Source organism: Mirounga leonina, unplaced genomic scaffold, assembly GCF_011800145.1.
Source record: "Mirounga leonina isolate KUSES-001 unplaced genomic scaffold, KU_Mleo_1.0 Mir_53, whole genome shotgun sequence".
Taxonomy (NCBI): domain Eukaryota; kingdom Metazoa; phylum Chordata; class Mammalia; order Carnivora; family Phocidae; genus Mirounga; species Mirounga leonina.
The window spans coordinates 1,870,903-2,015,027 of NW_023270807.1; the positions used below are offsets into that span (position 1 = coordinate 1,870,903).

A 144,125-nucleotide genomic window follows, 5' to 3' on the forward strand; every position below is an offset into this window, starting at 1 on the left:
CTGCCCCTCCCATCCGCCACCTCAGGCGGGGGGAGCAGTTCAATGCCTGTTTGTTTTGTTACTCAGGGAACAGCTGGTGCTGGGGAGATGCAGCTTTATTGGGGGTTGCTGTGAAGCTGTTTATTGGGGAGGTGGGGGCAGGAAATGAGGCCTAGTCCCAGCGTTGGCCAAGGAAAAGGAGAAAGGCTGTTCCTGTCATACAGGGGACAGGCCACTTGAGGCCTGCGGCCTGGGTATGGGCCACTGGGTGGGTAAGGGGATCCGGGCTGGTTCGGTGGGCCTGCCCGCTCCCCAACACGCACACCCAGGTAGATGCCCATTCACGGGTTCGCACACACCCGAGCCCCGCACAAATGCATGCGCACACACAACGTTTGTCCAGCCTCAGGGGATCCCCCAGACAGCCAGACCCTTCAGCTTTCCACCCTGTCATCACCACCAGCACTGCCCCTCCCCACAGGAGGCGTCTGTTGAATCTTAGAAAGGAGCGTCTTCAAGGACTTCCCATTTCTCTCCTAGTGCACCCAACTGGGGCCCCCAGGCCGTCGGCTCCCCTGGGTGCTCAACCCCGGGTGCTTTGCTCGGCAGCTCCCCAGACCACCAGGGTCCCGGGCCCACCACTGCCCTGCCCCAACCCCTGGGCTCTGGGCCTGTCCCCCTGCTCCAACCTGGAGCCTGGTCTGGAGGCTCCGGGCTTCAGCAAGCCCCCGCCAGCTGTGGTCGGGCCCCCAGCAGACCCTTCCCTTGGCAGAGCAGTGGCGGCCGGCGGAGCAGAAAGGTTGCCTGTGTTTTACTAGCCAAGCAGAACTGGCCATGTCTTGGGGGCTGAGGCTCTGCCCCTGCAGAGTGGCCTCCCTTCAGGCTGCATAGGCAGGGCTCAAGGTATGGCCTTGGGGGCTCCCGCGGGCTCTGCGGTCAGCCCAGGGAGACAGGTGGGCAGCCTGTGGAGGGACGGGCCCTTCTGAGGGTGAAGGGCCCGGATCACAGGGCCAGGAATGCCTGGGAGATCAGTTCTGAGCTCGCAATCCATGCCTCCAAATCCTGCCTCTTGTCACCCACCTCCCCACAGCTGGGAGGGCGCAGCCCCCATGGCAAGGCGCTCTGGGTTCCCACCAGACTTACCCGTTAGCTGTCTCGTGCCCAGGGAGTCGTCCACCGCAGCGCCAACCTCGGGGGCCCAGGAGAAGGCGTCGGCAGTGCGGGCCACAGCTGGGTCTCAGCCAGGCATCTGGGGCGGGGGGCAGCGGGACCAGGGGCCAGCAGGGCTGGGGGCAGAGGTGGTACTCGGGTGGGCCGCTGGGGGCCTGGCCACCATCCAGGGGTGGCCCTCTGAAATCTCGGGGCCCTGTGCCCCGTAGGGAGCCCTTTGCCCCCAGCCCAGGGCCACCTGTTGGTACGGTGGCAAGACCTAGCTTGCGGGGCTTACACAGAGGCTGTGGTGGGCTCAGGGGGCCAGGTCTGAGGGGCAGTGTGGACACGGGCCGAGTGCAGGAATGTGTTTGGAGGAAGTCAAGCAGCCTCGAGATGAAGAGTTGGCCAGGCCTGATTTCCCATTATAAGTAATCCTTCCTTATTTACCTGAACAAATACGCTCCCTGCTTACCTCAGACCACAGGCGGGCTCCTGGTTAACCCTTGCAGGCCTCCCTCTCCTCGATGGGGGGATCCACGCGCTGGCAGCTAGAAAACCCATTCATTCATTCACTCATTCATTTGTTTATTCACTTACTCATGTTCATTAGCTGATGCATAGCTACTGAGCTTACAGTGTGGGCAAGTCACAGGGGATACATCTAGAGGGACGTGGGACAGGACACTAGGAGGGAGGAGCCAAGATTGGGGAACAGATAAGCAAGTTCAGTGGAAAGTCAGAGCCACCCATGCCTTGGTGGAGGGCTGTGGAAGCACCCAGCAAGGCAAGTCAGAGAGGGCTTCCTGGAGGAGGTGCGGTCTGGCTCTCCAGGCCAGGGATGGAGGGAACTTCAGAGAACCCTGTGGAAAAGGACCTGAGGCTTGCGGGGGCCCCACCCACCCTGCGTGCAGGGCCCGTGCTTGCTGTGATGGATGCAGGCCCGTGATGCAGCGGTGCTCAGGAAGGACTGGTGGCTCACTCTCCCAGGCCCAGAGCGGGGCCGGCCAGCAGCAGCTAGCTCTCCAACAGTCCCTGAAGGATGGAGGCCATGAGGTACCCACGCTTGGCTCCTCCACCTCCATGAGTCCCAGGACGACCACACAGCTGACCTCTCGGCTTCCTCCCCGTCCTGCCAGGCGGGTTGAGGGATGTCCCTGGAGGGCAGGGCCTGGCTCTTCCTTTCTCTGGATCACCTCAGAAAGGCACCAAACCCCTGCTTCCCCCATCCTGTCAGATGAGGGCGTCTGAGATACTGTTCATTGCTGTTTTCTGACTTCAAGGAACCGAGTGGCTGCCCACAGTGAGAGTATTCTAGGGCTGCAGGAAGATTCCAAGGTCTTCAGCACTAGCCCCCTCACCTTAACTGATGCCCAGGTTCTCCTACATCCGGTTGGACCTTTCAGCCCGGAGAGCCCCGTGCTTGCCAGTTATGGTCACCGGCACCTTGGTGAGGATGCGTTTCCACAGTCAGTCCCCAGAAAAAGTGGAAGTAGGGTGGGCCAGAGATAACACAAAGTCCTAAAATGGCTACCATCCCAGCCCTCCAGGGTCGATAAAAAGAAAGACCCCTGATGTCCCAGGCAGGACCTCCTCCAGAATGCCCTGCACACCCCACCCCCCTGCCTGACAGGCCGTTTTCCTCTCAGAATCCCATGCCCTTCTCAGCACTGCAACGCAGTGGTAATATTGGCCATTGCTCAGGGAGCACCTACTAGGTGCTCGGCACTGTGGACACCCAGGAGATAAGGTATTCATCATCTGTTAAGTACTATAACATGGGTAAGTACAGGAGTACCCCCCAGAGGTGCTTTTTCAATGGACGGGGTGTCAGAGATAGATAGTCACCCCCAATGACCATTCTCCCGATTTCCTCAGTAAACAAGCCCCTAATTTTTTTTTTTTTAAGATTATTTATTTATTTATTTGAGAGAGAGAGAATGAGATGAGAACACATGAGAGGGGATAGGGTCAGAGGGCAAAGCAGACTCCCTGCCGAGCAGGGAGCCCGATGCGGGACTTGATCCCAGGACCCCGGGATCATGACCTGAGCCGAAGGCAGTCTCTTAACCAACTGAGCCACCCAGGCGCCCACAAGCCCCTAATTTTTAACTGGGAACTTGGCTACCTCGAATGAAGACTATCCTGACTCCTTTGCAGCCAGACTGTGGTGACCAAGTAGAAGTGTCGTGTGTCGGTTTCTAACAATATTTCTTAAAGGTGAACTGCCTTGTGTCATTTGCCCCCTTCTTCTTGATCCTGCCTCCATCTTGCTGCCCGGAATGCAGCTGTGATGGCTGGAATTCTGATTGCCATCTTGGACCATGATGACAAGCTAGTGGATCAGTGAGCTGGAACGAGCCCAGGTCTCGAGGACTGCATAAAACCTCCATACTGGCTCTGGACTGCCTGTCTCAGGAATTTTATGAGAGAAATAGACCTTATGCTTTTGTTAAGTGTGGTCTTTAATATTCAAAGCCAAGTCAGATCCTAGCTGAGACAGACAAGAAGATAGACAAGCAGATGGAGATAGTACACTCTTATAGCCAGAAATGATATCTCACTGCTGGGTGGCATTGAGAAGGCGCCTGGTCATGCCACGAAAAACCTTGGCCTTGGGAAGGCTGCCCCTTGAATGCTGGGTATAGCCTTGCTCTGGGTGCGTGAGAACACCTCATAGGTCTCTCCAGGGATGGGCGGATTTGAATGGATGGACCAGGCTAAGCTGAGCTGAGGGTGGACCTGCCCAAGCCTAGAGTAGGTGCCTCTGGAAGCTGGGAAGCTCCAAGAGGGAACAAAGGAGGGGACTTTCCATCTGCTCAGCTGGGGCTCACGTGGGCGAAGGTGCTAAGAGGCTCCTGGGAGAGACATCAGTGGTGGGCTCAAGGCAGATTTGGTGTCCACCCAGGACACTCTGTTGGGTTCCAGGGGAAGGGAGGGCCAATTATAAACTATCTTAACCCATGAAGGGACTCTAGAGGACACACACCCCTCAATACCTTGATCCATCCAGAATAGTGTTGTGATGTTATGTGCTCAGGATTTGACCCAAACGCACAACCAGGTTCCGTCACCTACCAGCTTCATGACCTGGGCCGAGTATCTGAAGCCTGCTGAACCCCCCGCTCCCCATCCCCAGAGAACTCTCAGAGCTGCTGTGGGAAGAGAGATAATATTGGTGAAAGTGTCCTGTGAACCGAGACACCCTGTCGTGATGCCTTGCTGGCCACCAACCACATGTCACCAGTCTGACGTGTGTCATCTAGCTCCGCATAGCAACCTCTCTAGGTAGATGTTACTATGCCCATTTTTAGGTGGAAATTGAGAAATTGAGGCCAGAATGTTGAAAATGTCTTGCCCAAGGTCATGCTGGGAAGCAGACTCAAACTCAAATTTGGAGTTTCTTTGACTGTCCCGTGCCTGATAGGACACGGTTATTATCCCTTGTCCCCTCAGGGTCAAGTCCCAGGTTCCTGGCATGGGTCACTGGGTCCACTGGGCCACAGTCCAGCCCCCACCCCAGGCTGGTCTCCTCCTCGACCCTCCTCTGGCCAGCTCCCATCAGGTGAAATGTACCCTCTCTTCTTCTCCCTCCGTCCGCATACCACCCATCCGTTGTGGGCACCCTCCAGACCTGGGGGCTGGCACACCACTCACATTGGCCTGATGTCACTTCTCCCTGGGACTTTTCTCTGACCCACCGCGATGGCATATTCTCTCTTGCACTGGGGTTTCTGAGCCCCGGCCCCAGTGAGGTATGCTGTGACAGCCCACAAGACCAGCCCCAGCAGGAGCCTTGGCTGAGCGAACATCTGGATGAACCAGTAACATCCTTTGTTGTTCAGATGGATATGAGCTGAGTTTCTTCTTCTTGGGATTACTCCTTCAAGCCCCATCTCAAGAGCAATCATCTCCACAAAGCTTTCTCGTGTTCCCTCCAGCCCTCGTAGACCCCCCATTTCCCATTTCTTCGTGCTCTCATGTCTCCCAGTGGTTCTTTTCTCCCTAAGCTTCTAACTCGTCTAGGGCAGGGACCCTGGAGCTGTGGCAGGACGGGAACCCGCACACAGATTATGAGCCCTCTCCCGGGGCGCTCCTGCCTGCCGCTCACCTATCACCCGTCCGAGAGGACAGTGCCCAATGGGGGCAGGGCCCATTTACTGGTGGGGTGCCGACGAGCCAGCTCAGGCCCCCTCTGGCCCTCCCTCACCTCCTCTGTGGAGTAGAGATAATACTCGCCGTGCTGACCTTGTGGACAGGGCACTGTGATGAGTGAATGTCAGCTGACAATGGGAGTTGGGAGTACTTTGGAAAGGGCAGTCGGTCTTGGTCGGTTGGTTGGTCACCTTCCTAGCTTTCTTCCTGTCCCCATCTCTCTGTTCCCCCATCGTCCCACTTGGGTCCTCCTAGGAGCTGCAGCCTTGGGGGTGATGGCCGGGTCAAGGCTGGGCTTCATGCCAGCCACAGAGAGATGGGGCTGCCCCTGCCCAGTTGACACAAGGCCCTGCTCTCTGTCCCAGGCTCCAGCTCTGAGAAGGTGGGGAGAACTCGGGGGAGGACTGCCCTGCTGAAGTGTGAAAAGCCTGGGGCTGGTCACCCAGATGGGACCGCAGGGGCGGATGGGCAGGAAGCCTGGTCTGAGGGGCCCCACAGACCATGCAGTCCTCATGGCACAGAGGAAGACCCTAAGACCAGAGAGGCTAGGGAACAGACCCAAGGACACACAGCAGGGCTGGGATAGGAGTCCAGCCTCCAACCCGTGCTTCTATGTGGTGTGTGCTAGTTCATCTAATCTTAGTAAGTCCAGCACCTGAGGGCCCCGTTGGCCTTCTCCTCCACAGTTGAGGAACAGAGGCTCCTTAGATCTCGCCAAAGTCAAGGCTAGAAAGTAGCAGAGGCAGGATTCAGGCCAGTCTGTTGGTGTCTTTCCAGGATACCATGCCGCAGCCAAATGGTGGACAAGGGGACCAGGCCTAGCTTGGGGTGGCAGCTGTGTCCTCAGGGACTACATAACTAGGCATTTCTCCCAACTGGCACATGGAGGGTGCCACTTGGGTCCAGGGGTGGCCGTTGGGCCCCCCTGAGCCATGACATGTTTTTCTGTTCAGACCGGCATGCATTTCTCGGGCACCTACTCTATGCCAGGCCCTGACTGGGGGAAGGATGGCCAGAAACAGTCTGTCCTCAAGGAGCTCATGGACTGGTGGCTGCAGCAACTCGGCGTCTCTGTCTCTGAGGGCCCCGATGCCCCCCAGCATCCCTCCAAAAGCTAGCCATCTGGGGGATTACTGGTTTCTCAAACACCTATTACCCGCAGTCAGCTGTGGTGCGTGACTCTCTCCGTTCCAGGAGCCCGAGGCCCTCCCTGCTTGGGGCGTGCTTCCCCAGGCCCTGGGCTTCCTCACCAATGCCATTTCCTGTTCTTCTTCAGACTGACCCCTCGGAAAGGACCCAGGCCCCTAGGGGGAAGCTGGGTAGACAGGCAAATCTTCCGTGTCCAAGGCTTGCTTGTATACTGCCCTCTTCCCTGTGGCTTCACACCCCCACCCCCATCACCCACTCACACCGGGATACCATCAGAGGAGGCCTCATCCCTGCCCAGGGCCCCAGCACAGCCCTCAGGGGCCCCAGAGTTTCCCTGTGAACTGAGCCAGAGTGGGCTCTCGCCAGAGGTGGCCTCCAAGCCTGAGGAACCTGGCAGGCCTCTCGGGGGGCAGACACACATACACACAGCATCCTCCCTACTGGCTCATCCCTGTGATGGTAGAGCAGGGTGGTGTCCCAAGGGACACCCTCGATCTTGGCCTGGTCTCTGCCCCATTAATCCATTCACTCTACACATATGTGGCCTCCGGGCCTGCACTGGGCCAGGCACGGTTCACTGGGATACAGCAGCGGGTTTCACCGGGTTCACATTCTAGAGGGGAAAGACAGAGTCAACAGTAAAAGTAATAAATGAGGGGGCGCCTGGGTGGCTCAGTTGGTTAAGCGACTGCCTTCGGTTCAGGTCATGATCTTGGAGTCCCGGGATCGGCCCCTCCCCTCAGCAGGGAGTCTGCTTCTCCCTCTGACCCTCCTCCTTCTCATGCTCTCTGTCTCTCATTCTCTCTCGCAAATAAATAAAATCTTAAAAAAAAAAAAAGTAATAAATGAGTACATTATATAGTACTCCAGAAGGTGACAAATGCCACGAAAAATAGGGCCAAGGATGTCAGGAGTGCTGGGTGGGGCATTGGGAGCAGCATTAAATTCAGTGGTTGGGGCGGATCCCCTTGAGAGGGTGGGATTTGAGCAAACACATGAAGGAGAGAAAGGCATGAGCGCCGCGGTTACCTGTAAGCGTTCCAGGCCCCAAAGCTTGAGCAAAGGCCCTGAGGTGGGCTTGTGCTCAGTATGCTTGTGGAGCCAGCAGGGGGCTGGTATGGTTGGGACAGAAAGAGAAAGCAGTGGAGCTGGGAGATGAGGCCTGGGAGGCGGTGTGGATGGAGCCAGACTTCAGGGCCTCGAAGCCCCCGCTCCTTCATTTCCCGAGTCCTCCCTGCCAACCACCCCACTTACCTGGGCTCACCGTGACCTAGCTGCCATGCCCACGGCTGTACAGCGTTAATTTTTTTTTTTTTAGATTTTTTTTTTTTTTGAGAGAGAGAGAATGAGAGAGAGAGCAGGAGAGGGGGGAGGGTCAGAGGGAGAAGCAGACTCCCTGCAGAGCAGGGAGCCTGATGCGGGACTCCATCCTGGGACTCCAGGATCATGGCCTGAGCCGAAGGTAGTCGCTTAACCAACTGAGCCACCCAGGCGCCCCTGTACAGCGTTAATTTATTTAATCTCCTTAACGGCCCTCTGATGAGCATGCCTACTTTAACCTCAGGGAGGGAACTGAGGCACAGAGAGGGAAGCAGCCTACAGGGTGAGGCGTGGGGCCAGGATCTGGAGCATGCCCCGCTCTCAGCCCCCGCGGGGCCCCTCCCCGCTCAGGTGCAGTGCGTCAGGTGTCCCTCGGGCCTGCGCCAGAGTGCCAGGTGCACCCCCGGCCCGCCGTCGTGGGGGGTGGAGATGGAGGGGCCGCGTCACTGCCCACACCTAGAGCCGCCTTTCCCCCCATTAGCGCAGAGCCAGCAGGGCCTTACAAAACCGCAGTCCCAGATAAGAGCACAATCGGAACCTGTTTTGCTCCGCGGCAGGCCGTGGGGCTAGGCGGCGGGGGGTGGGAGGCAGGGGGAGGCAGGGGGAGGCCGTTGGCAGCGCCGGGGCCCTGCTATCAGCAGCCCTGCCCACCCCCTTCCCCATTAGCCCCTTTGAAATTTACCCACCTTATCGGGTGCAGGCTTGCCGAGGGCCAGCTCGAATGCCTTTGTCAGGCTGCGGAAGGCTGCCTTCCGCCTGGCCCGGCCTCCGCCGTGACCATGTGGGGGGACCCGGGTAGGAAGGAGGACCTGGCTATCAGACACCGAGGGGGGCTCCTCGAGCAGACCGCCTGGAGGGCGGGCGGGCCCCTCCCCTCTCCTCCCCTCTCCTCCCCTCTCCTCCCCTCTCCTCCCCTCTCCTCCCCTCCCCTCCCCGCGCCGACTCCCCTGCCCTCACCACGCGCCCCTGCACGAAGCCGGCAGGACCCTGCGCCCGCATCCTTTCCTCCAGACTTCTCAGTGGTTCTCCTCCTCCTCCTGGCCCTCCTCAGCACCCCGTGCCTGACCCCCCAGGCACACCCTCAGCAAATGTTTATTGAGCACCTACTAGGCCAGGCGCTGGGGCGCAGCGGGGCAGACAGACCAATCTCACTCTCCTATGGAGCTGACGTTTGCAGGCTGGGAGAGATGATAAATAAACACAAATAAGTAGGACACAGAGTGTGTCAGAAGGTGGTAATTGCTGCTATGGGGCAAAAGTAAAGCAGAGACACGGGGATGTGTTGGGGCAATTTTAGGTGTGTGTGTGTGAGGGGGCTGTGGGGTCAGGGGAAAGCCTGTCTGGAACGGGGACGCTTGACTCAAGATCTGAAGGATTCTCCCTTGCTCCCTCTCTATGGGGTTAGAACCACAAGCACGGAAGGGCAGCGCCAGGAGGATAGAGATCAACCAGTCCTACAGACTCCTTTTTTTACTGAGGCTCAGGGCAGTGAAGGGCTCAAGGTCACACAGCACAACAGCAGCAAAGCCCAGCAAGAGTTGGAGCCCAGGCAGGACGCTTCCCCCTATTCTAGCCTCCCCTCGCTGGGGTACTGCCAGGACCCTGGGCAGGACAGCATGGCCATTGCTGGGCAGCTCTGGGGAGTGGGCTAAGCCTGCGAGGGCAGATGTTCATGGCGGTTGACTCTGCTTTTTGCAGCCTAGGGCCTGCCAGGTCTTCTCGGAGGATGAGTTTGCCCCCTGCCCAGAGTCATGGTCCTCCTGCCCCCTCACCCAGCCCGTGTACTCCCCGTCGGTCTGTGGATGCCTAAGTGCACCAGTTGTCTGACCTCAAGGGATTGTTCTTCTAGGAGACGCTCCTTCCTACCACCCTACCCCCTCACTCCCAACACACACCTGCTCTCCTGCAAAGGGGAAGGAGTGAGTGGCCTGGAAGTGGGGAGGGAGCAGTGGCTGCGTCTGCGGGCAGGTAGCATGTGGGGTCCTGGGGCCTGAATGCGGATGCGCAGACTTGTGCCAGACGGGCTTTGAGGAGACAGGCGACAGAACAGATGCTGAAGGTGGCTCACGCTAGCAGGCTGCTGGGTGGACCATCCCTGGTGGGTCCTGGGCTTTCGGGGCTTCAGAGGCCCTCAGGGCACAGTTTGGATTGGGCTGAAGAAGGCCAAGGCAGCTGGGTTGCTGGGGAAGAGCGCTGAGTCTGGAGACAAGTTCAAATTCCAGCTCTGCTGCATTCTCACTGTGTGACCTTGGGCCAGTCACTTTCCCTCTGGGCCTTTTTCTTTTCTCAGTAAAAGGGGAAAAAGGCTGGGGCACCTGGGTGGCTCAGTCACTAAGCGTCCGCCTTCGGCTCAGGTCATGATCCCAGGGTCCTGGGATCGAGCCCCACATCGAGCCCCACATCCGGCTCCCTGCTCGGCGGGGAGTCCGCTTCTCCCTCTCCCACTCTCCCTGCTTGTGTTCCCTCTCTTACTGTGTCTCTCTCTGTCAAATAAATAAATAAAATCTTTAAAAAGGGGGGGGGAACAAGGCTTTGTTTTCAAAGGGATGTCATAAGGAGCAAATGAGAAGACAGGAAGTAGGAGCGCCTGGCATGCGGGTGGCCTGTCCTCAGTGGGCTCTCTTCCCTGCAGGGACTTCGTTGTCACTCAGCTAGACAATGGCCAGGGTATAGGGAGCACTCAGCATGTGCCAAGTACTGCAGAGGCTTTTTTTTTTTTTTTAAAGACCCACATTAATTGGATTTACCATAATCCTGGGTTTACAACACACACTCATCATGCATGCATGGCCCTCTCTTAATTTTTAATCATATAATGAACACTGTGAACCCACCGCCAACCCAGAACCAAGGTTATTACGAACAGTGCTACATGTATTAACTCACTTATTTCTCACATCAGTCCTATTGTTTAGCTCTGAATTGTCCCCATTTTACAGATGAGGAAACTGAGGCACAATTGAGGGCTTAGGGCATCTGCTCCACTGGGCAATGCTGAAGATACATTGGGGGTATTCTTCCAGTTGACTTCCTTTTCTGGGTTCCAGGAAGGCAGAGCTCTGGACAATGATATCATCACAGGACCCCTGCCCTGGTCCTGCCAGGCTGGCTAGCTCAGCTGAGGGGATTACAGCCACAGGCCAGCTCCCTCCCCTTGCAGGGCCCCATCTGCCACGGAGGGTGGGGGGAGCTGCGAGGAGCAGCCTGCCTGGTCTGGGGGCTCCCTGCTTACCTGGGGCTCTCCTGGCCCCTTCTTGGCCCCCAGGGGTCCCCCTAGCCCAGCTCAATGACACAAAAGCCTGGTGCTCCTAACCACTCTCCTATCCTCTTTCTCGGTGGTGCCCAAGAATGAATGAAAGAAATTAAGTGAATGAATGAATGGGGATGCTAGAAGAGGGAGAAGGGTATTACAAAGAAAGATGGAGGTGGGAGGGGTGGGAAGTGGGCAAGGTGGGACTCAGCATTGAAAGGTGCCCCTTTGTCAGCTGCCTCACTCAGGGAACCCCAGGGAACCCCTTCGGTAGTGTGGATTGGACCTTCCCATCCTACTGCCTCTGCCCTGACCTGAGTCCTGCTCCCTCCCCCATGGTGACTTCCCAGATGCCACGACAGTCCCAGAGTTCCCAGGAACCTTTCAAAGCTAACACAGCTGAAGTTGCTCCAGGGAGCTGGGGTGTGGGCGGGACACCTGGGCTGGGCGGTGGCAGCCCTGGGAAATGCTTGGTGCCCTCGCCTGCTGCCAGGAATGGCCAGGCCCCGACAGAGGCTTGGGGAGGGTTTGGCAGAGTCAGGGGTAGGCTGAGATTGGGAACTTTTTCAGCAGTGTCTAGATGCACTGCTGGGTGCAGGAGCTTCCTTCCTCACATGCGTGGGTCCTGACCTATATGGGGAACTGGTCACTCTTGCGAATCTACTAAAAGCTATGGACTCCCCACCTCTGAAAACACACACACACACACACACACACCCCAATTCCAGCGGCTCACAGACCCTCTGAAGCCTCTCCATGAACCCCAGATTAAGAGTCCCCGTTGTGGATGGAGGGTAATATGCCGGCAGGACTGCCTGATTCATGGCCAGCTCACAGCAAAACATGTGGCATATAATAAGTGCTTGATATGTGTTTGTTTCCACAAATCAACGGACATCAACTTGTTGGATGAAGGAAAAGGGAGCTGCGGGGACACACATACTGGATCAGAGTCAGAGTCGGGGAAAGGGAAGGAAAGTGGGGGTGGTGGAGGCTGTTACTCCACTGCTTACAATCCTCCCATGGCTTCCCATGGCCCTCAGAGAAAGTGGAAGGCTTATGGGGGGCCTGGGAGGCTCTGCTGGATCTGCCCCAGTTGCTCATCTCCCTTCTGCTTGCAACCACACGTGCAGACTCAGCCCTAGGCGCTGCCAGGAGCTCTCCCTAAACATCTGCTTATTCCAGCATTTACTGAGCATCTGTTGCATGCCACCCTGTTTTAGACACTTGGGGTACAACAGTGAACAAAACAGACCTTGTCCTTGTGAGGCTGACAGTGGCTCTCGCTTCCCGACTTGCTACATGCACTTGTACTTTCCAGAATCCATGAGCATCATCTCCTCTAAGAATCATTCCCTGATCCCACCATTCTGAGATGACAGCACATATCCCACCTTACCAAATAGTCCTTCTCCTGCTCTCTCCTGCACTGGGAGAGCAGTCCTTCGAGACAGGGCTTTGTCTAATTTGCCCGGCACAGAGCTGTGCATGGAGTAAAGGGATGGATGCATGGATGGATGGATGGATGCATGGATGTGTGGATGGATGGATGGATGGATGCATGGATGGATGGACGGATGGATGCATGGATGGATGGATGGATGCATGGATGCATGGATGGATGGATGCATGCATGGATGGATGGATGGATGGATGGATGGATGCATGGGTGCATGCATGGATGCATGGATGCATGCATGCATGGATGGATGCATGGATGCATGGATGGATGATGCATGGATGGATGGATGCATGGATGGATGGATGGATGCATGGATGGATGCATGCATGCATGGATGGATGGATGGACGGACGGATGGATGCATGGATGGATGGATGGATGCATGGATGGATGATGGATGCATGGATGATGCATGGATGCATGGATGCATGGATGGATGCATGGATGCATGGATGCATGGATGGATGCATGGATGGATGCATGGATGCATGGATGGATGCATGGATGATGCATGGATGCATGGATGGATGCATGGATACATGGATGGATGGATGGTTCTGTTGGGACTGGAGCTATCAACCAGGAAGTGAGAGGGGAATGGGGGCAGGGCAGGGGTAGGCCTGGGAATGTCCCTGGGGAGGACAGAAGGTGTGGGGAGGGTGCAGGGCTGGGTTCCCTCCTCTTGGTTCCCGTGTGGACAACAATGGCCATAGCCATGTGGTAAGGAAGGTCAGGGGAGGGGTGACAGAGAATAGGATTTGTTTCCTCATCTGGGGTTTCCAGCCACTCTCACCACTCTCACCGCACCCTGGGGCTCCAGTCACAGGCACCCTTCCCCTGAAGGGACTTAAGCCCTGCCTAGCAGGGAGGGTTGGAGGACGGGTGGACAGTGCAAGACCACCTGTGTGGGGCCTCTGGGGGAGGGGGACATTGATTCTTACCTTCCTGGGTGGGGACCTTCGTGTCACCAGCTCCAGGAGGGGCTGAGACTCAGGGCTCTAAGTCAGAACTCAAGACAGCCCCAGAGAGAATATGGGGGCTGCCCAGAGTCACACAGTGGGCCAGGGCTTGACTCATGGCCTCTGCTGTCTTCATGCTCGGCCCGGGCCTACCCAAGCTCTGCCAAACCAATGTGGGGCTTCTTTGAGGATCGCCCCCCTCCAATGGAGGGGCAAGCCAGGCCTGCCTCTGAGGGTCCCAACCCAGTAAAGGGGCCAGGCCTATCCCCGGGACACCAGGGGCCAGCAGAAACAGGACAGAGGCCTTGCGGGGAGGGGACCTATCCCTCTCCTTCCCACCATCCCTGCACCGTGACTGCCTCCCCACTTCCTTCAACACAAAGGCTGCCCCTCTCCCTTGGCTGCCATCCTGGAGGAGGGGGAAGGAGAGAGGGAGAGAGCAGAGAGGCTGGGGAGGGGTCCAGTCCCCCCGTGTGCGAGGACTGTAAAATGGGAGGGGTGTGGTGTGAACGCAGCCTGCCTCTGCTTCGCAGAACCATGGATCTCAGAGATAGAAGGAGCCTCCGGCTGAACTAGTCTAATGATTCGTTTTTTTTAGGGAATGCAGCAGAGGCCCAGAGAGGAAAGGGACTCGCTGAAGGTCACACAGCACTGTAACTGCTCAGCTTATGGAGTGTTTGCTCTAGTACCAGGCATTCTCCCCGGCTCTTTACACATATTAACTCTTGCCTGAATCCTTCCAGCAACCTTATGAGGCAGGTGCACTATTATAATCCCCATTTTACAGACGGAGAAACTGAGGTACAGAGAGGTCAAGGAGGTTGCCTGGAGTCAACAGGTTGAGCAGGAGGGCTGATCCTTGAGCCCAGGCAGCCTGGCTCCAGTGCCTCGTGCAGAATCCCATGCTTTGTTGCCTCTTGCTATAGTTACCAACTAGGAGTCTTGGTCTGTCCTTGGCTTTTGCCTGCTGTGTGGCTTCTGAATTGAAGATTCATGGATGGATCCATGCATCCATGCATCCATGCATCCATGCATCTCACAGTCTCTGTGCATGGACACTAATAAATATACTAATAACGTTACTATTTGCATTTATTGGACACTTTCTATGATCTAAGCCCTGTGAACAAATCCCTTTTCTACATAACGTCATTCATTCTCACAATAATACTATGGGGTAGGTATCATAATCTCCATTTGCAGACGAGGAAGCTGAGGCCCAGAGAAGTGAATTAACTTGCCAGGACACACAGCCAGTAGGAAACAGCAGGATGCAAAGCCAGCCAAGCCCACGCTGATCATGACCCTGTCCTGCCTGTACTCGGGCTGGGCAGGACGAGGGGTCTCCGTCAGTCCCAGGAAGGTCTTTCAGTCCAGCCCCTCCGTCCACCTTTGGAGGCCTCTGGCCGTGTGTGCCATTCGCTGGACGCAGCAGCCCTCCCACCCTGCTGATGACCCTTGCCCCCTTCTGCCACCTGACGCCACGCCTGCGTCACTGCATCCCCGCACCCAGGCTGGGACGCGGTTGGCAGCAGCTGCAGGAAGCAGGACTCCCCCAGCATCTCAGGTGTCACTCATAAGCCCTCTCCCTGCTCTGCTCGCTCCTTCTTTACTCAGCCCCAGCTGTGTGCCCAGGGGTGGGGGGGAGCTGAGACCGGGGGCCCAGCGTGAACGGGAAGGACTCCCGGAGCAGGAAGGGGGTTCTGGGTTCTGAGAGGCTGGGCAGGGGCGGCAGCGGCGGGCCAGGCCTTGAGGGAGGTGCTTGGCCTTGGGGGGCGGGGAAGGGACGCCTGCTGACCACCAGAGGTGCTGCCGTGCTGGGTGCCTCTCACACGGGAGGCACAGACAGGAGTGGGGGAGCGGACGGACAACTGAGAGGCTCCCCGGGGTCTCAGCGCGGACTCGTGGGTGGCAGTGAGGAGGAATCTTGCTAACTCCAAGCGGAGAACGCCTGTGAGTGGGGCCTTGGGTCACCGCTGGGTCCCCACAACAGCGGGGTTGTCTTCCGATTCCCATTTCAGAGTTAAACAAGCTGAGGCAGGGCAGGGGTGAGGCGACCTGCCTATAGCTGAGCAGGAGCCAGGGCCTGCCTAACCATGCATCTCAGAGCCTGAGGCCGGAGTGGGTGGGACGTCTGGGGGCTGGAGGGGAGCTGAGGCTGGAGACTGTCTTCACAGCCCCAAAGCAGTTGGACCAAGGGCCTGGACCAGGGAGCTCCAAACCCAGCCCTACCTCTGACTTGCTGTGCAACCTCCACAAGTTCCTTTCCCTCTCTGGGCTTTGGCCTGGTCTTCTGAAAGCCAAGAGGCTGGATTAAACAGTTTGTCACTAGGTCCCTTGTGGGCTCTCCCTATCGTTGTGGGGAGGGACTCCCAATCTTCCCCTCACTGAAATTATTCTGTCACCATCCCCAGTACCGTCACATTGATTGGGAAGGCTCTTTACATACGTTGTTTCATTTCATCTCCACACACCCTCGTGAGGAAGCTTTCATTTCCGGTTTACGGATAAAGAAACTGACCTCCGGAGGAGGGAAGTGGGCAGAATGAGGAGCCGAAATCTCCATGCCCCTGCCTCTCCTCCCAGGTCAGGTGGTCACCTGGCCCAGTGGAGACCTGGACTGCCTTGTCCCCTTGTCCTCCAGCCCAACAGAACTGGGGGAGGCCGGTTTTAGGACGGGGTGCCTCTCACTCGGCCTGAGGCTGCTCAGGCCTCAGCTGGGACCCTGGGGGCCGCTCCAGCACCATCTCTCCGTGGGCCGGTCTTTCCACATGCAAGGGCTGGCTGTGGGCATCCTGGTGGGTTGCAATGGCTCTTCCTCTGCACTGCTCCATCTGGGAGCTTCCCTGGGTGCCCTCTGGGAGGAGGAGGCCCCGTTCTCACTAGGTGGACAAGAGTCACAATGAGACCATGCACAGACCCTCGAAATTCTCAGCACTTGACACATTTTAACTGTTGAAGCTGCACATCGACCCTAGGAGGTGGGCACAATCATCAAGCCCATTTTACAGATGAGGGAACTGAGGCAGAGGAGGGGCTCCATTACCTCCCGAGGAGCACAGCTGGCAAGTGCAGAGTGAGGATTTAAATAAACCCTGGCGGCTTGGCCAGAGAACCACCATGCTCTACCCCCTCCCAACGTACACGAAACAAAGGAAAACAATAGTGGACAGGCAATCTGTAATTACCAATTTAACTGTACAGGACAGACTCTCTGTGCCCGAGAGAAGCTGAGTGGGGAGGCAGATCAAAGTTTCCAAGAAGAAAGCCTGAGTCCTGGTGACTGAGGTGTTGGAAGGGGGGGGTCAGGGTCCAGGCATGGGTCCTTCTGGTAAAGGTATTTGATCCATTCGAGACCTGGGTCTCCATCCCATAGGTGCCAGGCACTTTGCCCAGACCACCTCCCTGTCCCCACACCCCCTCCAACACTTCCATTGCACAGATGGGCGAACTAGGCCTGAGCTCTGTCCAGCAGGGCCCTCTGATTCGCAGAGGGTGGAGGGTGTTGGCTGAAGGGATGAGTTTCTGGGGGCTCAGGAGGAGGGGCTGTGGACCCTGAACCTCAGCTCTCCAGGCTTCTTCCCAGCCCACCTGGCGAAGGGTCCCCCTCCTCCCCTTTCCTCCCCACTGTGCTCCGCTATGGTAGGTAGGGCCTAGGCAGATGGGAGGCCAGCGTCTTTCAGCCTTCACAGCCAGCCCAGGAAGGGGGTGCCCAGGAAGGGGGCCACTATCACAGAGGGAAACATTTAGAGCTCCTCGAGTTTCAGTCTTGCCCAAGGTCACAACCGCTGATTGGAAGTGGGTCAGTTTGCCTCTCTTGAGAAGGGGGAGGAAAGGCAGAGAACAGAGAGAAGAAAGGAGAGGGTAAGAGGGTGAGGAAGGGAAATGGGAGGGGCGGGCTCGGGTGTCCTGAGCCCAGTTCTCACAGCTCCCTGCCCCAGCCTCAGTCTCCCTGGTTGGCTTCCCTCCCCCTTCCCAGAATGGATAGACCCTGGCCTTGGCCGTAGGCATGAGGCATGGTGGGAGGGGACGAGCTGGTGAGGTTTCAGTGGGGTGTGGCCTCCGGGGAGGGGCCAGGGAGTGGCTGTTTGTTCCCAGGTTCGGGGATGGCTTTATAGTGCCATCTGGAAGATGTGGCATGGGCGGGCCTAGCTGGCACAGGGCCAGGGCGGGGAAGGGGGCACTGGGGCACAGTGGGGAGCTGCCCCCCAGCTGTTGCCTGGCACCGAGAGGAGGGTGGAGGCCCCTGGTGAGCATGAGCCCAGCGTAGTCTGACAAAGATTCGGTCCCCATTTCATGAGTGGGGACACTGAGGCCGAGCAGATCCGTGAACTGCCCAAGGTCACACGTAGCCAGTTATGAATGATATTGGAGCCCATGTGCTACCCACATACCCGCCTCTCAGCACTGCCACACGGACGCTGGGCACCAATAGCAAGACTGGAACCAGAGGACTTGGCCCAGATGCTCTTAAACCTGGGGCAAGGGTCTCTACCTCCTTAGGGCTCAGTTTCCTGTAAAATGGGGGTAACATATACCTTCTTGGGTGGATCAATGGGAGAAACAGCTGAGATAGTATTTGTGAACACTGTCTCTGAGCCTCAGTGTTCTCATGTGTCAGGTGGGGGGCAGATAGCATTCTCTACAGAGGGTCCATGCGAGGCTCCAGGAAGCCCCTGTATGAGAAAATGCATCACATGTACGTAGAGTATAATGACTGAATAACAGCATGGACCCCGTAAGCAGTATCAGTCCTTAGCTCCTCTGTGAGGAGTTTCTTTGGTCCTCCTAAAGGGCCTCAGAGACATCACGGTGAGAGACAAGGTCTCCCGCAGCAGGACTTGCAGAAAGAGACAACTGGGGGTCATTAGCCCAGTCTTACTCCTTCCCTAGCACCCCGAGGCAGCTTTCTCCATGGAGAAGTGTGCTCGGGGTTTAGGAGTTCTGCCCTTGGTGGTGAAAGTTACTTCCCTCATATGGCTAGTTTGGGGGTAGGGCTGGTTCCCTTCCAAGCCCAGTGAGAGGCCAGGAGGGTCTGCCTGGGGATGTGAGTATCTGAGGGGAGGGAAGCCCTGTCTCTTTTGTCAGGTGTCCACCATTCAACTACACACACGGGACCCAACCCACTAGAGAGGACCACTTAGGAAAGACCCACTAGGACAAGTCTTGGACCCTCCGCATTTGCTAGGTGTCTAGACCCAGCCACTCCTCTGAACAGCCTCAACTATTGATGTAGGACTCCTACCCCCTGTGATTCTTTTTGTCCTTTTCCAGGCTTGGGCCCGCCCCTGGACTGAGGGTCCTAGCACCTGACACCTGCCCTGGGCCCTTCCATCTGGAGCTGTGTTCCATCCCCTGCCTCTCAAGGGTCTACAGCCTTTGGATTCTGGGCCACTCTCCTGAGGGCTACCCACACTTATCACATACACTTACTGAGTGCCAACCATGTGCCTGGTGCTCCTTGATCACCTGGTTAATCACTATCTACTATCTTTCCCTGGTTTATCTTCTTGGTACTTAGAGGAGCCTGAAAAGACCTTCTTTAGGCTTTGGTCTGTGTGATGCTCTCTCTCCCCATCAGAATGTCAGCTCCTGGAGGCAAGGACTAGATCTGGCTTGTCCACTACTGTCTCCAGTTCTGGTCCCTGTTGAGCAGCGAAGTGGGGAGGCCCTGCACTTCCTCTCTGATGGACAGCACAGGCTGGTGTTCTGTGTTCTTACAAGTAATTCCACTCTCCCCCCACCTTTCACTCAAGTAACCCTGGAGGTGTGGTTCTGTTACTGGCAACCCTAACAGGTTCAGAAAATGTGCTGTGGGCTCCTTACCAGAGAACAGAAGGGTTGGGGTGAGGAGATGGGGCCCCACAGGTGGAGGGGACACCATGGCTTTATTAAGGCACAGAGATGGAAGAGTGCAGGGCAACAGTGCTAGTCGCCTCCCTAATATCCACTCTCTCCTTCTTTCTTACTAATGGAATCCCAATTTTCCTGGCTAGAATACTGCCCGCATTCCTTGCAGACAGAAAGAATAGTCAACCAAGTTCTGGCTAATGGGATATACATGAAGTTGTTAGGTAGGGATTCCAGGACAGTTCCTTAGAAAGGCAACTGATTCAGTCTTTCCTCCTTTCTGCCTGGAACTGGGATGTGATGGCTGGAGCTGGTGGCTACATTGTGATCATGAAGAGGCCTTGAGGATGGAAGCCAGCCCTGTAACTGCCTTTGGACTTTACATTTAATGACAGAAAATAAATCCCTATCTTGTTGAAGCCACTGTCTTTCAGGACTGTGTTACTTGCAGCAGAATGCAATTCCTAAATCACTTAAGAGGGTCTGTCAGTATCTCCTTCTTTGCCATCTCCTTTGTCTAGATGGTCTTGGGTGACCATTTTCCTTAAGAGGGTCTTTGAGAAGCAGAAGGGGAAGTGAAGGGAAGGGGAAAAGGGCCTAGATGTGGAGCCAATCCTGGGAGGCGGTGATCAGGGGGTACCCAGGAGAGAGGTCCTCTAGAGATGAGCCATGCCTGGGAGTGTCCAGGGAGGCTGGAGTCTGAAGGGACCCTAATCTCAGTTCTCATCCACTGTTCCCCTCAAAAATAAATGTGCAGATAAGTGTATGACATCCAAGTCACAAACAAATCTCCAGTAATACCACCCCATTCTCCCAAATACACAGAGCCAATATATGAAAGTGCTTTAATATCCAGGAACTATACCAGGGTCTCCCTTATGGCAGCCCTGCCCACTGCATCTAGAAGGGTCAGGGCCATGGACTGAGGCTGTGGCCAGCTCAGGAGTGAGGGCGGCCAGGCCAGAGGCTTTGCTGTGACCAGACCTGGGGGTGACCACAGACACGCCTCTGCTGTTTAGGGCAGGCCCTCGAGGACAGAGTGCTCAGGTGGACACGGTGGCTCATGATCTCGTATCATGTGGGTGAAGGGACAGAGCCCAGAGACGGGACTGGTTCCATCAGTCCCACAGACCTAAAGGTTGGGGCAAGGCAAAATGCCAGAATCTCATTTCACAAAATCCACCACTGTCCTCTAAAATCCAACAGGCACCTGTGTCTTTCCCCTTTTTCGGCTGTTCTCCTTTTCTGGAAGGCTCTTTTCCCAGACATCACAATGATCACTCCCTCGGCTGCTTCACGTCTTTCTTCAAACATCACCCTCTCGGTGGGGACCTCCCTGACCTCCTATTTAAAGCACTTCACCTTTCCCCCTTCACTACCCCCCTTCCGTGTCTCCATATCCTTTCTCATCATCCAACACACCACCTATTTCACACTGTTCAGCCCCACGATGCTGGGTACTTTCAGGCTGTGTCACTGCTGCATCCTCAGCACAGAGGACAGGGCTGGGCCCAAGGTAGGGAAGTGCTCCATAGTGCTGTATTAACAGAGTGAATACAAGGAGGAAAGTCCAGCCTCACCAGCAGTGCTTCCACAGACGGAGGGCACAGTGAAAACGCTTGGATGGCTCCTTCTAGTGCAGAAATGTCCTCCCACGCGCTCCCACAGGCCCAGTGGGCCCCCCCAGGGGCTGCAGCCCCTGAGCGCACGGCACAGCACAGAGCTCGCCGGTCCTTCGTGAGCCAAGACGCGCCCTTTTAAGGGTCGATTGAAAACAAAGCTTAAATTGTCTCGGCTGCTTTCCTCATGGAAAAAACAAAATAGACCCTTCCACCTCTTTTGAGATCAGGGCTCCCTGTGACTGTGAGGGTGTGCGCGTGCGTGTTATTGGGTACTGATGCAGTGTGGCTGTCTGGAGTCAGCCTCCAGTCTGGCTACTTCTTAGTGTGTGACTGTGGGTCTGAGCCTCAGTCTCTCGCCTCCTAAATGGGAATAATAATGGTGCTGACCCTACCAGAATTCTGGCTCTTCCTGTGCGAACCGTCGATTGGGAAGGCACACGGGGGAGCCTGCTGGGGCCCTGGACGTGTTCCAGACCTTGACCTGGGTGATGGTGACGCAGGGTGTTGATAGGAAAGAGTTCACCAAGCTGCACCCGTAAGTTTTGTGTTCTTTACGTATGTAAAGTATAGAACAGTAACAGGATAGCAGTGAGGCTGGAATAGAAAAATTAAATAAAAACTAGTGAAAAACACCAGCTATTATTATGAAGTATGAACAAGTGCATAGGGTGCGAAGTTCCTGTGGGCACGTGGTGGTGTGATGGTATGTCTGGCTATGGGCTGAGGGAATGAGTGGGCTTCTGTGTCAGTATGTGGGTGCCCGTGTGTGGTGTGAGTGTGCGTTCCTGCGTGAGGGGAGCACAGCCGTGCACTGGATTACGTGCTTGTGAGTCTGTTCCTGAGCACGCAGGTGTGGAGGCCTCTGTTCCTCGGGCCCCAAAGCTGAGCCCGTGGGACTGGGACGCAGCTGTGCTCCTCACCCCAGGTAAGGTGGGGCCTGGCTGGCACAGGGCCTGCTCCCCCATCCCCACCTTGTGCGGGGGGTGGCAGGCGACTGAAGTCCTGGCCAAGGGCTCCCAGCCCCCCTTCCCTTCCCATAGCTGTAACTTCTCAAAGATGCAAATTCCTCCTCACTTCATGCAAATGAGTCCTGAGAGCCAAGGCTGCTGTCCCTCGGGCCCAACCACTGCCACTCTGATTGGACCCCACTGGATAGCCTGGCTGCCCGGCTCGAGGATCCGAGCCAGTGCAATTGGTTCCTGTTTCCCAGCCACTGATTCTTTCTCTCCCCTGGGGGACCTTGGCTCTCCCTGCTGGCTCAGGTGTCCTGGAGAGAGCCTGGGCTGGGAATAGCCACACTGGCGGTGGGACTCTGGGGAAGGCAGTGCCCTCTCCGGCTCTTCCTGCTCTCGTATTTGGGGATGCTCTGGAATGGTCACTGTCCCCAACCCAAGGCTGCTGGAGAGAGGCCTGGCTGCCCCAGACCCTCCTGCATGGCATATTTACCGTGGACCCCACTCACAGGCCTTAGCCTCTCCAGTGGGCCCCTGGTGCTCACCTTTCCCATCTCCTGGGTCCGATCTCCCCACAGGGACGGGCGTCTTCATCAGCCCTGGATGACACATATCGGGGGGCGGGGGGGGGCGCTGGGAGGGGCGTGACACATACACAGACTGCCCTTCTGACCTGTCTGGGTAACAGCTGCCCCCACCCCCAAGCCTTCGTCCCCATGGCTTCTGGCGAAAGGGTGCTCAACTATCAGGAAGCCAGGAGGTGTGGGAGGAGAGAGGCCATTGAAGGAGGTGGCAGACGAGCGGGAGCTGGAGATGTGCAGAGGATTTCTGCACTCTCTGGCACCAGCAAATGCTACGAGGAAGGGGTGCAAATGCCGCTGTGGCGCCCACCTGTGGCCTGGCCTCCGGCCCTGGCGCTGATATGGGCCCTGGAGGGCAGCTGGAAGCAAATGTGTCGGCCCCACGGCTCCACCCTCGGAAGTGGTTAAACCACCATGGCCAAACCAGTTCCCAAGCAGAAGTTTCAGGCTGTCATTCTCAACCTCATGCACACCTGTGACACCCTTGCCCTCCAGGAGCCCCGCCGCCGTCCAGGGGCTCGGCTGGGCTGGGCAGTGTGCGCCTCCAGAAAGCAGGCCAGTCCCCCACAGGGTGGCCTCTCCTACACATTTGTTCGTTTCTCTACTCAACAAACGTGTACTGGGAGCCTACTGCCTGCAGCTGCCCACACGGCTCTTCCCCTTCGAGCCTCTTCTTAGAGGGAATTAGGATCTCCTAGACTCCCTTCCAGAATGGTCCTTTCCTGCAACCCAGCTCCCACCCCAACCCAAGAAACAGCCACAAGGATTTACTTGAGATAAGGGATTTTTTTGGACTCTGTCTCCCAAATGCCCAGTGTCCCAGGATCCTCTCCTCAGTTCATGAAAATATAACAACGGCTCACCTCATGTTGGACACTTACCATATGTTAAACTTTTATGATGGGTTTCAATTCTCATGACGCCTCTGGAGCTGTCGGGACAGTGAGCTTCTCAGTGCATAACCTGACCAGTCACACATGGAGACGCAGCTGAGCCTCGATTCAGGAACGCAAGCTCACCTACCTGGAGTGGAGGGCAGGGGCAACACGCCCTGGAGGAGTGGGGATCTGGGCAACACATTTGCAGGGGGAGCCGGGCCTGGGCAGGGTCCATCCTTTCCCGACAAGGCCTGGGCCACAGGGCGCCCTCTGCCGGCTTTGGGCCCACCCTGCCCCAGCTCTGAGGTGGCCACACTCCCAGCACCCCCTGGGACGGGTCCTGCTCTCCACATGTCACCCTGAGAAGGCATTCCTCACAGCCCAGCTGCAATCTCTCCCTGGACCTTGCTGTCCCACTGCCCTCGAACTGTCTGGGGGGCCTCGGCTGCTCAGAAGCCCAAAGCAGTGACAGCCCAGCTTGTCAGGGATCTCGGGGGTCTCAGTTGTTGACCAGGGCCAGGGGGGGTCCCCACTCAGACACAGCCCCCATCCTCTCTCAGACTTCCCTTTCCCACAGCCCAGCAGGAGGAACTCCTAGAACTTGGCTCCAGAGCCCTAGACTGTCCTTGAGAGGACAGGCCACAGGAATGAAATTACAGACTATTGGGGTCCTGGCTTCACTCCCCCATGCCCCTGCCACCTGGCTCCTGGGTAAGGCCGCCCCTGGCCTGGACTGCAGGGAACCCCTCATGCCCTCTGTATCCAGCTGAGAGGGTTGGGACAGAAGTGACTGCCAGGACAGGAGAGGTCAACTGCAGCCCTCAGAGCTCAGAGTCTAAGAGGGTCTGTCTTCTTGGTCAGAGAAGTTCATCACAAGGGAGCTAGGGCAACGAGGAGGCTTTGAGGGAGTGTGCTGACAGATGAGGCCAAACCTGGGGGCACTCTTGGGATGGAGAGCTCCTCTAGTCCTGAAGCTCTAATTTCCACCTAATGGTGACAACCCCCACCGTCTCCCACCCCCCATCTCCCCCGCGCAGCAGACTTGCCTATCCACCTGGCTGCCCTGCGCCTCCCACAGATGCAAACGGGCATCTCACACTGCACAGGTCTGGACCCGACCCCAGATTCTACCCCACGAGCTGCTCCTCAGACAGCCCTCCCTGTCTCAGCGAACAGCGACTCCTCCATCTTGCACCCCGTCCCTCTCTTGGCACTCTGCATCTTACCCGTGGGCAAATACTCTCACTTCTCAAGTGTTCTGAAGATCTAATCACCGCTCCCCAACCCACTGACAGCGCCCAGTCAACACTGGTTCTCCCTGCTTCTGCCCTTGTAACCTACAGTGTTGTCTCCTTTGAAGGATGTCAGATGTGTCCCTCCCCATGCTCACAGCCTCCTATGGCTTGTCTCGCCCAAAGTGAAAGCCAACGCCAGGTCAGTCACCTCAAGGCCCCATTTCACTTGACCCCCCTCAACTCTCTGACCACATTTTTTAGATTTTGAGAGAGGTCTCACGACCGTGAGATCATGATGAAACCAAGAGTCAGACGCTAAACTGACTGAGTCACCCAGATGCCCCTGACCTCATTTCCTCCTACTTTTTTTTTTTTTTTAAGATTTTATTTATTTATTGGGAGAGAGAGAATGAGAGACAGAGAGCATGAGAGGGAGGAGGGTCAGAGGGAGAAGCAGACTCCCTGCCGAGCAGGGAGCCCGATGCGGGACTCGATCCCAGGACTCCAGGATCATGACCTGCATGACTCGTTTAACCAACTGAGCCACCCAGGCGCCCCTCCTCCTACTCTTCTTGCTCACTCTGCAACAGCCAAATTCCCACCTCAGGGCCTTTGCATTTGCTGTTCTCGCTGCCTGGAACCTTCTTCCTCCACATATCCACAAGGTGTTCTTCGTGCATGTTAGTGAAGGCTTCTCTGGCCTTCTCTAGCAATCCTCTCTCCCTCACCGGCACTCTCTGTCCTTCTTTGCTTTCTCTCTCTCCACAGCACCCGCCACCTCCTGACATCTGTGTTACTTGTCTTGTCCGCCCTGACTAGAGTGTCAGCTCTACGAGGATAGGGACTTCGTCTCTTTTGGCCACGGCCCTACCTCCAGCACCTAGAATGGTGCCTGGCATAGAAGTAATGGTCAATAAAAGGGTGATCATGCGACCTGCAAAGGGGCAAGGGCAGCAGAGCTCTCCCAAACAGTCACCGGGAAGGCCATTCTCCTCCTTCCCCCTCCACATACAATTGGCCACAGGAAGCAACAGTCCTGGGAGAGGCGCTGACCTCCTTTCAGGGTCTCAGTACATCACCCTCTCTCCCACCTTCCCATCCCCCATCCCTCCATCCTTCAGGTTGAGCTCGTGCCCCTTCCCCCCAGAAACCCCTGGACTAAGTGGGGGCTGCTCACTGCATGCTCCTCAGTACCTGCACTTCTGTTCTCAGGAGTCGTGAGACTTAGGAGTAACTTGTTCACCAACTGAGCATCAGACCGGCCTGCCCTGGGATGCCTCATGGTTGTGAGGAGTAAATGAAGTAATTCATGTAAGTAGTTTAATAGGAATTGGTCAATAGCAGTCAACCAATATAACCACAATTAGAGTGGACACGCCAACATTTGTTTGTGACACAAACGCAGTATGCTAGAAGTAATGTGTAAGCCAGAAATCACAGCCTTGGATAATCCCTGGGAAATGCTGGGGAACCATGGCCCACATTTTGAAGATCACTGTTCTAGATACTGAGTATGACTGTTGAACTCCCTCAAATTCCAGTGGGCCTGGCCAATGCAGCCCTGGCTAGACCTGGCTCGGTCTCACAGACCCAGGAGGTGGGGGTGCTGGCAACCCCTTCAGGCATCCTCTACTCTCCCCATGCAACGTGCAGTCCCGGGACCAGCAGCATGTGCTCATCCGGGAGCTTGTCAGACATGCAGAATCCTGCCCTCTTCCCCAAGATTTACTAAATCAGAAGTTGCATCTTAACACGTTCAAGTTTGAGAAGCACTGCCCGAGATCACAGCATCTCAGACTAAGGGCCAAAAAGGATATTCACCACCCCACCCCCCAAACCCGAGAGCGCCATTGAAGTCCTGGCTTTTACACATGGCCACATCCATCTTCTAGAGAAGGGCATCTGAGACCCATCAGTCATGCTAACCTGTCAGAATCCATTCTCTGGACACTCTGACCCCCAAACTCAAACACACTCTGCCGGCTCACAGCAGTCTTGCCTGCTCCCTACTGCACCCCCAGGAGCGCCCTCTGGGCCCATTCTCTTGGCTGCCACAGGGCTGGACACCAGGTGGTGTCTGGGAAAGTGGCCGAGTCACAGCCAGCAGGTGAGGGAGGGGCCTTCTCGAGAACAGGGTGGGAGGCACCCAGGTACAACCTGAGCTGGGGCAGGGAAGTGGCTTGAGGACCTGTTTGTTCTGCCAGGAGGGCTGGGCCTGGACCACTGCAACCGGCTCCCCCCGCACCTCCACCCCTACCCTGGGCAAGAGAGCCCCCTCCCTGTCACCTAGCCCGCGTGGGAATGGCTTGACTCAGGAGCTACCATCCAACCTGCTCCCCTCTCCCAGGGCCTAGTGACTTCCTGACAGGTTACAGCCCCAAAGACAAACAGATTCTGCCAAGCAAATAAGTGTCCAGCGGTAGGTAGGGGTATTGAGGAAGGCCCGGGAGTGGGTCTGAGCTGCCAGAAGACCCAGGTGACAGGGTGGGGGCCCCTCTCCTGCAGAGAACAAACAGCCCAGGGCACCTGGAAGGAAGCAGGATGCTGGTGTGCTGTCACGGCACTGGGAGGGGGCTGGGTGAGGGCACTCCCCACAGGGGTCTCCGGGCCAGTCTCCCACACTGGGTGTGGGCTCTGCGACCAGGCTAACCAGAGGAACTGGAGTCCTGCATTTAGGCCCGTGGAGCGGAGGCCAGCTCTGTGGTGCCTCCATTCCTCTCATCAATCTGTGGCCACCGGTTCCCTCACTAAGCTGCTTACAGAGAGACGGCCTCACCATCCTTTAGAACACACAGCTTTGCCAGCCGGGGTGAAGGCCCACTTGGGGGGTCTGCAATTAAGTGAATTTAATGCCAGCATCTGGGAGCTGAGGCCATGGGTCTGAGCCTGTAGCAACTCCCTTCCTCTCTGATCTCACTTTCTCTTCAACAGAGGGGTGATTATGTGACTAAACAAACTTGAGTTCTGAGCTCTTAAACGTGCTACAGACATGAAGAGATGGATCCAGTGAACCCATCATTTGCTGTCATGCCAATTAAGTGCATTCCCTCTTCCGTCTGCATCTAGGATGCCAGAGGCCCAGCTGGGACTAAGAAGGGGAACTCCCCAACTCAGCCTTGTCTTTTTTCCCAGGAGGAAAGATGCCCATGATGCTCTGCATTCCCCCTGTGCTATTCCTCTACCTGGGCTACATACCTGAAAGGCCTGCTGGCTGATGGACACTAACTTGGCTGCTACTGCTTACGTGCTGGGCATGGCGAAGTGCTAGAGAGATGCACAGTACCCGGGGGACCTAAGGCCCTTGGAAATGATTTCCTCCCCTTTCTGGTCACTGAAGCCAGGAAGGGCAGATCTAATTATAACTCCAGGGTGAATTTCCCAAACATAATCAAACTCAGGGTCTCAGTTTTCCCATTTGCAAAAGGAAGACCCAGGGACCAAAAAGTGCACATCAGAGAGTCACTGTGGGGGCAAGCAGATACACAGGGTGCTTGATGGCACAATAAAACTCACTGACACACATGAAAATAGGTTTTTTTTTTTTGGTGTGTGTGTGTGTGTGTGTTAATTTAATCATACAAATATTCATTTATACAGTAAGGAAAAACCTCCCCATCTTCATCTCCTCCCAGGCACCATGAGGCCCCACCACAAACACCCACCCAGCTTGCTTGCTACACACCACTGTCCAGGTGGAGGGGGCAGACACAGCTGCTCCAGCATTCACCCAAGGAAATGAAGGGAAGGAAAGGCAAGGCAGGGTGGGGTGGGGGAATCAGCTTCCATTTCTGAGCCCTAGCAACCCCACCATCCTCTCCTGCTGGGGCTCCGACTGAATTTGGGGATCCCATCTTGGCCACCCTCAAGCCACACGAGCTGTCTTGGTGAGGTTCTATGATGAGCTTAAGGTTACAGCCAATCCTTACTGGGGGAGAGAAGGCTGTTTCTTGTAGAAAAATACCCCGAATTCAACTGCCTCCATGGCAAAAAGGAAAAAAAAAAAAAAAGGGCATGCACGCGTACACACATCCACACACACCTCACTCCATGCACACGCTAGGTTCTTCCCAGGCCTGAGCCCCTCTGCCTCCCTCGCTGGGCTCAGGCCCCTAAGGGTGCCGTCTGCCTCCTCTCATGGGTGCCGGATACTGGTGGTCCTGCCTAGAGGCAGCCTGCCTTCTGGGGCTGAAAGGGCCACTTCTACCACCACACTAGGCAGGGGAGGAGAGGGGCTCTAGGCACTGCTCAGAACTCAAACCAGTGAGAGGAGACAGAATGAATGGGACTGGTACCCCCCTGGTCCTGGGGGAGCCGTGGAATCCCGACTCCTACCGCACGGCTTGGGCTTGCTCTGGCTCTCTGCAAGGAGCTCGCCTCTCCAACAATGCGCACAGAAATGGTTTGCTCTTGGGAGGGGAGTCAACGTGCTTGGGACGGTCACCTTGCCTACAAGCAAGAGGAGGAGCAGGATGCCTCTGGCAGGACCAGACCCACTAATGGTGACCTATGAAAGCCCCTGCTGAATAAAGGCAGGCAGCCCCTCCTGGGAAATGGGGAAGGGGCACCAGATGTGGGGCAGAGGAGGAGGCCAGGAAACCAGGCCATGTAAAGCCTCCCACAATCCTGCCAGCAGCAGCCAGAGATGTGCTGTTTGGAGGGCTGGGCATGTGTGGGCTCCAGGGTGGCAGTGTCCCAGGAGGTTGGCACCAACAGTAGTGGCAAGCTGGGCCCAATAGGGCCCTCAGACAAAAAGTCATGGTGAGCCCTTGGCTTGGGCCAGTGATGGACTGGGCACCCACCAGGACGCCCCTCTACTCTGCTCAGGAATGGGGCACTCGAAAGCACTGCAAATGGCCACTCCTCTGTGAGCCTTAGGCTAGCCCCAGACCCAGCTGCCAAACCTTCTCAGCAGGTTGGCTCCATCCTCCCCCAGCGCTTCTCCAGTAGACCAAAGGGTTTCCTGCCTTTTATTTTTGGGGAGGTGGGGATGTGAAGGAGGAATTTCATACAAGCTTTTCTCCCACAATCAAGCTTTAGAAAACAACAGTCTCAGAAGAGGACAAGGAGAAACAAAGAGCACACATTTCTGGAGCTCAGACACCCACACAGAGACAGACGGGCAGGCAGACCCTCACCCACACCCAGGCTCTATGACCCCTTGCAGCCGCTCATCACCTGGTCTCCTAGCTTGTCTCACACCCCCGAGGTGGGTGAGGATGCGGTTAATAGGCAGGTAACCCTGCAACCACACCCTAGATCCACATCCCCGGCTATCAAACCAGCCAAGACTCAAGGGAAGGAGAGGGTGAGAAGAAAAGAGAAGAGGGACTTTGCATATTCTTGTATCTTTGGCAGACAGCTGTTCTAGCCTGGTTCAAGCTTCCCATGGAGAGGTCCACAGCTCAACCTGCTTGGAATCCACAGGACTCCAGTGGGGCCACATGCCCAAGTGGGCAGCCAGCCAAGTAGCCTCTGCTCTGGCTGGGTTGCCCCTCGCCCACCACCTCCCACTACTGCCCAAGCATCGTGCTCAGGGTGGGGGTGCTCTTGTTTCATCAAACTGTGGTCTCCAAAATCACACAGTCAGTAACTGTGGCCCTTCCCCATGGCCAATTCCCTGCTTGGGGCTGTATCTCCATACCTTAACAGCTCAGCCTCCGCGAACAGGCTGTGAAAATACCACAAAGGACAATGGGAGGGAAACACAAGGAAGGGAGTTGTGTCACAACAGAGAAGCCTGGACACCTTTCCACCTGCCTGCTGCACACTTTGCTGGTGAGCTGCACCAACACCCGTGTGTGTGCGTGCACGTGGCACACACACGTATGCAGCACAGAGGCACTCTTCCCAGAGTGAATGGGGAGCCGCTGTGTATGAAGAATCCAAAAGAGCAGTAAGCGTGATGGCATTTCTCTCTGCCAAGAGAAACATGGAAGAAAAGCAATTTGAGTTGTTATAAGTGTGTGCAGAAGGACACCTCTCGGCCTTAGAAACTCCCATGTCGCCCAAGGTCTGTCTTCAAGGCTTCCTCTGCTGGCCACACAGGGAAGTTTGGTCTTCAGAGAGGTTCTGATGGTAACAAGCCACAGGGGTTGACGGATACAAATGTCAAAGGTGTAAATCAACAGAAGATTAAAGAAAAAAGAAGAGGAAAAGGATGATAACTCATTGGCTGATGCCATTAAAAACAAATGGGGTCAGAGACTGCTGGAGTCGGGTGGCACAGGAGATGTCTTCCTGTGGCACGGACCCGCAGAGTCCCCAAACATGCCACGCCAGCTTGTAACCTGAATCGCTTCCAGAGCAAGCAGCTATTCTAGAAAGGGTACGTTATCCCTTACCTAAAGAAAAAAAAAAGTGGGGAAAGGGGGAAAAAATTAACATGTGCTCAAAACTACAACCTGTCTGTAGGCAAAATAATTTTTGTTTAAAAAGATGGCTTTTTTTCCCCCATTTGAAACTTTTTTTCCTTCCCGAGTGACCTAATGACTTGTTAGACTGACGCCTAATAAACAAAACCCAAGGCGGCTGCATGGGTTTCTTCTTAGTAGCCTCAACACCATTCCGCGATTCAGCATTCACACATGCATACTGAGTTTACTCAAAACTAGTCTGTTCTGCTTCTTCCTCTTCTTCCAGGATGGGGGGGCGGTCAGAGCCAGGGGTCCATGCGGTGTGGTCTGCAATCCAGAGGAACCCCCTGTCCTCCCCCCCACCCCAAAGTCAGGCCTTCTGTCTTTTGTTAATTTTTCTTCTTGCCGATGCCCGTTTAAGACTGGCCGAAGGGGTAAGGCCCGTGGAGCCCCTGGAAGAGAGTGAACACAGTCAGTGATGGTAAACAAAGCAGGTACAACTTGACAATCAAACCAAGTCAAAGAATCTATGGTCCCCAGTGAGCCAGAGGGAAGCCCCACGGCACAGACAAAGCCTGAGGGTTGTCCTTGTCCTGCAAAACCTCAAGAGGCCAACTCTCAGCACTGCCAGTCGCTAAGTGTTCCCACTGCATCACGCCATCTGGAGAGAGGGGAGGCAGTGGAGGGCGGTAGTCTTCATCTTTCAACTGCTGCCTCAATCAGCGCCAACCTTCCTCCACCCAGGTCACAAAGCCTGCCTTCCTGCTGGACAACAAGGTCTCAATCTCTCTGCTAAAGATCCCTGTCCACCATTTTCTGCACCTTAACCTCAGATGTAGGCTACTTCTGGCTAATGACCCTTCTACCAACACCAAGACTGCAGCAGCAATGGCAACTGTCTACTGAGCACCTAGGTAATAGGCATGGTACTAGGAGCTTTGTATATATTGTCTTTAAACCTCAGCCTGTAGCCAGGTGAGGATTCCCACACTCAGGTAACTCTTGCCCATTTGACCGCAGAGACTAAAAGACCTGCTCCAAGTGACATGGGCAGGGAAAGGCAGAGCCAAGGTTCAAACCCAAGTCTGATTTTTTTTTTCCTCCCACATTGCCTCTCCCCTGCCACGTGATAAGGTTTATTCTCAATTCCCAAGGTATTTTTGATGCTGCCTGTCTGGGTGGAAAAGGCTTCACAGTCTCACTTTTCCCTTATGTTCAGAATGATACACCAAGATGTGCCAACACCAAAATCAGTGGCATGAACTTGCTGGAGAATGACCTGTGCCTCCCTCCACCTTCCCACCCTCCTCCCAGAGTATGCTCCTTGGAAAGACCCAGTCAATGCCAAGACCTAGGAGGGCAAAAGTTAACTGGTGACCAGCCTCCCTGGAGTCCTACACCCTAAAGTGGCCTACAAGCAGCGGGGCTCTTGGACCAAAGGGACCAAATGGGTACCAAGAGCAGGTGACTCAGCCATAATCACGACAAATGACCCGGAGAGCATTTCCTAATGCTTGACAACTACGTTAAGAATCCTGAATCCAGGCACAATTAGGAGTGAAAAGGCACAAGAATGAGTGAGATGCGGGGCGCCTGGGTGGCTCAGTTGTTAAGCGGCTGCCTTCGGCTCAGGTCGTGGTCCCAGGGTCCTGGGATCGAGCCCCGCATCAGGCTCCCTGCTCGGCGGAGAGCCTGCTTCTCCCTCTCCCTCTCTCTGCTGCTCTGCCTACTTGTGCTCTCTGTTAAACAAATAAATAAAAATCTTAAAAAAAAAAAAAAAAGAGTGAGATGAAATTTTCCATTAGCTTGATGGGATGTGGGCAGTCAGAATTTGTCTTAAGAAAAAAAAAAAAAGACATTTCTTTGTGGAGGGAAAAACAGTGCTTGTTGCAGGGTCGCCAGTGATTAGAATCCTTTTCACTATGACTTTGGTTTTGTTTGCTTTCATCTCTCCAGCATCTAGCATGATGCCTGGCCCAACAGGTACCCAATAAACATCTGTTGAATTAATAACTAAAAGAGGAAAGGTGTTTCCCAGACTACTACCTGGAGTGTCAGACACCTTTGAGTCACAGGAATATTGGCCCTTCCAAAACCAAGTTTTACAACAGCTGCTTAGGGGCGCCTGGGTGGCTCAGTCGTTAAGTGTCTGCCTTCGGCTCAGGTCATGATCCCAGGGTTCTGGGATCGAGCCTTGCATCGGGCTCCCTGCTCTGCGGGAGGCCTGCTTCTCCCTCTCCCACTCCCCCTGCTTGTGTTCCCTCTCTCACTGTGTCTCTGTCAAATAAATAAACAAAATCTTTAAAAAAAATAAAAAAATAAAATAATAAAATAAAATAGCTGCTTAGGCCTGGGGGACACAAGTGTCTGGGGGTCATGCCATCCATCTGGTCACAGCCTCCTAGGTCCCAGGTCCCAGGAGAGGCGGGGCTCTCTGGAGGTGGTCAGGCTAGAGATGCAAGACCCTTCCTGTTTCCACTGCAGTGGGATGTAGATGGAGAACTGGGAGGGGATCTGGGTTCTACTCCCAGCTTCGCACCAGCTCACCAAGTGACCTTGAGTGAGGTCCCTTCCCCTCAGAGGAGCTCAGGTTCCTCTCTAAATCTTCTCAGGATTTAAAGTTCTAGAAGTCAATACAGTGCCTGGCTCAGAAGGCTGAAAAACAGGACTCCAAGAAAGAATGCCCTTTGGTCATGCTTAGGCCAGAAGTCAAAGCTGCCAAGAAAAGGAAACATGAGATTAAAGTTCCTATAGTGTTTTCAGGGGAAGGCACTGAAATCGCTTTTGCTTTTTTTCCTCCCCCACATAAAGCCTCAAAAGACCAGAAGTATGTCTCTAGCTGCTTGGTGGTTATCACTGAACACAAAATCCCGACTGGGTGAATCTGGGGGAGGGGCAGGCCAACGTGGACGCAGCATCAACTACATGCCAGGTGCTGCTGCTGGGGCACTTTACCATATTCTCTGTAATTCTCACAAAGATCCACTGAGACAAGCCAAGATCTCCAAACTCAGAGAGGGAACCCACACAAGGGCACAGAAATGGTAAGAACAGTGGTGTTTAAAATGGCCACGTGTCTGCCAGCCCCCAAGCGAACTACGCCTCCAGCACACAAGCTGAGACTGGGACCATCTCAGCAGCTATGTACCACCTGATTAACAAGGGTGGGCTGGGGGACCGAAGGGCTCTCAGTCTCCATCCTGCAGGGCCTGGTCGGAGGTCACACACACCAGAAGTAGCAAGTATGGAAGCTTAAAACAAGCTGCGCTTGGTACTTCCCAGCATTTGTTCATCTGGAACAATCCAAGGAAACAATAAAGGCCTAGAATTCCCACAAGAGTTGGAACCAATACAATGCTCAAAGGTCTCTGTGCAGGAAAAAAAATGCACAGACAGAAGAAAACCCGAAAAACAAACAGCATTTGTTTTCTATGAAATATTTTCCCCTAAATTTAACTGTTTTCCAGACCAAAGCTCCACACATTTCACATGGGCCTTTATAATGCAAGTAATAGCCTTTTGACTTATCTAGAATGCTTCGAGAAGGGAGTTTGTGACTTTGCCAAGGAGCTATTGCACATTTCCATTTTACAGATAAATAAAATGGGTCCTATGCAACTGGCAGAGAGAGACACAAAGGCATGATGAGCATTTTCAGATTTCCACGTGAGTGCCCTGGCCCTCCGACATTCAGTGAGGTATGTAACTAGCTTAGATTATGGATTTGTTGACCCTCTAACTTAGTGGCTGAGGTTCTGTGCCTTTGGGGGAAAAACGCTACCTAAGTCCCTTTCACCCAGAGAATGGCATGTTGGAAGTTGTTGGTGTTTTTTTGGTGCAGAAAGGTGGCTTGGGAATAAACTCTCTTCCCACCCACCCCATCCCACCCCACCCAATTAACTACCATCACTTCGAGGAAGGGAGAGGGAGCCAATTCTATTTCAAAACCACTTTATCATCTAGACTCCCCACATGCAGGATTATAGGTGTCACAAATGGATCACAGAACACAGGCAATGCAATACCAGTGGTGGAGGAAAAGCCTGGCAGAGATTCCAAGAACAGCTTGTCCAGGGCGTCCTATGGCAGGAGGCCAAGCAGGAAGTGTCTTTCCTAACAGTAGGATGGAGGTATATTGGAAATGGGAGGCCCATCCACACTTCAGGTTCCACTGGAGTTCCAATACCCAGTGTAACAGGTTCTGGTGGCTAATGTCTCTAACCCCAGACTAAAAGCAGGGTTTGGCAATAGTGTCCATTCTCTTCTGGGGCCTAGGAACTCTTCAACCTCCATCCATAGGAAAAGCAAATGCCAAGTATTTTAACTAATTTGGCATCACTTGACACCTCTCCTGTAACAGTTGTGCCTCTTCTAATAAGGAAAACAGGGATAGAGGCATCAGATGGTAGTTACCACAGAGCCCTGAATTAAACTGACTCAAGTGACAATTGAGGCCATCAGATGATTAAAAGCTCAGGAGTCTGATGCAGAAGGCTACGCTTCTCTCTGTGAGGAATCACTTCTCACCACCTAGGGACTGGCAGCAAGGCTGGATTTATCCATGCTAATAGAGGGTATGAATAATCAAACCCTGAAAAGAAGTCCTATATCTGACTCTAGGTCTAAAGGCCAGTTCCCCAGGGCCTACCTGAGTTGCATAGTTTTCAAGGCTTTCAAACGCTACGTCTGGGACACCTGGGTGGCTTAGTCGGTTAAGCATCTGCCTTCAGCTTGGGTCATGATCCCAGCTCGAACCTCGGATGGAGCCCCACATCAGGCTCCTTGCTCAGCGGGGAGTCTGCTTCTCCCTCTGCCTGTGCTTATGCTCTCTTTCTCTCTCTCTGACAAATAAACAAAATCTTAAAAAAAAAAGGGGGGGGCTACATCTGCTAGGGAACAAGAAAGTGTTCCTGGCAAAGGAGAGATAGCCTTTAGGTCCACGGTGATTGAGGTGTCGCCTGTGTGCTCAGCCTTCCCCATTTTTCACTCAACAGCTGTAGTAGTGGTGAGCCCTGGGACCTAAGTTCTACTTGGCTACAGGGCAGGTAAGCCCTCCTAGAGCACAGAAGTGCCATATCGAACAGCTAAGACAGAGGTGCCTCTCTGTTCCTTGGTGTCTGGGAAAAAGACCCTGGCCTCGAGCCAGCCGAATCATCACAGTGGTTGGGCCAGGTCCTGAACTGCACTTCCATGATGGAAAAATGACTGAGAGCCATAATTTGGCTAATATTCTCAAGTATTTTTAAATATTTTTAAAGACATTTATAAACATAAACATAAACTCAGTCCCATTCACCACAATCTCTTTAAAAAAGACAATTTAAGATCCAGTACTTGTGATTCTGTTCTCAAGCAAACCTAAAAATAATCTCTGATTTTTCACAAAATCACTGGGGACCAGCCAGTGATCTGGTTATCACTGATCTCATGTGAGTGTGCACCTATAAAAGTTCTCCTAAAATTATGGACTAATCAAAGTAACTTTTCCAAAACAGTACTAAAAATTGTCACTCAGAGAAAACACTAACTGCAAGCTAAAGTACTAAAAAGACTGGACACTGGTTCGGTTTCAGCTAGCATATTTTTTAAAAGTTTCTTCATCAATTTCAACAGCAGGAAGTGCGGGGCTATCAGGAGAGCAAACTGCCCTTGGAGAGGGTGGAACCTGCTTCTGCCAATTCTTTATGCCTTGCATACAGTAAGCCTCAAGTATTAGTAACACGAATGAAGGAATGACAGTGAGCTACTCTGCCCTGGTGAGCCATCTGTTTTTTCACATTTAACATTCCAGGAGGAAAAAAGAAGGCTGAAAAGCCTATTGAAACAAGAGTGTCTTACAAGGGCTTTTTGGGGTACGCTTTTTCTATCCGAAAGCTAGTTGTTTAGATAAAGCACCACAACATGGAGACTTTCACACACCTGTCTTTATTTTGCTTTTATTTGTGATTTAAAGAAAGAAAAAGGTTCACACACGTTAACACGAAGGAGCGTGCGTGGCAGGGCTCTCCAGGTGCACACTGATGGCAGCATCAGGTAACACCGCCGGGCCCTCCTTCTCCTCGCTTCCTGGGCCAGTCCTGGTCAGCGCTGTGTCTGTCTAGTGCTCCTTTCGCAGCACTAAGTTCACTGAATGCAGACAGAAGAATACAGGCTTTAGTACTAAGTTCTGTCCTGATCCTGTACTGCGAACACGGGCTGGTGGGGCCCTGCTCACATGGCTGGTTCGACTGCCTGAGCCCTCAACAGTCCTGTTAGTCTCTCACTAATCAGAAATAAAATCAAGTCCCTACTGGAGTCCCGGGGGCAGGGCGAGGAGGGACGGTCTCAAGAAGATGCAAAAGGGACCCTTCCCTCCATGGCTGCTGCAGGCTCAAGGCGGCTTCCTACTGGAAGAGCAGGGCCACGTTAGCGGGACAGGAACTGCGGCAGACGCTTTCATACTGGTGTTCAAGCCACTTTCGTGGGACAGTCCTCCAAATTTCAAAGATACATTTGATGCACTGGCTGAGGATGAGTATGAGAACCAGCCAAAGGAAAGAAAAGAAGTCTTATTTTTATGCACGAGGGCCGATCATGGGGCAGGCTCCGTTCACAGTCTTCTTTCTGCCTGTGCCAAAACTGCTCAAAAGCTTGACTCAGTCATAAAGTGTGATGAATTTATTTTTTAAAAAGCCCTGCAAAACCATTTTTTATATGTACCTCTGTAATACAGTGTTTCTTTTGCTCCTGACTTCTACAGTCCTGCTGGGGACCTTGTCATTCATCCATCCTCCCTCTACCCATCCATCCAATCCTTTATCATGCCACCCTCATTCTTCCTCCCTTCATCATCCATCTTTCCATCCTCCCTCCAGTCTTCCATCCACCCAGAGCTCCCCATGGCCAAAGGCAACTCCCAGAGCATTCACCTACCCCGTGGCAAATCAAGAAAATCACCATAAAGAATAAAACTCAAACATCATTGTGAATGAAAACAAAGAGATGAAGGATACTGCCTGGGTTGGACTTCCCCTTTCAGTAAAGACTTCAGAAAAAGTTATTTGCAATTTGGAATTCTAGCTCCCAAATCTCATGTAATAGGAAGTGTGCTAGAATCCAGGTATGAGGCTGGCACACAGAGCTCTCTCATGGTCATCGCCCGGGGTAGAGGAACCTCCTAAAAAGGAAGAAAGACCTGGTAAGAGTCTCACTGGGGAGGTTACCCAAAAGGAGAGCAGCTTATCCAAGTTCCTAGCCCTGCCACCACTGGTGCCGGCTGTACCGTGGGGGTTCTGCTAAAGCACTCTGGGTGAGGCTGTTGCTCCCACTTCCTCTTAGAATTTCCATCCAAACTCCTGTAACCTTCCATCAATTACCCCTTATTTACAAGCTATTGTGTTCTCTCTCCTCTCTTACAATTAATTCACAGAATCCCCCGCCCCCCAAACGTCTGGCTGATTGAGGTAGGAGAATAAATGGACTCGCCTTGGTCTTATGCAGCCATATTTGCTATCATCTCGCCACTACCCTGGCTCCAGAGTATCGTCACTCTGCTTCCTTGCACATTAAACATTGGCTCTCATTTGCTTGGCTTTCAAAGGTCTTCCTTCAAAATTCGCTCCACCCTCTTTAAGTACACTGTAGGTAGGCTGGCCAGTGTCCCGTGAACACACCCTGCCTGTGGATGCCTCTGGGCCTTCCTACGTGGGGTTCCTCTTCCCTCCAATTTAGTTTGAGCCTATCATCTACCAAGGTACCACTGCCTTTTCCGTCCTCCAAATTCATATGAACACTTACTTAAAAGTCAACTGGAACTCAATATACTCCTTCTTTAGTGGCTGTTAGTCTTTCCTATGAGCTAGTCACATGTATGTAATCAGACAGTAAATTCTTTGACGATAAGGATTAGGATGGGTCGAGCACCTAGGAGGCCTCTCTTATTAACTCAGTAATATCAAAGCTATCTCTGTATAAAGCAAACAGTTTAAATTGGCCCTTGGGCAATGAAATCACAGCAAAAAGCCCAAGACCCTCAAGCCTTGCAAGTGGATGTGTCCACAGCTTTGGAAAAAGTCTCCCTTGCAGCTGAGCTCTAAGGAAGCCCATGTTTTCCCCCTGAGATCCAATAGCTCCCAGCTCGTAACCTCACATTTCGCACCTGTTCTGCTAGAACTCAGTTACAGCGGACTTAGCTGAGACCAAGTTATTTGAAACCTGAGCATCTATACAAATTCTCACACTTCCGAATTTCATTTATCTGTTTGAACCTGTAATTTCACTAGTCCGACTTTCAGAACTTCCACCAGAAATTAAAATGCGAAATTCAGAGCCTAGGAAAGAAAACGCACCCTTACAACCAAAATAAAATATTCTGGCAATCCTGGGAACACTGGTTGTGTTTCAGCTACAGGACTGCCCAGCGTCAGACCAGTCTAAAACAATGCTCAGAGCCCCAAAGCAAATAAAATGGAGCTGAACAGCTTTGAAGCTGTTGAGGTACAAAAGGGAGAGTTCCTGGAGATACTTCTTATTCTCAGTCAGACAGTAATGTTACAAACAACAAAAGACATTTTCTAAAGCTCATAGTGTTTGCTTAATTTATTTTTAAAACGCACACACGACCCATGCCAATGCAAACACCAGCAAGGCTGGGAGGACTTTCCTGGCTCCTCTGGGTTTTCAAAAGAGAGTCATGGTAATATCATTAAGCCACAGTTTCCTGACAATCCCCTCCTGGTATAGAACGTACTAATCGGCCAGCGAATGGGGCAGGTTCCTCCGTTCGGCATTGCTTCCTCCCTGGTCACAAATTCTTCTGGAGCTCTTAAAGATGAATGAGGACGTCTCTACAACCTGACACTAGGTGTATAAACTACCTTCAGGGAACAACCAACAGACTATGCTTCTGCCAGCAAACCTCATCAGAGTGTGGTCTAGAAGAATACTGGACTCACACTGGGTCCCTGGGTTCCAGCCCATGCTCCACCTCCAATTTGCTATGTGAATGTGAGCAAGTCACTTATGACTGCCGTATTATTTTGTCCAATGAAGACTGTAACTACAGAAGTCATGAGCCTGTTATGAATTGAGAATAAGTACAGCAAATGTGCTTTGAATAACATGAAGTGGTTTGTTTACATGTTAGACAGACAGTATTAAGCCCATTCCGGTCTTTGGACCTCTTCTCTGCCTACACCAATGGTTCACAAGTAGGGCAATTTTGTCATCTCCCCGCCCAGGGGACAGTGGACAATGTCTGGAGATATTTTTGGTTGTTACCCTTGGGGTTCGGGAGGTACTATGCCGTGTACTGGGTAAAGGCCAGGAATGCTGCTAAACATCTTATGATGCATTTAGATACCCCCCACTCCTTGCCTCCAGACATACCTGGCCTAAAGTGTCAATAGTCTTAGTACTTTGGCTGAGAAACCCTGCTCTACACTCAGTGGACTGCAGCCAGTCTCACAGCATTAAATATAATCCATACATCAATTCCCAAATTTATATCTCCACCCAGACCTCTCTCCTAAACTCTATATGCAACTTGGATAGACAACAGCCCAGGTACCTGACATCTCCATTTGGATATTTAAAGGAATCCCCAGTGTGCCCCAAGTGGAACTCTGGACCTCTCCCCACTTTTTTTTTTTAAGTATTTATTTGAGAGAGAGAGAGAGCACAGAAAGAGTGTGAGAGGGAGAAGCAGACTCCCCGCTGAGCAGAGAGCCTGACGTGGGGCTTGATCCCAGGACCCTGAGACCATGACCCGAGCCGAAGGCAGACGTTTAACTGACTGAGCCACCCAGGCGCCACCCTCTCCCCACTTCTACCATAGCCTTTTCCCTCTCCATTGATGGCAATTCCGTCCTTTTACTGCTCAGGCCAAAAACCTTGGTGTCATCTTTATTTCGTTCTCTCTTACATCCCGCTTCCAAAGGCAGGGGGTTTATTTATCATCTCTGCTCAAAACCCTTCAATGGCTTCCTCTGCCCCTCAGAGCAAAAGCGCAAAGCTTTAGAAGGGCCCACAAGGCCCTCCATGATCTGGTTTCCATCCTCTGACTTCATCTTTCTCTATTCTCCTCTTCCTTCACTCTGTTCCTTAAACAAACCAGGTAAACCTCAACCTCAGGGTTTGTATTGGCTGTCCCTTTGCCTAAAATTCGCTTTCTCTAGATAGCTTTTGCAGAAATAAAACGATTTTTTTTTAAAAAAGACTTTATTTATTTATTTGACAGAGAGATAGAGAGCACAAGTAGGCAGAGATGCAGGCAGAGGGAGAGGGAGAAGCAGGCTCCCCACAGAGCAGGGAGCCCGACGCGGGGCTCGATCCCAGGACCCTGGGATCATGACCTGAGCCGAAGGCAGCCGCTTAACCGACTGAGCCACCCAGGCGTCCCGAAATAAAATGACTTTAAAGGGGATAAGGTAGCCCCTAAGTATGTTCTAGTTCTAAAATATTAAGCATGTTCAAAGGGAGATTTTAAGTTCATTTCAGAAAAGTAAAACTTCAGAGAATACAGACAGGCTTTGTGACTTCAAGAGACATAGGTGTTGCTGTCACAAGAGTGACTTAATGGAAATTTCAATGTCAACAAAAATCTAAACCCAACTAACTATGGAGGTTCTAGGGATTTCTTTTCCCTTGGGAGGCTAAAGAGAAAGACTGGTTTCTATAGTTGCCATAATAGCTTGTGAGGGGAGGGGGCTTAGTAGTAGAGAAGTCACATAATATTTAGTCAATAATTGGCTTGATCTTCAAGTGAAATATAACACTATATTATAGAAAGCATTCTCTCCCTAGCCCACAGCTGTTAGCTCAGCTGGTAAGAATGTGAATTTGAACACTATTTATGACCGGGAAGCAATGTAGTACACTGTTGAGAGAGCAGGCTAGGAGTCAAAAACAATTGCTTTTGTTCATACCCTAGTTTTACCATTGCTAGCTGCATGACCTTGAGCAAATCACAGAACCTGTGTACTTCATGCCGCAGCAACTGTAAAGGAGGGAAAAGAGCAGCCCCCGCACCACGTGCTGTCGTGTGCACTAAATGAAGTAATGCCTATCGAACACTGAGCCTGCTGCCTCTGAGGAGCAAATGCTGGGGGTGGGGAGGAAGGGAGTGACCGGTGTTTGTGTAATAAACTTTGTAGAACTACTTGGCTCCTTACATTGATAATTTTAATAAAAATTAAATTTAAAAAGTTCCTGGCACAGTGCATGGACATTGTAAGTGCTCAATAAATGGTAGTTTGATAGCTCTGATTACTGCATTCGGATTGGCCTCTGCCTGGGTGTCCTGTGCTTTTGCTACCCGTCCCTTGCCAGAAGAAAACAAAGTTGGATAAAATACCAAGTGACGCAAGTTTTTCTTCTAGCTTCTCCTTCAACCACCTTTAAGCCTTTCACGAAAGGGTCAGCATCTGAGAGCAAAAACTCAAGTCTCATGGTAGTGGGAAGGTCACACTGCCCTCTAGCCCCTCACATAACCAATGAGCCCAGCTACAGACGCCAACCACCCGCCTTCTGGTCAAATTCAGGGCCCTCTGAACTGGGCAAATGTTGAACCCAATTCCATTATGGCACCCCAAACTCACGCCTTATTATGATGTTAAACTGACTGGCTACTTTAAAGTAGGTTAATAAGATCCACCAGCCATTATATCCTCAGGCCCACACAGCAAAAGATTTGCCTTGTGCAAACCTCCGCCGGTAACCTCTACCATGATTTCTAAACTCTCACCTAAATGGAGGGAAAGTAACTCCTCTATGCCTTAGTCAACAGAGAGAGCAAGCAGGTTGGGAGAGAGCTGACTTCCGATGCAATAAAAGCAGACTGACTCCTGCTCTAGCTGCAGATCCAAAACATACTCAAGGGTGGCTGTCAGACAGAGACAGGAAGAGAAGCAGGTGGCAATGTGGGCAGGCAGGGCAGACGGCACTCGGCAGTGGCTGACACTGGAAGAGCACGATGAACCTCCCCACAAAGATAATAACAAGTTTCTCCTTCTGAACCAGCATTTGGCGGAAGTAATAGCAGTGGCTCAGACCGTAATCCAGTTTAAAGGAGGAGTACATGACATATACCAGCTCCAAACATTTCTTAAAGTAAGGACAAACACAAAATAGGAGCCACAGGCTAAGTAACAAAATAAATGAGTTTGGGATTCTTTTCAGCTCCCCCAGGGTAAATTGTTACTCTTTTTTTTGGAGAAAGGAAGCGAAGCATTTGGCCTTCCTCAAGTATAGCCCCTTGGTTTTCGACAGCCATACTCTTATTATCATCTGTCCTGAATCAGACCGTTTGGTGTCTTTTTCCTCTGTAAGGCCTTCTCAGAAAACATTTAGAGATTAAAAAAAATACTGCCAAATAAGGGGAAAAAAGCATTTAATTTTAACAGGACTTATTTTCTCCTTCCACACTTTTATAAATTGTTTTTTTACTATTCTCACACCGTCCAAACAGAAGCTATCCTGGCCTCCAGGGATGAGTCAGAGAGCTAGAATTCATGGCGAGACCAGCTTGAGTCAACAGAGTGAGCACCTATCCTACTGTGACTCTTTGTCCTCAGAGGCTCTTGAGCTAATCACATAAAAAGGGCTCAGTAAAACAGCACCTACCGTTCATCAATACTTGATCTGACTGTTCACATGGGACAGGTCAGCCACAACTGAGCCGACAAGGAGGTCAGCCAATTTCTAACAAAGGCGAGGAGTCAGATTTATGAATATTTGGAGCAGGTCAGCATATACTTACTTTTCTGACTCCCTCTGACAGCTCTCACACAGGGAGGGGCCAGGCCCTCTGGGTTGTGGGATGGAGCTAGAGCTGGCATTCCCACCCAGGGCTTCCCCCCCGACACAGAGCACAGAGTCCGGAGAGCTTATGGTTATTCAAGTACAGCTGGGGAAGGACTCCCGGGGTGTCCGGTTCCTGGCACTGACATATGTGCCATTATGTTGACATACCATGCAGCCCTCATAGAGCAGGTGCATGAAGCAATCTTTTCATTTCATCCTACCAACCTTAGCAAGTTAAAGTGTAACTATGGAGGCAGCAGGAAGCCATATGTGCCTATTATAGCCATGGTCATGGGCTTTCAAGAGCATCATGTTCTTTCCCAGCCTTAATGGCAGACAGGGAATTTCTTTAGAGTTAAGTCAAATCTATTGTCTACTCTGATCCTTGACACCAGGGCATCAGGTTCTCCTCCCCATAAAGATGGCATCTGGAGTGAACTGAAAACACATGCTCCAACTCTAGAGCCCAGGGGTTTCTTTCATTCTTTCCACTCACTTATAAATAAAAGGGTGCTAATTATTATAAACACCACAAAGTTTCTGCACCCAAGTTCTTATTTTTACTAACCAGGAAAAGAAGTCAACTACTTTAAAGACTCAATGGACAAGGTAAGTCTTCAAAAAGAAGATGCCATGAGCAATCTTCAGTTTATATTAGAGCCACTTATCTTATTTCAACCCTGCTGTTTTTCACTCCTTGATGATACTGATCATCAACTCAGTAAATGCTTTCACTCAACATAGCCTTGAGCCCAACAGGAAGATCCAGGGAGAGCCCAGGTTCACCTACTAATAAGACACGTTTTAGTAATGTGGCACCTTGGACTGGAATCCCAGGTCTGCCTCTCAAACAGCTATGTAATATTGAGCAAGTTCCTAAGTCCCTTGGAGCTTTTGTTTTCCTGTCAAAAAAATGAGATGATCCATGTGAAGTCCATGGAAACACACCTGGCACATAGGAAGAGTTAAAATCTAACTTTGGTATACCTGATCTCATCACTGTATCAATTATACCCTTCAAGTATACCCTTGAGCAGACTCAAGCACGCCTGTCTTTAAAAATAAACGAATCTATATTCTCAAGTCAAACACAAATGTCTAGGATTATGAATAAGCTCTGCTTTAAGATATCCATTTAAGTACAGTCCCAATTCTTGTCAAAGCCATCTGTGATGATTCCATCCACTGCTCCTCCAAGGAAAGCCCTGCAAATGACTGAACCCACCTCTCATTGTCTATCACCCATATCTCCGGACCACACGTCTCTTAACGCATTCTGCCCTCAGCACTTAAACTGTTCACTGTCCTTCCTGTCTTTCCAAATCTATCCCTTGAAAAGCCCTTTCCATCAACTCAATCTCTTCTTCCTCTCTGCCCTAACTCTAATTCACAGCCATACACACAAACTGCACATTTTGACTGTGTTCTTGTCTCTCCAGACTTTTTGACTGAATTGTTCTCTAATTGCTGTGTCCATGTTTCATCTCCCCTATCGTACTGTAAGCTGCTTGCTGATAGGGGCAACTTCTTTTATTTTTCAAGTCTCCCACTGATCAATGTACACTGACCTAAACAGTGCACAGAGTGTTAATAAATACTTAGTGATGTTTGTCTACACCCTAACCCTATTCCTAAGGAGCTTTAAGAGGTAGAGCTGACTCAACTTTAACAAGAAATGCTTTCAGAGAAATTGCCAGATGCTCACATAAGTGCATTCTGAATACGAGTCTGCTTAAATTAAGAAACAAGAAGGGGTGCCTGGGTGGTGCAGCTGGTTAAGCAAGCATCTCACTCTTGATTTCGGCTCAGGTCATGATCTCACGGTCTTGATCTCAGGGTCATGAGATGGAGCGCTGCACTGGGCTCCTCACTCAGCGAGGAGTCGACTTGTTCTCCTTCCTCCTCTGCTCCTCCCCCCACCTCTAAAAATAAATAAATAAAATATTTAAAAAAAAAAAAAAGCAAAGAAAGAAACAAGGGAGGCTCCAGTTTCTCTTTGGGACCTAAGTGCCTCATTTTCAATGCATTATAGCCAATAGTCTCCTTGAATATCATCTATCTCCAATAAGAACCTCTTCTCTGTTTTTTTTTTTTTTAAGATTTTATTTATTTATTTGACAGAGAGAGACACAGAGAGAGAGGGAACACAAGCAGGGGGAGTGGGAGAGGGAGAAGCAGGCTTCCCGCCAAGCAGGGAGCCCGATGCGGGGCTCAATCCCAGGACCCTGGGATCATGACCTGAGCCGAAGGCAGATACTTAATGACTGAGCCACCCAGGCGCCCCTCCTCTGTGGTTCTTGCAAATACTACTTCTAAATGATTCTACAGAGTTCATAAAAAAAAAAAAAAACCCAACTAGGTAACATACCATGAATTCATCAACCTCAAAAAATCTCAATAGCCTCTAGCCTCACCATAGCACAGTCCTTAAAAAAAAAAAAAAAAAAAGGTAGGACCTCAACTAAGGCTGGTATGTAATCCTTTCTGACTCTCTGCCAACCCCACCCCAGCTCTCACTCCCAAGGCCAGGGCAATCATCACAGAATTGGCGAGAAGGCATCAGTCCCTAAAGGAACTGCAAACAACTAAGAGGTTCACAACTTAGGAAGATGAGTGCAGTGCCCTGGCCAAGAATGCCAGCCATCTCCTAAGACCACAATGACTACTGAGCCAGGCACCTCACAGTTGGGAGAGGGGGCTTCCATTATACAAAGCACTGGAGCAACTGGTTTTGCCTCCTGCAACTCGCATCTTCCCATTAAACTCAACTGCAAATTCCAGTTCTAACAGAACATGCTTACCCTAGGGCTTGGCTCACTTACCACCTAGAACAGTCCTACTCTGGATGGTTAAATTTAAGGAGGAGAAATCTGGAGAAACAGGAGCTTCGAGGAAAAGCCTTTTATTGTAGTGTAAAGTCTTAACTCAAATACAGGCAATTTACTGTCTTGCCGATTAACTTCTCTTATATCCTGTACAACTAACGTGACTCCACAGAATCCTTTATAACAACCATCCAAACAACCAAAAAAAAATCAATCCTTTGTTACACCACTAGTGAATGAAGTCTCTCTTACTAGACTGTGTGGAGAAATAGGATTCACATCATCAGGTTTCTTTTCTTAATTTGTCTCTTGATCTGGACCATATATAAAGCACTAGTCAGAAAAAATACCATTCTTACAGCAGACAAGCAATTTGTCCCTCAAATAAACATCAGTTTTATTTTTCAAAATTTGAGGGTAAATGCCAACATGACCCAATGGCAGACTTAATGGTTTTAGGATTGTACAGGGGGGATGCTAGGCCTAATACACAGCATTATTCATCAGAGGAGAATGCAGAGGAATGCTCACAGGCCCACGCCACATGAAACACCTAGAACAGTGAGCTCTCAGCATCAGGGCTTTACTCAACCAACCCAAACCAACAACCAAGAACCATCATCACCTTAGCAGACTGTGGAAGACACTGTTTAACCAGCTAGCAAGGAGAGAAGCAGGTCAAGAAATGAAACACCCAGAAGAATGTCTCAGAACAATCAGAATATTTAAAATCATGGTGAACTCAACAAACAATTCTCTCACTTACTGCCCCACACATAAAAAGTCAAAATATCACTTGGGCCACTCTGGGTTGTGGGTGAGGAGGCAGATGGGCCATAAGAAACTGAAAATACATCTACAAGAAGACATGCAAACAAGCTAAGTAAAGCAAAAGCCCAACAACAATATTTAGGATAAATAATAGACTTTTTTTCCTTGGGGAAAAAAAAAAAAGCCCCACCCAAAGCCAAAACAAGAACAAAAACAACAAAGTAGGAAGAGATTCCAAAAGCATGTTGTTGTTCTAGGTTTAGTATACATTTACACTGGAAGGAGAGCTGGTGATATTTTGACTTTCTTTTTTTTTTTAAATGCTAAAGGTAAATAACTTTGTTCTTTCAACACCCAAACCAGAGCAGAGAGACAGTAGTAAATTATAAATGTGGATAAAGTAACATCCACAGGACATGAAGATTGGGGGGGAGGGGAGAAGGGGTAGGTTTTTGTATTGTTGCTGTTGGCAGGAGAGCTAAGCAGTCTTAAAGAACATTCTAGGCTTCTAGGTTTGCCATGAAAGGGTATCACAAAAGTCCCAAGGCCCACCACCTACCCCTTCTCCTCTTCTCCGAGGGCACCTACCTTACTGTAAGTCACTACTGATAAGTTGTTTGCGTGACTGCTGGGGGACAGATTTACAGAGTTCTGTGAGAGTCTATTCTCATCTTGCTCGGTTTGGTCAGGAGCAGGAGCCCATGTGTTTTTGCTGATCGAGTCGAACCCGGAACCCCCAGGGTCTTTTAAGTTGTTTTCATCTGATTGTCGGTTCTTTTGGGGAGAGGCAAACGGGTTGAAGTTTCCTTCTACCTTGCGATGTGGCTGTGTGTTGAACTCCGTTTCAAAAGATGACAGCTGCTGTGTTACTCCTAAAAGTCCACCCACCTCCACACTGAGAATCACCCAGATGACATCTGAAACAAAAAGGCAACTCATGTCAATGACAGGCATACCCTCAAGGTCCAAAGCAGCCACCACCAGAAACCCCAAATGTCACCCAAACCATAGGAAGAAATGTCCTATGCGAATTTTAAAAGCAAGCTGACAAAGTAGCCCAGTACCTTTGCACTGTATGCATTTCTACATTGTTGGTAATGTCACATTCAAACTCCAGTGCACATTCAGTACAGGTCTATGGTAAGACTCATGAAAGTATTTGTTAAAAGGTTACTAGTTGATTCTGATGCACAGCCATATTTGGAAATCACTGCTCCAGAGAACAATGATCTATAGATAGAAACCTAAAAACTGTTTTCCCGGAATTATAGCTTTTTGTGGTTTTTGCTTTAGCTTGAATGTATGTAACTTAGAAAACTCAGGGCAGGCATAATTCTTGAGCCAAAAAATACTTATAATTCCTAGAATTGCAACTTATCAAGGACCCCCTTCCCCCCATCTCTTTGAGCAATTTAGAGTAACAACATATTATCCAAACTAGGATAACTGAGAGTAAAGGGGGAAACAATTAATAATGACACCAGGACACATGTGAAAACCAGCACTAACCCTGACTATTAAGGCAAGTATCACCTGGATTTTCTTTTCTAATGATCTATGTGATCAAAGGATACCAAAAATTTAGTATGTCCCAGGCTTTCTGAAATAATCCAATTTAACACCACTTTGCCTTTGTCATACAGGGAAACCCCACCATCTACACTGAAACCATAATAGATTTGTTTTAAAAAGGTACACCGCAGGACTTTTGGTCATAATTCAGTTATTTCCTCAACTGCCGAAGCTAAGGGTTCAAACAGAAGAATAAAGAGACAGTTTCCTTTGATGTTCTGCACCTCAATTTAGAGAACAGTGACATCAACTTTCCTGCTGGAAATCTTTTAAAAAGCACCACTACAGAAAGGCCAAGAAGCTTTTAAGTGTAACCCAGCTGAAACAAATATGAAAAGTTGTCCAAGCCTCCTAAATAACTGCTGAATGGTTGATAAGAAAAGGCTAATAAATTTCATCAGTTACCTACACAGAAATACAGATAATATTAAGAATAGGAAAAAAACCCAAAAAACCACCAACACTAAAAAGAATAGTGAAAGAAACTGAGGAAAACCCTCTTGGGCCGTGCTTAGTCTCAGTTTTCAATCTGGGTTCGATATCTGATGAAGGCCATAAATACTCTATTTGTGTTCAGTGGTTTGGGAACTCCATTAACAACTTGGTGGCCTGTGAACAGCTAGGAGCCAGAACCCTAGTAAAGTGGAGATGCAGTGACATCTGCTGTTCACTTCTGGAATTAGCAACTCTGCAGCCTCTAGCTGCGCAAGCATGACTCCTAGGAATGGTAATCCATTCCAGACACAACTTTTCACGACGGCAAATGTGAATCCTCATGTGAACTAGTGCCACAGTAGCTCAACCTGTTAACACTGTAAGCCAGGATGTGCAGCACGCCACTTCACTCGGAAATGTGGGACGGTGCCAGGAATACTGGGTCAGAGGACTTTCATTCAAAGCTCTAAGTCAATCTCATAAACCAACATGACGTCGGCCTTAAAGAACCATTGCAGGCAGCTGAGGGAGATTCATTCCATGCTTTTCTAGCCTAGCTTTCTAACCAAAGGCAACATCTCTTCACTCTATTGTTCATTTTCCCCCAACAGATATGCCCTACCTTACAGGATATTAGTTCTTACTTCTTCTCTTTCACCCATCTATTTGCCAAAGTCCTTTTGTAATTCCTGATATGTTTCACATACTCAGTTACAGGTCATATGCTTCCTTCACTTTGCTCAGGAAACTAAATGCTTACGAGAAGAGAAAGGACAGTCTTCAGAAGACTGTTATCAGTATATGAGACTAAAGACATTTTCTGCCCTGGCTTTAAGAACTAAAGCTTCTTTCATACAATTCATTGGGCCTTATCACACGTAAGCAACTGCACTCTCTCACCTTGGCTGTTCTTCTGTACTGCTCACAGATTTTACATAGTAGCTCTAAAGAGGTCATTTAAGAAACCACTGATTTATAAACACCACAGTGAACACTCCAGTTCTGATCCTCCCAAGTTATTACCATGATGGGTCATTATGAATAGCAAAATATACCCTCTATGGGGTACAATCTAACCCATCTAGGTACTACTGCTAGCCCTCATGTTTCAGAATGTGTTCATCCCATGCATAGTGTGCATGAATGAGTGTGTTAAGTAAAAAGGGTGATAAAAATGGACCAAATAAGCTTGTTTCAAAGAGGCTGACCATTTCCAATTCTTCCCAGAATGCCTTAATTACTGAGATAGGAACTGCCAGCCACATATTTTACTATTTGTGATGATAAAATCATAGCTGTAAGGAATCTTACGGGTCATCTAATGGAATGGCTGCACTTTCTAGATAAAGGATCTGAGGTCTGGAAGTAGAAGTGACAGGCCCAAGATCAGACTTCGAGTTAAAGGCAACTTACATGATGACTGAGAATGCTCAACTCTCAGAATAGCTTTTACAAGGCTGCGTGGGTGGCTCAGTTAAGCGTCTGCCTTCGGCTCAGGTCATGATCCTATGACCCTGAGATCGAGCCCAGCATCAGGCTCCCTGCTCAGCGGGAAGCCTGCTTCTCCCTCTTCCACTCCCCCTGCTTGTGTTCCCTCTCTTGCTGTGTTCCTCTCTGTCAAGTAAATAAATAAAATCTTAAAAAAAAAAAAAAAAAAAAGAATAGCTTTTACAACTCATACTTATTTTTCCTCAACAGGAACTTGGGAACCAAGAACCTAGGGAACTACAGCTATAGTTAAGTCAGTCCCATTTCCCAGGCCATAGTATCTTTACCCACAAACATATAAGATCTTCGGTGCCAATAATAAGAATGGGCCAACAGGATGTCCTAGAAAAGTAGCCAATAAAGTAGAATCAAGTGCCAAGCCTACACATTCAGGGCTTAGTAAGCAAATTGAGAAACTGATTTTAGAATGTCTTGCCTTAAGATGTTTTTTAAAAAGCACTGAGCCAGGACTTTGGAACTAAATGGTACTGTAAATAGTTTCATTCAACTCGTCCGTTTTACATATAAAACCTTTAATAAGTACATAACTTTAATAATAAATATAAACTTCCTTTTGTAGAAATGTATAATAAATTACTAAAGAGAGAACATGAACTTTTTATTTCTTAAGTTTAGATTATCAGAAATGCAGAGTAAAAGGAAAATATTTTGGGGCTCTTGGGTGGCTCAGTCAGTTGGGCATCCAACTTTGATCTCAGCTCAGGTCCTGATCTCGGGGTCATGAGTTCAAGCTCCCCATTTAAAAAAAAAAAGAAAAGAAAAGAAAATATTTTACTTGAAGCCCAACTCCATAATCTTAATGAACTATGCTGATGTACAAAGACATCTCAGATTATGGTAGGAATGTTAAAAAACACTGCATATATCCAAAGGCTAGAATCACAGATCAAATCACATGATAATAAACATGAACAAACATCCATGATTTGTCCACTACAACAGAATTGCTAAAAATCAGTACAATATTCAACTGGTAAATTTGTTTCTTGAGGGGTTATGGGTTATAACCCATGCACAACATGGGTACATGTATATTGGGGTTGAATAAGTAAATGAACAGTGAAATGCTGAGCGCAAGGTTTCTCATTGTTAAAGAAGGATATCACAGATGAGCAAGAAAGGAAGGCATTCTAAAATGAACTCTGTGGTACTGGATTAAAGTCAGAGACATCAGTATCAACTCATGTTTATCTTAATATATATACAGATGAAGAAACACAGAAACAATGATAGATATGTCTGTTTACAGAGGTTAGTATGCATACACACGTTACCCAGCTCTGTCTGCTGAGAAGGCCTAAAGTAATGACAGCCCAGTAGCACCGAACATATCCAGTGCCCAGTGGTTTCTGAATAGCATTCTCTAAAAAAAAAAAAAAAGTTCCTCAGAGAAATGGCTGATTCTGGGGCTAAGACATGGAAAATATAAGATGAGCCTGGAATATCTTTGTAGTATCTGAAAGTAAGAAAGTGTTTAAAAAAAAAAAAAAAAGGATAGAGTATGTCATAGGGATAGGAGATACCTGAAAGAGCTCCTTCTGGCCAAAGCCGGAATAATTTGGGCACTAAAATAAATAACCTAGTATTAGATTATAACTCAAAAGTATAAAATAGATACACATGAGTCCATAGTGACATAAATAAATGACTAAATAAATGGGCGAGCAGAGGGGCGTCTGGGTGGCTCAGTTGGTTAAGTGACTGCCTTCGGCTCAGGTCATGATCCCGGAGTCCTGGGATTGAGCCCCGCATTGGGCTCCCGGCTCAGCGGGGAGCCTGCTTCTCCCTCTGACCCTCTCCCCTCTCATGCTGTTTCTCTCTTGCTCGCTCTCTAATAAAGAAATAAATAAAATCTTAAAAAATAAATAAATGGGCGAGTAGAGACAAATTTCTTTACATAAGAACTGCAAATATATGTAGATATTCTCCCCTTCTAAGAGATGGAGCTTAATTCTATATATCCCCCAACCTATCCTGAGTGTGAGACAGACTTAGTGATTTGCTTCCAAAGAATAGAGCAGGGAAAGAGAATAATAGTAACTTTATAATAGAGAAACTGGCAACCAAAAATTTAATCAAGTGACCAATGTTAATATCATCAGTGATGTTATGTAAATATCAAGTACCCCCTGGTAAGGTACTTCACCTCTGCAGTATTCTTCCCCAAATCTATAAACATCAGTCTAAATTGAGGAAAACATCGGAAAAGCTCAAACTGGGGTACATTATAAAGGATACCCGCCAGTATTCCTCCAAATGGTCATGGATCATGAGAAACAGAAAAGATTGAGAAACTGTCACAGATCAGAGGAGACTGAAAGACAAGACAACTACACGTAATGTGGTGCCAGAGACTGGATTCCGGAAACAGAAAGAGGTCATGAATGGAACTGATAAAATCTAAATAAAGTCTGTGCTCACCTCGGCAGCACATACACTAAAATTGGAACGATGCAGAGATTAGCAGGCCCCTGTGCAAGGATGACACACAAATTCATGAAGTGTTCCATATTTAAAAACCAAAAAAAAATCTAAATAAAGTCTGGAGTTAACAGTAATGTGTCAACAGTAACGTGCCAATGTTGATGTCTTCATTCTAATAAGTCGTCCATTCAAACTAGACACATGAGTTCACTCCTATGTGCAACCCCTTCTCAGTACCGCCAGTAAGGGCCAGTTACTAGTCTTCAGAGGGAACAGCAACAACTATACCAATGAGCCATCATCTTGCTGTGCATGTTAGGCTGAAGCTGCCCAATATCTTCCAGAGCACGCATCTGGCCTGCACAAACTGCAGACAGAAGTCACTTAAAGAAAGCAATAATCTGCCACATCAGTATGTTCCACTTGGGTCTGGGCTTCCCAAGGGAAAAGGCCAGGGGACTTGAGAAAGCACAACTTTTACAAATTCAGTTTACAAAGACACCTCAAAGTGGTTCAAACTGTGGCTAGGACTGAAATCTTGTAGGCTTCTGATCCCTAAAGCAAACGCCTTGGGCTTGTCCCAAGGAGTCGTGAGACAAGAATGCCACAACACCAGGAGACAAAGCCTGGCTTTAGTCAGCATGCACATGGAAGACTACCATGGAGGTCACATCTAGGTTTGGAGGTGGTGGATTCGAATCCTTCCTAAAGCTCAACGCATCTTCAAACAGGAACCTCATATTTGCCCTGAGGATTAAGAAACAACTTGGATCTGGAGAGGTACACAGGCTCTAGTCAACTGCTGAGCTACAAGCTGTAGGTTCACATTTCAGTTCCATGCGAGGGCTGAGTACATAGTGCCTACGTTCTGTGACAGAGGCTTGAAAGGAGAGGTTGAGCACTGCCAGTCTATGGACTGAAACATTCCTAGACAGGAAGCAGTGCAAAGGTCAGTATTATGAGCAAGTCTCAGCATATCTGTGTCTGTCTCTTGGAACTACCAAGGCAGCAGTGTGTGTGTACTACTGGGAAAAGGAGGCACTTCCAACTGTCAGCACTAATCTGCCTAGTCTCAACTTCCAGTCTACATTTCCACATTATTTACTCAACACAGAACTGCCATGACAATGCCCAAGCACTCAGATACTTTAACTTTGTCTATCAACACACCACCTACCTCAGCATCTAAGGGGGGAAAAGGGTAGAGCCAGGCTCCAGTTCATCAGCTGCTCTGAGTGATGGCTGAAGGACTGCCTCTGCTCAAACTCTGTTCCCTACCCATCCTCACTCCCCACCCCACCTTGCCACAAATGCATTAGAACCTTGTTCCTTGGTTTTAGTATTATTCTCAGGAATTTCCTTTTAAAATGCAAATGCCCCCAAAGGAATATATTAAGCTACCCTAAACTCATCAAATCAACCACTAGGCAAAACTCACAAAAGGGAGAAGAAAAGGGCCTAAGGAAGAGCAGTGAAAGCCTGGATGAGACAAGATGGTGAAGGCCCGGGTGAGGGGCTCAGAACGAAAAGTTGAAATGGCAACAACAAAGAAACTATTCCTACTTCTCAATTTTCGTGAACCATGCCCTATTTAAAAAGTATGAGCTTTTAACCTTAATTTGGGGGTAGGTTGGGGGACTACAGTGATCATTTACCCACTTAATTACTTGCTTCAGTCTTAGGAAACAAGAATCTCTACTTCCCAAATCCAGAAAATCTGTGCCCTTGAACTGAAAGAGTAAAAACATCTAGATCAAAGATGACAATCAGCTCAGAATGAAAAAGAAAAAAAACCCTACCCTTAACTGGGCTGAAAGGACAGACACTTATAAAGGCAGGTGCAAAAATAAAACATTTCTCCCAAGGTCATGCAGCAGCTACAAAATGCTGTAACAACCCTCTGAGTGACTACTGCTTTCTTACCAATGATGCCCCCAGACCCATTTCTTGTAGCACTGATTACTGAGGATTGTTAATTGTTAAACTGCCCCTGCCTCAAGATAGCACCCAAACCCTAAATAATCCTCCCTTCTAATCCTGCCTCAGAAATAGCAACCAATCCAAAATTGACCCCCCATCTCCCTTAGAGCGTTCTCAGAATCCTTCAACAGGAACCCAAACCTTATGGAGGCTGCCTCCCTCCTCCCTCTTGTTGTGTGGCATTCCACAGTTCCCCTGGACAGCCTGCCCTCACCGTATTACACCAATAAATTCTGGTTGTGTCAGCCTTCAGGCTTGTTTCAGGTGACCTTTGAAACAAGAAGCCTTCCTCTCTTCCCCCTCCCAGCTTCAACTTCTAGATGCAGAGACTCCACCCCTTCCTACTTCCCAGCTGCACACACTGCCCTGCCCTCTCAGGAAGCGGGCCAGCTGGCCCAGCCATCAGCTGATACCACAGGAAAGAGGAAAAAAGAGAGAAGCAATAGCGTCAAGAATAAAGAAAACCCAGGAGCATATGGTGTTCTAGGAGCCTAGTCACAAGTGTTTCAAGGAGGACAGAGTCATCAATTGGGTCCAGGGCAGCTAATAATTCAAGTAAAGTTGAGAAGTGAGAAGAAAGCTTTGGAGGTAGCATCATGTAGGTCACTGGTGTTTTGAAAAGAATAGTTCAGTGGAGTGGTGGGGAAAGAAGCCTGATGGAAAGAATTTAGGAATCCAGAAATCAAGAGGTGGAGACAGCCATTACTGATTCAAAATTTTCCAAGGAGTTTTGCTATGAAGGAGAGCAGTGAAATGGGGAAGAAGCTGGAGGAAATAACAGCTTTATATGTTAGAGCAAGAGATTTTTGGAAACTTGAATGTCCATCAGTAGTGACTGGCTAGAAAAATGATAACACATCTACCTAAAGGGATACTGCATAGCCATAAAATGGAATGAAGATTTCTGGAGCGATCTCTAGAATATATTATTAAGTGGGGGGTGGGGGAGTAAGATGCAGATCAGTATCTATATAGTTATGATGCTTTTGTGTAAGAAAAGGATCAAATACTGGCTAGTATTTGCAAGACAAAGCAAAACAACACTGTACAGATAAACCATAAATGAATAGATAAAAACGGGTATCTGGCTGAAGGAGGCAGTAATGGGGAGACTCCTCTAAATATATCATTCCTAAATTGTGACTTAGGAATAGTAGAAATGCCTTAGATACTGAAAAAAAGAAACAACAAAAAGAAAACAAAAACAGACCAAAAAACCTAGGTCAAAGGAAGACAGTAAGAACTGGAGATAAATTTTGTAGGATGGTGATTGGCATAGGATAGGTGCACAATAAACAGCAAATTATTTATGCACAACTACTTAGCACCATTTAAGTAGTGTTAAAAAACAAACAAAAAGGGACGCCTGGGTGGCTCAGTCGATTAAGTGTCTGCCTTCAGCTCAGGTCATGATCCCAGGGTCCTGGGATCGAGTCCCACATGGGGCTCCTTGCTCAGGGAGCCTGCTTCTCCCTTTGCCTGCTGCTCCCCCTGCTTGTGCTCCCTCTGTCTCTCTCTCTGACAAATAAATAAAATCTTTAAAAAGAAAATGTTTATTGTGTTGCCCTGTTGGAAGTCAGTTAATGTTAAGAGTAAAGTCTGATGATTGGCTGTGTCTAACTATAGCTGAAGGACTGTAACAATAACAGTAAACAAAAAGCAGAAAAGACCTCCTTACCTAGGCAAGTTAACATTTAATGCTGTAATTTAAAAATCAATTACTTTGATAAGATTGGGCATTAACTTGTCAGTAAACACCACCTGTGGTATGGAAGACAACACAACAAAACAATAACCAGTTTTCAACCATATTACTTTACAGCAGTCTGCTCTGTAGACTACCTACATCAAGATCACGTGGCTTGCATGTGAAAAATACAGATTCCTGGGTCCCTAACTACAATGAACTAAAGTAAGTTTCATATATGAAATCTAAAAGTTTAGGATACCTATAAGAAAGGTATATAACCATTAACTTTCTCTCCTCATTCATTAGTTTCACTGAAAGCAACTAGAGCACCAACTCCTTCCTCTAAAAATTGGCAACTGAAGGTAAAGAATTAAGCATTTAATCTAGCCTTATTATAAAACTGAATTTCAGAATGTCATTGTTGATGACGAAAACTTCTTTTTTTATCCCAGAACTATTCCAGCTAATGTATATGGAAGAAATAATCACTTTGTAACCCCTGATGAAATGATTCAGGCAATAATCATCCATGAATGAAACCATTAGGCAAAAGGTTGGTTGACAGGGAGGACCTCTGCAATGGAGGGGTCAGGCTATCACTACTTGATCCTTTGATTGCTCTTAGCATCACTAAAGCTCTAACAATTTTCAATAGCCAAAACAATTTTGAAAAAGAAGGAAGCTGCAAGTCTCACAATTCCTAATTTCAAAATTTATTATAGCACTACAGTAAACAAAACAGTGTAGTATTGTTAAAAAGATGTACAGACCAAGAGAAGAGAAGAGAGAGTTCAGAAGTAAACCCTCACATATATGGTCAAATGATTTCTGACAAAACAGGCAAGGCCATTCAAAGGGGAAATGACAGTCTTTCCACCAAATGGTGTTGGGAAAACTGAATTTCATATGCAAAATAATAAAGTTGGACACTTACCTCATACCATATACAAAAATTAACTCAAAATGGGATCAAAGACCTAAACATCACAGCCTAAACTATAAAACTCTTAGAAGAAAACAGAGAGAGGAAACTTCATGACATTGGATTTGGAAATCATTTCCTGGATTATGACAAAAAAAGCACAGGCAACCAAAGAAAGAATAAATTGGACTACATCAAAATTAGAACTTTTGTGTATCAAAGGACACAATTAACAGTGAAAAGGCAACCCACAGAATAGAGACAGTATGTACAAACTGTATATTTCATAAGGGGTTAATACCCAGAATACATAAAGAACTCCTACCAAAAAAACCCCAAAAACCTGGGGCACCCAGGGGGCTCAGTCAGTTAAGCATCTGCCTTTGGCTCAGGTCATGATCCCAGGGTCCTGGGATGGAGCCCCACATCAAGCTCTCTGCTCAGTGGGGAATTTGTTTCTCCCTCTTCCTCTGCTCCAACACCCACTTGTGCTCTCAATTTCTCTCACAAATAAATAAAATCTTTAAAAAAAAAAAACCTGATTGAAAAATGACTTGAATAGACAAGCTGAATGGCCAACAAACACATGAAAAGATGCTCAACATCACTAATCACTAGGGATACCACGAGATACCACCTCACACCCATTAGGACGGCTACTATCAAAAAACAGAAAATAACAAGTGTTGGCAAGGATGTGGAGAAATTGGAACTCTTGTGCACTGTTGGTGGGAGGGTAAAATGGTACAGTGGCTATGGAAAACAGTATGGCGGTTCCTCAAAAAATTAAAAATACAACTGTCATATGGTCCAGCAATTCTACTTCTAGGTGGATCCCCAAGAGAACAAAGTAGGCTCTCAAAGAAATATTTCTATACTCATGTTCATAGTAGCATTATTCATAATACCAAAAGGTGGAAGCAATCCAAGTGTCCAATGATGTACGAATGCATTCTAAAAGTGTGGTACATACATATAATTGAATATTATTCAACCTTAAAAAGGAAGGAAATTCTGATCCATGCTACAACTTGGATGAACCTTCAGGACATTATGCTAAGTGAAATAAGCCAGTCACACAAGGACAAATACTGTAATACTATATGATACCACTTATATGAGATACCTAGAAGAGTCAAATAGAGACAGAAAGTAGGATGGTGATGTCAAGAGCTGGAGAGAGAAAAGAGAAGTTATTATTTCATGGGTACAGAGTTTCAGTTTTGCAAGATAAAAAGAATACTAGAGGTAGATGGTGATGATGGTTGTGTAACAATGTGAATGTACTTAATGCCATTAAATTGTATACTTAAAAATGGTTAGGATGGTAAATTTGGTTATGTGTATTTCACCACAATTAAAACAAACAAACAAGCAAAAAATACCCTGAGGCCCAGTAACTTTAAGTTAGTCCTTCAAGGCCAATCAGTGGCAGAATAAAAAACAAGAACAGAAGTCAGCTCTTTTTAATCCTAATCTAGTGCTTATCTATAACACCATGCAGCACTCCTACCCCTGGTCAGTTGTGAGCATTCCATCAACCAGGAAATAGAAAATAGTTAACGGAGACAACTATTCCTGGCAGAAAAGATGGAAATATTAACATCCTCATTATTTAAACTTCTACAGCCTACTAATAAAGCATAATCTGAGTGGGTAATAGCACAAGTGCAGAAAATTAAGATAGACTGCAAGTACATTAAAGCAACTTAAAGTACTAATTTAAATTTAAGTGCAACTGGGTTTAAGAATAACGCAGGGAATCAAAACTATAGCTACAGCACATTAATAGCCAAACTTACGCAACTGGCATAAAAATACACAGATTAAACTAACATTTTAACAACCATTTTGGCAGTTACGTTGAAAAGAATTTAAATATAACACTGGATAAAAGGACTTAATATTTAAATATTATCCATTTTATATGCAAATAGGTAGAAAGATGGCTGATGTTCTTATTCTTTCACTACTACTGCTGAATTTCTCAACTAGTCTGACTGGGACACACTTAGAATTTCTTGATATTTATAGTATTTTTATCAAAGGATAATTTAAAATAGAATATTTGAGCAGAAGTACTTCCAAGTAAGAATTTGGTTCATCAGAAAGTCAAATTTTAGACTACCTAATTCAAACTTAAATATCTTTAAAAAAAAAAAAAGGCCATTCCTCTTTGTACACATGCTTCGAAGATGAAGTTTAATTTAGGACTCTGATAACTTTCTATGGAGTTACTATGTATATTTTGAATACTTAAAGGCGTAACAAGACATAGGCCCCATTTGTCTTTTTTAGAAATTCAAACCTTATCTTTGACATAAGTATGGGCAAAATGTATAAAACAGCATTACTGATGGTAATTAGTTATTCCTGGTGAAAGCTTTTCTGTCCTAGGGAGCTGGTAATACACTACATTAACTCTGTTCTTCCTTCCCCCTCCTCCTAAAAGAGGACAGGCTTTGTTTTTGGCTTCAGAGAAACTGCTGCCAGTCAATACCACCACCCAAGCAGGGCCAATGCAAGAACTAGCAAAACAAAACCCCTCCCCCTCATCGTTCTCTCCAAAGACAATTACATTACAGACATCACATTCACTGACAAGTCAAAGACAGTGACAAAGCAGAACTTCCTAAATGTTTCTTCAATCTCCTCCTCCGTGCATTTTTCACTTTCTCCTTCATTCCTTTGGTCTGACACAACTTGCACAAGCACCCTGTCCTCTTCATTTCCATCGAAGCTTACTAGGCCAAATTATCTTCCTGGCTCAAATCTGGGCACAGAGCTTTGGAGAAATGAATGAGTACTCATCCCTAAACTGAAGTAGGTCTAGCAACATCCACACATGCGAGATCTTAGGGCTCACTCATGACCATCTGGACTTCTCAATCCTACAAAAGAAAAGTCAATCTCACCACTCACTGACATCTGAGGTACACAGCATATACAGATGCCCCTCCTTGGCCCCTTAGTCTGGGCCATGATAGCCTGCTACTCACTCCTCTCTCTTCCACATGACTGCTGGTGTAAATATTCCTCAGAGTACTATCACCTCCAATCCATTTCCCACTCTTTCCCACACAAAACCCTCACTCATGCCAAACTGCACAAGTCACACTCAACCTAAGTTTATGCTTAATTATTGCAGGCTGGAAATGTGGTGCCTTTTCCCTGCCACCAATCTGAATCTATTTAGTTAAAATACTGCATATTAGGGAAAGCCCTTCCAGACCATTTAACCTAGAAAGTTATTTTTTAATGTTTTTATTGAGAAGTATTTTTTAATAATTTTATTTTTCAAGACTTTATTTTTAGAGCAGGTTTTAGGTTCACAGCAAAACCGAGAAGATGCATGTATACTCTCTGCCACATACGTACAACCTCCTCCTCTATCAACATCCCACACCAAAGTGATACTTGTTATAATCAATGAACCCACACAGGCACATCATTATGACCCAAGTCCATAGTTCATATTAGGGGTCACTCTTGGTGGTGTACATTCCATGGGTTTTGATATATGCATAATGACATGTATCCACCACTATGGTATCCTTACAGAATAATTTCACCACCTTAAAAATCCTGTGTTCCACCTATTCATCCTTCCCTTCCCCAACCCCGGGCCATCACTGGTCTTTTTATTGTCTCCAGTTTTGCCTTTTCCAGAATGTCATATAGTAATCATACAGGATGTAGTCTTTTCAAATCGGCTTCTTTCACTTAGAGATATACATTTGAAGTTTCTCCATGCCTTTTCATGGACTGAAAGCTCATTTCTTTTTAGTGCTGGAAGTATTTCATTGTCTGGATGTACCTCAGTTTATTTACCCATTTACCTACTGATAGACATCTTGGTTGCTTCCAAGTTTTTGCAATTACGAATAAAAGAGTTATAACACAGCAGGAGTATTTTAGTTTTATAAGAAACTGCCAAACTGTCTTCCAAAGTGACTGTACCATCTTGCATTCATGCCCACAATAAATGAGAGTTCCTGTGGCTCTACATCCTCGCCAGAACCTTGGTGTTGTCAATGTTCTGGATTTGGGGCATTCTAATAGGTGGATAGTAGTAACTTGCTTTAATTTAATTTGCAATTCTCTAATGACATGATAATGAACATCTTTTCATATGCTTATTTGCTATCTGTGTATCTTCTTTGGTGCCATGTCTATTTTACATTTAGGTTTATGGTCCATTTTGAGTGAATTTTTATGAAGAATATAAGGTCTGTGTCTAGATTCATTTCTTTGCATGTAGATAGCTAGTTGATCCAGCACCATTTGTTGAAAAGACTATCTTTTCTCCATTGTCTTTGCTTATTTAGCAAAGATCAGCTGACTATATTTGTATCCATTTCTGGACTTTCTATTCTTTTCTATTGATCCATTTCTTTATTCTTTCACCAATACCAAACGGTCCTTTTTTTTTAAGATTTTATTTATTTATTTGACAGAGAAAGAGAGAGCACAAGTAGGCAGAAAGGCAGGCAGAGGGAGAGGGAGAAGCAGGCTCTCCAGTGAGCAGGGAGCCCGATGTGGGGCTCGATCCCAGGACTCTGGGATCATGACCTGAGCCGAAGGCAGACGCTTAACTGACTGAGCCACCCAGGGCCCCCCAAATGGTCTTGATCACTATAGCTTTATATAAGTCTTGAAGTCAGAGAGTGTCATTTCTCCACCTTTCTCTTTCTCAAATATGAGTTGGCTACTCTGGGTCTTTTGCATCTTCATATAAAATTTAGAATCAGTTGATACCCACACAAAAATTTGCTGGAGTTTTGACTGGGAATGTGTTGAATCTATAGATCAAGCTGGAAAGAAACAGCATCTTGACAATATCGTCTTCCTACTCGTGAACATAGAAAACCTCTCTACTTACTTCTTTGATTTCTTTCATCAGAGTTGTATTGTTTTCCCCATATAAATCTTGTTCACATTGTGATAGATTTATACTTAGGTATTTCATTTTGGGCGGATGCTAACATAAATAGTAATGTGCTTTTAATTTCAAATTCAAGTTGTTCATTGGTAGTATGCAGGAAAGTGGTTGACTTCCACATATTAACTTTGTATCTTGCAACCTTGCTTATTAATTAGTTCCAGTGGTATTTGTCATTTTTTTCAGATTATCTACATAATCATGTCATCTATAAAAAAGTAGTTTTAGCTCTTCCTTCCCAACATATATACCTTATTTCTTTTAATTGTCTTATTCTATTAGCTAGAACTTCCAGTATGACGCTGAAAAGCAGTGGTCTTTTCCTTGCCTTATTTCTGATCTTAGAGGGAAAGTTTCTAATTTCTCACCATCATGAGGTTAGCTGAAGGTTTTTTATAGATATTCTTTATCAAGTAGAGGAAATTCCCCTCTACTCAGTTTTCCCATAGTTTAACCATGAATGGGTGCTGGATTTTGACAAATGGTTTTCCTGGATCTATTGACGAGAACATGTCATTTTTCTTCTTAGCCTATTGAGGTGATGGATTACATTCATTTATTTTTGATTGGTGAACCAGTCTTGTATATCTGGTATAAATTCCTCTTATCATAGTATGTGTAATTATTTTTATACACTGTTGGATTGGGTTTGTTATTATTTTGTTAAAAATATTAGCATCTAGGGGCACCGGGTGACTCAGTCAGTTAAGCATCTGCCTTCCACTCAGGTCACTATCTCAGGGTCCTGATATCAAGTCCCACATCGGGCTCCCTGCTCAGCATGGAGTCTGCTTCTCTCTCTGCCCCTGCCCCTCCGCTCCTGCTCTCTGTCAAATAAATAAAATCTTAAAAAAAAAAAAAAAAGAATATTAGCATCTTTGTTCATGAAATATAACAGTCTGTGGTTTTCTTTTCTTGTAATACCTTTGTCTGGTTTTGGTATTAGAATAATGCTGGTCTCATAGAATGAGTTAGGAAGTATTCCCTCTGCTTTTGTCTTCTGCAAGAGATTCTAGAAAAGTTGTATAATTTCTTTAAGTGTTTGGTAGAATTCCCAGTAAACCCATTTGAGCCTGGCGCTTTCTGTTTTGTAAGGTTATTGCTGAATCAATTTCTTTAATAGATAAAAGCATATTCATATTTTCTATTTCTTCCTGTGTAAGCTTTGGCAGATTGTATCTTTCGAGGAACTGGCCCATTACATCTAAGCACAGAGTTGCTCATAATATGTCTTTATTATCCTTTTAACATCCATGGGATCTGTAGTAATATTCCTTCTTTCATTTCTTATTTTATTTATTTATTTTTAATTTATTTATTTGACAGAGAGAGAGAGAGATAGCGAGAACAGGAACACAAGCAGGAGGAGTGGGAGAGGGAGAAGCAGGCCTCCTACCAAGTAGGGAGCCCGACGCGGGGCTCGATCCCAGGACCCTGGGATCATGACCTGAGCCGAAGATAGACGCTTAACGACTGAGCCACCCAGGCGCCCCTCATTTCTTATTTTAGTGATTTGTGTCTTCTCCTTTTTTTTCTTAGCCTGTCTAGAGGCTTACTGATTTTTTTTTTAAAGATTTTATTTATTTGACAGAGAGAGAACATAAGCAGGAAGAGCAGGAGAGGGAGAAGCAGGCTCCCCAATGAGCAGGGAGCCCAACTGCAGGCTTGATCCCAGGACTCTGGGATCATGACCTGAGCTGAAGGGCAGACATTTAACCGACTGAGCCACCCAGGCGACCCAGAGGCTTATTGATTTAATTGATCTTTCAAAGAACCAGTTTTTGGTTTTGCCAATTTTCTCTATTGATTTTCTCTTTGCAATTTCACTGATTTCTGCTCTAATTTTTATTATTTTTCTTCTTCTGTTTACTTTGGATTTAATTTGCTCTTCTTTTTCTAGTTTCTTAAGGTAGAAGCTTAGATTATAGATTTTAGGCCTTTCTTCACATTAAGCTGAATATTCTTCTGCCTTGGGTACTCCACACAAATGTTCAACACCTTCCTGATTTTAGGACCTAGAATCTTTGACTCCACCATCAAGATCCCACTAGAACTCCAAAAAAAAAAACCAGATCACTAGGATATCTGAGGTGACAAAAGCCTTAAGGAACCTTTACTAAGAAGTTAATACAAAACAAGTTAACAGTTGAAGAGTAATTACTGCACAAGATTTCACAATATAGTCAGATCTTTTAATAATAACAAAAATGCTAAAATAATAATAGCATCTAACACTTAATCAGCGCTTATCATGCCAGTTGCTGTTCTGTAAACTTTTACATGCATTAACTCCTCTAATTCCCTCAAAATTGTATGAAGTAGGTACTGTTTTTCCTTATTTTATAGATTAAAAAAACCTGGAGTCACTGAAAGATAAAATAACTTCCTAAAGATCACATTGCTAATTACTATTAACTAAAAGTCAAACCCAGATGATATGATTTCAGAGCTCATGCTACTACTCTATTGTCCTATTTTACTAAAAAAAAAAATAATAATAATAATAATGAATTTAACTATAAGTGAGCCAAATAAGTATGGTTTATTCATTCTTAGCAAGCAGCCCAGATTCTATTTTTCAGATGGCTAATACATTTATTATTTATATACTTTGCCCCACCTCAGCAGAAAGAATTAACAACCCACAGAGATAGAAAGCACATAGTGGCTGCCAAAGGCTACGACAATAGAGAGTGACTGTTTAATGGGTATGGAGTTTCCTTTTGGGGTGATAAAAATGTGTGGGAACTAGATGGTTGATGAATGCACAATACTGTCAATGTACTAAATGCCGTGAAGTTGTACACTTTACCATTTTATTGTAATTTTTTTTAAAAAGAATTATCTAGGGGAGCCTGGGTGGCTCAGCTGGTTAAGTGTCTGACTCTTGATTTTGGCTCAGGTCATGTCTCACTCTGGGTTGTGAAATCGGGCTCTGCCCTGGGCATGCACCCTACTTAAGATTCTCTCTCTCTACCTCTCCCTCTGCCCCTCCCTGCCCCTGTCTCTGTCTCTCTCTCCCGCTCTTAAAAAAAAGAAAAAAAAATTATCTACATTGGAATAGTAATCCAATGAAATGGTATTCAACTACTAAAAATGGTATTTTTTTTTTTTTAAGATTTTATTTATTTATTTGAGACAGAGAGAATGAGAGAGAGAGAGCACATGAGAGGGGGGAGGGTCAGAGGGAGAAGCAGGCTCCCTGCCGAGCAGGGAGCCCGATGCGGGACTCGATCCAGGGACTCCAGGATCACGACCTGAGCTGAAGGCAGTCGCTTAACCAGCTGAGCCACCCAGGCGCCCCAAAAATTGTATTTTTGAAAATATTTAATAACAGGGGAAAGATCCTAAAATATTAGTGAGTAGGAAAAAAGTAGTATACACAACTATGTACGTAACATCAAATTTGAAAAAAATTTCTTTGTTTTTAATATTGGATACATACATTAACATTGTTTATATCAGTATAGAAGAGTAAATGTTTTGTTTATATTTTTTATATTCTCTAAGTTCTATATTTCTTTTATTGTCAGAAAAAATACTATTTTTTAGATTTTATTTATTTATTTGACAGAGAGACAGAGAGAGAGAGAAAGAGAAAGTACAAGCTGAGAGAACAGCAGAGGGAGAGGGAGAGGGAGAAGCAGACTCTTCGCTGAGCAGGGAACCCGATGAGGAACTTGATCCCAGGACCCTGAGATCATGACCCGAGCTGAAGGCAGACGCTTAACTGACTGAGCCACCCAGGTGCCCCAGAAAAAATACACTTTTAAAAGAATTTAATTGCAAGTAACTAATAAGTTTAGCGATATAATGGACTTAAAAGTCCCTCAAATAAGAGAACAAACAGAAACCAAATAAAATGGCTGAATTAAATTCAAATATAACAATAATTGCATTAAATGTGAGTAGTCTAAACATACCAATTAGAAGACAGAGATTATCAGACTGGGGGAAAAAATGGCCCAACCATATGCTGTCTCCAAGAAACTCCAAATATAAAACACAGGTAGGTTGAAAGTAAAAGGCTGGAAAAGGATATATCATGCGAACAATAATCAAAGAAAGCTAGAATGGCTTTATTAATATCAGATGAAATAGACTTCAGAGTGAAGAAAATTACCAGGGAAAAGGGGGATATTACACAATAATAAATGGGTCATTCACTTAGAAGACGTAATTTTAAATGTGTATGCACCTAACAACTGAGCTTCAAAATATATGGACCAAACACTGACAGAACTGAAAGAAGAAATACGCAAATCCAAAGCTGAGGCTGGAGACTTCAACACTTCTTTTTCAATAACAGAGAGAACTATTAGGCCAAACAAACAAGCAAATAATAAAGACACAGAGAAATTGAACATCCTCAACCAACTGGATCTAAATGACATTTATACAACACTCCACTCACAATAGCAAAATAAACATTCTTTTAAAGTACACATGAAATATTCACCAACAAGACAGACTATATTTCCTGGGTCAAAAACATCTTTTAAACAAATCTGGAAGAACTGAAATCATATAAACTGTGTTCCCTGACCATAATGGAATGAAACTAGAAATGATTAAACAAGATAACAGAAAAACCACCAAACATTTGGAAATTTAACAACATACTTCTATATAACCCATGACTCAAACAGGGAATCTCAAGGGAAATTAGAAATTATTTTCAACTAAGTGAAAATAAAAATACAATGTTTCAAAATGTGTGCTATGTAGCTAAAAGTAGTGCTTAGAGGGCAATTTACAGTTGCTATAAGTGTTTGTGCCCGCCCCCTCCCACTCCCCCATCCCCAAATTCTTATGTTGAGACCTAATCTCCAATGTGATTGTACTTGGAGGTGGGGCCCTTGGGAGATGATTAGGTTGTGAGGGTAGATCCCTCAAGAATGGGATTACTGCCCTTATAAAAACAAAAAACAAAACCACCCAGAGAGCTCCCTTACCCCTTCTGCCATGTGAGAACATAGAAGACAGCCTTCTGTGAACTAGGAATCAGTCCCTCACCAAACACCAAATCTGCTGGAGTTTTGATCTTAGACTTCCCAGACTCTAGAACTGTGGGAAATAAATTGCTGTTGTTTACAACCCACCTAATCTATAACAGCTTGTTATAGCAGCCCAAACAGGCTAAGAAAATAGTATTAAGCACCTACATTATAAGAGGTCTCAGGTCAACATTAGCTTCCATCTTAAGAAACTGGAAAAAGAATAAAATAAACCCAGGGCGCCTGGGTGGCTCAGTCGGTTAAGCGTCTGCGTTCAGCTCAGGTCATGATCCCAGGGTCCTGGGATTGAGCCCCACATCGGGCTCCCTGCTCAGCGGAGAGCCTGCTTCTCCCTTTCCCTCTGCCTGCTGCTCTGCCTACTTGTGCTCTCTCTCAGTCAAATAAATAAATAAAAAATATCTTTAAAAAATAAATAAATAAAACAACAAAGGGTACTACAAACAACTCTACCTGGAAAAAATTTGACAATTTAGTGAAAACGATCAATTCCTTGAAATTACCCAAAGTCACCCAAGATGAAATAGATAACCTGAACAGATCCATAACTTATGAAAATAAACTGAATTAGTAATTTTAAATTTTCCAAAAAAGAACCCTCCCAGTTTCACTGACAAATTCCTTAAAAGAATACCACCAATTCTATACAATTACTTAAAGGAAAAAAAAAAAGTACAACATATTAGTGTTTACAGAGCTACCCTGTCCAATGAGGTAGGCTACTGGCCAACATGTAGCTACTGATTACCCAAATATTACCCAAACATGTTGAAATGATCCTATTTTGGCTATACTGACTAACATAAAATGTATTATTAAACATTTTTTTAAAAAGATTTTATTTATTTATTTGAGTGGGGGAGAGAGAGAGAGAGAGGTAGAGCAAGAGCACAAGAGCAGGGGGAGGGAGAAGCAGACTCCCCGCTGAGCAGGGAGCCCAACACAGGACTTGATTCCAGGACGCTGGGATCATGACTCAAGCTGAAGGCAGACGCTCAATTGACTGAGCCACTCAGATGCCCCTATTATTAAACATTTTTAAAAGTCCTCACATAAGGGGCACCTGGGTGGCTCAGTCGTTAAGCGTCTGTCTTCGGCTCAGGTCATGATCCCAGGGTCCTGGGATCGAGTCCCGCATCGGGCTCCCTGCTCGGCGGGAAGCCCGCTTCTCCCTCTCCCACTCCCCCTGCTTGTGTTCCTGCTCTTGCTATCTCTCTATCAAATAAATAAATAAAATCTTTAAAAAAAAAAAAAAGTCCTCACATAAGACTTAAGTCAGAAATAGGATCTGCTTTCTTAATCGCTTCTGATTTCTAAACATAAAAGAGAAACTAAAACTAAAAAGGAAAAATGACTTTGAAGTGGCTACTAAGCCACAGCCTAACTCACTTTAGAATTCAATTGCTCTCAAAACCATCTCAAAACAAAATACAAGCAAAACTCTTAGAAATCAAGAAGAGGGGCGCCTGGGTGGCACAGGCGGTTGAGTGTCAACTCTTGGTTTCAGCTCGGGTCCTGATCTCGGGGTTGTGGGATTGAGCCCTGTGTTGGGTTCCGTGCTCAATGCAGAGTTGGCTTGGGATTCTCTCTCCCTCTCCTTCTGCCCCTCCCGCTTGTGTTCTCTTTCTCTCACAAATAAATCTTAAAAAAAAAAAAAAGGTAATCAAGAGGTAACTGGAAGGACACTGATCACTACAAAGCAAAATCCAGAGGTTAACAGGTGCACACAGCATTCCTTTCTAGAGCCCAAATGTCCAATATGGACATCCTCTTTGTAGAGAAAGGGAAGCATAAGCTCTTTAAAGATAAAAGGAGAAAAATAAAGAGGGCTTTAAAAAAAAGTATTTTTTTCAAGATAAAGATTATAGAATGAACCAATTTCTAAGTGATAAATATCTCTACCATTTCAAGGAAAAACCCCTTAGAGTTATTATGGGGCTAGTGTCAAAGCATCATTACAGGAACGGAATGCGTTTGCTTTTCAGTAAGGAGACATCCTCTTCAAAGATTTCCACCTTAACTACAAGACTAATGGGAGGTTTCTAAAAATAAAGTAATGGCTACATTCTGAGCAGTAATTAAGGAATTATCAGGCAAAGCTTAAGAGACCAATACATCGATCATTTTAGACAGTAATCATCAGTCTGTTACAAAATAACCACACAATTTTCAGCAGGTTTATAGCTCATACTGATAAATTAGGTATTCACCATGATTTGAATGGAAAGCAATTATGCTTGCTTCCTTCTAAGAGATATGATCTGGCCTGATTCAGTAGAAACTGTACACCATACTGCACTTACTAAAACTTCCTGTTACACAATAATTTAGTAAAACCTTAAGAATGTCTCAGGTAAAGCAATTTCAGCATATATGTACACATTTTTTTTAAAGATTTATTTATTTATTTATTTGACAGAGAGAGAGAGAGAGACAGAAGAGCACAAGCAGAGGGAATGGCAGAGGGAGAGGGAGAAGCAGGCTCTGCACTGAGCAGGGAACCCGATGCGGGGCTCGATCCCAGGACCCTGAGATCATGACCTGAGCCGAAGGCAGATGCTTAACCATCTGAGCCACCCAGGCGCCCTTTTTTTTTTTTTTTTGCAAAGGGGAAATGTACATATCCCTCCATTGCTCTTTTTCCCTCATTTTTATTATTTCTGAAATTAAAAGAAACATATAACCAAATGTGTTCATTTGATATAATGGCTCTACCTCTCTCCCTGCAAGAAAGGTAATCATTAAACTAATGATGCATATTAAAATTACTATCACCTAAGACTCAAAGAAATGCAGTTTTTATTTGTTTTACTATGATAGGGTTATACTAAGTTACTAAACACTCTTTAGGGGTGCCTGGGTGGCTCAGTCGTTAAGCATCTGCCTTTGGCTCAGGTCATGATCCCAGGGTCCTGGGATCGGGTCCTGCATCGGGCTCCCTGCTCAGTGGGAAGCCTGCTTCTCCCTCTCCCGCTCCCCCTGCTTGTGTTCCCTCTCTCGCTATGTCTCTGTCAAATAAATAAATAAAATCTTAAAAACAAAACAAAACAAAACAAAACACTTTTTAACTAGATCCAGCCCCAGCTATAGCCCCTACCAATGCATACGCACAAAAAGTTAAGGATTCTATATACTTATTTTTTAAAAGCAAATTATGCTTGAGTATTTAACCTTTAAAATTGTCAGGGATTTTAGAACTAATTTTTTTCTTTTTAACAAGAAGTATATTCATATTTTAAGAAAGAATTATATTTGGTTAAAAACATTTTTAAGGAACTGTCAATCTCCAAATTTTGAACCCTTGAATCCTAACATTCCAGATCAGAGAAGTTTATTAACAAAAGGGCTTTAGCTACCATAAGAAAAAAAGATGCTGCTTTCAAATTATATTTTCCCTTCTGTCAAATAATAAAACTAATTATGAAGCAAACTACTAGCACTAACACCACACATTAGAACTACTCACAGTTGAATTTCAAAGAAACTACAACATTTGATGCTTCATACTCGGACATGCAAATATTTTATTTACTACCCTTTATAGACTGATCACTGTTTTGTCTGATTTCTTGATTTTCTATGCTCCAAACAGGTTCATGACACACATATGTGCATTTTAGAGGTTAATCTGAACAGTACAGCCATTTCACGTTGATTTGACTCATGTGGAACTACCTAGACACAACCACCAAATAATTACCACCATCTGGTGGCACTACTACCAACAGCAGGTTTCCTTCTCTGAAGCTGAAATAGCACATCACCTTATACACTTAATATAAACCTTACAACATAAAGATACTTAAGGATTTCAGATTCATTTACATTTGAAATATCCCTTCTAAATATAAAAACATTTTCCACACAAGTCACAAGCAGCTTAAGCTGACATTTCTTCATCAAAAAAGAAATCTGTTGTTCTCAAGGGCTACTCATATTTCTGACATTACAGAATTCTAGAGACCAGAATTGAAACACAGAGTGCCTTACTGAGGATCTTCCAGAAGGAAATGAGGCAACCTTTTGAGTCCAACATATAAAAGAGAGAAGTTCTAATGTAAGGTCAACTAAATAGACATTTTTCCAAAGAAGACATCCAGGCGGCCAACAGACACATGAAAAGATGCACAGTATCACCAATCATCAGGAAAATGCAAATCAAAACCACAATGTAATACCATCACCTGTCAGAATGGCTATTGTCAAAAAGACAAGAAATATCAAGGTGTTTTTTTTTTTTTTTTTTTTAAAGTAGGCTCCATGCCCAATATGGGGCTCAAACTCATGACCCCAAGATGAAGGGTCACATGCTCTACCGACTGAGCCAACCAGGTACCCCAAGAAATATCAAGTTTTGATGAGGATGTGGAGAAAAGGAAACCCTTATACACTGCTGGGAATGTAAACTGGTGCAGCCACTAAGGAAAAGAGTATGGAGGTGCTTCACAAAATTAAAAATTGAACTACCATACTATCCAGCAGGTATTCAACAACAACAACAACAAAACTAACTTGAAAAGACATACACACTCCTATGTTCATTGCAGCATTATTTGTAATAGCCAAGTTGATCAAAAGATGAATGGATAAAGAAGATATGGCATGTGTGTGTGTGTGTGTATATACATATATACACATATATATACACACACACACATATATATTGTATACACACACACACATATACACACTATTACCCAACCATTTAAAAAAAAAAATGAAATCTTGCTCTCTGCAACAACATGGATGGACCTACAGGGTACTATGCTAAGTGAAATAAGTCAGACAAAGACAAGCACCATATGATTTCATTTATATGTGGAATTACATTAATAAAACAAAACAGACAGACTCACAGATACAAAGAACTCATGGGTGCCAAAGGGGAGGGTTTCTTTTTAACAAGATGGATAAGACAGGCAAAGGGGATTAAGAGGCAGAATCTTCCAGTAATAAAATAAATAACACACAGGGATATAATGTACAACATAGGGAATATAATCGATAATGCTGTAGCAACTTTGCATGGTGACAGACGATAACCAGACTTACTGTGGTAACCACTTCATACTATATATAAATATCCAATCACTATGTTGTACACCTGAAACTAAAACAACAGTATGTTAACTATTCTTCAATTAAAAAAAGAAAAAGAAAGGAAAGGTGGGTTCAAAAGGCAAGAGGGAAAGAGAAGTGGCAGAAGTGCCAAGTAAAACAGTGTTTAAATGGAAGACACAAGTATGGAATCTAGAGGAAGTCTGTATGAAACCAGGGCTTCTTTTACAACACCGATCAGTAAAAATACAGGAGAAGAATGAGGAGGGACAGTTCTGCATCACCTGGCTAGGAAGGACACTCCATAATTGGAGGAGGTAGAAGAAGAACTTAAAAAAAGTTTTAGGAAATAGTGTGGTTTATATAGAGCACCCAATACGTTTTCTAACATGTGGGACATATTATGGTTTAGGAGCTTAATAAGGAAAGTTCCAGGGATGCCTGGGTGGCACAGTCGGTTAAGTGTCAGACTCTTGGTTTCGGCTCAGGTTGTAATCCTAGGGTTGTGAGATCGAGCCCCCACATCGGGCTCCCTGCTTGACAGGGAGTCTGCTTGAGATTCTCTCTCTTCCTCTTCCCCTGCCAGCCACCCCCCCATGCACCCGTCCTCTCTCTCTAAAATAAATAAATCTTAAATATATAAGGAGGGCGCCTGGGTGGCTCAGTCGTTAAGCGTCTGCCTTCAGCTCAGGTCATGATCCCCAGGGTCCTGGGATTGAGCCCCACATCGGGGTCCCTGCTCCACGGGAAGCCTGCTTCTCCCTCTCCCACGCCCCTGCTTGTGTTCCCTCTCTCACTATGTCTCTCTCTGTCAAATAAAATCTTTAAAATATATATATATAAGGAAAGTTCCATTTCTAACCTCTGAGAAACTAAACGAACAATGTGTATTTAATGTACATATGCAATGTTCCTAGGGACCCATGTGAACTATTAAGAAGAGCTATTAAGAACTATTAAGAAGAAGAACTATTAAGAAGAACAAGAAGAGCTACTTCAAGTGGGAGAAACCTTCATCAGCACGTGATGACCACACTATCATTTCATCTTAGCTTACTTCACAACCAGAATGCCTCTGACTTAGAAGGAACTATCGCAGTGCAGGGGTAAATCTTTCCTATGGAATTCTGGAAGGGTGTACTCTATTATAGGAAGAGAGGAGGCATGTTATTGTTGGTATCAAGACTAAAATGGTGATACGCATGCTGCTTACTGCTTCCCAAGAGTCAAGGGTCCTAAGTGTTCTTACGAAGTGTGCACCTCCAAGCAGGCAGGAACTCCTTGTGGAACACTGATATTTACCCAACTACCTAAGAGTCGCCTCACCAATATTAACCCCACTTCATTCCTAACTTACTATGGAAATGTAGAGAAGACCTGGGGACTATATACCCTACCCTCCCTAAGCCCTGACAAGTATCCATACCCTGGAGCCAAAGTTTCCTTGTAAGCCCCATGTAGTAGTGAGGGCCAAATTAATCACAAAGGTCATAAAACTACTTTTCTTAATTTATAATAATTTATAGTGAATTTTTAACTTTTACTGAACCCTAGACAAATTATTAATTATCTCTGGTCTTCAGTTTCCTCATCCATAAAATATAGCCAATACTTCCTTTATAAAAGGTAATTTATATGTACAAAGACCAATACAGTGCCTGACATACAGCAGATATTAGATAACAGGTAGCTTTTACCTAAGAAGCAAAAGTCTAAAAAAGAAGATAAAAGAAAATGTTTGGGCTTGAAAATAAATCTGCCAGGAATCAGATACTTAGTGGTATTTAACCAAGGTGGTTAGAAACGTGTGGTGGAAGAAGAGAGTTGCCAGTAAAGATGAATATAGAAGCTAAAGTATTTAGTGAGAGAGGGCCAAGGGTCATATACACATGCCCCACATAATGGAGAACTGTCCACACAAGATGCCAAGAGCACTTCTCCTGAGATACTCTGAGAGGGCACACCAATTTAAAATGGGGGAAGGGGACCCACTTTATAAATTATTAAATACAACAAAAATTCCTTTTGAGGAACAGAAATGAACTGAAACATAAGTGTAAAAATAAAGAAAATGATTCTTTCTACAGAAGACCATCTAAAGACTGTAGAGGAGACCACCCACCAAAAACAAAAGAAACAAGCTTTGTTGTTAAGACAGAAAGGTGAGACACAGAGTAGTTACCTAACTTGTCCAAATTTGTGCCCAGGCAACCTAAGCCTACTTTCCAAACTCTTCCCACTACACCACACTTTATGAGCTTGCAAGGTGAGACTTCATAGAAAAACTGAGAAGAGCCAATCACAGTTAAGAAGGCAGCTTATTTTCTTTTACATGTTCATAGTTGTGGTTTTATGTATACTATATTCGGATTCTGCCAGCAATTTACCATCTCTGCTATCAGGATGTGTTATAATCAAGAGTAATCTGGATTCAATGAAATTAGTAGTTTGTACAATGGAATTAAATTCTTTACTAGAGAAGATGAACTGTTTGCAAACTGCACCACACAGCACTAGAGGTCATCAGAGCAGGCAACACAGGTTAAGGAGGCTCCCAATTCAACAAAACCAGTTTCATTTTTAGGTTTTCCCTTTTTTTGAGGGGGCATTCATATATGCTCTTATAAAGGAAAGGTTTCTACTGATTTAAAAAAAAATGCTTTGAAAATCATGGAACCAGATCAATTATTAAGATCTCTTGAAGGTGTTAGATTTCACAAAATCCTGAGAAACGACTCACAGATTATATAACCAAGGCTTTAAATTCTTTATTGCCTCCAAAGCTAGTATATTTTATACTCTACGTACTTCTAGACTTGGAGGGGGATGTTACAAGTATAAATTTTAATGGCCCATATAGTGATAATTATATTGATCTTAACACTGAAACACACACACACGTGTGCGCGCACATGACCAGAGCTCTCAAACTCTAGAAAACAGTAAGAAGCAATATTTTTGCATCAAAGGGATTTTTTTTTTTAAAGTCACGTATGTGGTCATGCCCCTCCCTTAAAAACACTGACATTCATTTAAAAAAATCTCCACTTTGCACTGGGCTCAGCTTTTTGAAGTTACAAAGATAAACAAGACATGTATCACCTTAAGTTTTAAAGGTGTATCAGACATTCGTCAAATAACTGGGTAGAAAGAGGTAAGGTGCCAAAGAGAGGCAAGGGAGTGAGAGGTGCAGAGAAAATGCAATGGGGGAAAGAAAAAGAAGAAAATGCAATGGGAGCTCAGCAGTGGAAGTAACTAGTTGACCTTTGAACAACGTGGGTTTGAACTTCACAGGTCCACTTATATGTGGATTTTTTTTTTTTTAAATAAATACAAGACAGTACTGTAAATGTATTTTCTCTCAATTTTCTGAATAACATTTTTTCTCTAGCTTACTTTACTGTAAGAACACAGTATATATAGGGGCGCCTGGGTGGCTCAGTTGGTTAAGCGACTGCCTTCGGCTCAGGTCATGATCCTGGAGTCCCTGGATCAAGTCCCGCATCGGGCTCCCTGCTCGGCAGGGAGTCTGCTTCTCCCTCTGACCCTCCCCCCTCTCATGTGCTCTCTCTCTCTCTCATTCTGTCTCAAATAAATAAATAAAATCTTTAAAAAAAAGAAAAAGAACACAGTATATAATACATATAACTACAAAATAGGCGTTAATTAACTGTTAATGTTATTGGTAAGGTTTCTGGTCAACAAGGCTATTAGTAAAGTTTTTGGGGAGTCAAAAGTTATACATGGATTTTCAACTGTGCAGCACCCCTAACCCCCCATGTTGTTCAAGGGTCAACTGTACTTCCAACTGTGCAGATACAAAAGTTATTAGAAGGAGTGGCCTGTTCTGGAAAACAGCATGGGGGTTCCTCAAAAAGTTGAAAATAGAGCTACCCTATGACCCAGCAATTACACTACTGGGTATATACACCAAAGATACAAATGCAGTGATCCGAAGGGTTTCTGCACCCCAATGTTTATAGCAGCAATGTCCACAATAGCCAAACTATGGGAAGAGCCCAGATGTCCATCGACAGATGAATGGATAAAGATGTGGTATATGTAGACAATGGACTATTCCTCAGCCATCAGAAAGGATGAAATCTTGCCCTTTGCAATGAGACTGTGGATGGAACTAGAGGGTATTATGCTAAGTGAAATAAGTCAATCAAGAGAAAGACAATTATCGTATGATCTCACTAATATGTGGAATTTAAGAAACAAGGCAGAGGATCATAGGGAAAGAGAAAAAAAAATGAAACAAGACAAAATCAGAGAGGGAGACAAACAATAAGAGACTCAATCTCAGGAAACAAACTGAGGGTTGCTGGAGGGGAGAGGCATGGGGGGATAGGGTAACTGGGTGATGGACAATGGGGAGGGTATGTGCTGTAATGAGCACTGGGTATTATATAAGACTGATGAATCAGACCTATGCTCCTGAAACAAATAATACATTATATATTAAAAAAAAAAAAAAAAAAAGTGGCCTGAAAAGGAGAGTCCAGAAGGGAAGGGACAAATCATTTCTGCATTCTGATACATGACTGCACATTCGTTTGTCATTCAACAAATAGTTCACAGTCTAGCAGGAGAGAAGGGTAAGTAAACAAACACCTAAAATACAATGTGTGAAGTATAATACGTATGCCCGTGCATAATATTAATGAAAAAAGGAGGGATAAATTTCCATGGGGTCGTGAGGAGAGTAAACAAGGAGGGGAAGGAGGAATGGTGACTTCATCATGGCCCTGAAGATGAGCAGGAGTTTACTGGAAAGAAAAGATATTTCTGGCAATAGGAACAACACAAGCAAAGGCATGGTGAAGTGAAAGCATGTGGTGTCTTTGGGGACCGGCTGTGGGGGAGTAAAGAGGAGACTGATGATAAAAGTGAAAACGAGGCCAGATCGTGAGGAGCTTTAAGCCCCATGCCAAGGAATTGGGCTTCAGTACAGTAGGCATGAAGGTTTTAGGCAAAGAATGATGTCATATAAGCACTATGAGACACCCTTTCTAACATTAAAATTTTTCAAGGCTATAAAAATACGCAAAGTTTCCATTGGCTGCAAAAACATATAGAAGAACATTAATTCCAGGACCCCTTGAAATCACTCCAAAAGGCCCCACTGGCCTTGAGTCCAGTTAAGGGTTCCCACAAGGCTGGAACTATTTACTATTTACTTTTCTTTGGATTACCAGGACACGGGATATAGTGGAAACAACAGGAACTGGTTTATGATGAAGAACAGTTTTAAGACTGAACAAAATATGACTCCAAGGCTCCTGCCTGATCACCTCAGTGGGGTGCTGATGAGAAGAATGTTAAGTTTTGCCTGAGAGACATTAAGATTCAGACATCTACAGGATGTCCAAGTGTTCTGTCCATAAGCAGTTAAAACACAGGTTTGGAGCTCCAAAGAGAGTTTGTAGCCACAGATACGAATTTGAACATTACCACGCACCGTACTGGTGACAGCTGAACCTATGTGGATGGGTGAGGTCACGGAGCACGGACAGGACCCAGCTCAGAATCTAGCAATCCCGGGGCAAAGAGGAGACTAGACAGAGACAGAGAAAGATCACTCAGAGGAGGAGAAACAAGACAGCTATCATGTGAGTCTAGGAAGGTACACAGTTCAGAACACATTTGGAGTATGGTGCCCAATGACAGAGGGTCAGTTAGTACGAAGACTAAGTGGCTGCTGGATTTGGAAACTGGGTAGTCTCTGATTTTCATTTCTCTGGAGTGGGTAAAGAATAAACTGGGTTGAAGAACAAATGAAAAAAGGGAAGAAGAGGCAGTGTAGCTCACTCTGCTCAAAAAGTATGGCAACAAAGAGGAGAAAGGTGTTGACGGGTTGTCTGGCTGGGAGAAGTACGCACATTTTGTGCGTTTTCTTTTTTTATAGGACTTACATCTAGAGACTCTGAGAACAAGGACTGCCTTCAGTATTCTTACAGCATCTACTAGATTATATAATAAAAAGAGCAGCACTACAAAATCACTGTTTAGAATGCAAGATACAGATCTCTCACACACTTCACTAAACTTTAACTAAACTGCCAGTGGAAAAGGGAGAGAACTAGACTGAACCAATTAGATGGTCATTAAATTCGAGTCATTTACCTGCTCGGGGTGACTGTTTAAAAGAGGCCACGCCTTGTTACGTAATTTGACAGGCTCTGTGAGCAACACCGGGAATGCTGTAAGATGTTACCTTAATTCCTTCACCCTGGGCTGCACAAGGACATACTCACCTCCATAGTAGAGTCCTGTAGCAGTGCACATCCGCCACTGTCCCTGATACATTCCTGCTCTGCTGGGGCTGCACATCTGGACGCTGACATCTGCAATCTCTTGGGGCTCTAGCGATCTCACCATCACCATGTTCACATGTCCAAACTGGTCTCCCCCGACATATTTAAGACAAACCCCTGGAGGCCAGGCCTCTGCCCCTGAGTTCAAGCAAAAGAAAAAAATGTTAGGCAATTAGTGGTCCTAGGCTGGGTGCAGTTCATTACAAAACTGTAGAAGAGGCCGCTTTCTCTGTCTTTGGCACATACGTGAACCTAGCCACATATCCTTGAGCTATATAATGTCACAAGACTGACCAGAAGGAATTATCAGAGTTAACAACCTCTGACCAACTGTCTATCCCTAAGATAAGGCACATATGACCAAAGCAAGGCAAGCAAGAAGATGTGTTTCAGGGGACCCCACACATCACACTGAATCCGTAGAATCTAAGAATGATGTCCACGAAGAGGCGTGGAAATGAAGCACAGACCCACATCTTTGGAGGGCTGCTTTCTTCACTAAGAGGTAACACATGTCCATTTTCACTGGAACTTTTTAAGCTGACATTCTAAGTAAAAATACATGCGATTGCCCCTGGTTTTTCTATCAAGGCAAGCAGATGAAACACGTGAGGAATAATTTCTATATTACTTTCATTTTAAAACTTTTTCCCTGATACACAACTTTTCCTTCTGGAATCCTTAACTATGAAAAGACCAAAGTACAAGAGATTCTGCAAATACGAGACAGAGGAGTCAAGTGAAAGTTTCATTTTCAGGTTCAAACAATAGTGGGGAAAGTAGGAACAGGGGCATGAACTCCCCTGCTAACAGCACACTGAACTGTGGTCTCAGAGGTGATGACATCAGCCAGAGGTACGTGTATAAAGGATAGGAATGGCAATATAGGGACAAGGCATTGGCAGGAATGTCTTTCCTCCTTTGGAGGTGATAAAGATCTTATTTGGGTACCTCCTCCTGCGTACCTATTTTTATGTAAACTAATTCAAAACGAGCAATCCATATATTGACTCGTTCTGACAAGTCATAGGGCCACTCAGGGCCTCTAGGTCATCTTTCCAGTGAAGTCTCTCCAGTATACTCCTTTTTACTGTAGACAGAAACCTCTGTATCTTTTGGGGGGATATATACATTATACATTATAAAAATTAATCACCGTGAAAAGGTGGACATGGCAGGACTCCCAGGACAAAGCACGCTTGAAACTGATCTCCTGAGAGTACTCTAGGACGCATTAGTATCTTGTTCTTGAAGTGCCAGATTGGTTTTGATATACCTGAGGACGTACTATTGCCAAGGGAACCAGAGAGAAAGGCAGCCACAGCTCTACTGCTGAGACTGCAGCCCCATCCTGGACGGCACACTCTGGGGCTCCTAGGATTTAAGGGGTAGCAGATGAAGCAGTGGGCACAATGTTTTGTCGGACCCTCTTAAAAACACACCTGCCAGCAAAGTGCCATCCGAAGTTAACACCATAAAGGGCAACTGCTGCAGGTGGAAAGCTTGTGGGGGATACCCTGACAATACCTGTATGTTGTCTGGCATTTCTGGGGCCCACGGGCTTGGCAAAAGCCTATCAGTCTGAGGTCAAGAACAGCAGCAACTGGCATGGAGCACCTTGGAAAATGTCAGTCTCTTTAGAGACCAAGATCCAAGAGGAAAATTCAACTGCTGTGCTGGGGCTGAATTCACAATTGTTCTTTCAAACACACATACACACAACACCTGTAACAAGACAACATCTGTTGGTATGAAACATCTGTTGGTGTCTGTTTTTGAACTTCTAAGAAACTAAGGAAAACGAAGACTGCCTGGGTGTGAGAAATGTGTGGCTGGCTGTCCCGAGCACACAACCACAAGTAGCCGAGATGGTCAGAGCTCCCCGCTCTGCAGAAGAAGGGGTGCTGCTGTGCTCCAGAGACACTGAGTTAATTGGTAAACATTAAGTGATTAAAAATTAGGCAGCTAAGGTCCTGATCTTTTTTACTACAGACACTCTATTCATGTGGTGCCTGGGGAGCTTGTTGGAGAAAAAATTGCATGAATTATCCATCATCAACTCTAAAGTGTTAATTTGCTGTAAAGTGAAGAACCAATCATTCACTTTCTGAGAGTTACCAAGAGTTCACTACGACATTTAGTTCTTACAGCCTAGTAAGTCCGGCAACTCTAAGAAGGTCCAAGATACCAGTTCTTAATACAGAAGGAAGGTAAATACTGCTGAGCTGTATGGACCACCAGCATACCTAAAATCTGGATTTGAGAAGTATTAGTACAACAGGGCCTCAAATTAAGTCTCAGTTACAAACTGGCTTACTGGGGGACAGATACATTTAGAAGAAAAGAAAGACTAATCTGTGTTTTATGACTTTCCAAGTATCACAAGCACACATATGATCAAGGCTGTGATTCTCCAATTATCATGGAATATAATTTTATTAAAAAAAAAAGTAGGGGCGCCTGGGTGGCTCAGTCGTTAAGCGTCTGCCTTCGGCTCAGGTCATGATCCCAGGGTCCTGGGATCGAGTCCCACATCGGGCTCCCTGCTCGGCGGGAAGCCTGCTTCTCCCTCTCCCACTCCCACTCCCCCTGCTTGTGTTCCCTCTCTTGCTGTCTCTCTATCAAATAAATAAAATAAAAAATCTTTAAAAAAAAAAAAAGTAAAAACAGAACAAAGCAAAAAAACCCTGACATATGGCAATTTTGAGATGATAGAGAACATGACAAAAATGAAATAAAAGTCCATCAGTTCCAGAAAGCCTGGACTTACTAGGTGTAAGTCATTACAGAAATAGTTGGGAGATAGTAAGGAACATTCAAAGATTGATGAGGAAGAACCTCGATGAAGAGCCCCTGTTCTTTTTAATCCCTAGAAGTTTGGAGACTGCATTTCAATTAAGCTGCAGACAAAAAAAGGGACCTTCATTGATCTTGTCACTATTTTCTTCCCGTACCTGCTGTAAAGTGACTGGAATATAACAAAATTTGCTGAATGGATGAAGCAGAATTACCTTCTCTATAGTCGTGCTGAAGAGAAAGGCAGAAATTAACTATTTTAAGGAGCCAAAAGAAAAATGGAGGAAACAGTTGTTCTTTTTCAAGTTTTCTCAACTCTGCTTTATGTTCACAAAAAATAAAGTTGACTGTGAAGCCACTTTCTCACATGACAATCACAACTACTTCACCAAAGTCCAAGAAATGCCAGCGTTATCATAACCTGCTCGGCTTTACATTCACTATGGTTGGACAACAGAGCATGGTTGTAACAACTGAGAAGCTGAGGGAAATTGTCCGTTTTCACCTTGGAGGGGCAGTTTCAAATTTTTACTTTCAATTTTAATTGTAAGGTTTCCTGTTCAAGTTTCCCAAGCTTCTAAAACTTATAAAGTGCCAAAAGTTTGGATCCTGGGATTCTGCATCTATGTCATTAAATGTCTGACTTCCGTTTTACCATGGTCTTAAAAGCTGAATTTTAAACAATGTGTGACACATTTATCTTCTTTGGGGAAACTGCTGGGACAGCTATATGCAGTTCCTACCAATCTCATCTGTTGTATATTCAAATGCCTGGCATGCCTAAAACATGACAGCAGAGAAATACCATGAAAATTATTTATGAAACTATTTCAGTGAGCACTCATCTCTTAAGAGAAGGTTATGAATGAGAGTAAAAGAGCCAGAGGAGAAACAGCTAAGGCCTGCCATATTTCGGTGTTACTCTATTTCCAGAAAGAACTCAGGCCAGATTAGAATGATGCCAAAGAACCAGTACACATGCATGCTTTCCCTCTTTCTCTTTAATAACATAACTATTACTTCGTTATGGAAGGCCAGGTTCTCCTTAATCAAATCGAGAGCATGTAGCTTACAGATACAAAACTATTTAAAAATGGATGAACAATTTCCAAAAGGATAAAAAATCCATGTGTTCAAAGTAACCTGAAGGGTAAAATCTCCAGCCAATTGTTGCCCAACTCTTTTCAAGAAGTGTTCAGGCACAAGAATGGCCTTTCACAGGAAGAGAGACTGCAGATCCAGAGGCTGTCTTAAACTGGAGTTACCACGCAAAAGCAAGTGGAAAAAGCAGCCAGCCCCACCAATACAGATTTTCTCCAAGGTGAAAGAAAGGTAGGCTCTTTGGGGTTCTGATCTGACATTTAGCCATTTTATACCAATCCCTCGCAATCCTCCATTAACTCAAGAACTGTCTGGTGAGTGAACGGATGTATCAAGAAGATTTCTGACATACAAAATGGTTTCTGCTATCTCAAATATTTCAGCGGTACTCTAAGAACTTTTAATATTTAAAATATAAAGAATTCACAGAAAGCCAGACCATTTTCAGTGTTTTCGCTATAAATAAACAGGGTCTTAATTTTTTTAACTAAATAAAATTGAATTCATGTGTAAGTTTCAAAAGCAGTTTTGATCAGCAACTTAGCAGGTTTTAGTAATTGAGAGAAAACACATGATGAACAGAAGCTGAACTAAAGAGACTGTTTTAGGGGCGGCTGGGTGGCTCAGTCAGTTAAGCATCTGACTCTTGATTTCGACTCAGGTCATGATCTTGGATTATGGGATCGAGTCCCACATCCATCTGGGCTCTGCGGAGTGCAGAGTCTGCTTGGGATTCTCTCCCTCTCCCTCTGTCCCTCCCCATGTGTGCTCACTCTTGCACACTCTCTCAAATAAATAAATTCTAAAATCTTTAAAAGAAAGAGATTGTTTTAATATTTTTAAAAGCCCACAACATTAAGAAAAGTGAGAAAGAAATCAGGCCCCCCAAAAAGGAAAGAAATATAATTAAGCTTTGAAAAAAAAAGAATTTCAAGAAAAACAGAAAACATGGCTATTTTCCCATATTACCAAGTGTCTCTCAAACTAACAATGCCCCACACCGTTACAATCAAAAGGGAAAAGAAGCTAATGAAAATTTTATAAAGCCATGAATGTCTCCAGTCATCTACTACCATGGGTCAATCCAGATTATAGGCATTTCCTCAGTGACACACTGAACTTTCATCCAAGGGAGAGTTACTTTTAAATAAGTCAGAAAAACTAAGAATAACAATTTCGTACATTCATTACTATATAAACAGCTAGCTTAGCCAGTCTTTCCCCATCATAAAAAAACTAAAGTACAAAGAATTGAAAAGTACATAGTCAATAAAAGGTCATTTTTACAGGTTTATTTGAACCCTGAGAGTTTTACATCACCTCACATCAGATCACCCTGCTAGACAGGGTTCCCCCACACGCATAGATTTTTAGCTAAATACGCCTTCTGCCTAGTTTCTCATCTCTCAGAATTTCTCTGTTAAGTCCTCGGTAACAAGGAAGTTAAAGCATCCTGACCTAGTCAGAAGCATGAATAATTACTGCATGAAACAAGCAATTCTAAACCCACTCAAATTAAAAAAGTCATTAGAAAAGAATTTAACAAGCAAAAGGTAATAATGAACTGTTACCAGACACATATTCAGATCCTTTTTTCAAAGAACTATCGCTAACTTATTTTTCATTTTTCTTAAAGTCAGCAGTACATTACAACAATGCCTCAAAAAAATTTCTCGATCTTTCCATCTTTCCCATTTTGAGCAAATCCTCGCATTTCTTACCCTATTTTTCAAAGTGGTATTAACATTTCAGAGAGATATCTCAATGAAATTTCATAAAGAATCATCCTTGTAGCTACAAAGAAAAGAGCTTTCAAAAGAGCAGATGCTCACAGCTCTTTCTAACCACCTTGTTCTATTCAAGGATGTACCTCCTCTAGCCTGCTGGAAAGAACTGGAAGATTAATTAGAGCAGAATTAAAATGATGGAGTAGAACTGTACAGGTGGGGATAATACCACCACCACCACACACAGGCCTAGTTCCTGGTATCAAATGAATATTGAATTGTTTAGAGGCCATCAAGACCTAAATTTAAAAAAAAAAATCTAAATTATTTTTCCTGATCTAGGGCAGGGGACATTTCACTGATGTTTGGTCATCACACCAGTACAAAAAAGTACTACATCAGGGAGCCTGGGTGGCTCAGTCAGTTAAGCATCTGCCTTCGGCTCAGGTCATGATCCCAGGGTCCTGGGATCAAGCCCCATGTGGGGCTCCTTGCTCAGTGGGGAGACTGCTTCTCCCTCTGCCCCTCATCCCCAACCTCATGCTTTCTCTCTCTCAAATAAATCTTAAAAAAAAAAATAGTACTACATCATGTATAAGAAAAAGCTCAGTTACAAAAGCATATAACTTAAGCTAAAACATTTCCTTGTTTCTTTTAACTACTAAACAAAGAAAACTGGGCAATGAAGAACTGCCCATTATCATTTACCAGAATTCTGGATCCGCCATGTCTTTATAAACTGAGTATCAGGAGGTATCGACTCCCCTTCTCCTATGGTGACATCTTCAACAAACGACATAGAGGGTACACTGATGTTTGGGCTCTCAAAGTCGTAATAGGCGCCAATTGCTGCTTGTAGGTTCCTACAAACAAAAAGAAAAGGCAAAAGATTTTACTTTAGTCCTGTCCAGAGTCTATTATCTTGATTCTCAAAACAAATGGAAAAAGCCTGTTTCTTAGGGTTTGGTATAGAACCTTAGGCTCATGATATATAAATTTTTAGAGCCACTGGTTCTGCCTGAGGAACAATAAGAAAAACACCAAGACCAACAAACTTGTGCATCACTTTCCTCCCAAGTGCCCACATAAAAAGTAAGAAACATGAGCACCATCAGCAACAAGATGAGGTAATCTCCATCTTACCCACAGGGATAGCAAGTTTGGGTAAGGAAGTCAATTAAAAGAGTGCTCTTCTACAACCATGATTGGAATTCAAAAAAACTCTATTTTAGAAGACATTCTAATTATTTAATTTTTTGAAAAGGCAACACATGCAGATGGTTCAAAAGTTTTGTACAGTGAAAAATAGCGATCTTATCTCTTCTTTCCTATACACACACATACACACACACATAACTGCTCATATTACTTTCTTCAATCTTTCCAGAACTTCCTTATGCACATACAAGCAAATAATATATACTCTTATTTCTCCCCCTTTTACACAATTATTGGCATATTATACACTGCCCTTTGCTTTATTCCCATGAAGACATTCCTATGTCAGTACATAATGAATATCTTGTTTTTTATAGCTGTATCCATTGTACAGATACATCATTATTTATGTAACCAGTCCACTTCTGAGCTTGTTTCCAACCTTTAATTCTTCCATAAATAAGCTTAAGCAAACATTGTTTTTATATACATGCAAGTCTATCTGTAGGATAAATTCCTTTAAGTGATACTACTGCTGGGCCGAAGGGTATAGATTTGTGGTTTCAACAGATATATTCTAAACTTCCCTCAATAAAGTTGTACACTGGGTGGCTCAGTCGTTGAGCGTCTATCTTCGGCTCAGGTCATGATCCCAGGGTCCTGGGATCGAGCCCCGCATTGGGCTCCCTGCTTGGCAAGCCTGCTTCTCCCTCTCCCACTCCCCCTGCTTGTGCTCCTGCTCTTGCTATTTCTCTCTCTGTCAAATAAATAAAATCTTTTAAAAAAAAAAGTAAAAATAAAAATAAAGTTGTACACTTACTGCTCCCACCAAGAATGTATGAGAGTGTCTATTTCCCCATTTGCTCATCAACAGTGTTCCTCCAAAGTTTTGGATTTGTGTCAATCTGATAGGTTAAAAATAAGATCTCAGTGAGGCCTTAAAATGGTTTTCTCTTGTTACACAAAAGGTTAAGTATCTTTTACATGTTTAGGAGCCATTTGTAGTTTCTGTTTTGGAAGCACCATTTTGTAAATGATGGTGTTCTTTTTAATTACTCATAAACCCCCTTATGTCAGAAGGAACTACCAAGCACACAAACAAGAGTCCCTAATTGAACTGAAACACATGATTGACAGCGCGTTCAGCCATGCCAGAAACCAAAGGCCACTAAGGGGTTTAAGCAAGCTGTGTTCATTAGAGAGATCAAAGAAATTGCTAGGAATTACAGTAACTGCTCCTCTTAAGGTCTTACTTAAACTAGTGACATCAGCTCTAGTCCCCACAGTGGACAACAACACAAGCTGCATTTTTCTAAACATAACCCAACCATAAGCCAATGGATCCAGTGGGTTGTTTTTAATTATGCATAAACAGAGCAGGAAACAAGCTGTGACGGTATATAACTGTGCCACAGACATACTATTAACAGCAAATACTTTCCTGCCGGGGGCCTGCCTGCAGCCCAGGTGTTGCAGCTGCCACAAAGGAGGGCTATATTCAGAGCAGCTGCCTCAGGTCAAGCCTCACGCAACGGTGGCCTGTCCTATTAGTCAGTAGTGGCTGGAATTACACCACCACCAACTGCCTGCGTGGTGTATGTGTGCTGGATAAAACTGACATGGAGCAGAGCTGGGCCAGGGGCCAAACTGCCTATTTGCTTGACCATTCAATAGGAAGGCTTGGACTTCAGTCTTCCCAGCAACTTCCTTCTCTAGCTGACTGTGATCCAAAATGAATAATATGTGGCTGGTCAAACTTGGGGACGCCCAGCCTCTAACCACCCACAAACAGGCCCTAGGAGTGTATCCGGAATCAGCCTTACACTTAGGAATTAGGGACAAAATGAGGAAAAGAAAAGTAAGGCTAGTTTGTATTTTGTTCTTCTGAAAACTTTTTGTAAAAGCTGTGTGTCCACCCTTTTATAAAGATAATTTTTCTGCCGCAGGAACTCCAGCAAGTAGCCTGCTAAATTGTTTTCTGTTCACTTGGCTGTAAAATATGCTTGGGAGGGAAGAAACTATTTGTGCACTCAGGACAATTGCCAATTCTCATCCCCAGCATGTGTCATATTTCACCACTTGGCTCTGCCTGATATCAGAAAGGACTCAAGACCACTGCAGTAGAAACATGAACACGTTCAGCTATCCTACTTAGACAGATCTGGCCACCTCAAATCTTGTTTCACACAGTCCAACTCATCCCAAAGCCAAGCCAACAAAACTATTTATTTGTACCTGTATTATATAGGTAATCCAGCCACAGAAAGAGTAAGAAACACTTTTAAAGCCCAAAGTGAAACCGAAAGTAGTGAACTGGACTCCTGGCAGGAAGCAGGAGTGGAGGATGACAAAGCAAATTAATTTCCCAAGTACAAGGCCAAGAGTGGACTTAGCCCAGTGGTGCTCTAACCCATTCGGGAGGTACACATCTTAAAATGTGGGTACACAGCTTCTTGGCGCTTGGACCACTTAGATCACTGCCTTACTGGGCCAAGCAACGGCAGAAATAGACCAAACAGCTCCAATTCAGTGTGAGAACAAGGAGATATGAGAGCACGTATTCCCGTTCAAATCAACATACTCAGCTATTATTAGCCAACAAGAAATTCTACATGACAAGGAACTGGCTGAGGAAATGGGAAAAGGAAGAACATGGACTCTGTATTCAGCCCAGTCTGAAAGTTTAAACTTCCAGGTTCCTCCAATGTTTTTGCTCAAAAAAAGTTTTTAATCTGATTTCAGATTAAACCAAAAGCACCCTGAAGAACAAAGGCAGGCAGTGTAACTGAGGAAAAAAGCAGGGGCCAAGACGATGGTGATGGCTATGAATATGCTTAAAGCCACAGAACTGTACACTGCAAAGTGGTTAAAATGGTAAAATTTAGAATGGCTTTGTTTGGAGGCAGCGCCTACGCCTGGCTGAGGGGCTTTGAACAAGTGGCTATGCATCTACGTCAGCTTACTCAGCTACAAAACTGAGTTTGTTGTATCAGAAGGCTGGCTTATATTTTATATTACAAAGTTGGCAATGATAAGGTTGGCTGTGAAGACTGTATCAGACAATGTGTGTGAATGCCTTAGGGTTGGCATTCAACCAATATTTAACTAATAATGAGCACTTATCCATGTGCTAGGCACTCAACCTGAGACTAGGGATAGAATAGATGGCAAGATGGGCAAGGCCCCTACCTTTACACAGCTTATAGTCCAGCAGACTTCAGCAAGCTAGGGACATTCAAAAAGGGTAACTCCAACTGTCTCTCACACTGAGGTTATCAGTCCAAGGCAGCTTTTCCTACTTGAGTGAAAAAAATGGGCTTGGTGCACAACAGTTTCAAATGCACTGATAATCAGGTGAACCTGATTGAGAGTAGAAGAATTTGGTGATGTTGATATGTGTTCCCTAATGAAATGCAATTTTGTAACTCAGAAGCAATACTGTCGAACATTAATTTTATAGAGGAGGCCACAAATGCACTGACAGGTAAATAATTTGCCACATGCTAGACCATCAATTAGGAGGATTTATTCAAAGGCATAAAACTTTCAGCTTACCCAGAACTTTCCAATTATCTAATAACATTCTGAACACCTGATTTTCTTAAGAACATAGTAATTACCAGCATGAATTCTTTTTTTAAGATTTTATTTGAGGGAGCCTGGGTGGCTCAGTCGTTAAGCGTCTGCCTTCAGCTCAGGTCATGATCCCAGGGTCCTGGGATCAAGTCCCACATCGGGCTCCCTGCTCTGCAGGAAGCCTGCTTCTCCCTCTCCCACTCCCCCTGCTTGTGTTCCTGCTCTTGCTATGTCTCTCTCTGTCAAAAAAATAAAATCTTTTAAAAAAAAAGATTAAAAAAAAATTTTATTTATTTGAGAGAGAGTGAGAGCAAGAGAGCGTGTGAGGACACATGCATCTGAGGGGGAGGGAGGCAGAGGGAGAAGGAGAGAATCTCAAGCAGACTGCTCCCTGAGCACAGGGCCTGGCTCGGAGCTCGATCTCACAACCCTGAAATCATAACCTGACTCAAAATCAAGAGTTGGATACTTAACCAACTGAGCCACCCAGGTGCCCCCACCATCACAAATTCTTTAAACAAATTAGTTGTAATCCTCCCCCCTTCAGTTGAACTACTGAAAATGGCCAAGTATCTAATCTTGCAAAAATTCACAAACACAGAACATTTATTTCTGCACTATGTATACATATACAGGTCAGATTACTGATCTTATAAAGAAAAACCTTCTATCTGCTGAATATACAATCAGGAACATCACCCAAAAATTGGGGGTAGAAAAGAGTTAAGAAAATCAGGAAATCAGAATTAAAGAGGGAATGTCAGAAGACCAAGAATTAGCTCAGATTCTCAGGAAGATTAGATACCTTCTCTCTCCATTCTCTGAACAAGAAACTCAAAAAGATCCAAATTATTTATGAGAAAAAGAAAACTACCCAAATTTTGGACACAAATTAAAATGGGAAGTCAGAATAATGAACTGATTCAGTTAAGCACAAACAACAGCATCTTTTGGCTGTGAGCAATACTTATTCCGAACCACAAGAAGCTTCTCTCACCTCTGGAGCGCCGATGATACTGCTGCTAAGGCCACAAGCCCACCGGGAATCTCTAATGTGACTGAAATCATCTCTGAGTGACTCAAAAACCAGACTAGAAAAAGGATGAGCAAAATAGAAAAGGTTCTTATTAGGGCTTTCCAACATCAACTGGACAGGAATCAAATGTCAAATTGACAGGAATCAAATGTCAAATGTCAGATTTTTGACAAGAGTGGTCAAAAAATAAGTACTTGTGACTACAGTGAAGAAACTGCGAATTTCATAAAACCAGAAACATGACAGCAGGTAGGCAATAGGAATTGGGCTGAAGAAGGCTCAGTATTTTCAAACCTAAAAATTAACTCATGGATGATACTATTTAAAATGAGAAGACTGTGAGAAAAAAGAATGTATGGAAAATTTCATTAAGAGTACGTTTACACTAGCATTTACCCACTTCTTAGAGCCGTAGCAAGTCCAAGATCATTTCTTGTCTCTTCTTTTCCTATTTACTGATCCATTAATTTTATTACTTTTTAGAACCGATCATTCTAACTACCATCAGCAGTTACACCTTTTCCAAATAGAAAGTAAAGAACAAGCATTCTGCCATGAAAAGGCAAGGTGGTGGCACTGTTCTAGATTTAAAGAGACGTAACCACCAAGCACAATACATGGTCCTTGAAGTCCTTGATTGGATCCCAATTCCTTAAAAACATGAAAGAGGGTTATAAAAGATACATCTGGGGAGAACTGAGGAAATTTAAACACAGGCTAGATATCTTTTACTAATAATAAGTTTTTGTAAATTATCTTCCTATCTTAGTATGTGGTTATTTAAGAGAATGCCTATTTTTAGAAGAAGCACGCTGAAATATTTAAGGATGAAGGGTTGTGATGCCTACAATTTTCAAATGATTAAAAAGATGTTTATACAGAGAAAACAAATTATGACAAAAATGTTTACCACTGTTGAATCTAGGTGGTAAGTATAAGGGTAAACACTACAATTCTTCATAATTTTCTGTAGGTTTGAAAAGTTTATAATAAAAAGGCAAATGGAAAAAAGAGAGAGAGGGAGAGAGAGAGAGGGTATCCTTTTTTCCTGCCCCTGGAAGTCAGGAAAATTCATTGAGAATTACTGCAACCATCTTGGGAACAGAGAGACCTACCAGGAACCTCAGGGGACCTAATGAGGATATGCCTGATATGCTAAGGATGATCAATCAGAAAGAGGGAAAAATTGTTGTGTCCTTGATGATATAAACTACTAAACTAAATCTGGCAACCCCAGAGCCATCTTACACTGGGCATTCTTGTCATCTGAGATAATAAAATTGGCTTATTGTTCGTTTCTTAAAAAAAAAAAAAGGAAAAAGCAGATTCTAAGTACAGAGCAAATTCAACACTGGCATTGAAGAAGTTTAGTTTCCAAGTGCCTTTGGCTAATAAGTCATGACCAAATTATTTTTCCTTTTTTTAAAAAAAACTGAGGTGAGATTCACATAACATACAATTAACTAAAGTATCTAATTCAGTGGCATTTAGTATTTTCACAATGTTGTGCAACCACCACCTCTCTCAAGCTCCAAAACTTTTTCATCACCTCATACCCATTAAGAATACCCCATACCCATTAAGTAATCATTACTCATTCCTCCTTCTCCCTATTCTCCACCTCCCCAATTCCCTGGCAACTACTAATCTTCTGTCTCTTCGATTCTGCCTATTATGGGTAACTTATATAAAGGGAATCATACAATACATGACCTTCTGTGTCTGGCTTCTTTCACTTAGCATAGTATTTTCCAGATTCATCCCAAATTGTAGCATGTTAATCAGTATTTCATTCCTTTTTATGGCTGAATAATATCCCATGCTATGTACACACCACATTTTGTTTAGCCATTATCTGTTGACAGGCATTTGGGTTGTTTCTACTTTTTGATTATTATGAGTAATGCTGCCACAAACATTTGTATACAACTGTTTAAGTATATGGCTTCATTTCTTTAGATATATACCTTTGAGTAAACCTGCTAGGTCATATGGTAATTCTGTGCTTAACTTTTTGAAGAATCACCTGTTTTCTATAGTAGCAGAACCATTTTACATTTCCACCAAAAATGTACAAGTGTTCCTATTTCTCCACATCCTTACCAACACTTTTTTTTCCAATGATAACTATCCTACTAGGCGTGAAGTGATATCTGATGGTTTTGATTTGCATTGCCTTAATGACCAATGACCTTAAACATTTTTTCATGTACTTGTTGGCCATTTGTATATCTTCCTCAGAGAAATGTCTACTCAAATCCTTTGTTCATTTTTTGACTAAGCTGTTTATCTTCCTGTTGTTGACCTGTAAGAGTTCTTTATATATTCTGGACAGTTGACCCTTGTAATATAGATGATTTACAAATAGGCTGGTCTTTCTTTTTCTTAATAACGTCCTTTGAGGAGCACCTGGGTGGCTCAGTCAGTTAAGTGTCCAACTCTTGATTTAGGCCCAGATCATGATCTCAGGGTCGTTAAGATCAAGCCCCGAGTCTGGCTCCACACCTCCACACTCAGCACGGAGTCAGCTTGTCCCTCTCCCTCTGCTCTTCCCTCCCCCACCCCCCCCGCCCCGACTTGTGTGCACTCTCTCAAATAAAATGTCTAAAAATAATAATAATGTCCTTTGATACACAAAAGCTTTAATTTTTATGAAATCCAATTTATCTACTTTTTCTTTCACTACTCATGCTTTTGATGTCAAATATTAGAAACGATCACCAAATCCAAGGTCATGCGGATTTATCCCTTTGTTTCTTCTATTAGCTTGACTGTTTCAGCTTTTATATAGACCAATGATTCATTTTAGTTAATTTTTTTTTTATAAGGAGTTAGGTAGTTGTCTAACTTCATTCTTTTGCCTGTGGTTATCCAGTTGTCCCAGCACCACATGCTGAAGAAGATCAAACATTTTTAAGAGAAAACAAAGCTGGACAAACTCTTGGGTATGGGTGGGATCCTGCCCTATTTAAGACCCTAGCTCTTGGTGACACTTACATGGCAACTGCAATCAATGGTGAAGCTGAGATTTGGGAAATCAAGCGGGAGAACAAGCTGAGACATGCAGAACACCTCACCTTAACTCAAGTATGGTAATCCTTAGGCTCAAGATCACCCTAAATGATATTTCCTATTCCCACCAGTTTCTAGGACTAAAGGAAGCAACATTTATCTAACGATCAAACTACATTATAAGCACAAAGTTTTGCCCTCTCTATCAGTAAGTATGCAGTATTTACTCATTTATTTTATTTAAGTTTTAACTCATTCATGACTGTAGGTACTGGAAACATAAAGATAAATAAGACAAAGTCTCTGCTACAAGGAAATGCAAAGTCTATCAAGAAATATTTGGGAACAATTAATCACAACTCAATGTGGTAAGTGTCAGAGGAGAAACATAACCAAGGACTGTGAAAGTACAGAGGAGGAAATACCTAATTCAAACTTAGACTTCGAGGGAAAGCTTCATCGACCAGGTAATATCAAACTGATGGCCTCGTTAACCACCTAGAGGAGGAGTGAAGGAGCAGTTAGAGGGAGAGAATGTGCAAAGGCACACAGAGGAAGAAGAGCTGTATGCCTCTTTTCTCTGGGAACCACCTTCCTTGTCCCCAGGAAAGCAGATATAAAATAAGACAAGAACATAACGAGTTAGTAAATGACTCTGCTCCAAACCACAAAGGATTAGTCCAGGAATGAACACCTGACCCAAAGCTGAATCAATCTCAACCTTTCCCTGAGAATTTTGGGCCTGGAGCTGAAAGCGAGACCAATCTCTCCCTGAGTACCTGGAGCTTTTAGTGCCATATTCTGCCCACTGGAAAAGGCACAGAAAAGTGCTCTTCAGAGAAAAAAGACCACAAACTCACAAACAGCCAGAAAGAGAGAGGCCTGACAACATTCAAATCCCTGGTTCTGGTTGTTTCTGAAACCCAAATGAATTTCTAACTTAGGTTCTAAGACATCCTCCCAGGATCTCCTTACTAATTCTCATTTTTACTTGGGCTTGTTTGACAGGGTTCTGTTCACCTCCAATAAAGTCCTGATAAAAGACTGAGAAGTACTGCAAAAGTGACAAACCCAAAATGTGTAACAAAGTTCAAGTGAAATGAGGCCTCCCCCCATCTCAGGCTGGGAAGCCCAGCAGTGCTTGTGTATAGCAAACCAGTTGGTTACACTCCATATGCACTCCAAAGCTACATGGAGCCTTACGAGCTTTGGACAAGAAAAAGAAATTGCTCACAGAAGACTGCTAACTTCAGTAAGGTTTTGCAAAACAATCCAATCTGCAAAACACAATCCAGCCCAATCCAGCCTCCTAGAGAGGAGATGTGACACATAAGAATATAATGACTAAGCAAAGCCCTTTCTGCCTATACAGCCAAAGATCCAAAACCTCTAATGGTCAGATAATTACTTTGCTGAATTTCAGCAACTGAATTCTTTGTGCCACTAGGAAACTGTGAGACCCTGAATGACTACAATGTAGACAGCCCCTTTCAAAACACTTCTCACAGGGTTCCCCCAAACTGCCATCCCCTCCCCTCATTAAAGTATTGTCTGACAGAAATGCAGCTGGGGAGGGGGGCAATATCCAGGGGTGACATTCCATAGAAGATTTGAGAAAGCTCTAAATCCAGAATTTTCCACTCATGCCCTTGAGGTAGGAAGATAAGCAAAACCAAGGAGAATTAAACCTGGTCCCAGCTATTCTCTTCAGCAACCTTAGAGACTAAAAAGCCTAAATATTACTGGAGTTGGTTATCAATGGGAATGAACCCGTATGAAATGGATGATGAGAAGTGAACTGCAGTTTTAAAGGAGTTCTATCAGCAGGAGGCTGTAATTATACTCCTAGTCAAACCCTAGGTCCAAAAAGTAGCATCTTCCTGGGAGGGGAAAGCTACAGCAGCATGGCCCTCATAAAAGGAACTATCTCCCACCCTGCCCCTATAGCCCCTGTGCTGCTCTTAAGGATGGTCCTGAAGAGTATTAGACATAGGGAATCTTTTTGGGGCAAGCCAGGCTAAAGCCTTCAATCCTCTGCCAGTGAAATGAGTTAACGGGGGACCATGAGCTTTGCACATTATATCATACTGCTCCTGCCTACAGAAGACAGTATATGCTCTGTATTCTTCTGCTTATATCCCCCAGGCTGAGAATAGTGCCTGGCATATAGAAGGTGTTTAATAAATGGAATAAACTAGTAACCAAAATACAGTATTTTTCCTTTCTCCTTTTTATCTGGTTTTCTTCTCAAGCTCATATACTGGGACTATAAGAAGGAGGGCAGAGGAATAACAACAACAACAAAATCTATCAGCCCACAGGCTGTAGGATCATGCAAATATTTATCTGGACCAATCAAGACCAAACTTGGGAAAGCACAGCTATCATCCTGAGACCTTCAGCTGGTGGGGTGGGGCACCTCTGACAGTAAGTCACAGTATGATAGCCGGACCTGACTGCCTCGGGTCATCTCCCACTGGGGCGGGAGATGAGAGCATCTAGTTGTTACTTGTCTAGGCAATGCCCTCAATTCCACATACGACTCCTTAGGACAGAGTGATGTCATTCCACAGTTAACATGAGGGTGGGGGCACCCCGGAATTTGGAACTGAGAGTTTTCCCCACAGTATCTGGGCTATAAACTCCACATCTGGGAGCTTTTGACAGTCATTTTCTTCACCAAAGATAGACCACTGCAAACACCTACACAGTACATAAAAAGAAACCTAACGGGGTACCTGGCTGGCTCAGTCATTACAGCATGCGATCCTTGATCTCAGGGATGTGAGTTCAAGCCCCACGTTGGACATGGAGCCTAATTTAAAAGAAAGAAAGAAAGAAAGAAACCTGAGCTATTTTAAAGTCCAGTTTTTCCTAAAGCCCAAACATATTCGGGTCTTTGGGTTCTGTGTAACATACCAACATCCTTAAAATGCCTCCTCCTACTCCAACACACACATCTTTAGCATTATCTAGTCTGAAGTGAGTTTGTTACGTGCAACATAATAGGCTCCGATTAATTCAAAATTACATACTGTGTCCAGGGATAGAGTCTGTATGTGTGATACAAAGTCAGTTACAAAAGGCAGAAGAGGAACTGGAAAGATAAATTAAAACTTAACTCAGATCCAGTAATCTCACATTTGGGTATATATCCAAAAGAACTGAAAGCAGAGTCTCAAAGAGATATGTGCACATCAATGTTCAGAGCATTATTCATAACAGCCAAAAGGCAGAAGCAACCCAAGTGTCCATCAACAGGTGAAGGGGTGAATAAAAATGGTATACACATACAATGGAATATTAGTCTTAAAAAGGAAAATCTGTTATATGCTAAAACTTGCATGAACTTTGAAGACATCATGCTAAGTGAAATAAACCATCACACACACACACAAAAACAACACACAAGTACTTATCATTCCACTTATATGAGGTATCTAGAGTAGTCAGATTCATAGAAACAGAAAGTAGAAGGATGACTAACTGCAGGGGCTGAGGGAAGGGGGAAATAACAAAAACTCGTTATTGTTTAACAAGTATAGAGTTTCAATTCTGCAAGATGAAAAAGTTCTGAAGGCTGGCTATATAACATGCTTAACACTACTGAGCTCTATACTTAAAAATGATCACTATGGTATGTTGTATGTGTACTTTACCACAATTAAAAAAAAAATTAGGGCACCTGGGTGGCTCAGTTGGTTAAGCGACTGCCTTCGGCTCAGGTCATGATCCTGGAGTCCCGGGATCGAGTCCCACATCGGGCTCCCTGCTCGGCGGGGAGCCTGCTTCTCCCTCTGACCCTCCCCCCTCTCATGTGCTCTCTGTCTCTCTCATTCTCTCTGTCTCAAATAAATAAATAAAATCTTAAAAAAAAAAATAAAAAATAATTAATTTGGATGGGACCAATATTTTTCATTAAGAAATTTGGACTTCTAAAAGCAAAGAGAGCATCTAGGAGGGTCTGGGTGGGCTCAGTCAGTTAAGCGTCTGCCTTCGGCTCAGGTCATGATCCCAGGGTCCTGGGATCGAGCCCGGCATTGGGCTCCCTGCTCCACAGGAAGCCTGCTTCTCCCTCTCCCTCTGCCTGCTGCTCCCCCTGCTTGTGCGCGCTCTTCTGTCAAATAAATAAATAAAATCTTAAAAAAGAGAGAGAGCATCTAAAGTTAAAAAAAAAAAAAAACTTTACTGAAATATAATTTACATAGCATAAAATTCACGCATTTCAACTGTACAATGTAATGATTTTTTAGTAAAGTTACTGAATTGTAAAAACATCACCATGTTTTAGAACACTTTCATCAGCCCCATAATGCCCTACTCTCCATAACATGTAAATGTTAGGGTACATAAATTAAGACTGCTAATCAATCAGCTGACCTGAAAATGGGGAAATTATACTGGATTATCCAGGGGAACTCAATGTAATCACTTCTCTTAGAGTGGTCTGAGGGAACTGGAAGAGAGAACCAGGGAGATCGCCACATAAGGACTCACACAGCATGCTGGCTTTGAAGATGGAAAAAACGAGGCCATAAGCCGAAGAATGCACGTGGCCGCTGGAAGTGGGAAAAGGCAACAAAATGGATTCTCCAGCAAGAACACAGCCCTGTTTTTAGCCCAGTAAGACCCATTTTGGACTTCTGAACTTCATAACTGTAAAATAATAAGTTGATATTTTTTTAAACCACTAAGTTTGTGGTAATTTATTACGAAAGCAAAAAACTGTGGATGGCTGGCTAGTCGTTGTATTATTCTTTCTCCCTTACTATTTGAAAATATTCATCATAAAAGGAAAAAACTATGAATATGAAAGCAGACTAAAGAAAGATCATAATTAAAAAGGTACTGAGTCATTTCCTTCATCATAACTCTGCTTTCAAGAACTCAATTACCCGTGAGAGATGCACATTTAGAAATAACTCGCATTTTTCTGGTCCCCAATTTAAGTCATGAATAGTTCCTGAAAAGGTAAACAATAACTAGGTTCAGTGCTAACTGAAACTTTTGAAGATACTAACTAGAACGGCCCAGAGGAGACATGAAAATGTATGATACCCAAAAAGTCCCAGAATGCCAAACAGAAAACGTGATTCAGACAAAGCTATCTTCATAAACAAAACATCTGTGGTTTATTGTTATTCATGAAACTTTCTTTGGGACATAATTTTAAGTAGCAGTTACGAAATGATCAGGTAAATCTATAATTAAGTACGGTTTTCAAAAGTATGTTTACCTAACAGGAAACTTACAATAAGCCAGCAGTGGTCAAATGTGTCTTATCCTGCAGCCTAGTCAGAGAACTAACACTAGAAACTTTGGGGGGTTTTTATTCTACAAAAAGGACAAAGTGCCTAAAGGCTAAACTGTAAATAAATACTCCATTCTCCATTCTCCAATCTGGCTGTTTTTCCACATACAGAGGAAAATGCATGGACTTTGAAAAGAAGTACCACACACCTTTTATATACACCATTGGTTAAAATGCTCTTGCCTTGGAAATTTCTTGAAGGCACACTACCGGGGCCAGCTTCAAAGCTCTTCAGTTTCATCTTCCCTAAAGAACAATGCTGACCATACCATCTTTGGAGAGAATACAAAAGTCGACCTCAGTATACCTCATCTCCAGAAATACTTACTAGGGTACACATCTAAGAGAGAATCTAAAGCCCTATGTTATCAATCTTATTTTCTCCTGTAAGAACGAAAAGGTAAACAAACCTTGACTAAGTTCTATGTAATATGATAAACAAAGCCAGTGCAATGTTATCACCACCAAATAATGCTAAATGGCATCAATGCCAACTCTACTCATTCTTCAGTCAACCCATCTCCAAATACTCTATGGCTATACTTGACTACTCTCTGGTACATATGAGATAGATACCTTTAAAAAGCTTACTTAATACATACTTACAGCTAGGAGACTAAATTTAGATGGAACTCAGAGAAATGTGATAAAGGCAGATTTTATGATAACTCACAAACCTGAGAAGACCAAGCCCCTTTTTCTTTTACACAATAATAAATGACAGTATAAATATGTCCGAGATTGTTGCCATTTTTCAGTAACTAATCACTGAGAACAAACAAGGAAGACAACATTTTTTTTTATTTTTTATTTTTTTTAAAGATTTTATTTATTTATTTGACAGAGAAAGACACAGCAAGAGAGGGAACACAAACGGGGAGTGGGAGAGGGAGAAGCAGACTCCCTGCCGAGCAGGGAGCCCGATGCGGGACTCGATCCAGGGACTCCAGGATCATGACCTGAGCCGAAGGCAGTCACTTAACCAACTGAGCCACCCAGGCGCCCAGGAAGACAACATTTAAAGACAATTTCCTTTAAAAGTCCTATGACACTTGAAAACAATCTCACATACTCTGTTAATGTTTTCATGTTCTGGGCAACTAGCTACAGATGACAAGTAGTCAGGCCTAGACAGCTCATCCAACTATGGCATTTCTGGTACATTACGAAAGAAAAGGATTTTTTGAAATAGCTACTTTGGGCACCTGGGTGGCTCAGTCGGTTAAGCGTCTGCCTCTGGCTCGGGTCAGGATCCCAGGACCCTAAGATAGAGTCCCACATGGGGCTCCCTGCTCAGTGGGGAGTCTGCTTCTCCCTCTACCCCTGCCCCCTGCTTGTGATCTCTGTCTCTCTCTCGGATAAATAAATAAAATCATAAAAAAAAAAAAAAGCTACTTACATGACACTGCATACTTGCCACCAGTTAGATTACTACAAAAAAAAAAAAAAAATCCCAAAACCATAAAAAAATAAAATAAAAAAAAACAGGAAAAAAAATCTATCCAATTTGGTTTACAAAGAAAAACTAATAAAAACCCAGGGAAAAATTTTTCTGTAGCTTTTTCTGATTCTTTCTAATAAAGTGTGGTCTCTCAAAGACAGAAAAGCAAGCAAACACACCAAAATAATGGAAACACAATGATGGAATTTCTTGTATTTCTGGCTTCACAAAAGTCAAGGAGATCTCTCTCTCCGGCACCTTTTCTTTAGATCTTCTGTGATTGAGGGTAAAGCAAGTACACTTTTTCCACACTATTAAGATATACTAGGGCGCCTGGGTGGCTCAGTTGGTTAAGCGACTGCCTTCGGCTCAGGTCATGATCCTGGAGTCCTGGGATCGAGTCCCGCATCGGGCTCCCTGCTCAGCAGGGAGTCTGCTTCTCCCTCTCCTCCTCCCCCCTCTTGTGCTCTTTCTCTCTCTCACTCTCTCTCTCAAATAAATAAATAAAATCTTTAAAAAAAAAAAAAGATATACTAAAAAATAACCAAAAATTTTCTTCATTCAGCATGAAGTCCTTCATGACTCCAATTTGTTAAGTTCCACTTAAAAATCACAGCAACATCTTTACAAAAGACTTGCCAACTAATAAATGAAGGAACAAAAGAATTAGAAAATTACCTTTTTGCAACCCACTCAGGCAATAAACAACTCAGGGCAAGGATCATCAATGGATACTAACACAGTTGGCAAAAGATGCTGAGGGAAAGGATATTCTCAGTCTCTCACAGATTACGTATTAATTACAAAGAAAAAAAAGAGGTAGACACTATCATAAACAAATACTCAAATATAGCATAATAATGGGACAAACTAACAGCATATGCCTCTGGATGTGATACAACAGAAGACACACAATCATCCACGTATTATTTCTAACAACAACAACAAAAATGTTTGACCTGAATCTAATTGTGAGGAAGCAATCAGACTAATCAACAAGACAGGACACTCTAGAGGACAAATGTGCTGGACTCTTAAAAAATGTCAATGTCATAAAACATCCAAATGACAACAGTGAGAGAAACTTGTTCTAGATTGAAAGCAAGTAAAGAGACATGACAACCAAATATAATGAGATGTCTGAGAAGATCCTGGATTAAAAAAAAAAACCACACACACACACACACACAACAAAAAAACCCCACATTATAAAGAGCATTTGGGGAACAAATAGGAAAATCTAGATATGGAATATATATTGGATAATACTATTGTTTCCGTACTAAATTCCTAGAGAGTGACAATAATATTGCAGTAATGTAGGATGATGCCATTATTCTTAGGAGATACTTGCTGAAGGGCCAAGGGGTAAAATGTCATGCTGTCTGCATTTTATCTCAAATGGTTCAAGAAAAAAAAAATTATAAATCCATACAGAGAATTCTCCTATTTTGCTGATGGGAATGTAAATGGTAGTTACTTTAGAAAAAAGTATGGCAGTTTCATAAAAAGTTAAATACAAAATAGCAATCCATTCCTAAGTATCTACTCAAAAGAAATTTGAGAATGTGTGTGAACCACACATTCACACACAGTCTTCCTAGAGAATGTTCACACAATTTTATTCATAGTAGCCAAAAAGTAGAAACAATCCAAATGTTCATCAACTGGTAAATGGATAAACAAAATGCTACATATCTATACAATGGAATAACCCTCAGCAACAAAAATGAAGGAAATACTGATACATAAACAGATGCCTCACAAACATGCTAAGTAATAAAAGCCAGATACAAAAGACCACATATTGGGGCGCCTGGGTGGCTCAGCTGGTTAAGCGACTGCCTTCGGCTCAGGTCATGATCCTGGAGTCCTGGGATCGAGTCCCGCATCGGGCTCCCTGCTCAGCGGGGAGTCTGCTTCTCCCTCTGACCCTCCCCCGTCTCATGCTCTCTTTCTCTCATTCTCTCTCTCAAATAAATAAATAAATAAAATCTTAAAAAAAAAAAAAAAAGACCACATATTATATGATTCCGTTGATATAAAAAGTGGAGAAAAACAACTACTTAGAGACAGAAAAAAGATCAGTGGCTGCCTGAGATTGGGGGATAGTAATGAGGATTAGCATAAACAGGCAGGGGCACCTGGCTGGCTCAGTTGGTGGAGCTCATGACTCTTGATCTCTGGGTTGTGGGTTCGAATCCCATGTTGGGTGTAGAGATTACTTTAAAATAAAATCTTAAAAAAAAAACCAAAAACACCAGTAAACAGAAGAAATCTTACTGGAGTGATGAAAATATTATACAACTGGATTATAGTGATGGTTGCTCAATTCTTACTAAAAATCAATTATCCATTTTAGGGCGCCTGGGTGGCTCAGTTGTTAAGCGTCTGCCTTCGGCTCAGGTCATGATCCCAGGGTCCTGGGATCGAGTCCCACATCGGGCTCCCTGCTCAGTGGGGAGCCTGCTTCTCCCTCTCCCACTCCCCCTGCTTGTGTTCCCTCTCTTGCTGTCTCTCTCCCTCTGTTGAAAAATGAATAAAATCTTTTAAATAAATAAATATCAATTATCCATTTTAAATGGGTTAATTTATAACATGTAAATTATGCTTCAGTAAAGGTGGTTAAAAATAAAGCAAATGTGGTAAAATGGCAATTATATAGGTATTCATTGTGCTAGTCTTTCAACTCTTCTATAGTTTTACAATTCTTCAAAATAAAAAGTTGGGGGATACAGATCAGAATGAACTCTACAAAATACACCCCCCCCCCCAAATTTAGTGTATGTAACTGCAGATTACCTAAAGGAGGTAAAGGACATGTGTAACACAACTGTGAAATATTTAGCATTAAATAAAAGAAGAGCACAGCACGCTGGAATCTAGGGCCAATTTTTATCCAAGGATTTGATTACAATTTTTCTCAACTTAGGTGTTATTTTTTCCTAATTACTCTAGCAATACATGTTTACTGTAGAAAATTTAGGAATTACAGTGAAGAGAAAAGATTAAAAATTAAAGTATAAAAAAGAAAATAAAAAACAACTATACTCTCATAGGCAAAAATAACCATTAATAATTTGTTCTTCATCCTTCAGGTAAAACAGTTCCATTTCAGCAAAGGAAAGCTATCCATATATAACATCACAACTTGATCAACTGGCGTGCTGAAATTTTATAACATATCCAAACAATCCCATAAATCATAGTAAGAATGAAAAGGCAAAATAAAAAATTTTAGATGCAAATCCAATGCTTCCTTTCAGCTTCCAATTAAAAAATGCATGCACTAACCTCAGGTCTCCCCCCAAACCCTCCTAAAATACAGGTATGATGCTCCAGATTGAAAGAATGTTTGTGCCTCCCAAAATTCACATGTTGAAATCTAACCCCCAATGTGATGGTATTAGGAGGTGGAGACTTTGGAGGTGATTAGGTCATAAGGGTAGAACCCTCACCAACGGGATTAGAGAGATCCCTCTCCCGTTCCACCATGCGGGGTTTCAATGAGAAGTCAGCCATCTATGAACCAGGATCAGGCCCTCACTAGACATCAAATCTGCTGGCACCCTGATCTGGGACTTCCCAGCCTCTAGATCTTGTGAGAAATAAATTTCTGGTGTTTATAAACCACACAGTGTATGGTGTTGTTATAACAGCCTGAACAAACTAAGACAAATGGGGGGAAGAAGTCATAAACTCACAAGGACAAAGTGAGCAAGTGAGGAAGCAACATTTGGGGCCCTGGAAGGTAAACAGACAAGTGGTAAATGACTGAGCCAACCTGAGAAAGATGAATCCTCCTCAGCCGGCAGTGGAGAAAAGCAGAGAAGCAACTTGACTGAAAATGAGGATTCCCAAAAGGTTCAGGGATTAACAGCACTGGGTACCCTACAAGTGAAGGTGAAGAACGGATAAAAACAGGACAGATTATGCATTCGCCTAAACCCAACTAGTTAGAACTGTCTAAACTGCATAGGAAGCCTGGTGAATGCCTCACCCTGGAGGAAACGGGTGGGGCTTTTTTAAGCTCTCACTTAACAAAAACTAGTCAGGTCCACAGCTTCCAATCCACTTTCTGTGTCCTACTTTTAAAAAGGAGTAGACAGCCAAGAACAACCAAATACTTAAGGTAAAGTGTCGAATATGAAAGAAAAAGACTATAGGCAAGCAGACAGAAATGGAAACTTGAAGAAAACAACACTGAGATCTCCCAGAAAGCAGAGCAAAAAAAATTGTCAAAAGCTGAAAAAAGAAAAGAGGACCAGACCAGAAGGTCCAATACCTAAAAAAATAGGAGATCTAAGAAAAGATAACACAATGAAGGGGAGGCAATCAAAGCATTAACTCCAAGAAATCTCCCAAGAACAAGAGGGCAGTTTCCAGACAGAAAGAGCTCCCCAAAGCTGAGCACAAGGTAAGAAAATACATACTGAAATGTGTCACCATCAAAATTCAGGACACCAAGGACACAGCAAAGTTACCAAAAGCTTCCAAAGAGGGAAAAGACGGGATTCATACAAAGAACAAACAATCAGAACAATGTTTCTACTGAGAAAAAGAAGACTAAGGAGCAGTGCCTTCAAAATTCCAAGAAAAATATTTCCAACCTTAAAATTGCTACCTAACCAAAACCAGGGTATCAATGAAGCAGCAGAGTAAAATATAGTTTCAGAATACAAAAAGTCTCAAGTTTTATCTCCTCTGCACTCTCAGGAAGTTAAAAAAAATGGGGTCCAGGAAACAAGGTTTCCAACAAAGGCTGGGGAGTAGGAGGAGTGTGAAAGAAATCCCCAGGGTCCCCGGGGTGGTAAGAGCTGTGCAGCAAACCCAGAGCCCAACCAGTCCAGATCAGAGGAAGTCAAATGCTGTGCAAGAAACTTCTTCAAAAAGGTAAAACGGATACAACACTGTGTGAACTTACCAAGAAGGGATTCACAGTTGGTAAGGACTTTGAGGGTAACTTAGGGAAAAAATATCTAAGACTGAGCAAACCAAAAGTTAACACAATTATTGCCCTTGGGGCAACAAAAGATTGCACAGAAAAGGAAAATGAATCTAAATATACTAATAACTCAAGTGTCAATAAGCATTTAAACAGGGCGCCTGGGTGGCTCAGTTGGTTAAGCGACTGCCTTCGGCTCAGGTCGTGATCCTGGAGTCCCGGGATCGAGTCCCACATAGGGCTCCCTGCTCAGCAGGGGGTCTGCTTCTCCCTCTGACCCTCTTCCCTCTCGTGCTGTCTCTCATTCTCTCTCTCTCAAATAAATAAATAAAATCTTAAAAAAAAAATAAGCATTTAAACAGTTAAAACAATATAAACACTAAAAACTGACTTAACCAAATTACAAATGATTAAAGTGGGAGAACAGGAGATAGGGTGAGTGAAACTACCATGTGCCAGGCACAGCTCTAAATCTTTACACAATATTAATTTATCTACTCATCAGATAAAAACAGATATTGCCCTTATATATGAGAAAACCAAGGCACAGAAAGGTTAATAATTTGCCAAAGGTCATACAAATAGTAAGTAGCAGAAGAGCTTTGAACTTTTTTGCTCTTCACCACCACACTGGAAGGATTTAAATCTGCATTTAGAATGGAGGAAAGTATAGCAATAACTCCTCATTAGCACACATATGGACTCTGTGACCACTCTGATCAAATACAGACCTACAGAGGTACACAAGTGTCTCTGAAAAAACAGAGTAACGGCCACTTCTGGAGAATGAGTTGAGAGAGGGAAAACACAGGGACTTATGTACTCTCTAAACTTTTCACAAGAAACACGTATTAGTTTTATAATTATGTATCTAAATAAAATTTTAAGAAGTTAAAAAACAGGAAACTGAAAAAACATGTGCAAGATATAACTTACACATACCAATTTTTAAAATGACAAAGATACCAAAAAGCAAGGGCATTTACAGGTATTTAAAACTATGCAGAACAACATCTGGGAAGGTACACAGGAGACTGATAGTAGGTACCATCTCAGACAAAGAGACACAAAACCTAGAATCAAAAAAAGACTTACCTTTCATTGAAAAATCTTTGGTAGTGTTTGAATAATTATGTTTTTCATAATAATGATTATTTTTTAATGTATGTAGAAGATTCAGCAATAAAATAGAACAGAATGAATTTCCATAAATGATCCCTGCTACAACGCAGCTAAACCTTGAAAACATTATGCTCAAGAAAAGAAGCCAGCCGCAAAGGCCACATGCTGAATGTTTACAGTTACATGCAATATCCAGAAAATGCAAGTTCGGGAGAGACAGAAAGCAGAATGGTGGTTGCCTAGTGCTGGGCAGGTGAGAGGACTGACCACAAATTGGCATAAACCTTACTGGAGGGGCGCCTGGGTGGCTCAGTTGGTTAAGGGAATGACTCTTGACTTCTGCTCAGGTCAGGATCTCAGGGTTGTGAGACCGAGCCTCACCTCCGCCTCCACGCTGGGAGTGGAGCCTGCTGAAGATTCTCTCTCTCCCTCCACACTCCTCCCCCCCCTCCCCACCTAAGTGCTCTCTCAAAAAAAAAAAAAAAAAAAAATACAATACTGTTCTTCTGGTGAAAAAAAGACAAAAAATTAATGACTATGAAATCAGGATGATGGGTACACAGGATTCATTATACTTTTTCTTTTCAATATAAAAATGTCTATTAAAAAAATAGCCAATGCACACACGTAAAACTTAAAATTTCAGCAAGCAATCAAAGAAATGCAAACTAAAACATGTAATGCCTTTTATCTATCAGAATAAATCTACCCAGCAAAAATTAAAAATTATCATTCCCAGAAAGCAAGCTTTCTAATGCCTAACTGTTCAGATTATTAATTGTTACATCCTTCATGAAGGCAGTCAGTCTGTCAATGTTCAAGAACCTTCAAAAGGGCATAACTTTGACCTGGCAATTCCACTTCTAAGAATTTCTCCAAAATAAATATATAGGCTATACATATCACAATTTCCTTTTTTATTATTATGTTAATCACCACACATTACATCATTAGTTTCTGATGTCATATCACAATTTCTTAAAACATTAAGAGAGGAGAAAATAATTAGGAAAGCAAGCAGATATTTATAATAGTAAAAAACAACAACATAAACAATAAACGCCTTCTTAACTAAGTTTCAAAGTAAGTAATGGAATACTAGCAGCCATGAAAAACAGACATGGCAAGATATCTATGCTTAGTGAAAAAGCAGGCTGTAAAGTTACGTGTTATATATTTTTTAAAAGATTTTATTTATTCGTTTGAGAGAGAGAGAAAGAGAGAGCGAGCACAAGCAGGGGGAGAGGCAGGGGCAGAGGGAGAAGCAGGCTCCCCACTGAGCACAGAGCCTGATGTGGGGCTCGACGGAGACCTGGAGATCATGACCTGAGCTGAAGGCAGACCAAGGCAGACACTTAACCGACTGAGCCACCCAGGCTTAACTTAAAATATACATCATATATATATCTATAAATGCATATATGCGAACACAAACTGACAGCTGAGTAGTATTATAAGTGGCTTTCTTTCTTTTTTTTTAAGATTTTATTTATTTATTTGACAGAGAGAGACACAGCGAGAGAGGGAACACAAGAAGGGGAATGGGTGAGGGAAAAGCAGGCTTCCAGCAGAGCTGGGAGCCCGATGCGGGACTTGATCCCAGGATCCTGGGATCATGACCTGAGCTGAAGGCAGACGCTTAATGACTGAGCCATCCAGGCACCCCAGTGGCTTTGTTTCTTTATTGTTCAACATTTCTGAATTTGCTGGTTTTCTGTATTCAGTATTACTACTTTAACAGGAAGAAAAATTTCCTTTCCAGAAAAGCACACTTCCTTACCAAAAAAAATGGACAAAGGACATGTTCAGCTAATTCATAAAAGAAATATAAATGGACATTTTGGACATAAAAGTACTCATTAGAGGGACGCCTGGGTGGCTCAGTGGGTTAAGCCTCTGCCTTTGGCTCAGGTCATGATCCCAGGGTCCTGGGATCGAGTCCCGCATCGGGCTCCCTGCTCAGCGGGGAGCCTGCTTCTCCCTCTCCCACTCCTCCTGCTTGCTCTCTCTCTGACAAATAAAAAAAAGAAAGAAAAAAGTACTCATTAAAAATGACAAAATATTAATTAAAACAAGTCACATTTTTTAATCTACAAAACTGAAAAAAATGTTTTTGATTGTAATATGCTTCATTGATGAGGTATTAAAAGAACAGTCATTCACACAGTAGTGGTGGAAATACAAATTAGTCTGACCTTTATGAGAGAGACAATTTGGCAATTAAATATTAAGAGTATTAAAAGCCATGTTTATCTTTAGCCCAGCAATCTAATTCTAGGGAAAAAATTCTAAGGAAATAATTAAGGATGCAAGCAAAGATTTACCCACAAGGATATTCAATACTGAGTTTATAGTGATAAAAAATTAAAAACAATCCTGATATCCAACAAAAAAAGGATTATTAAATTATTCTACATCCATGTAACAGAATACTATGAAGCCTTAAAAGTAAAAATGTAGAATCGTATTAAAAATACCATAGTCATAAGAGATTTTAAGTGAAAGCAGATTACAAATAGTGTATATAGTGGTTGAAGAGTATCTGCCAAAATTCACATCTACCAAGAACCTCAGAAAGTGATCTTATTTGGAAATAGTCTTTGCAGATGCAACTAGTTTAGAAGCGGTCAGATTAGGCTGGGTCTGAAATCCAACTGACTGGTGTCCTTCTGCGGAGGGGGATATCTGGAGACACACAGACAAGGAAGAAGGCCATGTGACTACTGAGGCAGAGGTTGGAATGAAACAACTACAAGCCTAGGAACCCCAAGAAATGCCATCAGAAGCTAAGAAGAGGTAAGGGAGGGTTCTTCTCTAGAAACCATCAGAGGGAGCACAGCCCCGCTGATGTCTTTTTTTTTTTTTTAAGATTTTTTTATTTTTTTATTTATTCATGACAGACAGAGAGAGAGAGAGGCAGAGGGAGAAGCAGGCTCCCAAGGAGCAGGGAGCCCGATGCGGGACTCGATCCCGGGATCCCGGGATCATGACCTGAGCCGAAGGCAGACGCTTAACCATCTGAGCCACCCAGGCGCCCCCCGCTGATGTCTTGACTTCAACGTCTAGCCTCCAGAACTGTACAAGAATAATTTTTTGTTTTAAGCCATCCAGTTTGTGGTAATTTGTTATGGCAGCCCTGGCAACCCACAAAGTGTATAAAACACAGCAATCAGGAGCACAGCCTCTGATCCCAAACTGCTTACATCTGAATCCTATTTCTACCACTTATTACCCATGTAACTTTAGGCAAGTTACTTAACCTTACCGAGCCTTTTCCTTTTCTGTAAAATGAGGTAACAGTATTTATTTCCTAAAATTATTGTGAACATTAAATTATAAAGTAAATAATCATCTGAAACAGTACCTGGAAGACAGTAAATATTCCACTTTCATAAAGCAAACAGGTACCCACACACACATACTACAGTATGTATTAGAAAAATACACGTTAAAAGGTTAAAATTATCTCTGGCTCCTGTGAGTAGGGCTTATTTTTGTTTCCTTTTTGCTGACTGGCACTTTCTAGCTTATCTGTAATGATTTATGTCACAATAAAATTTTATATTCTAATAAAACAGTTTTTATTTTTAAATTTAAAAAAATTTAAAGGCAGTTGGTTCCCAGTTGTAGTTGTATGCAAACCCCATCCCTCAGCCAGTGATTTCTATTCTCCCAAAGCCTATTATCAAAGTATTTAAAAAGAAAAATTAAAAACAAATGCTGGGGCGCATGGGTGGCTCAGTTGTTAAGCGTCTGCCTTCAGCTCAGGTCATGATCCCAGGATCCTGAGATCGAGGCCCACATTGGGCTCCCCGCTCAGCGGGAAGCCTGCTTCTCCCTCTCTCTGCCTGCTGCTCCCCTCCCCCCGCAACTGTCAAATAAATAAAATCTTAAAAAAAAAAGAAAAAAAGAAAAGAAATGTTGACCAGAAAGCACTTTAGAAGCACACTGTGTATCATTCAATCAATCGAGTAGTAGGCTGTTGCTCCATAGTAAGCTGTGAATCACTGACCTCAAGCACAATAATTCAAGTGTGAACCCTTGGAAACACTTCACAGAGTCAAGGCTCAAACATAAGAAAACACAACTGTTCATTTTTAGACTTTTAAAATCCAGTACACAGTAATTTCAGTGGGGCTAAGTTCCATATTTGGAATAAACTGCTCCCCTCCCAAGATATACATTAACTTTGACAAATCATTAGAAAGCCACTCACAAAATCAATTACCCTTACAAGTGAAAAGTGTATTAGTTTTCATCTGCACAAGGTGATTTAATAAGAATTAAACCTCTTCCATGTGTTTGGGGTCCCTAAAAAGTTTAACTTATAAAATGTGTTCCCTGACAATATCTCATAAGCAAATTCAGATGAACTCACTAGTTAACACATTTTGCTCTTAACACAGCAAAACAAAGTTTTAATAATTACATGTAGTTAATGGATGAGAGTCTGTTGCTCAATACAGTGAAGGAATCCTACTGTATTTGAAGAGATCAAATCTACCACTACACTTTTAGAAAACTACATACCTATTTGATCATCCTATCCAAATATCTTGATAGCTAACTCAGTGCAAGGGCTGTGGTATCCACTTTACTGGATAGGAAGAACAATTATTCAAATTACAATACCACTGTTGTTAAAAAATACACACACACACACATATATACACATGCGCACACAGAAAATTCTCTAAGTATATGTGCATATATATGCACATGCAAAATTCTATAGGCATGGGAATTTTCTAAAAGGTACAGAACAAATAGGGTCCCTGCTCAGCCTGGAGTCTGCTTCTCAGGCTCCCTCTGTCCCTCCCCGCACTGTGCACGCGCGCGCTCGCTCTCTCTCAAATAAATAAATAAAATCTTAAAAAAAAAAAAAGAGAAGCCAGAAAGGTAGAGGCAGATAAACCAAGACCAATCTTTGGAGGGCCCTGAATGTCAAGCTAAAGCTCTGTTCTTTATCTGGTGTGCAACAAGGGCACTGTTTAAAGGTTTTTAAGGGAAAAAAAACGGCCCAGATCAAAGCTGTGATTTAGATTAATCCGGTAGTGGTATGTCCACAAAATGGATTGGAAGGAAGAGAGCCGGGTGTGGAAAGCCAATTTGGAGAGTATTCCTGTTAAGGTGGTGGCAAGGGGAATGGAAAAAAGAGCTGGGAAGCGCACTGTAGAGTGGAAACAAATGGGGTTTGGCAAATGATTTGAAATGTCCAGGAACAAGAGGGCATTGGATAGAATTCAGTTCAAGCCTAACATCTGGGAGACCAATGGAGCTATTAACAGAAAAGGGAAAGATCAGAAAGAAGAGCTGGCTGGTAGGATGGGGAAAAGGATGAACTGACCTTTTAAAAACACATTTAGTTTTTTAGTTTTGGGCACCAACAGAACATCCATAATATTTTCCCCCATCAGAAAACCTTGCACACTTTTCTGGCCCAATTTTTAGGTTTAGCCAAATATAAGTAAAGGATATATTTAATACAGAGTCAATGAGAAGCCAGTCCCAGAGCATATGACATAATCAAAATTAAGCTACACAGGATTAAGTTGGACATCTACCTCACACCCTATACAAAAATTAACTCAAAATGGGTGGGTGACCTAAATATAAGGAGTGAAACTGTAAAACTCTTAGAAGAAAACATAGAAAAATCTTCACGACCTTGGATTAGCAATGGATTATTAGATATAATGCTGAAAGCACAAGCAACAACAAAAAATTAGATAAACTGGACCGCATCAAAATAAAAACGTGCACTGAAGGACATTATCAAGAAAAATGAAAAAATAATCTACAAGAATAGGAGACAATGTTTGCAAATCACGTATCTGATAAGGGTCTAGTATCCAGCATATATAAAGAACTCTTACAACTGAACAAAATAAGAAAAAATCCAACTAAAAAAAGCAAAGGACTTGAATAAACACTTCTCCACGGAAGTATACAAATGGCTAAAAAGCATATTAAAAGACATTCAATATCATTAGTAATTAGAGAAATACAAATCAAAATCACAATGAGGTACCACTTCATACCCATAAGAATGGCTATAATTTAAAAAGAAGGAAAATAACAGTGGTTGGCAAGGGAAAGAGAAATTGGGACAGACCTTTGTTCATTGCTGGGGGGATATAAAATAATTCAACTGCTGTGGAAAATAGTTTGGTGTTTCCTCAAAAAGTTAAACATAGAATACCATAAGATCCAGCAATTCAACTCCTAGGTTTATAACCAAAAGAAGTAAAAACAGGCACTCAAACAAATACATGTACATGCATTTTCATAGCAGCACTATTCACAATAGCCAGATGTTGGAAATGGCTTGGATGTCCATCAACGGGTGAATGGATAAATTGTGGCATCAACATATGCTGAAATATTATTTAGCCATAAAAAGGAATGAAATACTGATACATGCTATACAACATGGATGAACCTTGAAAGACACTAGACACAAAAGGAGTAATACTGTATGACTCCCTTCATATGAAATACCCAGAATAGGTACATGCATAGGGAAGAATTCAGATTGGTGGTTGTCAAGGCAAGGGGGAGAAAATGGACCTGGGTCGTTGCCAGGGCTTGGGTTTCCAAAGAATGATGAGCAACTGCTTTAACAGGTGTAGGGTTTCCTTTTGGGGTGATGAAAATGTTTCCACTAGACATAGGTGGTAGCTATCACATTGTGAATACACTAAATGCCATTGAAGTGTTCACTTTGTCATGGTTTAATTCTATGTTATGTTGATTTCATCTCAATTTTTTAAAAAATCAACAATATTCCAAACAAAAAATAAAAATAAGCTTCCTGATTCCATTTGTCACATTCTAGCCAAGCCAAGATCCTAGATGGCTCTGCTCCACTTGCTCCTTCCTGGTTTCACTCAGGAAACATCCTTTACCTACAATACACTGCTTTTCCATCAATTCAAATCCCCTAATTATTTCAAAACTTCTAAGAACACAAGTTGACCATAGCAGTCATTCAATCTTTGTGAATCACTGGTTCTATTTGATTCAGTCCATTCCTACCTGTTCTGAAATTTTATTCAGTTATTTTAGTATTGATAAATGAATGTTTCCTCATTATCCCAAAACTTTTCTCTGATCATTTCAGACATGTTCTTTTCCTATTAGAGCACAAATTATAATAGTGGCTGTCTTCTACTTTTTGTATTACACTGCTAAGGATCTATCCAAAATACATTTATTTAAATACTGCCTGGTTGATAGTTTTTGCTGTTACGTGCTACACAAATTTTGTGTGGAAGGAGTGGGAAGATAAGAGATGGTGAAGAAACCACCTCCACCCACCCTAGCTATAACAGAGATTAGTTTTGACCTCATCTATGATCAGAAATACAAGTCCCACAGCAATACTGTTTGTAAAGACTTCCTGTAGGACAACAATGTGCTTTTTACTGTGTTCCTTTTAAAACTAAAATGAATCTAGATGCTCTTATTTGTAAACTTTTTTATATCATACCCAGGAGTCCCAACTTGTATGTGCCACTCAAAAAACGTAAGAACAAAGTGGAAAAGAACTCTAAAGCAAGAACTCTCAACCTTCTTAAAAATGTCATAGAGTGTGGGGGCACTGGGGTGGCTCAGTTGGTTGAGCATCTGTGTGCTCAGCAGGGAGTCTGCTTGAGATTCTCACTCTCCCTCTTCCTCTGCTCCTTCCCCCACGCTCTCCCTCTCCTTCTCCATCTCCCCCTACCTTGCCCTCTGAATCAATCAATCAAATATTTTTTAAAAAGTCATAGAGTGCACAACACTCTGTCACTGAGTGTTATGCAATCCTTCCCTACCCTCTCCCTAAAACTGTTGCTTGGCAGACATTATTTTCCAGAAACCCAGTATTAATATCATGGTTTATCTGATATAAAGGGACTTTTCTTAGACTCATGCATATAAACCAGAGAATGGATGAGAAACTCATTTACCATGCAGGTGACTGAGAAATGGATTAAGATCAGGGAGGAGAGGTACTGTAAAATAAGAGATACAACTGATTTTCACATCTAGATTCTGATTTTGCTTCATTGTGTCAATTATACCTTTATTTTATCCAGTCGGGTGCCTCTGATAATGTTGACAAAGTCAAAAGGACATGATTGTATAAAAATGTTTTTCCCTAGTTAACTTTTCTAGAAAACATCTGTTCCACCCATCATGGGCACATGTAATGTTCCAAAATATACACACTACTTCCTGAAGACACCTGCAGGTAACCTAGTATGTTGCAACACCACAACTGCAAAGCACCATCCAAATGAAGTCAACACTGGCTATATGCTAGTCAAAATTATTGTATTTATACCTGTACCAAGAAATAAGGCCAGTACTCGGGCGCCTGGGTGGCTCAGTTAGTTAAGCGACTGCCTTCGGCTCAGGTCATGATCCTGGAGTCCCTGGATTGAGTCCCGCATCGGGCTCCCTGCTCAGCAGGGAGTCTGCTTCTCCCTCTGACCCTCCCGACCCTCCCCCCTCTCATGCTCTCTCTCTGTCTCTCTCTCTCAAATAAATAAATAAAATCTTTAAAAAAAAAAAAAAAGAAAGAAAGAAGGCCAGTACTAATTCCTAAGTTAATGTCCTCTACAAATCTAGAAGTATTAAAAAATAAAATAAAATCTAGGGGCAGCTGGTTGGCTCAGTTGGTACAGCATGAACTCTCTTGAGTTCAAGCCCCATGTTGGGCATGGAGCCTACTTTAACAAAATAAATAAATAAAATAAAATAAAATCTAAAAGTGTTATTTGCCTCTTGTCACAAATGCTAAAGAACTCACTTTAAAAACATGAGACAAATGATTTTGAGGGCCAGAAGTGAACTTAAAATCTTATGTTAACACTAAACTGTAGACTTAAAATTGGTTAAAATGGTTTTATGTTAAATTTTTTTAAAATCATATGTAAGTTCTCCTCTGAATCATGCTGGTTTCCCCTTAAAACAAATAAATCTATTAAGCTACATTAAAGGATGAGAAATCATTAAATGGAATGTGCTTAAATTATAAATGGTTAAAAAGCTTCAGTGATTTGAATTAACAGAAACTTTCTGACCTCTTAAGGAAGGTGTTTATTAGATATTCTCCATCTCAAAGGAGGGTATAAGCAATGAAAAAGTTTTAAATTGCAGTAAGAGAGATTTAGTTTTGACAAAATTCTAACTAGAAAAGTAATTAAACACTATAATAAGGTATCATGCAAATTTCTGCCCTCAGGGATGCAAGAATAAGCTGTCTTGGAAGGATTATATGCAATTCTTCAGGAAAAACTGGAATGAACTAGAGAATCTCTTAAGCCTGCTTCCAGTTTTAGAATTCCAGGTTCTATACTCACAGCCCAGTAGTGTCTCTGCAAGACATTCCACCTACAGAAAGTTATAGTAATCCACAAGTCATTTCAGTTGGCTTCAGATACTGGGTCTTCTCACCACACCATTTATTCACTTTATGTACTCACTTAGGAACTGAAAATTGACTACTTTTGTTAAGAGGCAGTTCCATCAATCTCCAGCAGCATGGCTGCCAGCTCAGGTATAAACACTACAAAAACACTTAAACTGAAACATACTTCATCCCAAATTAAACAAATAGAAATATCTACATAATGCACAATGAACTAAAGACTAGGGGGAAAAAAATCCTTTATAGGGTAGGTAATTTACAAAGCCAAAACATCCAATTTAGTCAGTTCTTCAAAGGCTTAAGAAGTTATTTGTTACCGGGGAGCCTGGGTGGCTCAGTCATTAAGCGTCTGACTTCAGCTCAGGTCATGATCCCAGGGTCCTGGGATCGAGCCCCGCATAGGGCTCCCTGCTCAGTGGGAAGCCTGCTTCTCCCTCTCCCACTCCCGCTGCTTGTGTTCCCTCTCTCGCTGTATCTCTCTCTGTCAAATAAATAAAATCTTTAAAAAAATAAATAAATAAAATAAAATAAAATAAAAATCTAATATGACAAATTTAGCCAGGTCAAAATAGGAATCAAAATATAATACTGGAGCTAACTGCTTTCATTAGAAAGAAAAGAATACCAAGCCTCACTCCCTTCAGTTCACAAGTAATTCTTCATTTTATAATCAAAAACAAAGAATATGACTTCTACAGCCAAAAAATAAGGTAATATGGCTCAAAGCTGAGTTATCACTTAATTGCCTCGATTCCTAAGAAGCTACTAACTTCTAACTGCTTTAAAACCTGAACCCATCTTTTAATGGCTTACTGCTTTGCTTAGAAATGTATCACACTTTGTTTCATACAGAGATGCTATCTCATTAGAATACGTGCTCTGTGCCTTTGAGCTTAATAATTTTTTATTAAGAAATTCAAATAAAATTTTTCTAATGCAACTATAATTTTTAAGTTTTTTTTTTCTTATCCACACTGGGCCTCACCTTTCACAACACCTAAAAACAAACAATCTCAGATGTTAAACACACACACCTCAAACATATAAAATTCATTACACTGGTTTTGTAGCCATAATAATTATACTAATAAATACTGACTCTAAAGAACTAAAAACTTATAGGGGCAGGGTTTAAATGGTACGACTCACAAGGGGGTGGGGAGAAATAATGATCCTCCCCTACCAAACTGGCAGCAACAATATGCCAAGTTTCCTATGCTGAACTAGTGTAAACAAGGAAGAAAAAGAGCTGGGGGTAGGAAGTAGGCAGGCAAGAGAACCCTCGTCAAGATACAGCTTTACTTCTAAATTTCACTAGCATAATACCTGTTCTCAGTATTTTCAGTAACCCCTACCAAGGACTATTTAAACACCATAGGTTGGTGTTCAGAAAACTACTGTAGGCTGTAGTCCCTCTCTTAGATAATCCCAGGCATAAAAGATAGAAGTGGGGATCACAAATGCTTCTTCAACTATAAAGACTATCTCCTGCATTGAATGCCTCAAAAAGTTTTCTAAACATCTAGAAATTCAATCCCACTCTTGCTATAACAATCAAGTTTAAAGATAAAATAATGGACCTACCAATGACGCTACAAAAAAAATTTCACATCTCACCTTTGGTGTGACCACAGCTACAAGTAAGATGAGCATCATTCCAGACAGGACTAGAAGAGGAATGGGATAAAGACTAGGCTTACAGCCTCTTTTTTCTGGCATTGCCTGAGGCATTCAGTGGACGTGGAATAAAGGGGAAGCTGGTTGTATAAGCGATGCCAAGAGAAACAAGATTCCACATGTCAGGGGACTGAATGCCCAAACACAGAGAGCAAAGGGCACTCATCCCCTGGCTTTCTGACCAAAGAAAAATGAGTTGTTTCACCTGAAATCCTTTCAAAGGAAGTCTAATGGTCTCTAGTTTATCACTCACCCTAAGTGAACTCAACAGCCCCTCCTCAGAGAACAAGCCCTGCTTATCAAAAATAGCAAGTGCTACATCCAAAGCCAAGAAACACTCCTTTAGTCCAACTGCCATGGTCTTCTGCCCCAATTCTACAAGGAGACTCCAAGCCAAAAAACTTGGTTCCCAGACTAAGCCAAGTTCTCCATTTTCCCAAACATCCCAAACAGAGCTTTATTTCAGATAAGCTCCTCTCCATTCTGGCATTCTGGAGTCCAGGGCTCCAAGCCCCTCCAAAAGTTCCGTCCTCCAAGATAATCTCCTTCCCTTCACTTTTCCTAAGGATTTTCCAGACCCTGCCCCAGGTCTAGCACTCTCGGTCCTCCGTTAGGAGATCTACTAGTAGATCCCACTCCTCCCTGGCACAACTCTCAGGAAAGTCATCTCTCTTCCGGTACTCACTTGTCCTCCCCCATCGTATTTTTTTCCTTTTTCCCTATCTGTCCTCAAAACACACACACACACACACCTATCTGTCCTCGAAACACACACACACACACACACAATCTGTTCTCAGCTCCTAACTCCCAAGTCTCTCCCGTGCCCCAGGTTCTTCCACAAGACCTAATTCTCTCCCAGAGTTCCCCCTCATCCCTGTCTTCCTCAACCCCAACTCCATACCCCAAGCTTTTTTCCCCACTCCCCAAATTCAGATTTCCTGTGCTGTTTACTCTTAACCAACACCACAGCCCTCTTGCTCCCAGGTCTACCCCTATGCCTCGATACTCAAGTCTTTCCCCTCTTCCCACGTTTCTCGGCCCCTAATTCTCTGCAGAACCTCAGGAGCCCCTCCCCAATCTCCCTTCCTCCCCTCCTGCACTCCGTGGCCCCCCACTCCCCTCGTACGTCCTCTCTAGCCTTGCTCAGCCCCCAAATTTCTCCCATGTCCCTGAGGCTCCCCCACGCGCCCTCCACGCCCCGGGAAGGGGGTGCCCCTCAGTGCCCGCCCGGCCCGCCCTGCCGCCGGGCTCGGGTGTCCCTTCCCTTCCCCGTGGGCCCCAGTGCTGGCGCGGCGGGGCCGGCTCACCAGTTGGTCATGTCCAGGAAGAAGGCGCAGCCGGCCGGGTTGAGCTGGAAGCCGAGCAGCCGCTGGAACTCGGAGATGAGCACGTCCTTGTCGGTGGTGCCCAAGCAGCTGAACTTCTGCATCAGCTCGGGGTCCAGGTCCACGTCCATGCCCTCCATGGCTTGGGCCGGACGCCCGCTTCCCCGCCTCCTCAAAACCGAGCCGCCGCCGCCGCCGCGCCGCCGGGCCCGGGGACCGGGAGGGGGCCCGCTGCTAGCTGGCGCCGCGACCCCGCTCCTTTGAGGTAGGCCCCGGGCCTCTCACCGCCTCATAGGGATAAACTCACTCAGCCACTCACTCACTCTCTCGCTCCCCCCCCCCCCCCCCCCCCCAGCGCCGCCGCCTCCGCCGCCGCCGCCTCTCGCTTCTCCGCCGCCTCCGCCTCCTCCCGCGCCGCGCCCACTGCGCAGGCGCCGCCCGCCTGTGCCCCGCCCCTTCCTCTCCGGGAGCCCCGCCCCTCAGTGGCGTCACAACCCCGTGACGTCCCCCGCGTGACCTCACCGCGGTGGAGCGAGGGGGCGGGTAGTGGGAAGGAGGAAAGGGACGGCCGGGTGGTTGGGGTGACTCCTGGCCTGACCTTCTCCTCGCCCCGCCCCCACTCTCAAGGGGAGGAGTTAAAGCCCGGGTCCTGGGAGAAGCTCCGGGATCTCGGTCTACGGCACCTTCATTTTGCAGGTGAGAAATCAAGTCTGAGAGAAGAGACTAGGGCAAGGTCAAGTACCAAAGTGCACGCAGAACACAGTCTTCTTAGCCAGGGGTTTGCCCCTCGCCCTGGCAGGGCTTTTTGCATAAGTTTTAAGAGCTGCTTTTCTGGATCGTTAGTGCCGTGAATCCTTGGTTCCCTGCCGCCCTTCATAATGGTTACTACAATTTATCAGTGCTGTTTCTGTTATGCAACAGTAGTATCAAGTCTCTGGAAAGTAAAGGAGGCCTGGATACGAACGTCAATCACAGATCCAGACAGCAACACACGTAATCTCCCACCCATTTGGGCAGGACCAACCCTCTCAAAATAAAGGTTAAGTCACGAGAATTTGGCATACCTTGTGTTTTTAAAATAGAAAACAAAATATTGCTGTACATATGGTACACCTGCCTGGTCAAGGCCCCATTTCAAGATCAAAGAATGAGAAACGCAGCATAGGGACCATCTTGTCTACCCCCTTGCATTCCTATTTGCCCAACACCGCTACATCCAACAGGGGAAATGATGAGTAAGAAATGGCCTTCCGCCTTCAAGTAGCTCTCTGTTTTACAAATAAGGAAAGTGAGATACAGAAAGCTTTTATGTCTTGTCCAAAAATATAGAGCAGTAAAACTAGAACCCACCTTTCAGATTCTGAATGGGGTATGTTTTCCATAACAGTTTCAACAGCAGACAGCACTAGAATACGTGACCAATAGTGTCTGGGTTGCTAGAAGTTTTTAGAAAGGGAAAGCATTTTACCTCCTCCTGTCCCAGTACCAAATAAGACTTAATAAAATATAATGGCTTTAAAAGCCTGGGTTCTGGGTCATACACATTTAGGATTCAAATTCTCATTCTGCCAATTCTTGGTAATCACAGTGCCTGCTTGGATAGGATTGCTGTGAGAATTAAATGAGATAAAATATGTAAGCTCAATACAGTGCCTATTCCATAAAAAACCCTTCAAGAAATGATAACTATTGTGGCCACAAACATAAGATGATTATGGGAATAGACAATGGTACTAGTAGCCCAGATCATTTCTTCACCTGGCTACCCTTCTACTTTATTTCCCTTCCTTGTCCTCTCTTAAAATATGGAATGTATGCCCTTTCTCTTCTCCAGTGATTTTTTTTTTCCCTCCAACGTGACTATCTTATGGGAGACAACTCTAACAGCATACAGGTATAATACTTACAAACTCTACAGTAATTATAAACATTTTATAAGAAACTGGTCTTACGCCTCTAACACCTGTGCGGAAGCTTAGATCATTGCCAGGGCCTAATTTTTGGGTGGCCACAATGTTGCAATATTTTACTAATATTAAGGAAAATTCTGTCTCAGAGGCGAACACATGTTGTCCCAATATTATGGATGATGGAATGGGGACACAGATTATAAAAAATCTCAATATTAGACCTGAAAGAAACTGAGACTGTCGAGCCCAACCTCCCCATTTTACAGATGAAGAAATTGAAACCAAGAGAGGGTAACTGATCACCCAAGATTACATGCTAGTAAGGATCTCTAAACTCCCAGTCTAGCACTCTATCCACTATATTCTGCTACAGTTCCCCTTGCTTTGAGTTTAGTTTGGCCTTACCTACATAATAATCAGAAATTGATTTTAGGGACACCTCGGTGGCTCAGTCAGTTAAGCGTCTGCCTTGGCTCAGGTCATGATCTCAGGGTCCTGGGATCGAGCCCCGCATCGGACACCTTGCTCAGCCTGCTTCTTCTGCTTGCTGCTCCCCTTGCTTGTGCTCTCTCTCTCTCTGGCAAATAAATAAATAAAATCTTAAAAAAAAGAAACTGATTTTAGTCTATTAACTAAAACTAAGTTAACTTGCAATACCCATGGATTAAAGTTGTGTTGACCAAGAATCCAAGAGAAGAAAATGTTATTGGAACCTGACAACTCTATTAGAATGCTGACGCAAGAGAAACAACTTTAGGCCAACCCCATGCAGTACTAGGGGTATACTAGCTCACACATAAACAGCCCACATAATGCAAAGAGATCCTTGCAAATAAGAGACCCAAGTGGCTGAGAACTTCGGTTCATGGCAGAAGTTATCTCAAAGGAGTGCAACTACTCCTCAAGTGAACTCTATAACATTGTGGGGATATTTTGGTTCTCATGAGATTGGAAGTGGTACGCTAGCCATTAATTCCTTGAGGACCAAGGGTGCTTAACATCTGCAATTCTTGGCATGGTCACCCACAATAAAGAGCTCACCATTCTGATCCACTATGCAAAAACACTGACCAAGGTGACTGGCACATTAGGTATGAAGGAACTACCAACCGCTCCATCCTCCATTGAATGATTCTCTCATGGGATGGGGTATGAAATGGAGAAAATGAGGTGTTACCCAATCAAGACACTCCCAGAAATGAGTTTCCACTTGAATCTGAGGGGTTATTAACACATATGGTTGGCTGTAATGGCTCTGCAGTTTTGTTTCGTTTTGTTTTGTTTTGTTTTGTTTTGTTTTGTTTTGTCGGGAAGAAGGCACGGAGAAGGACTGGTTGAGAGACAAAGGGACAAATTGCTGAGCACCACCCTAAGGAAGAAAAGCTGATGGCAATATTCCAAAAGGGCTTCTAGGTATTATCTCAGAACAATGTTAGGAGCTATGCCTGGAGATGCCACTGCCTGGAATATGCCCAAGACCAGCCAGTTTCTTTCTGAATTTCTTGGGCTGGTGATCTCGTATAAGAAATTTTTTTTTTAAAGATTTTATTTATTTATTTATTTATTTGAGACAGAGAGAGAGACAGAGAGCATGACAGGGAGGAGGGTCAGAGGGAGAAGCAGACTCCCAGCCGAGCAGGGAGCCTGATGCGGGACCGATCCCGGGACTCCAGGATCATGACCTGAGCCGAAGGCAGTCGCTTAACCAACTGAGCTACCCAGGCGCCCCTCGTATAAGAAATTTAAATGAATCCCAAATCTCCAGACCAGGTTAGTTTCAAAGTTTCTTAAAGGATTTAAGCCATTCTACCACTGGAAGTTGAAAGTCTAGGAGAAAAGTGATTCATCTTACCAGGGCAGCTGAGATTGCCTCCAGATCTCTAAGTCCTTAAGATTCAGAATTGCCAAGACCAGCTAGTACTAAGATTATACTACAGCAAAACTGATTAAGAGAACAGAGTCCAAATAGACATTAGGGTACATTATATGATAATAGCAACTTGTAGTAGAAAGCTTTTGGGTATATATCCAAACTGTGATGACCTCCTTTTCTGCAAACCATTAATGACCCTCTATGTGGCCTCCAGCAGCCATGTCTGCCCTACGTGGCCCTGTCCCTTAGCCCCCACTGATTGGACAAGAGGGAGATGCTTGAGTTAGGATCAGCCAATCAGATTCTCTCTCTCTCTCAGGAATTTGGAACTGAACTCAATGAGTTTGTGGAACAGGCCAGGGCGGTTTACTTGAAAGTGGTAGAAATACAGAAAAGGGACCATCTTTGTGGGGCACCCATGAAAACGAGATAATGCCCATCTGCAGAAAGAGAAACAGAGAAAAACAGAAACAAAGATAAGAAACCTGAAGGCTTGGGAGAGAGAAGTTCCTGTCATCCTGAGTTCTGGTTATTCAGCTTCCTTCAGATTCCATGAAAATCTCCAGGTTCCATTCCAAATAATTCATCTCTTAGGTGAAGTAAAAAAAGAATCAAGTTCTTTTTTTTTTTTTTTTTTTTAAAGATTTTATTTATTTATTTATGAGAGACAGAGAGAGAGACAGAGGCAGAGGGAGAAGCAGGCTCCCCGCAGAGCAGGGAGCCCGATGCGGGACTCAATCCAGGGACTCCAGGATCATGACCTGAGCCGAAGGCAGTCGCCCAACCAACTGAGCCACCCAGGCGCCCCAAGAATCAAGTTCTTTTTTAAAAAATTAAAAAATAAAGTAAATACAGTATTTGATTTCTAGTTAGGGATGGACATCCTTCTCTTAAAATAATGAAAACTTGGGGCTCAGTCAGTAGAGCCTGCAACTCTTGATCTCAGGATTATGAGTTCAAGCCCACATTGGGTATAGAGATTGCTAGAAAAATAAATAAATAAACTTAAAAAATATAATGGGGGCACCTGGGCGACTCAATCAGTTAAGCATCCAACTCTTGATTTCAGCTCAGGTCAGATCATGATGTCAGTGTGGTGAGATCCCAATGGGTTCCATGCTCTGCAGTGAGTCTGCTTAAGATTCTCTCTCTGCCTCTCCCTCTGCCCACACTCCCCCCCGCCCCTACTCCCCCACCCCGCGCCCACCCATCATTTGCACATTCTCTCTCTCTCTCTCAAATAAATAAATAAATCTTTAAAAGAAATAATGAAAACTCCTGTAGGAAAAAAAAATGGGGACACAAAGAGGCAATTCACAGAAGAAGAAATACAAATGGCCAGTAAACATATTAAAAGATGTATTATGCTACTCATAGTTAAAGAAATGGATTAAAACAACAAGGCATCACTTTTTCCTAATCAGATTGTCAACACTTTATAACATAACAGCTTTTGTTGGCAAGAGTATGGAGAAACAGGTCCTCTCAAACACCACTGCTTCTAGGAATGTAAATTGATATAATTTTTCTAAATGTGAGTAGATGTGAATTTAGATGAATTGATATGAGTTACCTTAATAATATTTATATATATATATATATAGCTCCCAAGTCCCCCAAATAAGTTTTTCATTAGAAGTATAATACATATAATAGTAAAAAGTTGGAAATAGCCCAAATGTCCACCAATAGGGAAACTGTTGAAAAAAAAATGTGGGAGGGGTTGGATTCATTCTTTTCACCAATATAATTTTGCATGAATCTATGACCAAAAAAGTAAGGAATTAGAAAGAAACTTGAATGAATATTTTAATAATCTTAGAAGAAATCTCCAATTATGAAATCAAGAAAAGGCCGATAGTTTTGCCTGTATAAAAAATTTAAAACCTCTTTGCTGCAAAAGTTAAAAAATAAAATTAAAAAACACCATAAGCATGGTCAAAAGACAAACAGATAATTCAAGGACAGTATTTGTAACACATAGGACAGAATATTAATATCATCACTTAATAAATAAAAAGATATTAAGATAAACAAGGAAAAAATCTAAAGGAAAAATTGGAAAGGACATGAATGAGCAATTGACAAGAAAAATTATAAATGGCCTATAAATGCATGAAGATATTTTGAATATGAGAAATGCAAATTAAAATAAAAGTGCAATATCATTTGTATCTGTCAGTTTGGCAAAGTATGTATTTTTATTTGCTAACTCTAGCAATCCAATTTATGGGGAATGTTCACTTTTAATGTTAAATTTCTGTATTGCTTGAATTTTTACACTGAGCATGTATCATTTTAAAAAAATAAAATCTTTAAATAACATTTTAAAATTGTATGTTGGTAAGGTAGAACTTTATATAGCTCTTTGAAAACACATTTTTGAGGAACGTTTAATGATATTTTAAAAAATCCTTACATTAGGGGCAGCTGGTTGGCTCAGTTGGTTAAGTGTCTGTTTTTAGCTCAGGTCATGATCCCAGGGTTCTGGGATAGAGTTCCACATCAGTCTCCTTGCTCAGGGGAGCCTGCTTCTCCTTCTCCTTCTGCCTCTTCCCCCTCCCCCCATCCCACCACTCGGCCCTCCGCTCATGCGCACTCTCTCAAATAAATAAAATCTTAAAAAAAATAAACAAAAGCTGCATCAAAACTGTAAATACAATATAATCCTGTCTTTTTAAAATGTAGATATAACTCATTATAGTAAGCACAGTAAAACAACTAAAAGAAATGCATCGAAATATTACAATTGATTCTATCACACAGAAAAATTGCAGGAGATTTCTGTTTTTCTTCCTACACTTTTCTGTATTTTCCAGAGTTTTGACAATAAGCTTGAAGAAATTTTACCATGAAACTTGCCTATACTATATTAAGTGAAAAAAACAGCTTGTAAAATTAGTATACTGTATAAACCCAATTATATAGCAAAAGATTGGAAATATTAATAGGGAATTATTAATAATTTTAATTCTTTTTATACTTTCTTATATTTAAAGAAATAAAACTTTGGTTTTTAATTGATGGGTCCATTATCTCTGCTAACATAAAAAGATGTTTACAATATATTCGTGAATGATAAAAGCTGTAAGAAAACTAGTATTATCTGTGCTCCAATTTCTAACAGATGCATGAATGAGGGCAAGAGATGTCTGGAAGGATATACTTCAAGGTATTAATGATGACAATCTCTGAGTGTGGGGAATGATGGATATTTTTACATTTTTTATCTGTATTTTCAGATTTTTAATAAAATAATCATGTCATAAAACATCAAGAGACACTTCATTTTGGAGAACAGAAAGTTGGGTGACCTGGGGGCTTGTCAAACATGAGTTCATTCCTGGGCACCTGGGTGACTCAGTCAGTTAAGTGACTGCCTTTTGCTCAGGTCATGATCCCAGTGTCCTGGGATCGAGCCCTGCATCGGGCTCCCTGCTCAAATAAAAAACACACATGAGTTCATTTCAGTTATTGACATTCTCTTCTCCATGTCAGCTGCCTTAAACTTTGCAAGCTGCAAAACCTAGGAAGCAGCTAACAGTCCAATGAACTATCCAGTTGAGTAAGCAAATGCCTGCTGACTTACTATCAGCAAGTCTGAGTTAGGGACAGTGGTCCAGAAAGACCGCCTTCATCCTTGTGCTATGTGACCATGGACAAATTACTGAGCTTCTCTGTAGAGCTTGGTTTACTCATTTCTGTATAGGGAATGCTGCAAAAAATAACTGAAGTGGAGGAGTGCCTGGGTGGCTCAGATGGTTAGGCATCTGCCTTTGGCTCAGGTCATGATCCCAGGGTCCTGGGATTGAGTTCCGCATCCAGACCTGCATCGGGCTCCCTGCTCAGTGGGGAGTCGCTTCTCCCTCTCCCTCTGCCTCTCCCCCATCTACTCATGCTCTCTCTCCCCCTCAAATGAATAAATAAAATCTTAAAAAAAAAAAAGATCACTGAAGTGGAGCAAAATAGTAAGTCAAGCAAAAAAGAAAATTTTTTGGAATTTAACCTATGGCTACAGTTAGTATTTGCATAAACATAACCATGAACCCAAACTTACATTCTGTGCTTATTCCCCGGGACTGGAAGTTCCAACGAGGTAAGCATAGATGCCTGTTAAATATTAAGGTATTACATGGCAATGGGAAAGGACATACATACAGGGACATACATTTCTATAAATAACTATATAAAGGTAGCTAACCAGCAGCATGTGCTCAAGTGCCGAATGAGCAGTAGACAAAGACTGAGTAGGACTTGGGAGGAGGAAGGAGGCAAGAGTGGGCTGGGATGCCCAGAGAGGCCTTCGAGGAGTCCTTACCCAGGCCCTGGATGATTTTTCACAGGATTTGAGGAACAGGCTAGAGAGGGGACACATTACAACAAAGTCATTTAGACATTTATTTATTCTTTTAAGTGTGATTAAAAAAACATAACAAAATTTATCATCTTAACTATTCTTAAGTGTTCAGTTCAGTAGTATTAAGCATATTCACACTATTGTGCAGCCAATCTCTAGAACTTTTTCATCTTGTAAAACTGAAACACTGTACCCACTAAACAATAACTCCCCTTTCCCCCTCTTCCCAGCCCCTGGCAACCATATTCTACTTTCTGTGTCTGTGACTTTTTAGATACTTGATATAGGTGGAATCATACAATATTTATCTTTTAGTGATGCACAAAAGTTTTAAGTTTGATGTTATCCCATTTGTCTATTTTTGCTTTCGTTGCCTGTGCTTTTGGTGTCTTATCCAAGAAAGCATTGCCAAGTCCAACATCATAAAGTTTTTCCCCCATGCTTTCTTCCAGGAGTTGTATAATTTGGGTTTTACATTCAGGTCTTTAATCCATTTCGAGTTAATTTTCATATATGTTTTAAGATAACGATCCAATTTCATTCTTTTGTGTACATTTGGGAGTCTTTAACAGCTACGAGACCCAGGCTCCTCTTTATTGCCTCCTGTTTTCTGTTCTGATCACAGAAATATACCTAGAAGTGAATCCAGGTAAAGGAAATAAAATCTAAGGGGTACTTGAGGGGCCATTTTCTCTGGGAAGTGAATGGGTGAGGTTGAAGAGCAGCCTACTACAGTGAGCAGTACCTCTGCTTTCAACATCCACCCAGAGCATGATGGGAAAGAACCAGATCCCCCACATTTGGGGTTTTTCCAGTTCCTCTACCCTATTTCCCTACTCAAGAGATACAAAAATGGGAGGCACCAACCTATTGTACCATCTTTTCTTCCAGAGAGAGCATCTGATGCCCTGGGTCTCTTTTTTACTGTGGTGAATGGGACAATGTGAAAGAAAACCTGATTGTCTTTATCTTGTGTCCCCCAGTCCCTTGACCTAGATACATTCAGAAGTAGTCCATTCTTTTCTTCTTCCTCCTCCTCCTCCTCCTCCTCCTCCTCCTCCTCCTCCTCCTCCTCCTCCTCCTCCTCCTCCTTCTTCTTCTTCTTCTTCTTCTTCTTCTTCTTCTCCTTCTTCTGTGGCAGCTTTTTCTTCTTCTTCTCCTCCTCCTCCTTCTTCTTCTCCTCCTCCTCCTCCTCCCCCTCCTTCTCCTCCTTCTCCTTCTTCTTTCTCTTTCCTTCCTTCATCTTTCTTCTTTCATCTTTTTTTGGCTCCTTTAATCCACCAGAGCCAAGACTCATCTCAGTAAACACCAGCTCTTCACCTCTCCCTCATGTAAAAAACAAACAAACACACCTCACAACCGTTCTCATTTTACTATGATCACTCTTTTCACTCTCTCCAACTGGGTCACAATGTGTAAAGCATCTTCTTATCTGCATCCACGTTAGCAGTAAGAAAGAAAAGGAAGAAAAAGGAAACAAATATTTAATGAACCCCTACAATATGCCCAATGTTCGGCACTTTAGGTACTTTGGCTCATTTAATCCTCATAGCCAAATGAGATCAATATTATTATTATTCCCATTTTGCAGATAAGGAAATAGAGAGTGAGAGTTTAAATAATGCACCCAAGGGGACAGCCAGGATTTAAGCCCAAGGCTCAGAAAGAAACCTGTGCCCTCCTCTTTACTCTAGATTTCTTTCATTTCTAGGGAGTTTGCCTTTTCACCGTGTTCAACCTGATTATGTTTCTATGGAACTGTCATTACTGCTTCTAATTGTGTTTCTTTGATAATTTCTAGGATACTGCCAGAAAAGATTGGGTAACAAATACTAATACTAATACTAATGTTTTCAATTTATGTAATAAAACCTTACAATTTCTTAACATAGCCATCCATTCTCTCATCTCATTCTCAAGAAAAACAGGTTGCAAGGACTCATCCATGCTTATTGCAAACAAAATTAAGAAATTTATATTAAGAAAATTATAAAGGAGAAAGTAAAAAAAAAAACCCACCTAAATCCAACTATTCAGAGATAACCATTATTAATATTTTAGTAAATGGGATGCCTGGGTGGCTCAGTCGGTTAAGCATCTGCCTTCAGCTCAAGTCATGATCCCAGGGTCTTAGAATCAAGCCCCACATCAGGCTCCTTGCTCAGCGGGGAGTCTGCTTCTCCCTCTCCCTTTGCCCCTCCCCCTGCTCATGCTCTCTTTCTGTCTCTCTGTCTCTCTCTCATGAATAAAATCTTTAAAAAATATTTTAGTAAATATATCTTTATGAAACTTTCCTTTTGTATAATTTGCCTCAATATCATACTGTACCTGCCTCTCTAGCCTGCTTCTTTCATTCACAGTATGTTGAAAACAGCTTTCCACATCAATAAATATACATTTACATAATCCTTCTTAATGGCTACATAGTATTCCACCTTAGGAGTGTATTTTACTGATCAATCTCCCACTGATGGACTGAGGGTACTTCCAATTTTTTATTGTTGGAAGAAATTGTTAGCTCCCATATAAAGATTAGAGAACTGAAGCTCTGAGAAGCTATATGACCCCTTTTAAAAAATCTAGGTCAGGGAGTAAATGCTTTGGCTAAACCCCTGACTTCTGACTCTTAAAGTAGTGCTCTTTTCAACTAAAACCAAGATCAGGAAACTGGAATTCTCAACATATATATGGACTTGACAACTAGAAATGAGATTTTTTTAAATAACTGGTCCATTTCTTAAGAGGTTAAGTATATACTTACCATAAAAGCCAGTCATTCCATTGCTATGTATTAACCCCAAATAAATGAAAGCATATGTCCACACAAATACTTGTACATAATTGTTCATAGCAGCTATTTCTAGTATTCAAATAATGTAAACAATCTAAACATGTTTATCAACAGGAAAATGGCTAAACAAATTCTGATATATCTATATAATGGAATAATACTCAGCAATCAAAAGGTATGAGCTATTGCTACAACATGGATGAATCTTGAAAATATGATCTTGAGCAAAAGAAGCCAGACACAAAGGACTACATTCTGCATATCTCACTTATATGAAGTTCAACAGGCATAAGTAAGCTATAGCATTGCAAAGTGACCAGTGAGGCCTAGGGTTGCAAGGAAACTTGAATGGATGGTGAGGGATTGACTGGGAGGGGCATAAATGGACTTTATGGATTGGATTGATGGAATTGTTCTCTATCTTAATTATGGTGATGGTTAGTTGGGTGTATCCATTTGTCAAAAGTCATCAAATGGTACACTTTTTTTTTTTTTTTTAGATAGAGAGGAGGAGTGGGGAGAGGCAAAAGGAGAGGGAGAGAGAGAATCTCAAGCAGACTCCCTGCTGAGCATGAAGCCTGATGCGGGACTCAATCTCACAACGCTGAGATCATGACCTGAGCTGAAATCAAGAGTCGGATGTTTAACCAACTGAGTCACCCAAGTGCTCCTCAAATGGTACACTTTAAATGGTTAATTTTATTGTATGTAAATTATAACTCAGTAAAGTTTTCTTCTTTAAAACTGACCCTTTGGTTTTGCTTCCATGCCAGTATACAGCATGAGGGAGAGAGAAACATTTGGCATAAATAATAAATGGCTGTCACTGAAGGAATGACTATTTGCCGCTTAAGAGGATGAAAGACACTTATTTGGTCCTTTCACACTAGCAGGGATTTACTACTTATCAGAGGAATAAATTGTCTTCATGGACTTGACCCTGAAAAGGTGAGATACCGCTCAGCATAGGGGCCTATAGATGGTGCTGCTTTGGGCGACCAGACAGTAGCTGGGCCCTAGACAGTAGGGTGCTCAACAGTGGGCCTCAGGCAGGCATCTGGGTAGGAGCCAGGCCTCAGGGACACAGCCCTCCCCTCAGCATACACTTCCCAGGGGCAGACCTGCCCAGAAGGGCCACATGTGTGAAGCCCCAGCCATGCCACCATGCATGCAAAAGCTGAAGGGTTCCGTGAGAAAGAAGCCTTGGTGTTAAAAATAAACCTTCAAGGGGAAAAACAAGAGCCATTTTCTGAAGCTGGGCAAAGGTGAGCATTTCCTGGAAAGTTAAATGCCTCAAAAGTTAATTTGAATTTCAGAGGGCCATGATGAGGACTCAAGTGTGAGAGCACCTTAAGGGCCCTGCCTCAGAGGCAATAGAATTTGCTGGCCTCCCTCAGTCTCTCTCCTGCTTACCCCCAGAACTTCAGAAACCACTTTTAAGATGATCTCAATTTCTACAGAAAAGGGGAAATTAAAGTGAATTTCAAGTGCTCAATTGAATAGGAATGTCAGAGGGGCTTGCTTGGAAAAGAAAGCAAAGCAAAACAAAACTGAAAGCCCAAAGAAGAATCTCTATAAATAAATGTGTCTCTGTAACTGATCATGGCAGCCAAAGCAAAATGTTTGTTTTCTCTGCAAAAGTATGGTGTGTGTGTGTGTGTGTGTGTGTGTGTGAGAGAGAGAGAGAGAGAGAGAGAGAATGATATGAATGAGTCTGAGAGAGAGAAAGTGAATTTTTCATTTCTTACCAGACCTCACATGACCAAAAGGTACTAAGGTCCATAACCAACAAACTCCCAATCTTCCCTTGTGTATATATATTCTTAAGCCAGTGTTTCTCTGAGTGTAATTTCCTGTACTACTTACATCAGAGTCACTTGGGGGAAGGGGAACTCTTTCAAAATGTGCATTCCTGGGTCCCATGTCCCTAGAACCTGAGTCAGTGTGTCTGGGATGGAGCCCAGGAATCACCAGGTGATTCTTATGTACACTAAAACTTGAACATCATTACTTTAGACAAACAGTTAATTGTTTATTGATGGTTTGCTCAATAGTACACCTTGATTGTAGGTTCACAAATTGAACTGTATTTTCACTGGTATATTTGAATTACATCTGTCTCAAGAAAAGCAACTATGAATCGGTGAAGAAACAAATCAAAACAAACCACGGGATGGTTGGGAACGTAATCTATGCAACCTTTCTTAGATTGGTTGCAATATGTATCAAAATCCTTCCAAATACTTTGACCCAGATTTTCCACTCCTAGTCATGTATCTTAAAATAATGTAATGAGTGATGTGAGATATGTACAAGAATGTTGATTTTGCCATTGTTCATAATAGTGAAATACTAGAAACCATCTAAATGTCTAACAACAGGAAGTTAGTTAAATAAGTTATGATAGCATCATATAATAAATCCAGATTGATATTTATTGACATAGAAACAAGTTTACAATACTGTATTGTTGAAGAGAAAAAGATTACAAAAAAATTTTATCATGTTTCATTTCTTTACCAAATTAAAAACAAAAAAATTGGAAGATAAGAAATAAAATGTTAACAGTAATTATCTCTGAGTGGTAGGGTTACAAGGAATATACATTTTTCTTCTTTATAACTTTTCTAAATTGTTTTTAAAATAACATATATTATTATTTTATTTATTTATTTATTTATTTATTTATTTAAAGATTTTATTTATTTATTTGACAGAGAGAGACAGCGAGAGAGGGAACACAAGTAGGGGGAGTGGGAGAGGGAGAAGCAGCCTTCCCGCTGAGCAGGGAGCCTGATGTGGGGCTCGATCCCAGGGCCCTGGGATCATGACCCGAGCTGAAGGCAGCCGCTCAACCGACTGAGCCACCCAGGGACCCCAACATATATTATTTTTAATCAGGAAAAAGTGACAAGACTATATTCGTTTCAAATCAAAGGTAACAGGCCACTGAGTTCCATGTCGGAAGATTGGGTTAGGGGTGCCTGGGTGGCTCAGTCCATTGGGTGTCTGATGTCTGCTCAGGTCATGATTTCAGGGTCTTGGGATAGAGCCCCGCATCTGGCTCTGTGCAGTGGGGAGCCTGCTTCTCCTTCTCCCTCTGCCCTTCCCCTACTTGTGCTTGCACTCTCTCTCTCTCTCTCTCAAATAAATAAATAAAATCTTAAAAAAAAAAAAAGATTGGGTTAAAGTCCCAGATCTGCTGCTTTGAACCTCGCTTTTCTTTTCTCTGAAATGGAGGTTGTAACACCTGCACTGCACACCTCAGAGGGTACTTATGAAATAAAATATGGAAATATTCTGTAAACTATAAGATGTTTTATAAAGTTAGTGTATTGTATTGACTTTTCACATCAGAGACCTGAATTCATTCAATACCTAAATACAACACACAAAGATCTGTCATTAAAGCATAATGCTAGACCTTTAAAATTTTTTTTGCTTCTTATTATGGAAACATTTTAAACATATATAAAAAGTAGGCACAATAATATAATAAACTGCCACATATACATCACCTGGCTTCAATATTATCAACTTAGGGCCAATTTTGTTTTAGCTATATCTACCCGCTACTCCCCCTTCTCCCGTTAACAAAGTGCCAGATTTTCAACTGACACTGAACCTCTGTAACTTTCATGTACATGGGAGAATGTTTCGGTCCTTAGTTCCTCATCTAAAAAGATAGACTTGAACATTTTAAAAGGGTGAATTTTCTGGTATTTGAATTACATTTCAATTTAAAAAAAAGGACAAGGGTACCTAGGTGGCTCAGTCTGTTGAGCGCCCGACTCTTGGCTCAGGTCATGATCTCAGGGTGGTGAGATTGAGCCCCATGTCAGGGTTCTGCATTCAGCGGGGAGTCTGCTTGAGATTCTCTCTCTCCCTCTCCCTCTGCCCCTTCCCCCCACTCTCTGTCTCCCTCCTTCTCTCTCACTCTCTAAAAATAAATAATTTTTTTTAAAAAGACAGGAATTAACATATGTGCAAAACTTAGCATAAATGTCTGGCATTTAGAAATGACTCATTATGGGTAACTTCTCATCCATGGCATTGTCATCACTTCAAGCTCTAAAGTGGCTACAAACCCTTCTTTAAAAAATACTCACTAAAAAACAACTAGAGTGTGAACAGTGACAATATTGTGTCAAGTGTGGTCATGAGATTGTGGGTGACATTTTTCCCTCAATATATATGGAAACCTTCTATGATTTATATTAAAATCTTGTATGATTCATAATATATACCACTTAAAATTGGGGAAAAAATAGCCCCAAACGGTAACCAGCCATACTATCTCTCCAGATTGTTCATTCTTGGAAGGCATTCTACCAGAAATTTAACACCACCACAAAGAGTTGATTTAATGCCATTCCTGAAGAGTATGCATGCACATCAGCATTGGGGTAATCACAGGGGCCTTGAAGCCTCACACACTTGAGTTCAAATTCCAGCCCTGTCGCCTATCAGCCATGTGATGTTGGGGAAATGAATTACTCCGTTTAAATCTTATATTCTACCTCTTACAATCAGTAAGAGACCCAAATAGGAGAGTGCAATATAAAGCACTTAGCATGACGCCCAACACATAGTGGATTGGCAATGACCCCCTACGAGATATTCCCTTCATTTCTAGAATACCTTTAAGAAGCATACCATAATATTGTTTTCCCTTTGATGGGTGAAGAAAATGACAAACTTAATTAGTATTGCTGAGGGTGTGGAGCCAGATGACTGCTCATTTGCTACTGGGAAAGTTAAAATAGGGACAACCACTCAACACAGCCACTGTTTGGCAATGTCTAGGAAAGTTGAAGAGGCGGTTTTCCTGACATCCCAGCAAGTCCATTTCTAGGTATATGCCCTAGAAAATGTATGCCAAGGAGACAGACACAAAAACGTTCATTGCAAAAATACTTATGAGAGCAAAAAACTGGAAGCAATCTAAATGTCCATCAACAGGGAAATGGATAAATCAATTGTGATATAATCATGAAATGAAACACCTACAGCAATTCAAATGACTGAACTAGTTACATGTGCAACATGGGTAAATCTCAAAACCATGAGGTTGAAGGAAAAAATAGTGGTGGAAGAATTTGTACAATATGATGTGATTTTTATAAGGTCTAAAAACAGGTGAAACAATAGGATACAATCTTTATGGAATAATATATATCAGCTTTTACAAATAAGTAGGAACACCTGGCTGGCTCAACTGGAAGAACATGTGACTCTTGATCTCAGGGTCGTGAGTTTGAGCCCCACATTTCGTGTAGAGATCACTTAAAAATGAAGGAATGAATAAATAAGTAAACAAACTTAAAAAATATATAATAAGTAATGAATTCAGAAGGATGGTTATTTCAAGAAAGAAAAAGAAGGGAACGTAATAGGGGAGATATACATATGCATGTGTGTAATTGTTTCTGTAATATTTTATATCTTTAAAAGTATCTAGGGGCACCTGGCTGGCTCAGTTGATGGAGTGTGAGACTCTTGATTTCGGAGTTCTGGATTCCACCCCCATGTTGGGTGTAGAGCTTACTTAAAAATAAAATGTTTAGGGGTGCCTGGGTGGCTCAGTCGGTTAAGCCTCTGCCTTCTGCTCAGGTCACGATCCCAGGGCCCTGGGATAGAGCCCCATGTGGGGCTCCCAGTTCAGCGGGGAGTCTGCTTCTCCCTCATCCTCTGCCGCTCCCCCTACTTGCGTGCGCTGTCTATCTCCTCTCTCTCTCTTTCAAATAAAAAAATAAAAACGTTAAAAATATAAATAAAAATAAAATAAAATCTTTAAAAAGAAAATTAAGGGATACCTGGGTGGCTCAGTCGTTAAGCGTCTGCCTTCGGCTCAGGTCATGATCCCAGGGTCCTGGGATCGAGCCCCATGTCCAGCTCCCCGCTCGGCGGAGAGCCTGCTTCTCCTTCTCCCTCTGCCTACCGCTCTGCCTACTTGTGCTCTCTCCCTGTCAAATAAATAAATAAAATCTTTAAAAAAAAATTAAAAAATAAAAGTATCTAACGTAAATATATCATAATGTTAGGATTTGTGTGTAAGGGTTTGGATGTTTGTTATATTATTCTTTATACATATATGTATATGTTTATAAGCAAGAAACATATATAGTGCTGACTATGTCATAGGCACTGTTAGGGTCTTTACTTGTATTAAAATAATGTAATCATTTCTACCTATAAGGTAGTTACTGTGATTACCCCCATTATACAGATGAGAAAACTTGCCCAATGTCATGTTTTTGGTTAAGTGGTGATCCTGGAATTTGAAGGCAGTCTGGCTTCAGAGTCTGATCTCTTAACAACCATACCTTACTGCCTCTTGAAACACTTCAAAGATTTTTAAATTTAAAATTTTTTAAATTTTTAATTTAATTTTTAAAAGATTTTATTTATTTATTTGACAGAGAGAGACACAGCGAGAGAGGGAACACAAGCAGGGGGAGTGGGAGAGGGAGAAGCAGGCTTCCCGCCGAGCAGGGAGCCCGGTGCGGGGCTCGATCCCAGGACCCTGGGATCATGACCTGAGCCGAAGGCAGACGCTTAACGACTGAGCCACCCAGGCGCCCTTATTTTATTGTTTTAAGTAAACTCTACCCCCAACGTGGGGCTTGAACTCACAAATCCAAGATCGAGATGACGTCACAAGCTCTACTGACTGAACCGGTCAGGAGCCCCTCAATTTTTTTTTTTTTTCAAATAAGAGGGACGTGGGACAAACAGGGAGGTAAAACCCTCTAGCATCACACAGGTCAGTGAAAAGGCATTTCAACAATCTTTCCTGACCTTCTTCTGCTCTTGGAAGGAAATGCTTACATTTCTCACCAGACCACATGACAAACACCAAAGAACCCTGCCTGAACCGACAGGCCATACAACAACCTATAGACCGACAGGCCATACAACAACCTAGAGAACATACCAAGACTGTGGTGACGCTACAGTGAAGGCCAAGTCACCTGTGGCTTGGCATGAGGGAGAGAAGTCAAACAACAAATTCCGAGAAGACTCTCTGGAGATCTTAAACCTTCAAGAAATTCTCCGGAAGGCAAAGCAAAGCAGAATAATTAGTTCTATTTTTTATTTAGAGTCTGAGCTAATAATCCCGAGAGTTTTGAATGTTGCTAAATTGCTATCTGCGTTTGGGCAGGACCATTTGAGTGGGCAAATTCCCAAATGAGTCACAATCCACGCAAATAAAATAAAAATGGACTCCAAGCTTCTGCTGTATTACACCAGAGCACAACTAAGGTGAGATTAGAAATCAAATGTAGTATCTGCTTCCAGATCTGTTGGTGGCCTCCCCCAACCCTTTGTGGAGGGTCAGAGGCCATTATGGGCAGCTGGCCTGTGAAGATGGCTGACAGCCTCCTCCTAAGATCTTCCACAGCCCTGCCTCCAAGTCCCACATCCGGGCATAGTGTGGTGCACAGGTTTGGGGAGGCTGATGACTCGGACTGGTGGTGGCAAATCTCACAGCAAAGAGAACTGAACTGAGCAAGCAAAAAGCTTTAGGGAGAAAGTTCGCTGACCGTTCTTCAAATGGGTAATTTATTTTTGGATAATAGAGGATATTTTCAGTTCTGTCATACCTCTGAATTTTATGATTTTATTTTCCCTCTAGGAAGTCCCTGTGATCATCTCTCTGTTCCCACAAAAAAGTGAATACCTCAATGGATAAGTCAATCCTTAGATTTTCAGAGCAATTTCTTCTTTACAAAGAGGTTCCATAATCATTATGCTATTTGGTTCTCAAGCTATGTGAGTCATAGAAAATAGGAATAACAACAATAATAACAATAATATTGAATGTCTTATGCTAATGAAAGCCAATCACAAAAGATCGCAGATTATAGATTCCATTTATATGAAATGTCCAGAATAGGTAAATCCATAGAGATTACTGGTTGCCAGGTGTTGTGGGGAAGGGGTCATGGAGAGTGACTGTTAATGGGGACAAGGTTTCTTTTTGAGGTGATGGAAAAGTTCTGGAATTAGATAGTGGTGGTGGTTGCACAACCTTGGGAATATATGAAAAACCACTGAATCATACACTTTAAAATGGTGAATTTTATGAAAGGTGAATTTTACCTTGATTTTTAACAATTGCAAAACAAAAAATAAATTGTACTCACCACGTGCTAAGACTAGCTAAAGGGCTTTACTTGCTTCAAGCCACTTCTGTCACCTAATCATCTTGACAAGCTTATGAGATACTATCATTTCCTCATTTTATAGATGGGGACACAGGCTCAGAGAGATGATCGGTCCACAGTGATGTGGCGAAAAAGTAAGCACCAACCAAAATTCCATTTTCGGACCTTCACTGTCCAAATCGGACTCCTAATTGACATTCCAGTAATTCAAGGAGATATTTCCAAGTATAATTAATCTGATAGTATTTCCTCTGCTCAACTCTCTTAGTAAAAGGTCTTTATGCTTTTACCTTCTTTGATGTCTTTTTAAATTTGGGGTTCTTTCTCCCCAATCTTGGAGAGTTAAAACAACAGTGATTTCCCCCCTGAAAGTCCTTAACTCTCTAAACTACCTGTCTTCTGATAAAAAGCAAAGTTTCATTTCTTAGCTCCTCTCCAGGGAAGTCCCTTAGGGTCACACAACCACAGCTGTTTTAGGTAAAGCTGCGATGTATATCCCCTACACTCCTTCTGCACCAAGGACATGATTACCTTGTCACACAGTTCCCAAAGGTTTTTGTTTACTCTGATGTAATAGATTGTTTGGATTACAAGTGAGTCACTCAAAATACTGGAGAAGGAAAAGACACATAGCAACAGCCTCTGTGATGGGTAAATCCCCAGACACTCAGAGCTAGAACAAGCCTTACAGAATATGTGTTCTGACCTCTCTAACATGGAGAATTCCAAGGTGGAGAGATGTTGAGTGACTTTCCCATGGCCATGGAGTTAGCAGCAGAACTGAGACTGAATTTCTGACACTATATATCATTGCCTTGGTAGATGTCTCAAATGATTCTCAATCCTTGAGACAGTTCCATTTAGTGTTACTGATATTGCTTGTCCACATATCACTACGTGAACTTTACAATACTCCTGGCATGTCCATATGATGGGTTATTATATAATCATTATAAATTATAAGGATGAGTATTTATTGATGTTTATATAAAATATGTCTTAAAAGGTTAACTAAAAAATAAATACAGTATAATCCCACTTTTTTGAAAAAGAAAACACCAAAAAAACTACATGTATAAACATTTATAAGTACTAGAACATGTACCAAAATGTTAACAGAGGTTGTATCTCTGGATGGTATCATTCTGGGTAATTATTTTTCTTCTTTATGATAATCTATCTGTTCTAATATTTTTACAACTTAATTTTGAAAAGAATAATTTTCTATTTTTAAAAAGTGAGAGTAGGGCGCCTGGGTGGCTCAGTTGGTTAAGCGACTGCCTTCGGCTCAGGTCATGATCCTGGAGTCCCTGGATCGAGTCCCACATCGGGCTCCCTGCTCAGCAGGGAGTCTGCTTCTCCCTCTGACCCTCCTCCCTCTCATGCTGTCTCTCATTCTCTCTGTCTCAAATAAATACATAAAATCTTAAAAAAAAATAAAAATAAAAAAATAAAAAGTGAGAGTAGGCAAAAGATTCTTAAATAGGACACAAAAAGTACCAGGCATAAAATAAGTAATTGATAAAATGAACTGTTAAAATTATGAAAGACACCATTAAGAGAGTGAAAAGGTGAGTCACAGACTGGAAAAATATATTCACAATACATGTATCCAATAATGGACTCAAATCCAAAATACATATTCTAAAAAATTTTATAAATTTTTAATTTTATTTTATTTCATTTTATTTTATTTATTTTATAAATAACTAAGGAAAAGATAGGCAACCCAATAGTTAAATGGATAAGAGACTGAAAGAAGCACTCACAAAAGGGAATATCCAAAATTTCCAATAAGTCTATGTACCTCTATGTATCTTAAAAGGTACATAGACTTATTGTGGTTTGTAAAACCCACAAATGAGATACATACTCATTAGAATGGCACAAATTTTTTCTGATTTTTTAAAAAATAAATTCTAGGCCTGACATGGGGCTTGAACTCAAAACCCTGAGGCCAAGAGGTGCACACTCTACCAGGCACCCCTAGGCTTTCTGAAATTTTTTTTGAAATAAGTTGAATGGCACAAGTTTTTTAAAATGGCAAATACTGAATACTGGCAAGGTTGTGGAACAATTAGAACTCTCATATATTGGGGCGCCTGGGTGGCTCAGTCGTTGAGCGTCTGCCTTCGGCTCAGGTCATGATCCCAGCGTTGTCCTGGGATCGAGCCCCACGTCAGGCTCCCTGCTCGGCGGGAAGCCTGCTTCTCCCTCTCCCACTGACCCTGCTTGTGTTCCCTCTCTCTCTGTGTCTCTCTCTCTGTCAAATAAATAAATAAAATCTTAAAAAAAAAAAAAAAGAACTGTCATATATTTGTGGTGGGAATACATTGGTACAACCATTTGGAAAAACTGTCTTTACCTATTGAAATTAAGCCCATGCTTACACTCTGATCCAACAATTTCTCTCCTAGGTATATACCGAAGGGAAGAGAGGGCTTGTGTCCACTAACAGAAACATAAGGATGTTCACAGCAGTACAACTCATAATCACCAAAAATGGGAAACATCCAATGCCAATAAACAGGAGGGAAGACAAAGTGAGAGCTATCCACACAGTGGGATACTACACACAGACATGAACTTCTGCTATGTGCAAAAACATGGATGAATTGCACAGACATAATGTTGAAAGAGCATATGCAGCATAGTCTCTCTGGTCACATTGATAAGATTGGTAAAACAAATTTCTGCTGATAGAGGCTGGACTCTTGATTATCTGGGAAGATGGGGAGGAAGGACAAGGCTGGGTGAAACCATGAGAGAGCCTTCTCAAGTGCTGGAAACATTCAAGGGAACCTGATCTGGAGTTAGGCAGGTATATACATGGGTAAAAATTCATCAAATGGGCCCCAGGTGCCCATTTCCAGTTCGTCAAAAGCTTAAGATTTTCACACTTTACTGGATATAATTATACCTTAATTTTTTTTAAGTTTTATTGAAAAGCATTAAAGCAGCAAGAGAAAAGCTATTTCTTCAGTGTTTGGATGATAAATATTAAGACTGAAAATTAAGAGCTTGGAAAACACAGCTCACAAAAAATGGCCAGGCTTCCTCCACAAAAAAGACAGTTTGAGCTTTTCTCCCGAGAAGGTTCAATATTTTCCTAGTCCCTTCATATTTTACTTCTCATGGATAAACAGAAGGCTGATAAAACACTGAAACCTCAGATTCCAGGCGAACCTCAGATTCCAACTCTAATCCATCCATTTGTGGCTTGTCAGTTAAGGGACTGGATTAAATATAATTTATACATACACACTTACAAAGATACCCAGCTATCACAGAGAGGAAAACAAATGATTTCAACCCTTTGGGTAGGAATTGGGACACATAACCAAATTGTTGAGAGATAGTCACGCCTAGTTTTTCCCCTCAGCAAAATTGGGAGGCAAATTTGTTTTCCACCATCTTGCTATCAGGTCCCTGAGTTTCTTTACAGAGCTCTGGCCTCCAAGTGGTCTTTCCTTCCTTCCCAAAGGCCCAGCCCATATCTCATTCCTGTGGAGAGCTGAAGCATTTATGGACAAAGAAGATGTTACCTGAAAAAGGGTCAGCTCTGCCTTCCCCCCAGGGGCACTGGCATTATAAAAGGGGACTTTACAGACACTCTAGACAGATATATGTGAGAGGAAGAAGGGGAGTTTACAAAAACAAGTTGCGTTTGAAATGATTGTCAGGTTCCCTAAAATTTTTCGAGGAATTTCCGAGAAGCCCAGAAACTTTTAGATAGACTGAAACTTAAAATCTGTAACAAACCAAATGCCTAACTACACTCTCACACCATTATCTTAGTTGAGCCTCACAAGAACCTGAGAGGTGGTCTGGGTCACTGACCCCATTTAACAGACCAGGAGACTGACTGACTGGGAAAGAGAAGCAGTTTTCACAGGATTAAGCACCTGGAGCTACAGGATTTAGAATGTGAATTTGGGTGGCTCAGTCCGTTAAGCGTCTGCCTTCGGCTCAGGTCATGATCCCAGGGTCCTGGGATGGAGCCCTTCGTTGTCCGGCTCCCTGCTCAGTAGGGAGTCTGCTTCTCCCTCTCCTTGTACCCCTCCCCCAGCTCATGCTCTATCTCTCTCAAATAAATAAATAAAATCTAAAAAAAAAAAAAGAGAGAGAGAATGTGAACTTGAGTCACCTGAATCATGACCCCACACTGCTTTCCTCTTCCAGAAAAGCCTTTTAACTAACATGGGTTCATGAGCCATCCTTTCTGGAACCAGTAGAGGGGAATTAAGAGCCTGGACATGCAGAATTGCCTCTGGAAAATTCTTTCTCTTTTTTCTTTCCTTCTCTCGTTTTCATTGTATTAGTCTCACTTCCATCGTGTCACCTCTTGAACCTCCGGAAGGTGTTGATGGTAGCTGTGAACTGCCACAACCTTTGATTTCAAATTTTCTGCACACTTTATTTTCAGCTCTGGTCCTGGGTGGATAGTGGCGGCATCAAGGGGTGGTTGAGAAGAGCTTTAGCCTCCTACTCATTAAGCCACTCCAAGTAAACATGCAGTTCAAGGAGAAAAAGCACTAGGGAAATTCAGCTTCATAACAATTTCCGGAAATTCAGCACTCCTAAGTTCCGTAGCTCCAGGAAGTATCATTTCTGTGAAATACCAAGTAAGGGATGCCCCTAGAATTGCACAAGGAGGGAGACATGCCTAACCACCCTCCAAAGAGGCTACCCCATTTAAGAATCCCCATGACAGAAATTCTGGAGGCACCTTTGATAAGTGGTAGGAAAACAGGACTTTCCAGGAACTGGCAGATACCAGCAGAAAGGAGTCAAGTCCACAGAGATCACCAAAGTGAGGGAGAAATGGAATGGAAGCACAGGTTGAGACAGGTAAGGTCCAGAGTCCTCCGAGGTCAGGGAGTTTAGTCAGCAAACACAGCACAATTAAGCAGGGCCTAACATTGACCCTGGGGGAAGGCTGTCTGGACTCTGGTCTTGCATGGAGATGAGAGGAGTTACGAACCCACTCATGTTGATTTGAGCCACAAAGAAGTCCAGGGCTTGCAGTTAACCACTGGAAATACTGCTCAGTAGGGAGTCTGCTTCTTGAAAGAATGACCAAAAGTTGCATGCTTAAGACTTCAGTAAAAGTTGCTATTTGTTTCAAGTGGATTCATATTTTGATCTGGAGTCTTGAGTTTTTACTTTACTGTGTCTCAAATCTGGGACACCTACTAATCCAAGAGAAGATTAATTTGGCTATGCCATTATGAATTACGTTGTTTACCAAATTTGCCAATCTTCTCAACTCTGGAAGGTTGGGGGAAGGTTAAACCACCCTCTGTGTTCGTGGGTCAAATTCTGGTTTGGTTGTGTGTAGGAAATGGAATAAGATCTGTGTAAGCCGTAGTTCTCAAATTCTGGCCCCAGGTGCCCATTTCCAGACTGAAAGGGACGTTTCCACCTGGGAGAAAAGAAATGGTCATGCAGGACTCTTTGGAGTCCATCCTACTCCTGCTCATGAATCCCAGTGTTCTGCTTTTCAGGTCACCAGGATGCCCAGAATGTCCCTAGTTGGATCTCCTTGGACAGGCTTTAGTTGGACCACCCGAGTGTGGGGAAAGTTATGAACTCTGGACAGATGTTACATCTGACCTTTCCTGGATACCACGTCTTCCTTTCCCTCTAAATTCCAGAGTAGAGAACAGACTCCTTAGCCAACTTGGTTGGAAATTTGTCAACATCTGTTGTTTAGGACAATCAGAGGGGCCATCTCAGCCACCCCAGGGGGTTCAGTGGTGCCTGGACTGCCCCCATGTATCTGCATTAAGGTATATTTTGCCAAACGACACCCTGTGACCCATTGTTCTTCACATTACAGCCTACCATGTGGGCCCTGCTCCAAGGCCTTGATCTTCCTTTTTGAGGAAACTAATGTCCATTACATTGTGGTCATGGAGCAAGGTACAAATGGGCAGCACGTGGAAAGGTTTGGCATGAATAACTCCACCACCTGCCAGGGAATTGATATAACTAAGACTGTAAGAAACTGATACAGCTAAGACTACTAACATGAATTTATGGTTTACTATGTGTGAAGCCCTGTGCTACACATGCCATGGGCATTCGGGGCTTCATTTAATACAACAACCCCGTGTAGTCTTGCTCCCTCAATTCAATGAATGAGAAAAGCTAGAAAGAGTTTAAATAAATTGCTCATGTTTACTAGTATGGTGGAGCCAAAGCTGGATGTTCACACAACTGTATTTATTTTCC

The 144,125-nt window shown here is 43.9% G+C and overlaps 1 protein-coding gene and 1 non-coding gene across 4 annotated transcripts; one reads left to right on the forward strand and one right to left on the reverse strand.

Annotated features, from left to right (window-relative positions):
* Positions 1-29,524: 29,524 nt before the first annotated feature.
* On the reverse strand, positions 29,525-119,132 carry ILRUN (inflammation and lipid regulator with UBA-like and NBR1-like domains). Of its 3 annotated transcripts, none has more exons than XM_034991491.1 (5): positions 118,769-119,129; positions 85,471-85,625; positions 79,079-79,276; positions 47,860-48,188; positions 29,525-31,347 (listed from the first exon to the last, which is right to left on the reverse strand). In XM_034991491.1, exons 1-5 carry the CDS (start codon positions 118,924-118,926, stop codon positions 31,312-31,314), a joined length of 876 nt encoding a protein of 291 aa, XP_034847382.1. In that variant the 5' UTR covers positions 118,927-119,129; the 3' UTR covers positions 29,525-31,311. The 3 variants fall into 3 exon arrangements, with proteins under 3 accessions (XP_034847382.1, XP_034847386.1, XP_034847383.1); XM_034991492.1 differs by lacking the exon at positions 29,525-31,347 and adding an exon at positions 36,766-37,021 and having other exon boundaries at positions 118,769-119,130; XM_034991495.1 differs by lacking the exon at positions 79,079-79,276 and having other exon boundaries at positions 118,769-119,132.
* On the forward strand, positions 53,201-53,303 carry LOC118001687. Its single transcript, XR_004676796.1, has one exon. It is a non-coding gene; the product is annotated as a U6 spliceosomal RNA (small nuclear RNA).
* Positions 119,133-144,125: the final 24,993 nt, after the last annotated feature.

Coding starts and splice junctions, on each gene's coding strand:
- ILRUN (XM_034991491.1), bottom strand. CDS start 118,926: ATGGAGGGCATGGACGTGGACCTGGACCCCGAGCTGATGCAGAAGTTC. Junction 79,277..85,470: donor ATGGCGGATCCAGAATTCTG/GTAAATGATAAT, acceptor GCTTGAACTCAG/GGGCAGAGGCCTGGCCTCCA. Junction 48,189..79,078: donor TACAGGACTCTACTATGGAG/GTGAGTATGTCC, acceptor TTTTTGTTTCAG/ATGTCATCTGGGTGATTCTC.